The following is a 110564-nucleotide window of genomic DNA, read 5'->3' as shown; positions in this document are numbered from 1 at the left end:
TGATGTCACTGCAGCTCTGTGGGTGTCAGACCCCCACACGCGACTGCTGCCGCCCCAGCACGAGGGCTGAGCTGTGGAAGAGTGAGGAGACTACAAACAACCCAGCATCACCAAAGGAACACAGCCCTGGCGCTGCCCCAATGTGGTGCTGGATCACAAAACTGTGTGAGCTCAGAGATATTTCCAGGCTGAGACTCACCAGCAGCCTTTGACCAAGAGGGATGGCATTGTTCCCTGCAGGGATCAGACTCCTCTGGATTTAAGGTATGGTCACTGAGAAGAATCAAACCCAAGGGACAGCCCTTGTTTCTGATATTCATTGTTTTCTGTAGAAACTACATGGGACTCGAATATGAGGCCATGACCAGAGAACTCACCTAGGCTGGTTGATGTTCACACCCCATGTAAATCCCATCTGCATCCAAGAGCAGATCACTTGGAGCAAAGTGCTCCTGCAGCCTCGGCTGGCCACCACTGTGGTGCCTTCACCCCAGAGCAGGGGCACTGAGCCAGGAGCTGCCCGAGCTGTGGCACCAGCTGGCCCAGGCTGGCTCTGCCCAGGCTGTGGCTGAACCCAGGCTTGGAGGAGAATGGCAGCGGCTGCAGCTACACCTGTGCCAAGGCCTGGGTTAACCAAAGTGTAGCTGAGAGGTTGTGGGTGTTAGGACTGGTGCCTGTGTGGCTGAAAGGTGCACAGATGGTCGCTGTGGGAAAGGCTACAGGTAAGGACCAGGGGCTTCCACAATATGGGACCAAGTTCTTGTATTCAGCATCTCTCCCACAACCCTGCATGGAGGGGTGGGGAGGGCTAGCCAGGCTTCTGTTCCTCTTGTAGGGGCAGTTCTGCCAAAAAAACCTTTGGTGGTTTCTTGGTGGTAGAGTGTTGTCATTCAGCGGTCTGGGCTCTGCTGACTTTCATGGCATCGTTTTTGGGTCTGGCACAGCTGTTTCTTCACAATGGCCATTGATATCAGCCCTGACCCTCGTAAGAGAGTCCATCTGAACAAAAAGCTCCAGGAGCTGATGAGTTTTCATAGATTCAGATCTACTGAAAAGCTTTTTTGGTTCAGAAGAAGGTCTAAAAATATTACTTTTCTTGTGAATCCCAATCCTTTTCTCTCTGTCTGGGACTGAGAATGTGATCGTGCCTCTTTTCCCATCAGAGCAGTAGGAAATGTGTGTGCACCTGTGTGCATGTGTTGTGACTCACACCAGCACAGCTGGTGCTTCTCCACTGTGTGCTGGGAACAGAGCCCCAGGAGCTGCAGACTGACAGAACAGGCTGCATCTCTGTCCCTCTGCACACAGCACAGGAATTGGGTGGTGCTGGCACATTAGAAAACACACAAAGCTTGTCCAGGCTTTTGGCAGGCTACAAGCAGGCATTTGCTGTCATTCTGTGTCATTCAGATGGCTCCTGGGTGGAGAGACCCTGAGGAATGCTGGTGGGAAAGGGCTGCAGCCCCGTGTGCTGCAGCATGAGCCATTCCACGTGCTGCAGCTCTGGATGGCTCCGTTTGTTCCCTGGGTAGTGGGATCCTGACCCCTGGGCACCCTGCTCTCCCCCATGGGCAGCAGGAGCATTCTGGTCCTTTCTGAGGCAGTGGGCTCCAAAGTCCTGGGTGTCCAGACTGGCCAGTGGTGGCCCATGGCAGGGAGGAGCAGAGTGTGCTCTGGGCACCCCTGGGAAACAGATGATCGGATGTGTTGCAACCATCTCCTGGCTGCCTGAGTTCATCTCTGCTTGCCCCAGCTGCACCAAGCCTGCCTGAGCTTGGCCCCTGGTTCCACCATCCCTTCCATGAACGAGCTGGCCAGGCTGGCCAGGGTGTGAGACCAGAGGCAAAAGCTGTGAGGCTCTGTCTGGCCCAGTCCCTGTAGGAAAGGGTGTCAATGCCAGCAATGTCCCAGCCCAGCACGCTGCCCTCCCCACAGGCACAGCGTCCCTGCCCAGCCACCCCAGCAGGATGTCCTTGTTTTCTGCCTGCAGGTTTGGGAGTGAACAGAAAGCATGTTTCCTCCCATCACCTCTCTGCTCAGATCCTTCCTCACTGAGATGCTGCAGCAGAACAAACAGCCCAAGAGTGGAGCTGGAGCAGTGTGGGACCTGGGGAAGGGTCCCCAAGGAGCTGTGGGTGCACACGTGGTGCTCAGACCGGCTGAGCTGGCAGGGAAGGGGCTGCATGTGGGTGAAGGCACTGGGGGAAGCCAAGCCACGACAGCAGGACAACCACCACAGACTCCTTGCCAAAGCCTCCTGCCTGGCCATTTCCCAGCACCCACCCCCTCCTGGAGACCCTCTTGAAGCCAGGGCAGGGCTGTGCTGAGGCACCTGCACCAAACACAGCCCAGCCTCAGTGACACCCTCTCCCTGGGGCCCTCCTGCTCCATGGCACCTCTGCTGCCTTCCACTCAGGTACGTGACCCTCTTGTCCCCAGCACAGGCCCAGCCCTGTCCAGGTGCAGGCTGCCCTGTCTCCTGTGCCCAGCCCGTGTCCCCTGTGATGTAGCCGGCCGCAGGTGACACTGTGTGCCTGTGGGCACAGCAGGCCTGGCTTTTATCTCGGGCAATCCTTGATGTGCTTGGCACGGCACTTGGCCAGCCCGGGGAAGGCGGGGACAGCTTTTTTGTGGCTGAGATTGCAGCTCAGCCTTATCAGCGCTGAGGGAAATGCCGTGCGGGTTTCCGCAGCTCGGGTTTGCCCTGGCCCCGGGCCAGCCCGGGACGCTGCCCCAGCCCTGCTGCCCCAACACACCCCAAGGGCCAGGGACACCCGGCAGGGGATGCTCCTGCCGCTGGGACATTCCAGTACCGGGATCGCGCTGTGCATCGAGGATTTGCAGCCTGGGTTGCCTTGAAGATCTGTAATCTTGGCTGAAACACTACACTCCTTCAAAATGGCCATTTTCCTATAGGGGCTCTGGGCCCTCATGTCCTCCTGCAGCCAGCAGGCTGTAAAATGGGGTTTGAAAATAGCTGCCCAAGCTGATTGTCCCCAAAAGGGGTGACTCCTGGAAAGGGGGGCCCCTGCCCCTGTGAATTCCTGTAACCTGGGTCCCGCAGCAGGGTGAGGTCCCAGCTGCGGCCCTGTCCTCTGTGGAGAATGCTCAGGGGCAGCAGCCCTGACATGCCCAGCCCCTGGTGAAGGGCAGGGACACCGGCCCGCGTGGGGACAGGGATGTCGCCATCACCTGGTGGGTGATGTGGTCTCAGCTCCACCACGGATTTCCAGCTCGACCCTTCACCCTGCAGAGCAGGATGGGGCTGACCGTGAGCACCAACCAGCCCCCAAATCCCTTCCGCTCCTGTGCTCTCTGCCCTCCAGCACGCAGCAAAGCTGCCAGCGGAGTCCTCAGGACAAAGAGGGAATTTCCTACCCAGCAGATGCCTCTCTGCCCTGCACAGCCAAACCCAGTATTTCCCTGGGGAGTTATTTCCAGCTGCTTTCGGGTCTCCACTCCCTCCGCCGCAGAGCCCCGGGGCTGACGGGTCCGGCTCCCGTTTGACATTTCCAGCGGACCGGGCAAGGCGCCGGGGCCCGGCACACAGAGCGGGTTCCCGGCTGCCGGGGCTCTGGCCGGGGCCGGGGGGCGCAGCGGGACCTTCCCGACGGGAATGGCACAGATCTGTCATTGAGAAGAGCAGAAAAGCCCCTCTGTGCCGCCGCCCGGAGCCGCACATCTGGCGCCGGAGGACAATCGGCCCTTTGAGCGGGCCCTGGAGCGGGGCCAGGCAGAGCCGCTGTGCCCTGCCCGCCTCCGGGGCGGGTCCGAGCCGGGATCCTCCTCCGGGCAGCCCTTCTGCCATCGCTTTCTGCTCTCGGATCTCCGCAGGGAACTTTCCACTCCATCTGCAGGGCAGGAATGCGCTCCCCCAGTGCGGATCCGCCGCCCCCCCTTCCAGGAGCTCCTCCTGCCACACTCTGTCCGGGAGCCCCAGCGTGTCCAGGCTGGCCCCGTGCCAGCACACAGCCGGTTCCTTCTTTGCCAGTGAGCAGAGAGAAGCTGGAAGGTGTCCGATTCACGGGAGTTTTTCTCGCAGATGCTGCACAGTGTGGGTGGTACCTCTGAACTTGCTGTTCTGAGCCCACCTACGCTGCGGGGACAGGGACAGCGCCGTGGGGAACAGCCAGGCCTGTGGCACCTGCCCCTTCTCCCTCGAGGATGGAAAGAGGAACAGCGCGGTTCGGTCCGCCCGGCGCTGGGCATGCGGCAGGGACACCTGGGGACATCTGGGGCACTGTGGGTGGCAGAAGAGCTGCTCCGGCCCCCGGCACTGCTCCAGACACGTCTCCTCTGAGAGAGGGACAGACACATGAAATGAGGGACAATTGTTTATGGTTCAGTGTGTGTTTGAGGGGCGTAACACAGGCCCTGCGTGTCGAGGTCGAGCAGGGTGTGGGTGGAGTGCAGAAGGAAGTGTCCCTGCAGACAGATGAGGATTCAGGAGGTGCTGAGCCAAAGCCCGAGCAGCTGGGCGGGGGCTGGTGCAGCCCATCGAGCTCTGAACAGGAGGGTGATGCCGCAGGGAGGCCAAAGGAGCCCAAGAGCCACCGGGCAGAGGGGAGTGGAGGCAGTGGTGGCTGGGGTGGGGAGCAGGGCACTGCGGCACAGCTTGGGCTGGGGGACAGCAGGAGGAGGCGCGGGGCTCGCTGCTGAGGTGGGCAGCACTTTGGAGTCTGCCCAGCGTGAACCTCAGGCTGGGTCTGGGGGAACTTAGGGAGCAAGTCACATCCACCTGCGGGAGCAGCCGTGATGGGGTGACGGGCTGACAACAGCCGTGGTGGGGCGGCAAGGTGAGACACTGTCAGGGTGATGGGACTGCAGAGTGATGGGATGAGAGGTGACAGGGTGGCCGTGACCCCGAGCTGCGCTCCCAAAGCTCCATCCCAGCCCCACGTCCCTCCTGCCTTACCCTGCTCTGACCGGCAGGGGGCGCGCCCGCCCTGGGAACCGGGGAGAACCTGGGCTGGGTTTGGGATGGGTTTGGGATGGGTTTGGGATGGGTTTGGGATGGGTTTAGGATGGGTTTAGGATGGGTTTGGGATGAGTTTACGGGTGGGTTTGGGATGGGTTTAGGAGATGGGTTTGGGATGACTTTAGGGATGGGTTTGGGATGGGTTTAGGATGGGTTTGGGATGGGTTTAGGGGATGGGTTTGGGATGTGTTTACGGGTGGGTTTGGGATGGGTTTAGGAGATGGGTTTGGGATGAGTTTAGGGATGGGTTTAGGAGATGGGTTTGGGATGTGTTTACGGGTGGGTTTGGGATGGGTTTAGGATGGGTTTAGCGGATGGGTTTAAGGGATGGGTGCGGGGGGTGGGTGCTGGGGATGGGTTTAGGGGATGTCTTTAGGGGATGTGTTTAGGGGATGGGTTTAAGGGATGGGTGCTGGGGGTGCTTGCTGGAGGGTGTCAGGGCAGGTGCCCCTGAGATGCGGGCATCAGCTGGGGGTAGGGAGCAGCAAGGCTCTGGGAGGTGGGGGAAGAGCTTGTTACTGCTGGGGACAGTGACAGGACAGGCAGGAGCTCACTTGGTCCAGGTCAGCACAAAGGGTTTTTCTTCCCCTGGTCCCCGCTGACCCATGCAGCCCCTCAATGGCTGCTCCCCATCATCTGCCATGTCTGGGGATGAAGTGATGGGAGGAGAGAACAGGAGAGCTGCTCCATTGCAGATCTCACTCAAGCCTGCAGCCCTGCCCTGTGCTGCTCAGGCTGGCAAAGAGCTCCCCTGAGACCCTCCCAAGACACCACTCGAGAGTAGACCGTCCTGTTCCCACTGGTGTTGGCCACAAAGGCACGTCCCAGAGCCCTGGAGATGCTCCAGCACCTGAAGCACCTTCAGCACACCCCCAGCAGCTCTAGAGAGCTAATGGTGCCTTTTTGGGAGTCACTGCCATGCTGGTTTTTCCCCCAAGAGATGCCCTGTGCAGCACTGGGGGTGGCTGGGACAAGGACATGCTGGTGGGAAGTGAAGCTGGAGCAGCCTGAGCTCTTCCTCGTGGTGCAGGGGGCCTCAGCCATCAATCATTTAGTGCTGTGAATTTTTAATGTGTAAAAATATCTTTAAGTGAGGAGTGGAGCACAGAGTGAGGCTGATGATTAATTCAGGGAGTGGTGCAGGGAGGGGAGTGCTGGCCTGGCCACAACGGGTGAGGGTCCCACTGCTGGAGCAGCCCCCAGCAGGTCAGGGTGGGTGGAAGGGATGGGGCTCCCAAGGGCTGCTGGCACAGGGCCCTCAGCCAGCAATGCCACAGCCACACTTCCCTCCAGGTCATTGCTGACACAGCCCCAGAGGAGTTGCATGCACCTCTGTTGGAGTATTTTGGAGGGTTATGAAGCTGGGAGCTGCTCAGAGTGGGGTCCCCCTGCTCAGCTGATGCTGCTGGGGTCTGGCAGCCCCTCACGCCACTTGGAGCCCCCACCCCATTTCCAGTCTGCAGCTGGGTACCAATGGATGCACAAACAAATAACAGCAACAGGAACAGTGCAGGGCTGGGGAGGTGACCAGCTGTCCATGAGGGCCACACTGCACCTCCTCACCCCTCTTGTCCCCTCCAGTGGGGTGAGAAAACCCCAGTTCTCCCACAGAGCCTCAGGGAAGATGAGCCAAACCAAGAGAGCCTTAGGGTATGAGACAAGGGTTAGAATGGAACACCAACAGCAGGATGGGGAGAAAGAGCAGTGGCCAGGGGTCTCTTGCTCCAGCAAATGTCCTGCTCACACTGCTCCCAGCGAAGCACAGCACAGCGTGGGCAGGGCTGCTGCAGGCACACAGCCCTGGCTGTGGAGCACCCAGCAGGTTCAGGCATGGCAGGAGATGCAGATGTGTCACAGCTGTGTGAGTCACCCCCTTCCCCAGCTCCTGTGTCCTGCCAGCACCCCCTGAGCTCCCCCAGAGCCTCCCTCTTCAGCTGTGGCAGGATCCCAGCAACATGGGGAGCTGGGAGCTGGGTGGTGGCTCACTCACGGAGGTGCTCAAATGCAGCTGCCACCTTTCAAAAGTAGACAGAAAAGGTGTCAATGTGCATCTATTTTATTGAGAACTGCATTTCTCCAACAGGGTTTGAGCCACCAGGTTTTAACTTTAGGTATTTGGGGAGCTGGGCTTGGTTCCTATGTTAAAAGGCAATTAACTGAGCATGTCTCATTAGAGGCCAGGGAGGGGCTCTGCCCTGCAGGGAGGTCCCGCAGTGCTCTCAGCTTTGCTGAGGCTGGGCATGGAGCAGCAAGAGAGTTTTCCAGCATGAGCCATGTCAGTACAACTGCAGTGCAGGGACATCTGGCCCTGCATGCAGCTCTGGGGGAGAACCACCCAGAGAGCCATGGAAATGATGAAAGGCACGTGGGGAAGATCCTCAATGTCCGGGACCCCAGTGAAAAGCTGCTCTGAGGTTTCCATGGCTGAGGCCTCTGTGAACGTGGCCTGGGGCCAGGCTGGAATGGAGCAGGGGGGGCAGCCTGAGGAAACCTTCTGCTCTGCACGAATGTGGAGAAGTTGAGTGGATTTGCAAGTCCCCGAATTCCACACGCATTTCAGAGAAAGGAGTGATAATGGAAGGACTCCACTTTTGGGAAGGCGAGTTTAAATAATTAAGAGGAATAGCGAGGTGGAAATGAATGTGCAGAAGGTTTGGGACTCCCTGGAAAGAAGCAGAGATGAAAGGAACGGCCTTGCTACAATATTCATAAAGCTCTGAAGGCAGCAGCACGAGTGCCTGGAAGAAGGGCTGTGCGTGAGCTCGGCTCCTCCGGAGACCCCGAGCAGCCGGCGCAGGCGTGGGAGGAGGATGTGCTTGGCCCATGTGTGTGTGTGCTCATCCCATGTGTGTGTGCTCATCCCATGTGTGTGTGCTCATCCCGTGTGTGTGCTTATCCTGTGTGTGTGTGCTCATCCCGTGTGCTCAGCCCATGTGTGTGTGCTCATCCCATGTGTGTGTGCTTATCCCGTGTGTGTGTGTGCTCATCCTGTGTGTGTGCTCATCCTGTGTGTGCTTATCCTGTGTGCTCAGCCTGTGTGCTCATCCCCTGTGTGTGTGTTCAGCCCGTGTGCTCAGCCTGTGTGTGTGCTCATCCCATGTGCTCATCCTGTGTGTGTGCTCATCCTGTGTGTGTGCTCATCCTGTGTGTGTGCTCATCCCGTGTGCTCATCCCATGTGTGTGTGCCCAGCCTGTGTGTGTGCTTATCCCGTGTGTGTGTTTATCCCGTGTGCTCATCCTGTGTGTGCGCTTATCCTGTGTGCTCAGCCTGTGTGTGTGCCTGGCCCATGTGCTCAGCCCAGGTGCTTATCCTGTGTGCCTAGCTTGTGTGCTCATCCTGTGTGCCCATCCTGTGTGCCCATCCTGTGTGCTCATCCCGTGTGCCCATCCTGTGTGCCCATCCTGTGTGCCCAGCCTGGGTGCTCAGCCTGCTGGGGGGAGCAGCTTCTGTGGCTCCTTGTGCCACATGCAGGAGATGCCTTAGCCCTGCCCAGCCCCAGGCAATTGAGGGGCTCCTGCCCACCCCCAGCACCTTTCCCTTCCTTATGGATTTAATGAATTCCTTCTCCTTTGTCAGGAATGAGAAACTTGGAGTCTGTGCTTGAATGGGCCAAACCCTAAACTGCTTTAATTGGACCAAAATTTGGGACACCAGTGCCTCATGCACTGGTGCTGGTGCAGGGTCTTTGTTCTGTGGATGGTGTTGAATATCAGCACTTTGTGCTGGGAGTCAGCATTGGGTGTGGGGGCTTGTACTGAGGGCTGGCACTGGGTATTAATCCTAAATCCCGGTACCAGGGACGAGCAGTGGGTGCTGGTCCTGGCTGTGGGGTGCTGCTCCTAGGTGTTGGTGCTTGCTCTGATGCCTTGTGCTTTCCAAGCCCTCAGCAGCATCCTGCTCTCCTGGTGGCCAGACCTGCCTGCACTGTGTGGGGAGCACTGTTCCTCCATGCAGCCCCAAACCCAAGTCCTCCATAGGCAGCCCTGAGTCCTGGGCAGTCAGGAATGTTCCATGGGAAATGACACTTCACTTTAGCATTGTCCACCTTGGACTTTCCAGTAAGGTATTGCCAGAACCAGGTGTGTCCCAGTGTGAGCTGCTTGTCCCATCCCAAGTGGGAAGAGGGGTCTTCAGCCCTGCCCCAGTGGTACCCCCTTTCTGACAGCCCCAAGGGAAGAGTCTCTCCCAAGACCAGAGGAACTGACCCCAACATGAGCCTTTTATGTGGAAAGAGCAGAAATGTCCCCATTTAGCAGTGGGGAGGTGCTGCAGAAACTCCAGCCCTCCGTGTGGGACTCACAGAAGTGTCCTAAGGATCCGGGAGCCATTCAGCAGCAAACAGCAGAAGGAAGGAGGGTGCAGGATGCTGACTCTGCTGGGAGCTGGGGCAGGAGCTGGGAATGCTCCTGGAAGGTTGTGGGAAGCTCACAGAGGCCTCCTTAAGTGCAGGCCCTTGCTGCCACTCCAGCTGAGGACAGCTTTGTGGATTTTCACTGCCCCTAACCAAACTCAGAATTTCCCTGGGCATCATCGACCTCACTCCCAAAATTCACTGATTTCCTGTCCAGACAGAGGGGTAGAAGCTTATGCAAACCACAAAGAGCTGCTCTTTCCTGCATTTCTCCTCCCTATGCATTCCTCAGGGAGGCAGGTTTGGCAGAGCACAGCACAAAGCAGGGAGATATGAACATCTGGAACATTTCTTAGCTGGAAGAGCCTGATGTGCCTGGCTTGCTTGGCTGCTAACTCACTGGTGAGCCCTGGCTTTGGCTTCTGAGGGATTTCCATTCCCAGCACTGCCATGGGATGCTGCACCCACAAATGGATGCTGGGGTTGCTGCTTTTCTCTGTGCTGACCATCCCCTCCTCATGGCCCTGGGTCAGACTGGAGCACCACAGCTGTTCCCACCTCGCAGTGCATTGACACACGCTGGGTGTGACACAAGTGAGAACTGTTCTCCTGATGGCTGGTGCCTGGGCATGGCTTTAACTGTGCTGTCCTTGGCCCTAAATCTCAATGTGGCGTTTGGGGACATGGTTTAGTGGTGAACCTTGCAGGCCTGAGTTAATGGTTGGGCTCAATGATCTTAGAGGTCTTTTCCAACCATAATGATTCCTTGGGTTTTTGATAAAAGCCCTTGGGAACTGCTTGTTTTTCAAATGTGTCCTTGTCTGTCGTTGCATTATTTCAGAAATCCAAATCAGCTGCTGCCTTTGCTTCCCAGTGGGCCAAGGAGGGGTTTTGTTGGTTTGATGTCCCTGCAGACATCGATCACTGTGTTACTGTGAAGTTTGGCACATTTCACAGCGGCCACTGGCTCAGAAAATCTCCCCAGTGGATGCACATTCACTGCCCACTCACAGGCTCTGCTCCACACCAGCCTGCTGGCCACTGGCCCCCCCAGCTCATGTGAAACACCCATAGATTGTTCAGATTATTCAGATTATTCAGATTATTCAGATTATTGAGTGGCTGCTGCCCTCCCAGAGCCCCAGGGAGGCTCAGCTGGCTGGCAGGGCATGGGGATGCAGCAGCCTGGGGGGCTCAGAGCTCCCCTCTCCCTTTCCAGGCCAAGCTTTGCTGCCTTGGGGGCTCTGAGTGGCTCAGGGCAGCAGGGACCTCCTTCAGGGAGAGGATGGAATGCTGTCAGAGGTGGAGAGCCTGGGGCAGGGGGAGCTGCTGGCCCAGGATGACAGAAGGACATGTGAGAAGCACCAGGCTGCCAACGTCTTGCAGTGTTTTTCAGGGACCAGCAGCAAACTCTGGGCTAAAGGGGGATCCCTGCTGGGAGTGACTGGAAATGTGGAGAGGAGGAGGAGGGGAGAGCAAAGCAGCCACAGCCCTGGGAGGGGGCAGTGAGATTAGTGATACCAGAGAGGAGAAGGGCTGTGGCATGAGGACAGCCCTGGTTTTCCCCACCCCCTGTGACTGCCCAGGGTGTGACAGCAGCATCCCCACAGAGATGGGCACTCATGGGGCTCGGATGTTGGTGGGGTGCCCAGGCACCTGAGAGCCAGTGCAGAGGCCATGCTGGGCCTGGCAGCAGCCTCAGGGCTGCCCCTGCCTCACCCCCTGTCCCACAGCCCTTGGAAGGAGAGACCCCAGAGCCCAGGGGTGCCCTGAGGGCAGACAGGGACCCTCCCCACCTCTGTGCCCTCAGCGAGGGAGGGGGTGGTGCCAGGGGCTCCAGGATGTCACACCAGGGGACAGAGGGCACTGTGCCACATCACCAGGGCACAGCCAAGCTGGACACCCCAAATTCACACTCTTGTCCCCCAGATCTCCCAGCTGGGGACAGGACCTTGTGGAGGAATGCAGGAAGGAGTTCACACATGTCTGTGGTGTGGAGCCCTTTTCCCAGGCAGGGATGAAGATCCCAGGGATCCAGCAGCCCACACTGGGGCTGTGCTCTCCCTTAACCCCCTGCTGAGGCCAAGCCCTGGGGCTGAGGGTCCTGCTGGACAGGGAGCCCTGGCAGCTGCCTCCTGCAGGTTTCTGTTCCTGCCATAGCATCCCTCATGCTGCCAGCAGCCTTTGCCTGGACACCGCACACCCACAGTCTTTCCCTCCATCAAACCAGGAGGACAATCCTTCTCCTTGGGTTTACTGCCCTGGATGCTGGGCTCTTGAAGCTGTTCCTTGCCTTCCAGTGAGCTCTGCTCTTTAAACCATGACAGATATTCCCAGGGGCACGTCATAAGGAAATCAACATGCAAAACTGAAATATAGTAGAAATAGCCTTAAAGTCCATGGTAATGAAGCAGAGAAATGGTGTCAGTCTATTTATAGAACAGTCTTGCAGTGGAAGCATGGCACTTGCTCCTGAGCCCTGAGCAGTGTCTGGTGCTGGGGGGACCAGCCTTACACCCCAGCTCCCAGCAGGACTCCTGCCCTGGGGCACAGGCTGAGCCCTGTGGCTTTGGGAAGGGAGACTCCAGGGCACAGCTCAACTGGAGATGTTTAAGGGATGTCAGAGCCTTTACCACAGCCCATGCCACTCTTGGATGGTAGAAGCCCTTCGTGCTGCCCTGCCCAGCCCCAGCAGCTGCTCTGTGTGCAGGGCCGGGATGGAGCCAGCAGTGAAACCTCCAGCCAGGCTTTGCGGCCTCCCCTCCAGGGGCTGGGTGTCCTTGTCCCCGCTTCCTGCAGGCCAGGGGGTCCGTGGTGATGTGATGCCAATGTCCCTGTGCCCAGGGCCCTGCTGACCCTGTGGGGGTTTCACAGACACTGCCCATGCCTGAGCGGGGCTGCCCGGGGGTCTCGGCAGTGAGGGGAATGAGGGATGGGGCTGCAAAAGCTGCTTAAGGGATTTGAACTCTTAATCCCCATTACAAATTAATGTCCAAATCCCTGGAGTGGGGGCAAATCCCACCCCAGAAATTCATTTTTCTTCAAAACAAAAAGCAACCCAATCTGTAGTGTGTAGGGTCAGCAGGCCAGGAAGGGGCTGGCCAGGGCCACCCCAGCCCAGCCCAGGCACTGTTTGGGCACAGCTGCCCTCAGCTCCCTCTGGCTGCTGGGACATTTTCTTTCTGGCTGGCTGTTTCAAAGCCAGGGAACACAGCTCGGCCTCATCGTGGTGACTGCTCTTCCCTCTGCCACCTGGCCATTACTGAATCCCCAGAACCCTCCTCCTACATTTTGGGAAAGTATTTCCCCTCTTCTGCAAAGCAATAGCTGGTTTGAAAATGGTCCAGCTCCTGGGAGCCCAGGCAGGTTCCATTGCTTTGGAGTCAATTCCCATCTGAGGGCTAAGCTAATTTTACACATGACTTAGTTTCACACCTTTAGCAAGAAGCAGTTTCTTTCTCAATGAACAGTGCATATGGCAGTTAAATTGATTATTCATTGGGCAAGTGAGAACACACAGCACAGAAACTGCATTGGATACCCAAGGTATTGGAAAGGGACTACAGAGAGGCATGGAAAAGTGCAAAGATGAACATATCCAAACCCACTGAGTCTCACTGACAGGGATCACATTTTGTGCTAAAGCTGGTAAAAAATCAAGGTGTAATTTATATTTAAAATCTGGCTCAGGTGGCCTTTCCCTGGCATTTCCTGCCCTTCAGCAGCAGCGTTCCATCTGCCCACAGCCACGGGAAGGGGCTGCCCAGCTGTGGGGACAGCAGCAGCCACAGCAGGCTCGGAGCACTGGGGCACACAGGCTGCATTCTGCTCATGCCTCAGCTTTCCCTCCTTCCAGCTCCAGTGGGAATCCCTGACACAGGGCACAGGGACTGCCACTGGCACCCCCACGCTGCTCCTGGTGTGGGAGCCCTCAGGGGCTCTTGCTTGGAGGGGGATGGAGCTGCAGGACCTCTGCAAAATGCAGGACCCTCCACCATCGGGCCACTCACAGGGGCAATGCTCCTTGACCTGGCCATGGTCCTCTCTCCCACCAAAAGGATTTCTCTATATTTCCACTCACCTTTAGGAAAAACTATATCTTGGGCAGGAGACAGTGGGTGCAGAGAGAGGGAAGGGTCCATCACAGCCCCATGAGCCCAGTGGCCATGGGATGTCCTTGCTGGTGAGAGAGGGCCAGCCCCAGCACCAGGTCAGGATGGCCACAGCATTTTGCAAAGATGTTTGGAAACCCCAGGCAGGGATGCAGATAACCTGTGGCTCTGCAGCCCACCCCAGGGCTGTATCTCTTCCAGGGAAGGGGATTTTGGTGGGTCCCACCCAAACCCCATGAGCAGCAGCTACTGCATCACAGACAGTTTTTCCCCATCATCCCTAGGCTGGATGGGGGTTAAATCCCCCTGGCACAGCCCCTCGCTCCCAGAGGCTCAAGGGATTTTGCATCTGCTCCTGTTTCCAGCAAGCTGCATGGGAATAAGCTCTTTGCCATTATCCCAGCCCCATCCCAGGTTTGTGGGTCCTGCTGGTGGATCATTCCCAGACCTTGGCAGCACAGGAATTTTCCTGTAATTTCCTTGCCCAGGTGGTAATCGTAATGAACATCCTTGCCGCAAGGAAGCCCAGCACTGTCAGCTCAAATGATGCTTTAATTCAGGTTAATTAATGGGCTCAGGCAAGAGCAAACAAGCAGACAGGCTCCTGAGAGCAGGTGATGGCAGAGCTGAGCCCGAGCTGACATCCGCCCACGGGAGATGGCCACTCCAGGTGCTGGGGGGGCTCCTGCTGGGAGCTGCGTGGGGCACAAACCCAGCTGGTCAATGCAGGCACCCAGGTCACCGTGCCAGGACCCCAAACCACCCCAGCAAGCAGACAAAGGTGCCAGCCCAGTCCAGGACCTGGCAGGTGCCCAAAGCACTGAGCCAAGGAGGTGTTTCTGCAGGACAGGTCTTTGCAGGGTGCCCCCCAATGCTGGGGCTGTGGGGGTTCACCCCCCTCCACTGCATTTGTCTGGTGTGGGTGCCTGGGCTGAGCCCCAGATTTTTAATGAGGTGTGATGTGAATTTGCTCTGACGGGCCAGCAGCTGGGGCTCAGGACCAGACAAGCCTTCCAGGCTAAGACAACCTCCATGGAGCTGAGCTTTCTGTGTGCTCCCAGCACCCACCTCAACAGGGATGGCTTGTGCCAGCCTGCCTGTGGCACACCTGCCTCCAAAGCACAGGACAAGCCCTAACGGTTTGTCCCAAATTTTCTGAGAAAGCAGGATTCAGTGCCTGGGAGGGTTCTCCTGTGCAGCAGCACAGGGCTCTGCCTGGGATGGAGGAGGCTGCTGGGCTCTGTGCAGAGCGTGCGTTGCTCCTTCCTTTCACTGTAAAACTGCTGCTGAGGGACACACTCATGAAATATAAATGTGAGACCTGCTTTAAACGGGCAGAGCCCAGAGATGAGCAGCAGCTCTGAGCAGGCAGCAGCTCACAGCCTTTCTCTTCTTAGCTGCAATTAATAATTCATGCTTTTCATAACATGAGCTGTGATCTGAGAGCCCAAAAAGCCCCGGGGGCTGGCAGAGCTGACCCCAGAGCTCACTGCCAGCAGTGCTTCACCTTCACAGACAGGCACTGTCCCCACAGCCCCCCATGCAGGGCCGGGCCACACCTTGCCATCACCACTGGGGCTGTGTCTGCTGCCCAGTGAGGGTGGGTGGCACTGACTGGGAATGGGTGGGCAAGGGCCAGTGCTGGTTTGGTGGATGGTGCTGGCTGGTGCTGGGTTAGTGAGGGGGGTGACTCCTTGGTGAGGGGTGGCAGTGGGTCAGTGGTGGGTGGTGATGTGTTGGGGGGAATGGGGATGGATATGGGATGGGTGGCAGCAGATGGTGAGGGGTTGGTCATGGGTGGCAGTAAGCTGGTGATGGTTGATGACAGTACCAAAAAACTTTACAGTTTGGGGACCATAGGGGTGAGAAGAGGAGTAATAGCCTGCTGAGGGGCTGGGTAAATCTGAATGCAAACCTGCCTTCACAATCATTCCTGGGTGAGACCCTCATTTTAGGAATGTTATTGTCTTCTGTGAGGAAGATGACCCAGAATAGTTAATTTTGAATGAACTGACACTGTCCATGCCCAGGAGATACCAAGTGCTGGGCCAAGGTTCAGAGCATTGGGCATCAGCTCCTGCCATGTGAGGACAGCGCTGGGCCAAGCCAGGGTGGGGTCAGTGCCTTACAGAAGGGACTGTGACACAAGTGTGGCTCCTGCAGCAATGGCACTGCCCTGCTGGAGGATCAGGACAGGGAGGGACTGTGAAGGGTCCAGGAGAGGAGACAGCTGCAGGCAGGGTGCCCAAAGGCAGGGCACAGGTACAGGCCATGTGTTGTCACACAGACCACGCTGGAGCCCTGAGCCTGTCTGAGCATCCTTTGCCACCCTTGGGGGAGCAGTGCTGCCACCATCACCCCCTGTGCCCAGGGACAGGGGCCTGAGGCTGGGCCAGGGTGGGGGTGGCACTGGGGCCAGCTGAGTTTTCCCAGCTCCCCCATGCTCCTGTTTGGGCTGAACTTCCCCCTCCCGGCTTCTGCTCTATTTTCAGCTCAGCTAGCAAAAAGCCTTTTGGAGTTGTTGTTTCTTCCTTTGTTTCCTAATTTAGATGGTCCCAAGGCTCCACAGGCAGATAAAGACAAGTTTATTGCTTCTCTGTGTTTATGGCACTGCTGGAACACACTGCTCCCACAAATATTACATCAAGGGAGCGTGGGGAAGGCTCAGTGTCCCCAGCACGGCTCAACCCTCACCTCCATCTGCCCATCACTGCTCACCCTGCCGTGCCCCTGCCCCTCTGGGCTCCAGGGAGGTGCCTCCAGCTGTGGCAGTCCCTGTGTCACCCCGGGGACAGCCGATGCCCTCAGCTCCTGCTCTGAGCCGTGCTGGTGCCTCGGCTCATCCCGTGACTTGTGAGGGCCCCAGAGCCAGGGCCCACACGGACCCCATGGGCCCCATGGCTGAGGCCTCAGGCCCTTCTCCCCGCCTGCTGTGCCCACAGGGAGCTCAGGGGCAGCTCCAAAAGGCCCCCAGGGGATCAGCTGAGGGCTCCATGTCCCCAACAGCCCTGCTGTGCCCTGGGGGCAGAGGGGAGACAGGGCCGAGCAGGGGCAGAGACAGGCAAGGGGCAGGGACAGCACAGAGCTGAGCTCATCCCGCTGTCAGGAATGGAGACTGCTCAGGATGCCGGTCGCTTGTGTCCTTCCTTGGTCTGGGCAGCCACAGCCCAGTCAGAGACCATCCCTGAGGCAGCAGGGACGGTGTTTGCAGCAGAGCAGCTCTCCCTGCCAGCCCCGGGCTGTGGCAGACACGGCGGGGCTGTCCCTGCCTGCCTGTGGGGCTGCTGCAATGGCACCGGGGCTGTCCCTGGCACTGGGGCTGCTGCAATAGCACCGGGGCTGTCCCTGCTTGGCAGGGCTGCTGCAATGGCCCCGGGGCTGTCCCTGGCACTGCTGCAATGGCACCGGGGCTGTCCCTGGCACTGCGGCTGCAATGGCCCCGGGGCTGTCCCTGGCACTGCTGCAATGGCACCGGGGCTGTCCCTGCCTGTGGGGCTGCTGCAATGGCACCGGGGCTGTCCCTGGCACTGGGGCTGCAATGGCACCGGGGCTGTCCCTGCCTGTGGGGCTGCTGCAATGGCACCGGGGCTGTCCCTGCCTGCCTGTGGGGCTGCTGCAATGGCAGCGGGGCTGTCCCTGGCACTGGGGCTGCTGCAATGGCAGCGGGGCTGTCCCTGGCACTGGGGCTGCTGCAATGGCCCCGGGGCTGTCCCTGGCTGTACAGGCTGTGGCAGACACGGTGGGGCTGTCCCTGCCTGTGGGGCTGCTGCAATGGCACCGGGGCCGGGCTGTGTTTGTTTGTTGGGACAGTGTGTCACTGCCACCAGCACAGCTTGCATCATGCCACTGCAGAGGGGAGAGCTGTGCCCAGCCTCCATCTGCTCCATGGCCACGGGCAGGTGCCATCCTGGGGGGCTGCAAGGGGAGGGTGCAGGCGAGGAAGGGCCGAGGATGGCAGTGGAAGGGCAGGGGGGACAGCAGTGATGTTGGAGGGTTTCTTACCTGTATGAAAGGAGCTGGGGGTTAGGGGAACCCTGGAGGGAAGGGCTCAGGGCTGGGGCTGGAGGTTTTAGGGGCTGTGCTTTAATGCAGCCAGACTTCCTCACACAATGCTGGCGAGAGAGGGATGCCTGTGAGACCTCTCCTGTCAACAAAAGTCCAGAAACAATGGCACTGGGGATGTCAGTGTTTTCCAGGGAGGAGGTGTGATGAGCCCCAAGGCTGCTGTCACAAGCACTGCCAGTGCCTTGCCTCTTTCCAGGGTCTGGCAGAAAAATGAACTCAAGATCCCTCTGTGGGATGGCCAGATAGGCAGAGATCTGTACAGGCTGTGGTTGATGGGGCCCATTCTCCCTGTCTCTAGCCCTGAAACACGTTGGCTGTGGTGTAAAGCCAGTGGGGTCACATCCCTTGGGTAGTTGGCACCTGGCACAGCGTCCTTACCACCAGGGTTTGACTGCAATGCAAGCCCTGCCCTGCTTGGTCTGGCTCTCCAGAGAGGTCCAAACCCCCAGGCCAGGCTCAGCACTTCCTCCCAGGCAAGGATGAGACACCAGACTGGCACTGCCTTACCCAAGCTGTGATGGTCACGCTGGGCTGTGAATGTGTCCCAGGCAGGCTGCAAGGGGGAAAATTCAGGTTGTCTGTCACCATGGGAAGAGAGAAGGAACTCTGTCCCCTCCATGCTCTGGCTCCATGGAAAGGGACATTATTACACCCTGAAATCAGCCTGGAGGCTGGGGAACATGTCAGCAGTGTGTCAGGGGTACCTGGAGAGGAGCTGGACCTTGGGGAATGGTAGTGTGAGGACAGCAAAGGAAATCAGAGATAGGGACAGGAAATAACAAAAGTGAGTCAGCTGAGAAGCACACGGGCAAGGACAGCTTTGGGGAGCTAATCTGCAGGAGATAACACTCCAGTATGGAGGAGCCTTGGAGACAAGCTCATGGAAAGGATGAGTCAAGGCACAGAGGTGTCTGAGGCTCCAGTGGCCAACACAGCCCTGTGCTTTCACTCAGCCACTTCCCCTGGGAGCTGGGGGAAGTGTGGGATCCAGCACCCAGCCTTGGGCACTCAGGACAGCATGTACCCTTTGGGATGTGTTCCAGCCTCCAAAGGTTTCCCTGAAATCCTGCACTGGGTGTTTATCCCCTGGCAGACAGGACTGACTGTGGGTGCAGCCTGTCTGCTTTTAGTCTCGTGGAGATTAAGCCCTCCAGGGCCTAATGGCGATTCTTTTGGCAACCGTTCAGCAGGCCTTAATCCATCTTATCTCTGCTCTGAAAGGATGAATTAGGCACCTCTCCAAGCACTCCATGGGGAGCAGGAGCAGCAGGAGCCCTGGCAGTGCACAAGCTGCTGCAGGCACCCCGGGGCTGCCCTACATACAGCAAAGAGTGCTGGAGCCACCAGGCTGGGGCAGTCTGGGGTCTGGGGAGGAGGCAGCCCTGCAGGATGGGCAGCACTTCCCTGCATCCAGCAGAACCCTCTCAGCTTGCTCCCCCTCCACACCCAGCTGCTGGCATCACCAGGAGTCTTGGCCTGAGTCATGAAAGTCCCAATTCCCTTGGGATTTGCCTGGGTATGAGCCAAGAGCAGTTTCTGGCAACAACACGACCCCCCTCATCCTGTGCAGAGCTCCCATGCCTGGCCCAGTGCCTGTGCAGCCCATCCAACCCATCTGGCACCGGGGATGTCCTTGCTCCCACTGCTCAGATGCAGTCCAAGTGACAGAGAGGACGCCATTGTCATCTGGGATTTGCTCTCAGGCACAGGGACTCTGAACTTGCCTTTTTCAAACCTGTCCTGACATTGCTAATAATAACTGTGTTAATTAGGGAGCTCTTACAGCCCTGCATGATTTGTTCAGTCAGTTATGGGGAATATTGTCAGGGAAACACAAATGAGGGCTGGCAGCTGCCTCCCCAGCAGCCGTCTGAGGTGCTGTGGCCATGTCTGAGACCCCAGGCACTCAGAGCACACCAGGGTGACCCCGTTGGTGCCACGGGCAAGGACACGGCTCAGTCCCACGTGGCTGCTCGTGCCCATCTCCACACAGGGCACCCAAAGGTGTGGGTTGGGGTGAGCAGCTGTGCCCCAGCTGTGCCCCATCTGCCCCAAGCCCAGCAGCTGTCCCTGGCTCTTAGATCACTGCCCATCACGATGGCATCTTGCCTTCTCCAAGTCCCTTCCAAGTGAAATCAGAGAGGACAGAGTCACTGTTCATGGGCTTTGCAGAACCTGAAATCTCCCACTTCTCTGCATTAAAGTGCTGCTGTGCTGGGTAACTGGGGGCTTAATTTCTTTTTTGGCTGTGGCATCCCTCAGGTGACAGATGGCCCGGTGGCTCACTTGGTCGCTTGCTGTCCACCCAGCAGGGTTTAGTGCCACAGCACAGCACTGGGACAGGGTCTCTCTGAGGCTGCCAGGACTGTTACCTTGAGATCAGCTGGGGACAGTTTGCAGGACAGTGAGAGACTCCCTGTGACATCACCTGGTCTCATCCTGCCTGCACCCCCCAGATGGGAAATGCCTTTAGAGGGGTTGTTTCCTTCTTTTCCAGGCACAGTAAAGGTGGTGATGGGTTTGCTGTAGGGCTGCTGCCAGCTGGCACCCGCTGGTGCTGCCAAGGGCCCATGGCCCCTGGATCACCCTGTCAGGGGCGGCTGGGGGGTGGTGCCACCGCCATCCTTGCGCTGTCCTTGCTCCTGACCTCAGCCTTGTTTGCTTTGGGCCAGGCGGTGCTGCCATCAGTCCGTGCTCGAGGTGGCCAAGGTGGCTGTGGGAGCTCTCCAGGGTGACAGCCTGGCCATCAAACCCAGCCCACACCACACTGCATCAGAGGCTCTGTGGAGACCCTGGGCACCCCTCCTTCACGGGAGGGTCAGGAGGGCCCTTACTGGGAGATTTAATCAATGTCTTGTTTCTCTTCTTGGTTCTAAAGCTCCTTTTTGCCTCTGGAAGAGGATAAGAATTAATTAAGCAAGAATGAATCTAAGAGCAGAAAGATGCAAATTTTCAAATGAGACATCAGGTGCTGCAGGTCCTGCCCTCTCTGTGCTTTGGTTCCAACCCCAGCTTGCTCTGCTGCAGCCACTGGCAGCCCTCGTGTCCATTGCTGGCCCTGAGCCCCACGCCAGCAGAAATCCCCTCTGCGTTGCGTCACTTGAACCCCAGTGCATGCTGTGTCCAGAGCAACAAGCAGCTAAAATTGGTAGAAAGTTTGATTTGAGCCTGAGCCAAGCTTAATGTTTAATTGGTTCTAATTTCACTCTCTGGGCTGGGTTTCCAAGGCAGGCAGAAAGGCCACGGGGGCTGGTGTGGGCCCGGTCACTCGCGGGCAACTCTCAGCTCTGCTCTGGGGCCCTCACCCGCAGCACTCTGAGGGTGCTCAGGGCCTCCCACCCAGGAATGCAGCTCAGCTGCCTTGGCCTTGGCTCCCTGCACCCCCAGACGGGCTCCCAGCTCCCCAGGAGACCCACTGGGTGCCCCCATGGCAGAGGAGATTGAGCCCTTGGACTGAACCAAGAAGGCAGTGGGACAGGTTTGCAGCTTTTGGTTTTGTGTGTTCAAAAGACTATCATGGGGTGAGGATTTGGTACTAAATCCCAAACACCCTGTGGCATTCCTGAGCCCATTCCCATTCCTGCAGCCTTTCCCATTCCATGCCTGCAGCCTCAGTTATCCCATCCCCCCTGAAGCTTACGCCTTCCATTCCTTCCATCCCATTCTGTCCTCTCCCATCCCATGGTGGGTCAACAAGTCAGGGGAGAGTTTCTGGCATGGAGACACACAGGGAATCCTACAGTCAGCACCCACATTCCCTGGAAGGCACCTCCTCTCCCAAGGGTGTCCCTGAGCAGGGATTATGAGGCCGCATTCCCGGTGTTATTCACGGCTGCCAAACAGAGAGGCAAAAACGTCCTGGCCCTGGCTCAGAGCTCTTGGAACTTTGCACAAAACCCCCAAACACTCTGTGCCTGTGCTGACACAGCAAACAGTTATTCAAATGGCAAAGGTCACTTTCCCCTTTCTGACAGCTATTTTTGCTAAATGTCCTGAAGTCCAAGGATAAAGAAGATGCAGAGCCAGGAAGAGTCCCATCCCTCACACCAGCTTAGGGTGTTAGAAAGGTTTGGGAGAGAGGAAGAAATCATGCTGGGGAAGAAGCCAGGAGGACAGTGTCCCTCCTACCTGGTCCTGCTGATGTCCCACAGAATCATCCCCAGGAGCTCTGAGTGGGAGATGCAAACATTTACAGGATGTGGTTGTGCAAAGGAGCACTGCCTGCACCGGCTGCACACCTGGGTTTCACCAAAGCCCTGAGGCTGTGCTGAGGCTCTTCCCCAGAAAGTCCCTGTGAGACCCATGGAACGGAGAGCAGCGAGTGCCAGCAGCTCCCAGCCCTGCCAGGCTGCCCTGTGTGCCCGGGAGCCCCTGGATCTGCAGCCAGGTCAGGCTGGGACAACCCAGCCCAGCTCCAGCTGGGAGGGCTGAGCCTGCTGCTGGTGATGCCACAGCTGCTGGTGATGCCACAGCTGCTGGCACACCCCACAAACTGCCCCAGCCCCAGGGTGCTGAGGGCAGCCCTGAGGCACAGGAGGGTCCAGCCTTGCTGTCCTAGCACACTCCTGCTGGTATCCACATTTCCTGCAGGGTCCTGGGGGAGGCTGGGGACAGGATGTTCCTGGGGAGCCTCACACCAGGAGAAGGAGCCTGTACCAGAAACTGCTGGTGGGCTTTCTCTGCTTGGTCCAGGGGGACTCTTGAGGAAAGTCAGAAACACATGGAAAGGCATCCAGGGGGACTTGCCTGGGGCCACTCACACCTCATGGGCAAGGGCCCTGGGGACGCTCTCTGGGGCACTGGGGACCAGCCCTCTGCACCCTGACCTTCCTCTCCCCAGAGAGTTTCTCCCAAGAGAGTTTCTGCTGAGTCGAGGACACTGATCTGGTGGCTTTGGAAATGTCCATTTAGCAAGAGGGTACCACAAAACCACCGTTAAAAGTGACACTCCACAACACCAATCCCAATTTCCAGCTGGAATGGAGGAGCCAGGATGCTCCATGCTCTCAGGTGATCACTGCCAGATCATCATCATGGCAACCTCAGCCACTCTGACTGACAGGAAACTCCACATTTTGGACTCCTTTTTTATGATTTGAGGTTTTTCTTGGACTCAGAATTTGCCTGTTCTCTGCACTTTGCAATGGGGAAACAGTTTCCAGGCCCCCTGAGCGTGTAGCTGCATTCTTGTCAACCAGGACCTTTTTCTCTAGGTATTTGAATTTCCTTGCATGGAGGATCACCAGATGTCAAACCTGGGCACCTCCCAAGGGCACGTGCTCAGCTCTGGCTGAGTGAGGTGGTTCCACAGCAGCATCCAAGCTCAAAGCTCAGGCACAGACTTGGACCTGCATCAGGTTTCTTACAGCGCCGAGCAAAGTCCTGGCAATGGAAATACCTGTCTGCCAGTTAGAAACCACACAGCTTTTGTTTTTCTAAGAAATTCAAACTAAACAGATGCTGCCCTGTCCCTGCCCTGTCCCAGCAGAACCACTGCATGGCACATGCTCCTCTCTGACCTGAGGGTGAGGAAAGCTGGGGGTAGGATGCCCCTGCAGAGGTACTGGTGAGTGCTGGGTACTGTGTTCCAAATGTGGGATGCCCCAGGCAGTGTCTGTGGGTGCTGTGTGCTGGGGTGGTTGGTTCTGGGTGTAGGATGCGCCAGGGGATGTATCTCAGTGCTGGGGATGGATTCTGGCTGTGGGGTGGTTGGTTCTGGGTGTAGGATGCGCCAGGGGATGTATCTCAGTGCTGGGGATGGATTCTGGCTGTGGGATGCCTCGGGGGAAGCACCTGTGAGTGCTGGGTGCTGGGCAGCCCCTCTTGGGAGGCCAAGCCCTGCAGCAGGGACAGTGCTGCTGCTCTGGGGAGAGCTCAGATCCACCCTGTGGGCAGCAAAACTCAGTTTAGGAATCCAAGAATCAGCCAAAGTCCCTGTCAGAGCAGGAAAGAGCCAGGGCTGGAATGGGGCCGGCTCTTCTCTCCCAGCCCTGCTGGGATCTGGAGCTTCCCCAGCCACTGTCGGTGTTTCACCAGGGAGGGGGTGGGAAAGGGGCTGCTGGGGTTCTTGATGCTGTGGGGCATTTTCATTTGTTTCTTTTCAGGTTTTCACAGGTTTTTCTCCTCCTAATACCTGTATATGCTGTGAGGTAGGGTGTAAATATCTAGAAAAATCCAGAATCTGAGCATGAAAATGCAGGAAAATCTTGACTAAAGTTTAAGATATATTTCAGTTTGGAAAATGCATGCAACAGACAAGCCTTATTTTCATCACTTTTTTCTGCTCCCCACGCTGCAGACCCTTCCCTTTACTTTTACAGCAGGAAATATCCTGATATATGCTGTAAATATTCCCAGCTGCAGCCCGAGGCTGCTGTTCCCGGACAGGCTGTCAGGGAGCTGAGCACGCAGCTGGATGCAGCTGGAGGGGGTGGGGAGACATCCCCGGTCCCTGCAGGCACGGCCCTGCTCTCCCGGCCAGCAGAGCCAGAGCAGGAACCTGAACTGCACCTTGCCACGGCCACAAACCGAGCAGGGACACGAGTGGGAAGAGGTTTGATCCCCAGCTGGGGTTTTCAGGACGGTACCTCAAAATTTGTGTACTTCCCTGTCATCCTCCCATATAAAGCTCTGCTGCACTTTCCTGCAAGTCTCTTCCCAGCAGGAAAAGCAGCTGTGGCCATGGGGACAGGCAGAGATCCAGCAGAGCCCTTGTGGATGTGGCTGCTGCTGGCTGTGGGTGAGGAGGCCACAGAGCTCTTACCCATCCCAGCACAGTGCGGGACAGGAGGGAACATCCCCAGGACACCCGTCCTGGGTGTGCTGGGACAGCCCAAGCCTTTCCTGGGCAGCAGAGGTGACCTGGCGGGTGTTCACCAGCACAGCCAAAAAAAGCCGTGCGTTGTTGCGTCAGGAGCAGCCGGAGAGGGGCTGTGCCAGAGCACACAGCGGTCACGGCCACCAGCAGACACTGCCTGATAAATGCCAAGCAGTGCCAGAGCTGCCTCTGTCCCCCTCACAGAGGAGGAGATGGGTGCCCAGGAGTGACAACAGGGCTGTGGATAAACTCTGTGGGCTTTGCTTGTGCTTGACACAGCAGCTCTCTCCTTCCAGTGGCTCTGGGCTTGTCCTTTCAGAAACCACGAATGAAATGAAAGGATGTTCAGAAAATACTGGAGAAATCCCCTGTCATCCTCATGCCCACCAAAGGCTCTGCCCAACCCACTGTCTGTCACTGGCCAAAGGCTGCTGATAAAATAGAAGCCACCATTGTCACACAAGGAGAGCAGAGCCTGGTCCCTGTGGTCCAGCCCTTCCCACATGGGCCTGTGAGCAGATTGAGTATGCCAAGGGGCAGCCTCATCCCCAGGAACCTGGAGCTCCCCGAGCCCTCAGCTGCAAGATCAGCCAGCCAGAGCCCCTAATGTGAAACGCATGTTGGTTAAACCAAGAGATGACTGTAAAAAATAAGGGTCAGATTTCTCTGGCAGCAAAGCCTCCCACGTTACCCCAAGCCCTCTGGTTTCCTGCCTTCTGGCATGTGTGACCTTCTGCACAGTAACCCCAGTGCTCCCCACAGAGCTCAGGATGGCAGGAAGAATAAAGGGGAGTGAAGCTTTGCATAACATTCATCCAGGCTCGCCAGGAAAATAAGGAGACTGCTTGGAATGAGAGCACTGCTGGCCTTTCATGTCAGCTTTTCAAACATGAAAATGGGTCTCCCTGCTCTGGGCTAACAGGCCCCAGGACCTTCCCCAGGTGAGAGGAGCCCCAGTGTGGCTGCAACCCTCACCTATCCTCTGTAACCTCTGATGATACAGCAACCTGGGTAACAACATCTTGCCTCCCTTGGGCTGCCAGGGCTTACCCAGGGCTGCCCTGTGCTGGCAGGGAAAGCCAGGGGAGGCAGGGTGGGGCTGGAGCCCAGGGCATGGCTGAGCTCCCCATGGAGATGCTTCTCACTGGGGTGGATGGCTGTGGCCAATTTTCCATCTTCCTGACTGACCCTGCTTGGAAATTCACCTCTGCTCAAGAAGCAGCCGAGAGCAGAAGTTGTGGGTGTCCTCTGACAGGGTGAGGGGCTGCTCCCAGCCCTGGGGAAGGATGAGGCTGTGCTCTGGCAGGCTGTGCCACCGTGCTGTCCCCTGGGGCAGTAAGGATTGGGGTACAACCAGCCTGGGCAGGTGGCAGGAGCCACCTGGCCCTTCTCCACAACAGGGAGTGACAAAGCTCCGGGGTGGGGGTTCAGCAAGCTGGGCCAGACCAGGGTGGCAATGGATGAACCCTGGCAGGACCAGGTGTGAGCAGAGACTGAGGGAGATGGGGTAACCCCTGTGCCCGGGAATGCTGCCAGTGCCTGTCTGGGTGGGACGTGCTGCTGTGCCCAGGGGGGAGGCACTAGGAAATCCGTGCTGGATTTTTCCCGGCCTCTGCTGAATCAGAATTAGGCTCCTCTGGAAAACCTAAATTTATCCTTGAAGCTGTGATGATGTATTTCACACATCCTACTCCCTCTCTCTGGAGTCTCCCTTACGTCTGCAATTTCCAACAACAAAGCAGCGCTGTGAGCAACCTTCCTGTAAATCATCCAGCCCTCCCTCCTGGTGATGAGATTTGGGGCTGAGCAGCTGCAGGAATTCGTGTGAGCTCAGACCAGGCTGAACTTTCACACAGTGACCTGCCAGGTCAGCCTGGGAAGGAGCGGGGTGGGGAAAGGGAGGGAACAAAGACACTGCCCACAGCCCAGGGCTCCCAGCCTGGTGGGCACGGGATGGGGATGGGGATGGGGGGTTCACCACGTATGAGGGGGCTGTTTGAAGGAGCTGCTGTGAAGTGTGCTGGTGATGCTGCCTTTCCTGGGTGTCTGAGCTGGTGGGACTGCATGGAAGAAGGGCTAGGGATGGATACAGTGATAGGAATAAGGATCGGGATTGGAGGATGGGGTTGGGAGCATCCCTTGGTTCCTGAGAGAATCTCCACAGAAAACCTCCTCCTCTGGAGTCTGCTGTTCCCTGCCCAAGGGCTGACCCCAGACACCCACAGGGAGCCCTGAGAGCATTGCTGTGCCCTGCTGGTCCCTGTGCTGCTCTGGGTCCCAAGGCACTGGGCTAGGCAGTGTCCTCATGGGGTCCCTCCTGAGGACCTGCACAGGGGACAGAGTCCTTCATCCCCTGGGACCAAACCTCAATCCTTCCCTGGCCCCAAGCCAAGCTGGGCAGTTGGAACCCTACAGAGATTTTGACCACAGCTCTTTCCCACAGAGGACAGAGCAGGGCATGGAGAAATGCCCCAGGAGCTCACACTCTGCTGGCCAGGCCCCTGTAAGCTCCATTTAAACTCCAGAGCACCTGGCTCTGTGGAGGGCACCTTCCCATCAGCTCTGTGATCATTCCTAGCCTGAGGCAGCTCATGGCCTCTGGGGGCTTTGCACTGTGTACCTTAAAATGTGTATTTCTCAGGGCAAATTTGAGAAGTTACAATAGGAAAAAAAAGCCAAAGGAAAACAGATAAATCATGTGGCTTCTCAACAGGCCTTGGCTTCTCACGTTCCCTCTCTGCTGCCACTGCAGAAAAGAACCAGTGGAAACACGTCTGCTGCAGCACTTGGAGTAACCCCGTGGTTTCCCAGGACAAGCTGCAGCGTTGGGTAATGGTGGGAGGGAGCAGAGCTCACACAGGATTCATTCTGCCTGACGTCTTAACCCACAGCGACAGCCAACACATGAAACTGTGCTTCCCTGTTTGTCCCAGTGACTCAAGGGTTGGTGTTTTCCAGTCCAGAGGGCTCTTGGGGTGCCAAGTGCTCCTGCCCCAGGCTCCACGGGCGTGACTCCTGCCAGCTCGCGCCCTCCTGGGATGCCAAAACCAGCAATACAAGCTGAAAAGGAGAATTTTCATTTTTCAGATTCCATCTGGGAATTTTTGGCAGCCCCGACAGCACTCAGGGGGGGTGGGTATGGTGGCAGATCTGTCCTTGGCAGGGGGGCCATGGCCTGAGGGCAAGGGGCACAGGCCAGCAGAGAAGGCTGTTGGAGGGGGGCAATGGAGCCCCCTCCCCACCACCACCTCTGCATTCCCAGCTCCTCTCTAGCAATAGTGCCAGGGAGAACACAAAGGGAGACCCCAAAAGCACAAAGGTTTTGAAAGAAGTTGTTCACATTTTTATTTTCTTTTTCTCCTGCAGTGTTTCATACCTGGGGTTTTTTTCCTCTTCCCTCACTTGAAAAATTCCTTCTGATAATGAAATAAATGTGAAAACAGTGGCTGGGGAGGGGGCTTGGGACTCTCTGGAGTGTGTGCCTGCTGGAATTTCTGAAATTCCTCTTTAACCTCTGCGACTCCACCCTGAGCTGTTGCTGCTGAGCGCGTTCTCCAAAGCCTCTCACTCACCCCTCGGACAGCATCAGCCTGAGAAATACTTGGAGATGTTGGAAAGAGAAATCCTCCGGCCAGGCCTTTTGGGGCAAGCTGAAAAGCCTTTCCCCGGGGCCGTGCCTGAGCTCAGGGCTCTGAGCAGCAGCGCTGGGATGGAGGCAGAAGTGCTGAGGGTTGGAGTGGAGCTCGGCCCGGGAACCAGGGGGCTCACATCGGCCAGAGCCGGCAGCGGGGGAAGCTCGCTCGGATTTGGCTCCGGAATGCAGAGCGGGAGGAGAAGCAGCTCCTGCCCGAGGCTGCGCGGTGCAGGGCAGGGATGGAGCGCTGGGGCAGCGGGAGGCAGCGCCCCGTGGGGAGGGAGCAGAAGGGCTCCATCTGCTCCGGTCCGAGCGCAGCCGACTGCAGCTCCATCGCGGTGCGTGAATTCCTTCACGGAGAGAAAACACAGAGAATGGAAAATCCCTTTAAGCCAGCAGAAAACGGCAGAACGAGAAAGACGAACCAGAAACCAAGACATTGTCAAGACATTGACAAATACAATAAGATGCGCATTTTTCACCGGGGGTGATTGAAAACCTGTGGGGGGAGGGTAGCGAGAGATGGATCTATTCATCCTTGTTGCTCTTGGAGACCAGGAACGTTTAGGGGAGTGAACATTCTGCTTCCCTCAGGTGTACAGAGGAGCTGAACCTAAGCATGCCCCCTCCCCAGGGCTGGCAGCACCCACCTGCGCCACCGGGTCCCCAGCAGAGCTCTGTGCCACAGGGTCCCTCTGTGCCACCGGGTCCCCAGCAGAGCTCTGTGCCACAGGGTCCCTCTGTGCCACAGGGTCCCCAGCACAGCTCTGTGCCACAGGGTCCTCCCGCCCGGGCCAGCGCGTCCCGGAGGAGCGCGGCCTCGGAGGGTGACACGGGCGCATCCACGGGACTGGGGGAACCATCGGGGCTTGCAGATCGGGGGCCCCAGGGCAGGATGAGGGGCAGGACAGTCAGGAGGGATGGGATGGGGATGAGCATGGGGACAGGGATGGCAACGGGGACAGGAAAGGGGACAGGTATAGGGTAGGGATTGGAACGGGGGCCCCTAGGGATAGGAAAGCAGATGGGAATGGGGACAGAAATGGGAATGGAGATGGCATGAGGAGGGGAATGGGGACAGGGATGGAGAGGAGGACAAGGACAGGAATGGAGACGGAGATAAGGATGGGAGCAGAGATGAGAACTGGTGCAGGCAGGGCTCAGCGACAGGGACCGAGGCTGCCCGGGATGAGGGCGGACAAGACCGGGAGCGGGCGGCGGATACGGGGCCTTAGGCACGGCCGACGGGGAGGGCGAACAAAGCGGCGGGGCCGGGCGGGCGGGGAGGGGCCGGTGCGGGGCCCTCCCCGCCACCGGGGCATAAAAGCGGGGCGGCGGCGGCGGCACGGGGAGCGGAGCGGGGCGGGCACGATGCAGCTCGGCGGCGCGGCGCTGCTGCTGTGCGCGGCGGGGCTGGCCGCGGCCCCCGCGCCCGCACCGGGAGCCGGGCCCGAGCGGCGGGCGGCGGCGGCGGGGGCCGGGCGGGAGCGGCGGGCGCAGTTCGCCTCCTGGGACGAGGTGAACGTGCTGGCCCACGGGCTGCTGCAGCTGGGGCACGGCCTGAAGGAGCACGTGGAGCGCACCAAGGGCCAGCTGCGGGAGCTGGGCGGGCGGCTGAGCGCCCACAACAGCTCCCTGGGGCGGCTGCTGCGGCAGGCGCGGGAGGCGCAGGAGCGCGGCGAGCGGCTGCGGGGCAGCGTGCGGGAGCTGGAGGGCCGCGGCCGGCAGCTGCTCAACCTCTCCGAGGCGCTGCGGCAGCGGCTGGAGGAGGTGGCGGCTGACAAGGACGCGATCCAGGGCCGGCTGGAGCGGCTGGAGGGCCGGGTCCGGCTGGCGCTGCAGGCGCGGCCGGCCGGGAACCAGAGCGCTCGGGACCTGGGGGCGCTGCAGGTGAGCGCGGGGGGGACGCGACGGGGCCCCGCACCGGCACCAGCGGGGAGCGTTGGGGGGGACACACCCCAGAGCCGCTAGGGGACACGGGAACCACTGCGGAAAGACCCGAGTGTCCTGGGACATCGGGAGCAGCGGGCGGGGATCAGCGGCAGGAGAGCGGAGGGGTCTGGGGGCACCGGGAGCGCCCTCCCTGGAGCGATGGGGCTCACCTGGCTCTTTCCCCGCAGTCCCTGATGGATGCTCAGAACCTGCGGATCGAGGAGCTTCTGCAGAAAATCAAGCAGCAGCAGTACAAGCTGGACAAGCAGAACCTGCAGATTAAAAGCCTGCAGAGCAAGGTGAGCCCCTGTGCTGGGCTGCAGCCCCCAGCCTGGCCCTGCATGCCGTGGGTGCCCTGGTGTGACAGCCCTGCCGTGCCAGCTCCGGTGGCTGTGCTGGTGCTCCCCGGCCCTGGGGACTCCAAAGGGGTCCCGGCTCCGGTCCCCGTGCTGCAGGGGATCGTCAGTGCGGGAGGGTGGCAGCCTGCACGCTTCCAGAGAGTTTGCACAGAGCAATAGCAGGGCCTGGTGGGTGGGAACAGCCTCCCTGGGCTCTGCCTTTGCATTCATCTGCAGAATAAACTAGCTAGCATGGGTGTGAAAAACCACAATTGCTTCTGGCTTGGCCAGGACTGGGTATCTCCTGTTCCTCGAGGTTTCTAGGCCAGTTCAGCCACAGCTCTGGCCGCAGGGAGTGGCTGGTGTGTGGCTGACCTGCTCCCCTGAGTAATGCAATGGGAAACAAGCTGAGATAAAACCGTTCTGACTTGTGCATTTTTTTTAGGTCAATCTACTAATTCCCCTACACCACAACAAAACACAGCCTCCAAAGTGGAAGATAAACCTGAAGAAGAGCCTCAACCTCACCAACCAGAGTCAGAATGGCAGTGGGGAGCCCGTGCAGACACAGAGTGAGTATCTGCTTGTGCTGCCCTACTCATCCGTGCCAGAGCAAACCTGTAGCAGGTGCAATCTTTTGGAAACAAAAGGCTCATTTGTCCTGAGCCAGGATGTGAGATTTGCTTGAAAAGCTGGAGCTTGGGAGTATGGCCAGAGTGAGGGGATCTGGAGCGCAGGCAGAATCCTTGTCTTCTGGGCCAGTGTTAGTCTAGCAGGAATTTAAGGATTAAAGAGGCTTTTTGCTGCCTGTTGTTAGGCATGCAGTGGGAAGCAGACAAAGCCTGAGACCAGGTATTTGTCAAAAAGGACTGGCAGGTGTGGGTGGGGACAGGAAGGTCTCAGCTCTTTCGAGTTAACTCTTGTTCACACCAGGCAGTGAAGTGTCTTTGCTGTCTGTAGGAGGAGGGTAGGGTTTAGGGAGGCCTGGCCTGAGAGCAGAGCTGTGTGCTTGTGTATCTCTCTCTCTCTTGGCTCATATTCAGAGCTCATGCATGAAGCACAAGTGTCTCAGCTCATACTATCCATGGCTGCAGGTGCTGAGTTGCAGTGGATGCTCACAGCCCTGGGAAATGGAGCAGGAGAGTGGATGCTGCCATCTGCAGCTCCTGGCTCTGCCTGGAGCATCCTCTGCCCTGGCAGTGGGACTGGAGGGGCTCCTGCAGAGCAGAGGGCAGCAGAGCAGGTGTCCCCAGCTGTGCCATGTCCTGCAGACAGGAACTGATGTCCCTGTAGGGGTTGCTGGCCAGGAGCAGCTGCTGCCATGCTGTGTCAGCCAGATCACAGTGCTGCCTCTGCCTGTGCTGCTTCAGGGATCTTCAGCAGGAGCGAAACAGAAACCAGGCAGGATGGGCAATTCCTGCTCAGGGCCTGGCCAGCAGGGATGGTTATGGGAAAACACATGATAACTTGTCTGTGGAGCCTGGAGCTGTCACTGGTGTGTCTGAAAGCTGGTTGGGCAGAGCAAAAGGCTTGTCCACATGGACTAGAAGAGAAGTGGAATGTGGGGCTTCAGACTCTTCCAGGGTGCAGTTCAGTGGGGCTGTGCAGGGTCAGCCTTACTCAGAGCAGCACTTCTGAGCCACAAAACTCTCTCAGAACTTCTCTCTCCTGTTTTTTTCCCAGGCTCTGCTTTGTGACTTGCCGGCAGTAGTGTGTGTCATAGTTTGGGTGGGAAGGGACCTTTAGAGGTTATCAAGTATAACCCTTGATTCCACTCTTGGGTCATGCTGGGAGAAGGGCTGGGACCTTTGCTACTTGCTGATGCAGATGTAGGACATTCTGGCTGACTACAGAAATGTTTGTGATGTGTAGTGGAAGGCAGCAAGAGCTACAGCCCCCATGGATGCTGTGTGAGCTCAGCACCTTCCAGAGCTGCTCTGTCCCTGATGGAAAGACCCTGGACACGCCAATTCTGTCCCACCAGCTGTGAGCTTCCCCTTTCCTTGCCTAATCCTTGATGTTGGTATCACTGACAGGAAACAAATTGGCTTCCTTTCGTTATCAAGTCAAGTGAGTTTTCTGGCAAATCTTAAAGCGCACAGGCTGGCCCTGAGCCCTCAGAGCTGGGCAGAGCTGGTGAGGCTGTGCCTTTTCTGGCAAACCTTAAAGCACACAGGCTGGCCCTGAGCCCTCAGATCTGGCCATGGTCAGGCAGAGCCCGGGGCCGGCACAGCCCTGGGGAGCGGCACTGAACTCCCCCAGCAGCCCTTGCAGAAAGACCCTTTTATTTGCATCCAGTGAACACAAGTTTTTTCAGAGCAGAACTGGCGTGGGGCCAAGCATGTGAAAGTTGAAGGCTCAAAGCTGCCTGGAGAGTGAGAGGTTTAATAGCTTGCAGAAAGAGGATCACGTCTTTGGGCAGAGCCTGTGCTTGCTGGCAGCCAGCCGAGTAGGGGAAAGGTAGAGCCCTGCTCAGGCTCTCCCCGTGGCGCTGAGACTCCAAAATAATGGGGCTGGCTTGGAGAGGGGGAGGCAATGCAGGCAGCTCTGGGCATGCCCTGCCATCCCTGAGGATGGTGTTTATTCCAGGTTAGTGACCTCCCCTGTGTCATGGCTGGCAATCCTGTTGGGTGAACACAGAGCCTAAGGCAGATCCAGCCTTGTTGTGTTGCTTGGCTAAATAAAGGGGGAGGGAAAAGGAAACACGGGAGCAGTCAGGAGGGCTTGTTCTGCTGGTGCCGTTTGGATGTGCAACGTGAACTGGAACTAACAAGCATGTTCCTCAAACAAAAAGATTGGGCAGAGGCTGTTCAAGCAGCTGCATCTCGTTCAGCTGCTGGAGAGTCCCTGTGGCACCAGGGGAACAGGGATTGAGTGCAGCCAGAGCCCCGAAATGAGAAACAGGCAGGGATGGAGTTGACTTGTGCATGCTGGGACCACTAAACATCTGCCTGGTGCCATCCCACCAATGCTGGGAGATGCAGTGAGGAGAGGAGATGAGGAGCTTGGCAAGCCCAGCACCTTCCTGCTGTGGCACTGTGAGCAGGGGCCTCTGGCTGTGGCGTTCCTTCCTCGGAGCCTGGTTTGCTTCCCTGCCTTTGCCCTTCCCCACCCAGAAGGTGGGGATATCCAGGGTGCACTCAGCCTCTGCATTGCTGGGGGGGCTCTGTGTGGTTTTGATGCTTGATGCACAATGCCCTCAGTTCCTGTGTCATGGGTTCAGGGTAGGGCTGGGCACAGCTTGTCCTGTGGTGTGCTGGTGGTGGCACCAGTCCTGCCCTGGCATTGCCCTGAGGGTGTGCTGGCTGTGGCAGAGGGGCTGCGTCTGCCAAGGAGAGGAAATTCTGTGGGGAGAGAGGAAGGAAAAGAGAGGAATATGTTGGAAATGGATGAAAGGTGATGGCAGGTGTCATTTTTCTGTCCCCTGGGTCCCCCTGACCTTTCTTCCAGCTGGGGCTCTGCTCTTCACCCCAATGCAGTGTCAATTCTCCCCAGCAGCCAGTGAGGATGGGATGGGGTGATGCTCTGCAAGGGCTGCTTTTGCTCTTGGCAGTTCAAAGGCCCTTTATCCCCCCTTCCATCTGCCCCCAGGGAGCCCCTGGCTGTTGGAGGAAGCCCTTCTCCTTGCTGTGCTCTGGATCGTGGTGTCAGCCCTGACCCTGGGGCAGCTACTGTGAGGAGACCCCCAGAGCCAGCACCCCAGCACAGCCCAGGGCTTGTCTCGAGGTTTCTTGTGTGTGTCAGGGTCACGCTGGCAGCAGCTGTGAGCCAGGGTAGCCAAAGCTACAGCCCATCCGCCCTGGCCCGGGGAGAACAGGGCCCCTTTGTCTGGGGGTGACTGGGGCACCTGTCCCTGCTGACAAAGAGCCCCTTGACTGTGCAGCAGCCTGGGGCTGAAGTCCCTGCACATCCTTCTGTGGCCTTTTGACTCGGGTGTTGTAACAGGTTCCCCCTGCCGCATCCCTCCCAAGTGCTGGGGGTGGTGGTTCCTGGATGGACTTTTATCAGAGCTGTTGAAATGGTGCTTTGCTGGCAGCTCTGGGCAAAGTCCCTGGGAGGCAGAAGGAGCAGTGGGAGCCCCTGGGGATGGAGGGGGATGAAGCAGGGTGTGGCTCCACCCTGGGCAATGCACTCCTGCAATGAGCTGGGGCTCCCAGAGTCCACCCCCCTCCTTGGCTCAGTCAGTGTATCTTGGAAAAAGGGTCACCCCAGCCTGGCGCTGTGCCTGCTGGTGGCAGGCTGCCCAGCAGGATGTCTGTCTGGGGCCACCACAGCTGCTGGGAGAAAGAGGTCATGTGCTGGATGCTCAGCCACCTTCCTGATGTCAGGACTTTGTCTTTGCCTGCTTCAGCCTCATGTGGGATGGGGATACCTGGGCATTGCCCCACCCCAAATGGGCCACTCCTGTCTGTGAGTGTAGAGGGACCTGGGAACTCCTCTGTCCCTCCTTGATGGGGAGCCCTGCTCTCCAGCTGAGGTCACTCTGGCCTGGCCCAAAGCCTGGCTTCTGCCTTGGATGAGAGCCCAAGGAGCTCTGTTTGAATAAAAGGGAAGATGTGGAGTCACAGTGTTTAAAGATGCTGAGGTCAGGGGCCATTGTCCCCAGCACGTGTCAGAGCTGAGCACAGCTGGCCGGGCTCGTGGCCAGGGCTGCAAGTTCTGGGGCTGTGCTGGAGCAACCTGCTGAGGAACCGGGGCTCGTGGCCATCTCCTCAGTCGCTGTTTCCTTCCCCTGCAGAGCTCCCAGAGGGTTGTCACCAGCTCTTCCTGGCTGGGCAGCGAAGCAGTGGCATTTTCCAGGTACAGCCCACAGGATCTCAGCCCTTCAAAGTCTACTGTGACATGACTGCAGGTAAAGCCGTGCAGCGTCCCGGGCCCTTGGCAGGGTGGCCTGGTCAATGGCAACCCCTGTGACTGTGTTTCCCTTCCCACAGAGGGTGGCTGGACAGTGATCCAGAGGCGCCTGGATGGCTCTGTGGACTTTGACCAGCTGTGGGATGCTTACAAGAATGGCTTTGGAGACCTTCATGGTAGGTGGATGGTGGTGTCTGTGTTCTCACTGTGGGATAAGGGAAGCTTAGCCAAAGGTATTCCCCTTGCTGGCCTCTGGAGCACAGATGTGGGCTGAAGGGTGGGTGGGACAGTGCTTGCAGAGCAGGGGTCCTTGATCTTCCTGATGTGTCCTGCAGGTGTGAGACAGTGATTCAAACACTGCAGTGTCCTAGGTTTTCCCTGTTTGTCTCTGGAGCTTGCTTGTATCTCTGCTTTTCATGGCATGTTTGTGTCCCTGCAGCCAAAGTCATGAGTCTTATTTCAGGTGACTTCTGGCTGGGCCTGGAGAAGATACATCACCTTGTCCAAGAGGGAAAGTACAATCTCCTGATTGAGCTGGAAGACTGGGAGGGGAATTCCCAGGTGGTTCAGTTTGTCTTCAGTCTTGGTGGTGAGAGCACAGCCTACACACTCAACCTGCTGGGGCCTCTGTCTGGAGAGCTGGAAAACGCCATTGGGGAATTCAGGCAGCTGCCCTTCTCCACTCGGGATCGTGACCATGACCTTAAAGCTGACACAAACTGTGCCAAACACCTCTCAGGTCAGTCTGAGGTTTTCTATCCCAGTATGTGCACTTCCCTTTCAGCCCTCCACTGTCTGGTGGTGGTCTGGTGGGACCCAGACCCTGTGGCACTAGACCCCTTTGCTGTTGAGCTGGTCTTGTCCCCTGGGACAGCTGCTTCTTTGGGAGGAACTGTGCAGTGAACCAAGAGGGAAGCTGAAGCTGAGGGAGGGTTCATGATTCAGGTCTTGGCCCAAGCATCTGTGCTCATAACAGCTTTGCTGTCTGCCACTTTGCATGGAACCTTTTCAAGCAGAGCAGAGGCCCCCCTCGCCCTGGCTGCTGAAGGGTTGGAGGGGGTTTTGCACACAAGGAGCAGCAGCCTGGATTTGCAGACGCAGCTGAAGTCATGTCAGATCTGTGAGAGATTCCCTGTGCACAGGGCTCCTTGGCTGTACATGAGGTGGTCTTTTGAGATCCTGAAGTTCTAGAAAAATGGGGGAAATAGGGGCATCAGCTGCATTGAACCTAGTTTTTTCTGTCTGGAATTTCTATGAGTTAAAATTGTCCCTTCATTGCCCGTGTAGGTGGCTGGTGGTTCAGCACCTGTGGCCATGCCAACCTCAATGGGAAATATTTCCGCTCCATCCCGCGGCAGAGGCATGAGCGCAAGCAGGGCATCTTCTGGAAGACATGGAAGGGCAGGTACTACCCCCTAAAGTCAACCATCATGAAAATCCAACCTGCAGCACTGGAAACAGAACCCTAAAGTTCCTACTTGAGACTTTCTCTGTGGAGCATGGACCTGAGCTCCATCACTCGGTGTTTACAGAAAACAACCTCCCCTTCCTTGGTTAGAAGCCCTTTAGAGGCACAACACTGCTCCTCACTAAAAGTAAAACAGCTCCACATTGCCAGAACCTCTGGATGGGAGTTCCCAAACCCGAAGAGGAGCCCCAGGAGGGAGATCCACCTCCAGAGCATGCACAAGGGTTTTCTGACCTGCCATGTGCTGCTGCAGCAAGTTCAAATTGTCTGGTGCTTTGTATCCTGTCTTAACATTTCTGTTGATGAGCTGGGCCTGGGGCAGGAGGGGCACAAGAAGTGTCTCACTGCCCTGGACCACAGCACTGGGTATGGAGTCTTGCTATGTCCTGTCTTTGACTGTTGTTCCCCAATGATGTCCCAGGTACCCCCTGTGAGAGCCCCTGGAGCTCCTTCCTGTGCAGGGGCTGGGGGCAGTGAGCTCAGGCAGCTCCATCTGTGCAGCCCCTGCCCCCTGAGGTGCAGGGCTTGGTGGGAAAGCTGAGAGTGACCTGTGCAGAAGGGGAGACCTCAGGCTCACTTGTCTTCCCTTTGAAGACCTGTATTTCTGGCTGTGCTGGAATTTGCTGGGAGCTGGGAAAACTGCTTCCAGCTCTGAGGTTGTTGGGTGAGATCCTGCAGCTGGTTGCCTGAGGGGCCAGGTCCTGGGCAGCTCTGCCTGCCAGTGCTGCTGGGGGTGGGTGGGACAGCACAGACCCAGAGCAGTGACTGTCCCTGGGGGGCACCTGCCTTGCTGGCACTGTCAGCGCCCCAGAAGTAGGGGCTGCCTTCTTCCACCAGACACCTCACAGAGTGACTGGGCCTGTCCTGCATGTGTGTCCCAGTACTACAAAGCCAGGGGACAGCAGGGTTTCTCTGCAAGAGCCACACTTCATTAGCTGTGTACTATGATGTATGGCATCACCTCTGCCTTTGGGGCGGGTGTCTGGGGAGAGGTGGCCAAAACAGGTCCCTGAAAACTTACAGGCCAAGCTACAGTCTTGGGGCTTCCCAAGCATCCTGCCCTATTGAAGTCATATTGACTACTGTGCTAGAGCTCCTAGCTGCTAAATACTGTACATAGTTGTTTGTAGGATGTTGGACTCGTTGATGAATTCTGTTTCAATTTGTTTTGATATTTAAATGCAGCGTTAATAACAATGTGGTGTAATTTATAAATGTTGATGCTGGAAAGGAAAGCAAGTGTAGTTTGTGTATTTTAAACATTTTTTGTACTAAAATATCTTTTCTGAAGATGTCTTTTAATAAAAACAAGCCTTTAAGTGTCCTGCCTGGATTATTTTCCTGATGGTTTACCTGTGGCAGGTGTGTGGGAGCATTGTGATGAGTCTGCATTTGAAAACTTTATTGGAATTGTGACCTAAGCACTCGACTCCCTTCTGGCCTCCGTGTTCAGCTGTAGCCTTATGAAGCTCTGATAAATTGCTGGTATAGGGCCCAGCAGCAGGTTTTAATCTGCTTGAAGTTTAATTTCTTTTCTTCCTGGAAATTAGACTGTGGGGCAGCAGCTTTTTAAGAAGTGCTGATGTGTTGGGTTTTCTTATTCCCTGATGGCAGACCTTTGAAGGAAGGGGACATTCCTTGGAGGTGGCTGGAAAAGCCTGTGCCAACTCTTTGAAAATGAGCAGAGGCTGAAGTCTGCATAATCCAGGCCAACAAAGAAAATCCAGGCTGTCAGCTGATCAGGGCCAGCCCCATTAAATAGCAGCCTTTTAGCCGCTCATAACACATCTGTGTAGTCATCTCCAAAAGCATTTATTGTCACTTCTGTGGGGGTGATTGTAGATGTGGGGATGAGATGAGCTGGGGCTGGAGCAGGGATCTTTAAGGTGATGGGGGTGAATTCCAGCAGTGCTCCCAATCCCCTCTATATTTTTTCCTCCAGCTCAAATATACTAGAGCTGGAGAAAATCCTAGGTGCTTGCTTGCTGTACAAGGAAGGAAGAGGAGATGAGACTGGTCTAGTCCCCTGAGCAGCTCTATAAATACCTCTTGTACCTAAATGTGGCCCCAGCTCCCACATCTGTCCTGCTTCCCTGGGGGAAATCCCAGGGTTGATGATAGCTCCAAGCACAATTGTGCAAACAGCCCATTATGCCCAGCTCTGTGCTCACTCCTGCATTCAGAAATGCATTTTTAATATTCTCTTTGCTTAATTCAAAACCTGCTTAGTCCTTGAGTGCAGCAGCAGATACTGGAGAGCATGTTTTAGTCTGGATGCTAAAGTGATGAGACTGAGGTGGGATTTATGCATCAAATAGAAGCTGGTGAAGGAGCTCTTCTGCAATGCCAGTTTTTTTGCATAGTTGGGGTTTGCTCCCCAAGTCTTTGTGATGTATTTGATCTGCAGGAGGTGCCTGGTGGGTGGTACCAGCCAGTACCAGACACCGTCCAGGGTTTAGTAAATGCCAAATGGGCAAATGCTAAATGCTCTAAATCTTGCCTATGCTAGGGATCACAGCTTCTCCTTTTCTGTGTGTCTCAGTCTTGCCTGGTCTGCTGCACAAGTCTCCACATTCCATCAGTGTCAGTGCCATCCATGCCCCAGGGCCATCGGTGCCATACTGGAGCATGTGGCATCCTAGGGCCCCTTCAAGCTCCCTCTGCAGAAGCCAGGTCTGGTTCTGTTTTCATCTAAAATCCCCCACCTCTTTGCTTTTTAACAACCACTTCAACTGCAGCTCGTGGCAGCATCTCGGAGCTGCCTCAGGGCTCCCTCCAGCGCCAGCCACGCACAGCGCGGCCCGAGCACAGCTCCGAGCACGGCTCCGGCAGGAACGGCTCCGAGCACAGCTCCGGCAGGAACGGCTCCGAGCACGGCTCCGGCAGGAACGGCTCCGAGCACAGCTCCGAGCGCAGCTCCGAGCACGGCTCCGGCAGGAACGGCTCCGAGCACGGCTCCGGCAGGAACGGCTCCGAGCACGGCTCCGGCAGGAACGGCTCCGAGCACAGCTCCGGCAGGAACGGCTCCGAGCACAGCTCCGGCAGGAACGGCTCCGAGCACGGCTCCGGCAGGAACGGCTCCGAGCACGGCTCCGGCAGGAACGGCTCCGAGCACAGCTCCGTCAGGAACGGCTCCGAGCACAGCCCCGAGCACAGCTCCGAGCACGGCCCCGAGCACAGCTCCGAGCACGGCTCCGAGCGCAGCTCCGAGCACGGCCCCGAGCACAGCTCCGAGCACAACTCCGAGCACGGCCCCGAGCACAGCTCCGAGCACAACTCCGAGCACGGCCCCGAGCACAGCTCCGAGCACAACTCCGAGCACGGCTCCGAGTACAGCTCCGAGCACAGCTCCGAGCACAGCTCCGGCAGGAACGGCTCCGAGTACAGCTCCGAGCACAGCTCCGAGCACAGCTCCGGCAGGAACGGCCCCGAGCACGGCTCCGAGCACAGCTCCGAGCACAGCTCCGGCAGGAACGGCCCCGAGCACGGCTCCGAGCACGGCTCCGAGCACAGCTCCGAGCACGGCTCCGAGCACAGCTCCGGCAGGAACGGCCCCGAGCTCAGCTCCTGCCGGCTCCCAAAGCAGCCGTGCTCCTGCAGGGGACAAGCCCTGCTGTGCCGCCCGGCACTTCACGAGCCCCCAGCAAAACCCCAGTGAGGGCTGGTCTAAGGGCTGCTTCTGAAGGTGGGGATGGTGCAGACCAAAGGCTGGAGGGTCTGGACATGGTGGGATGGGGTTTTTGGGGCCAGCAGCACTGTGGGATAGGCTGGGGCTGTGCTCCAATGGGTGGCACTGAGCTGGCGTGCCTGCCCCTCAGTGCCGAGCTTGGAGCCGTCAGGAGAAGCGGATTGTCCCGGGTTTCTCAAAAAGCATCATTAGATCAAGATGAAGATTTGCAACAGGCACCAACATCTCGAGCCATCTGTGTTTGTGGCCCCAAAAAGTGAGGATAGGCTCAGCCTGCTGCACAGAGCTCCCTCTGAACAGGAACAACAGCCATTGAGAGATGTGACAGCAGAGCCTCAAGCTCTTTTTCATTCTTCAGTGGAAACCAAATCGTTATTTGGCAAAAAGGGAAGGTGTTTGTGTGCACACAGAGCTGCACCAGCTTGGAAGGGCAGCCTGAACCCCTGCATCCATGGCACCAAGGTGCTGGAGTGAGTAAGCCAGAGGCATCACTTGAGCCCCCCACCACCAGTGTAGCAACACAGCAGGAGGACAAAACCAAAAAAGGCAAAATGGTAAATCCCCACTGAGACCAGAGACCTGCCACACAGCCAAGGAAGAGCAAACTGGAAGCAAGAGAAAAGTTCCCCACCCACCAACACTCTCCAGACAGCCCCAGCCCAGCACTCAGCCTCACTAGCACTAGCAAGGGTCACACTTTCAAAGTCATCCCTGGCTCCCAATGCCTCGGGGTGCCTGGCAGATCAGGGGTGCCATGAGCCTCCCAGTCCTCCCAGTAGCTTCAGCTCTTCTGCTGGAGCTCAGCAGCACTGAGCACAAATTGAGTTTCTTGTGGACGTGCCAGGCAGAGCTCTGCACCTGCACCTTCACCAGGGACACCTCCCATGCAGAGTGCTCTGGGGCAGCTCCTTGAGGGTGCTCGTGGACTCCTAGGGGTTCAGATCCCACTAAGAGGGTGGGAAGGGGAAATCCTGGCTCAAACATACCGAGCAGGTGTCTGTGTCTCTGGGACACTGCAGGGGTTGAGGCTCTCAGGACAAATTTCAGCATCTCACGCGATCATTTTGAGCAAGCTTCTATCATGTTCAAAAAAGAAGCAAATGGCATAGACAGCTCTTCAGGGTGTGGACCCCAGCAGAGTTTAACAAAATATTTGGGGCTAGCAGGGGCCCTGCTGGCTGTTGAGTAGCATAGGCAGAGCCGGTGGCTCAGTGGGATGCCCAGAGGGGCATTAGACCGGTCAGAAAGGTTTCCTTAATAGTTTGTCGATACAGGTGGGACCCACTACCTTTGGAGTCTTCCTTCTCCAAGCACCCAAACGGTGCTACCAGGCGAGTTCATCTGCATCTTTGGAGCAGGGAGGAGCCTGAGCATGGCTGTTCAAATTCCCTGAGCACATTCAATATAAATGCTAAGGGTGGACCTGGGACCCTCTGTTGGGGCGTCATTTTGTTCAGATTTGGTGACACTCCTGCGGGGATTGGAGCCCCAGGGGAGGCACACACAGAAGGTGGTAAAGTGTATTTGTTTTAGCGTGTAAAAAGGTGGTTCAAGCCCCTCTTAGTGCTTGAAAAGGCAGGACAAGAAGCGCTGACAAGAAGCCGCCCTTGGCTGAGGCCGTGCAGAACAATCCCCGCTGTGCCGGGAGCGCATCTCCGGCCCCGGGAGCGGCACCAGCGTGGTGGGGCCGGGGCCGTTTCTGCAGCCCTGCCTGTCACCGACATCTTGTCATAAAAATCCTTTCTTTAAGATTTTTATTCCTTCTGAGAAGCTGTAGCCTCAGTAACAAAATGTAAACAACGGTTATCTGCTGCTGTAGAATGCAACAGGTGGATCCGTGATTGGTCTCGGGTGAATGTTTGGATTTACTGACCACTCACGGCAGAGCTGGGTCTCACTCTGTGCTGAGACACAGACCTTTGTTGTTCGTTCCTTTTCTATTCTTAAGTTAGCTAGCTTCTGAGAACTTTCTCTCTATTCTTTTAAGCATAGTAATAATGTAATATATAGCATAAAATAATAAATCAAGCCTTCTGAACATGAAGTCAAGATTCTCGCTTCTCTCTTCACCCTGAAAACCCTTGCAAGCTCTGTAACACCTGCCCGGCCGGGGCCCTGCGGGGACTGAGGGCACTCGGTGGGCTGGGCTGAGCTGGGGTCAGAGGAAAAAAGGCTGAGGGAGAGTGGTTGAAGCATTGTAAAAGACACAGTGAGAACCTAGTAAAAATTGTGCGCTAGAAACAGTATTTAGGTTTGGTGATTCTTTCAAGACATTTTAATCTAAGAGTTGATTTAAAAAAAAATAATTGTGGGCTTCTGGGAAGCTTTTGTTGCAGCTCCCAGGAGAGCCGCATCTCTGGGGCACCAACGTCTGCAGAGGGAGCTGCTCCCTCGGGGTCACTGTGCACAGAGCCTCCTCAAAATGGGAGATTCGGGTAGATCTGCAACCAGAGGTACCTCAGCTTCAAAATATGTACTGCTTGTGTCAGTTTTCCTGGAAAACTTAAATTGTTTGTGAATTCAGATTTAGTTGTAACTATTTGAATGGATTGTTGGGGTGTAGACTAGAAATACCACGGAACATGTTCTCCAGGTGTGTGTCAGCTCAACCACCACTTTATTTTTGTATGTATATGAGATTCCCTGTGGACATGCACTTGCTCATAATTTGCTATTTTTGTATATTTCTAAAAGAACATTTATAAAAGCACATTTTTCTCCATGTACATTTATATTAGGTGAAGGGATGATAAACATACCATACAAGTAATATTTGAAGACTTCCCTCAGAATAAGGAGAGCTGTTGTAGCTGTTCTTGAAGATCTGGTGTGTTCTATTCATGAAGGGAGGGCATCACCTATGGCTGCGACTAGTGGCATGTGCAAAGCAGCAGAAAAGCTTCTTACACTAATATTATTTCTATTAACTTGGGAAAACTTTCATTTTCTTCCAGGACAGTGGGCAAAAAGTCCTACCTGAGCAGGAAACTGGTTCCATTCCAAATGCTTTGTATTTTCCCTTCAGTGAAAAGGAAAAGATTTTTGTTACTGAAAAAAAGTTATATTTAATATGTGTGTGTGTGTGTGTGCACATGAACATAAAGAAACGGACTAACAACATAGGAAATGGGACCCTACCAGACTGGTCACACATTCCTCAGTTCATCTGGATCCAGTTGCAGGGGGAGCACCAGCCTGTCATAAATCGGTGGTGGCAGCAGCAGCAACATTAGAGAAAAGCCACCCCCCCACCCTGGGACATCCTGCAACAGTCCAGGTCCCACAGGAGGTGGAGATACTGTTGAAAGTATCCAACCCCAGCTCTGTCACAACAAATCCTCCTAACAGCAGATACTCTTAAAAACATGCAACACCTCGAATGCAGTGAGCCGAATGCCTCTACCTGACAATGGAGAAGCACATCTCCAGTCTGAGCAAGGGATGAAGATTTCCATTAACTGATGTTCCCTCACATAATAACCAAGGTCTAGCTCTGGGCTCATCTTCCTACCTGCAAGGACAGTGATGGTCTGGGTAGGCCACCCATGGGGATGCCAGGGACAGGGAACAGAAGCTGAACCACTCCTAGCGAGGAGCAGCACACAGGGAGCAGCCTTGGCTCCTGCTGCACATCTGGGAAGAGGGAACTGAGTTAACAGCTATACATTTGATATTTGCTACGCTTTTGGTGTTTGTCATGCAGCAGGAATGTTATGGAAAGGGCAGGGATTTTTCACATCAGCAGAGTATCCAATGGAGAAGAAATATGTAGTTTGCTAGAAGCTGTAGAATTCCCTGCAGAAACTGCTGGAGTGCCTTGTCCAGCCCACTCTGGAGGCATTACAGGGGTTGGCAGAGGCAGTGCCCCAGCTAATGCAGCTGTGAAGGCACAGCTAGGCAGCCTCCGGCATGATGGGGCACTGTGACTCTGTCTAATGGTTGTTGAGAGTGAAAGGCCCAATTTGACAGAATTCCAAACTATCTAAGAGAAAGATGGCTCAACAGAAGGAAAGAGATGGGAAAAGTGGGAGGCAACTCAAAATGATGATGGAATACTGTCAGCTGGAGAAAAACTGCTCTGCCAAAGAAATGTTTAGTAACTGTGGTCAGATGGTTTCAGGGTAAAGCCCATGGAGGGACAAAAAGTGCGGGCAGCTCCAGGAATTCAGGCTGCTGCAAAATAAATTACTAATAGCTGTGCAGCTTGCCCAAAGCTCTGATGTAACAGAGCAAGCTCAGAGGTGGAAGGGTCACCATGGGCCTGCTTCCCTTTCCAGTGGCTGCACAGATCCTATGGACAGGAGTGGCTGGTGAAGGTAGGTCAGCTGCCAGGCTGGGCAGGAGCCTTGCCAACATGAAGGGCTGACACGGGAGGAGTAGTAAAAGCCTGGCTAAAGGAAGTTATACCTGATACTCAGGGTTCCAGAGCTTAGTGAAACAGACTGAGGTGCTCATTTTACAGAAAATACAATCCATCAGCTGTACAAATCTTTAGGGAGAGAAAGGAAATTACATATACCACATCACTCACAGTCTTCAGGAGAAGTAGAGAGAATTAACAGAACATTAAAAGATAGTGAAAAGATGCATGTACACTAATCTGAAATGTCCAGAAGCCTTACATTTGGCCCTGTGGCATACTCAGAATACTCTGTGATAAGCTATAGGGCTGACACGAACATAAATTCTCTTTGGAAGGCACTTAGCTATGCCAAGATCTTATATCCCAGCTTATTGGATGGAGATTGACCCAGTGTGTCATATATAATCAGAAAGGGTTCAAAGAACAAAGTATGCTCAGTGTTATCAGCTCAATCCCCCGAAATACAGGTACATGATATACAGCCTGGAGATGGAATTTTAAATAAGGTATTCTCTAGAAAATCCAAATTAGTACCTAGATAGGAGGGGTCATGTGCTGTTTTACTGTGTTCCTATTTTGCTGTTAAAGTTATGGGTAAGAAAAATTGGATATAGTCTTCTCACATCAAACAACCAGTAGATGATCTGTTCAATTAGTTTCACTAGCAGTGAGCAGTGATCAGTGTTGAGCCCAGTTCTGTTCAGTTTATTTATTGATGATCTGAATAAGGGGATTGAGCCCACCCTGAGTAAATTCACAGATGACACCAAGATGGGTGGCAGTGTTGATCTGCTGGAGGGTAGGAAGACCTTGCAGAGGGATCTGCACAGGCTGGATTGATGGGCCAAGACCAACAGCACGAGGCTCAAAAAGACCAGTTCCCAGGTCCTGCACCACTTTGGCCACAAAAATCCCCTGCAGTGATGCAGGTTTGGGGTAGATTGGCTGGAAAGCTCCCAGCAGAGAAGGGCTTGGGGATGCTGGTCAACAGCAGCTGAACACGAGCCCAGGAGTGTTCAGGCCAAGGAGGTCAACAGCACCTGGCCTGTACCAGCCAAGGTGTGGCCAGCAGGACCAGGGAGGAGATTCCTCTCCGGAACTTAGCACTGGTGAGGCAGCACTTTGAGTTCTGTGTGCAGTTCTGGGCCACTCAGTTCAGGAAGGACATTTTGGTGCTGAGTCCAGAGAAGAGCAACAAAGCTGATGAAGGATCTGGAGCAAGTCTCTGATAAGGAGAAGCTGAGGAGGCTCAGAGGGCTCAGCCTGGAGAAAAGGAGGCTCAGAGGAGACTTTCTTGCTCTTCACAACTTCCTGACAAGAGGGTAGAACCAGGTGGGAGTTGGGCTTTTCTACCTGGCAGCCAGCAACAGGACAAGAGGACAGTCTCAAGCTGCACTAGAAGTTTACGTTGGACATTAGGAAGGACAATCACAGAAAAGGTGATTAGACACTGGAATGGGCTGTCCAGAGAGGTGTTGGAGTCACTGTTCCTGAAGGTGTTTAAGAAAAGACTGGATGTGGTGCACAGAGCTCTGGTCTAGTGGACAAGGTGGTGCTTGATCACAGGTTGGACTTGGTGGTCTCAGAGGTCTTTCTCAACCTTAATGATTCTGTGATTCTGTGATCCACAGGTTGATAAATAACTGCCTTCTGAGAATCCTTTGTGATTTTGTGAAGTATTTGTGCACAGGAGTCTATGTTGTACTTCACCCTGTTGGCCTTAATTCTGCTATGTTTTTTACTTGTGATAATATTGTATATAAGGGCAGTACTCAAATATCTTGAAAGTTTTTTTCTTTTTCCTTTCAATATATTAGCAGGGTGCTCCACTAAAACAAAGGGAGGGCTGCTGTGGGATGCTCCAGTGCCCAGCTCAGGGAGCTGCAGCATCTGCAGGTTGTGCTCAGAGTGGGGGGAATGGCCAGAGCCCCCAGCAAGGGGCTGGGACCTGGCACTGACCCTTTGCCTGACCAAGGGTTTGGGGCCCTAAGGAGCCATGTGAGGGCTCTGGGACTCTGCAGGAGTCAGGAATAGGAGCCAGGCTAAACATCAGCATCAGGATGGGCACAGCCTGGAGGGGCTTTGTCTGGGGTCCCCTCCAGGGCACAAGCTTGAGCTGTTCTGTGTCCCTGCACCACAAAGGAACTGGGACTGTGCTGTGGGAACCTGGGGCCGACCTGGTGAGAGGAGCTGGTCTGACTGGGGGGCTGTGGGGTGTGCAGGGACCCACACGGGGCCTGTGGGGTCACTGGAGCCTCTGCTGCCAAGGGGCTGTGATCCCAGCAGTGCCAGTGTGCTGACAGTGGCACCCCAGAGCAGCATCTGAATGGTCTGACAGGGGTGACAGGGGAGTTTCCTCACCAGTTTGCTGACCCAGGTGGGACCTCAGGCCACTGCTCTGGAAGCTTTATGGCCTGTGGCCAATTTGAGGACACGTGGAAGGTTCTGCAATTGCATTACCCCATCAGTGACACATAGCTGGTTTTGGTGACATGACAGTGATTCTCCAATGCAAAACATGCCACGAGCTGGGGGCACTCCAGGATGTGAAGAATGTGAGGACTACGGGCTCATGCTTAACCCTACACAGCCCCAAGACAGCATCCCTCTTCTAACACCAAGTCATCATCTCCATTCCCTGCAGCCCATGTTAAAAGCCAGTCCCAGGGGATTTTGGAGCTGAAAGGCACTCACAATGGTACCACCATTATGTATTGCTCTTTAGAACTTATGGCAAGAACTCCCAGGCATTAGAAGAAAAGAAGAAAGTGATTTCCGTCCAAACTAATAAAAAATAGCTTTAGTGGTTTTTTAGGCCTTCCTCCATAAGTGTTCAGTTCAGAACTAAAAAAATTACTTGTAATAATGAAAATAAGATGTTTTACTTCTACTGTGCAGAGCAAATCAGGGAAGTAAAGGCCTCCTCTGCAGACCAGCAAGGAGTCACCCTCCTCTCCCTCCTGTCACATAGCCACTCACTGGTTGCAGCATTGTCAGCAGTGAGAAACTCAGCATGGGACAATAGCCCTTCCTAAGAGATTCTGCATCCAACATGTTCCAGCTTTGTTCCTCCCGATGCTATTGAATGCTGATCATTGGATGCTTAGCACCCCTGGATGTGCTCTAGTCATCACCCACCAAGGCATTTCACTGGGGTCCTGCAGAAACAGGAACAGCATCAACAGGAGAAAGTAGTAACACCTTCCTGTAGATCCTGGTGTTAAAACTCCCTTTGGCATCAGAAGGATTAAAAGTCTGATGCTCCATGCTGCATGTCAGCAACAAAACCCCTAAGAAAAGATTCCCTCCCCACTCCTTCAGCAATTGCTGCCTGTCACAGAGGAATAACTGACCCAAACCATTGCTAGGCTGGAGCTGCATCTTTCCTAGACTGCAGGTTCTGTGAAATTTTGGCTTTCCTTCCCTGCTGCTTCAATTGCCTGATATGCAACAGGGACACCTTGGCAGTGGGATTGGAGTGTGCTTGCAGCATGTTGGTTGACACCCATTCTCAGAGCCTGGGTCATTGATAGCCTGGGTGTCACCCAGCCAAGCTATGAGGCTGCTGCCTCTTTGTCTGCCCCCATTAATTTATTAGCACTTATTTTTGGAAATGGGATCCCTTGGATACCATGGTCCTGCCTGTCTAAGGTGTTCACAACTGGGGGAACCTGAGAGCAGCACAGAGCCACAGAGCCTGGAGGGTCTGAATCTGTCCCCACCCTGACATGGCTCCCACTTTGAGCATCACCCAAAGCCAGCAAAAATAAGTCCAAAGCCAGAGTATTTTCCTTACCATTGTCTCAGTCTTGCTGCTGCTCTCTCTGTGATACTGCAAATGCACTAATCCTTTAGCTGGATAAACCCTCCTCCAGGGAAGTAGGGCAGACCTGTCGCAAGGAGCACAGCACAGAGAGAAATGTGTGATGAGCAGAGCCACTTCCCTGCACATCACAGAGGAGGGGAGGGAGTCGGCAGTTTTCCTGCCAGGGTTTGTCCAACAACAACCAAAGGTGTCAGTCCAGCGATGGGACACAATTGTACATAGGTTGTATGGGGCACGAGGAGGGGCCACCAGGGCAGCAGGACACCCGAGAGGCTGCTCCTGCAGCCTGGATAGCGTTCCCAGGACAAGCTGCTGTAGCTCTGCCGTCGGGAAGGTGAAGGATGAAGCATGTCCCACCTGGAGCCCGCAAAGCCGAGGCGTAGGGCGTCCCGCCGTCACTGCCCGAGCCGCCACAGCCTCTGCCTTTCGTCACTGCTCCGCTCAGGAAACTGCCTAGAGCCGTGCCAGGAAAAAGAAGGGGAAATGTTCTCCTCGAGCAATTGTGTCCCCGTGAGGACATGTATGCGCCAGAACAGCCTTTCAGCTGCTGTTGAGCAGGAAGGTGGGGCCGGGAGCGCTGAGCGGGGCACGGAGCAGCCCGAGGGGGAAGCGAGGGGGCTGGGGCGGGGGCTCTGGGCGGCAGCCGCGCGTCCTGGGGCGCTGCTGAAGGCGTCCCCCGCCGGGTTCCCCGGCTCCGCTGCTGCGCTGACCCCCGGGCCGGGCCGGTTCTCTCCCCCGCCCAGAGCTGGCGCCATGCCCCAGCGGTCGGGGGTCGCTCTCAAACGGGGCGAAACCTCTCTCCCAGCGATCCCGCTCAAACCGGGAGGGTCCCCAGGGCCCTGAGAGCCGCCCCCCACCCGGCGCAGCCCCCGCCGCGAGCAGCCTGCCCCCGCTCCGCGCCCCGGAGCCCCGCCCCGGCCCTCACACAAACCCCGCCCCGTCTCTCAGGGTCCCAGCTCGGGCACCCAAGCACCGCCCCTCCCCAGCTGCCTCTCTTCGATTGGACATCGTTCCCCGCCAGTCAGCGGAATTCCCGTCATTCATTGGCTGTCGTTGACGGGTCTGGCGCAGCGCCCGCCTCCTGCGGTTTCTAGCGGGCGCTGATTGGGTGGTGCGGGAGCGCCCCTCCCCGGCTGGGCCGCGGTCGGTGCCGGGCAGGCAGAGGGTCGGCGCCGCCATCGCCATGGGCACCCGCGACGACGAGTACGACTATCTGTTCAAAGGTACGTGCTCAGCAGGGCCGCGGCCGCCGCACCGCGCCGGTCTCGGCCGGGACCAGCGGGCCGCGCGGGCCCGGGGCGTCCGCCGCGGCCTTGGTGCGCGGGACGGCCTTGGTGCGCGGGACGGCCTTGTGGGCCCCCGGCCTGGTCTGAGCCGGGGCAGAGCCGGGGGAGCGGCGGCAGAGCCGCAAGGGCCTGCCCGCTCCGCCCCGGCCCGGCCCGGCCCGGCCCGCGTGGGCTGTGCGCCAGCAGCTGGGCGGCTGCGATCCCCCGGAGCCGCGGCGGGGAGCGGGCGGGCCGCGGGCCGGGGCTGTGCCCAGCCGTGCCTGTGGCTGTGTGGAGATCGCCTGGTGTCGAGTCGGAGCTGCAAAACCGCCAGCTTCGGTGGAGCTCCTTCGCATGTCCCCGCTGAGCGCCGGTACCGGGAGCCTGGGAGCGGAGCGGCGTTAACTGGCTGTGCTGATGGGTGTTTGCCGCCTGCCCTGCCCTTTCCTGTGGCATGTCGGGCTGGCCAGGGCTCTTGTGAGGGCTCGGTGCTGCTCCTCCTGCGCCGGCTCCGGGGACAGCCGGGGGATGCCATCCCGTGGGATGGCTGCGGGATCTCTGTCCCGTGGGTGTTTCCCCAGGCCGGCCTGTCCAGGGGCTCAAGCTGCCCAATTTCCCGGAGCAGCCCACAGCTCTGCCTGTGAGGCCCGAGGAGCAGTGCAGGTGGGTGTAGCACCCTCGGCTTTGGTTTCCTCGCCTGTTTTGCACTAGATCTACTGTTGGTAGAGTGGCTGAAAGCTGATTTCCATCCCCAGAGTTCGCTCTTGGGAGGGGCAGTGCCGGCGGTGCTGGGGCGGTCTGTGAAGGCTCTGGGGGTCTCCTGCTGCTGTGACAATTTCCCAGGCGTTCGATGTCTTTGTACCTGGACCCTCACAAGGGCAGCAGTGATTCTGAACTTGTGGAGCAAAAACAAGAACAGTTACTCATCTGTGGGAAATATTTTATAAATATATTTGCCCATTGCTTTATTTGTTTTACAGTGGGTTGAATCTTGAAGACAATGGGGGAAAAAGCCCTTATTTCTTCTCCGCCTATAAAGCAGACAACCAGACTGTAAAAATATACTAAACTGTCTGAGTCTGAAGTAGTTTCCTTCTGAAGTCTGTTTCCCAGGTGGTTTAATAGCCAGGAACTTGAAAGCCTAAAAATTGTACTTATTTTTTTCTTTCGCTGAATAGTCAATTAGCTAGGGAGAATGCATTCATCTTGAAAATACTTGCTTTGAAATGAGTTTTTAATGTTATTTGGAATGAGACTGAACCTAAAGCCATTTGGTCAGGATCTGTGCTGTGGTGATGCTGGCAAACTTTGTAGCACATGATAAAAAACTGGTGAGAGAATTGTCCTTTTCTGTGCATCTTTTGGGAGGGGTTGTTGTGTGGATTTCTAAAAAAAAAAAAAAAAAAGTAGGTAGAGAAGGATTTCTTTGTGGGTTTGATTATTTATCTTTTCCTTCTTCTGAGGCTTTTTGGGACTAGGCAAAAAATAATATAAATAGGACCAAGTGGGATGAGTGCTCTGCTGTGGGACCAACTCTCCTACTTTTCTTTTTGCCTCCTTCAGTAGTAGAATTAAACCTCAAGGACAGTTGCTATAATGATGGCCAGGACTTTGTTTGGTTTGTGGTTTAACCCCTTCTTAGCTACACAGATGACTTTTGAACTATGTTCTGCCAGTCTGTGTAGTAGTTGGAGGTAGAAATAATGATGTAGGAGGATCTTAAGTCTGGGAAGGTTTATTTTTATTAAATTTAAAGCTTGACTGTTTCCCCTGCCACCTATTTCCAAAGGACAGCATGTGAGGACAGCATGTGGCAGGCAATGACTAACTTAAGGTTTGGGAGCAGTCTGGGATTGTGAGTGATTACAGTCAGATCTGCTCTGTTGACCTACTGCTTCTTTGTTCCCAATTTCCCTTTTTTTCTGTGTGCATCCCAACAGAACTGCTTATTTTATTGATCACAACAGAATATTACTCTTTACCAAAGTGCCTAAAGCATCCTTTGGGGGAAGGAGCCAAGGTTTGTATGCAGGGCTGTGTGGGGTGTGAGGCTGCGAAGAGCTTGTGCCTGTGCTCAGGGATGTGACCCACGTGGAGCCAGCAGTTCTGGCCTCTATTCCCAGTCAGTTTTGTAGCAGGAATGGTGAAAAAGCAGGGACTTCTCAGGATGTGTTTTGAATGCATTGATTTGGAATTGAATTCGTAACCTTTGAAGAGCCGTTAAAAGTGTTGGAAGCCTATTAAATGTGAGCTGCACATTAATTTTGCTCCCAAGATTAGCTACTATCAGTGTTTATTTTAAAAATTAAATCTGAGATTGTGCAGATGTGTGCTGGCTCATGAAAAAGGCAGGAAAAATCAGCCATAGGGCAAAAGAGTGTTCTTTTACTTTTGTGGGAATTTAGACTGCTCTGATTAGTCTCTGTGTAGCTAAGGCTGTGGTTTTTAAAAACAAATGTGTATCCTGTTAGTCACCAATATCTGGCAACCTTATGTACTTCAGATTTATCTCAAACTCTCATTAGATGGTGTCTGCCAGAGGGAGTCTTAATCTTCTTATATACTCAAAAGTATATATTCTTTTTCCCAGATGAATAAATGAGTGTTTTTAGAATTCTGTCATAAATTGATCTGTTTATTTCCCCTTTCTTACCAGTGATGTATGGCACTGGAATTTTCATTCTGACTTTGGCTTGCTGTGTACAAGGATGTCAGTGTCCAGGGCAGCTGTGTGGGGTGGGATTGTGCTGTAGCTCTGGGTGTTGCAGACACAGGAGGCAGAGTGAGGTGGTGACTGAGTTGATGGATGGGTGATGTGGTGGTGATGCATAACCCACAGAGTGGCAGGGGGTGCTGGAGGAGAGGGAAAATCGGGAATAATGAAGGAGCAGGATTCAGGATATAAACAGGGCACTGTGCAAGGCTTGTCTGTGTGCTCTGGGCCATCTGAAGGTGGCTGGTGCTGGTTTTTGGTTCATGTCACTGCCAGGATCTTTTCATCACCAGTGTGGCCCTTAGGGGCATTTTGAGAGTGAGTTCCTCGGTTCTGGTGAGATGTGTTTAGAGAGTATTCAGACTCTTAAGCTCTCATTTGGAACTCTTTCCTTCTCTGTCATGACCTCTGAATTTGAACAGGCAATACTGTGTGGTGGTCTGTTACCAAATTTAGAAACTTTCCCAAGATCTAATCACTTAGTCCAGAATGTTGAAGGTGTCTTCTTGCTCAGCTCCTGTAGAAAATAAGCTTGTAGCTTCTCTCTGCGTGTGGGGCCCCCAGTCTTGGCATCTTTCTCCTGAAAGTGAAAATGCCCTTTTAGTGCTCAAGATTGGGTATTAATAAGAAGCACATGGAAACTCTAGGAATGCTCTTTATTGAATTGGGATCTGGTTGCCTTCCTGTGACTTCTGAAAAATGCTCTCCTAGAAGCTCTGCTGGAGTGTGGGGCAGCACGGTGAAGGGAGCCTGTGAATAACCAGCCAAAGGAGCACAGGACCCCTGGAATTTTCTTCCAGTGACAGATGGAGTTAATGACCTGGGAGCCATTTGCATGGTTTATGCCCCAAATTGATACTTTTAAAATGCCAGAGCCTGAGAGATGGCTAGAATGTGGCAAGGCTGTGCTTTCTCCAGCTGCAAACTCATGGGAAGATAGCTCCTTCAGAAACAGCTGGAAGCCTCAGGGGTCTTCCAGTCTGGTCTAGCTTGTGTGGTGGATATTGTTACTTTTGGTTCTGGCCAGGGCTTTGCTGTAGGATGGAGCCTACTCCAGCCCCAGCTCCCTGTGCAGGATGGGCGACCTCTGCCTGTTCTTGGACAATCCCATGGAATTAGTGATGAAAACTGTCTGGAAAATAAAGATGACAAAATCCTAGAGTTAGAACTTGGAATAAAATCTTGTTTTTATCTATCTGTTCTCATACCCTAAAAGGTGGTTTAGGCTGTTTGCCAGGGCAGGCAGAGCCCTGTGAGGAGCTGGTTGAGTTCTCCTGGGTGGGAGCTGTGGTGCCTTGCCACGCTGTGCGGGCTGCCCGTTCCTGCTGTGCTGTGTTTTGCCTGCTCAGCTGTGCCAGCACGATTGTCTGGCTGTGCTCTCAGGCAGATGAGCTGCACAGGGGCTCTCCAGCCTTCCAACAATGGCCCTGTGCAGCAGAGCCAGGCTCCAGCACCAGCCGGGGAATGTGCTCAGGGCTGGGATGGCAGCGAGCTGGAGCAGGGCTCCATCCTCCATCAATGGCCTGAGCAGAGAAAAGCTGAGGCACCACTGAAAGACAAGGATGAGCCTTGGCCCTGGGAAAACACTGGTGAGCTCATTCTGGAAGTGTGCAATGAGAAGGTTCTTCTGTAGTTGCTGGGGGGAAATTGGGACTGTTTTTTGTCCATGTCTGCTTTTCTGTAGGAAAAGCAGACCAAATGAATGAGGAAGATCAGCAAATCTGTGCTTAGAACTGGAGTAGGAAATATTCCCTGGGTTAAAGAAGCTCACAGAGGCTGGCTGCCTTTCTTCCTTTTTTGCTGGAGCCAGGACACTTGAATTCCAAAGGGTATGTGATAAGAGTGTTTGTGAGAGGAAGGGAGCTTGGCTCAGCTGTTTCAGCTGTGTTTCTCTCTGTTGTTTCTTGCTCTCATCTGTAAGCAAAAAAGTAGAGGGAACCTCCTGCCTCAAGATGTGCCTTTGTTTTCACAATTCCTTTCAGGAAAGCTGGGTTTTGTGTGCTGAAGATCTCTCTGCACTTACATTTTCTGTTATCATGGCAACACCATGTGTGGGGGCAGAGGTTTCTAGCTCATCTCTTACTTCTCATGCAGTCTACTACAACTTGTTTTGTTGGATGAAGTTCTGCTTTGCTTTGTATCTTTTTTGTAGTACCAAATATCTCCCGTTTTCCCCTTTTTGTGGTGAACAGATTTATTAATTAAATTATTGAATTAGAACACCCTATATGACTCCAACAGGGACTGCAAATGATTGTTTACTTACCACGTTTTTTATTTTTTAAAATAAAAATAGAGTTCACTTACACTGTATAAAGGCTTTTGTTGGGCAGACAAGTGGCCTGTTGCCATGTTCTTGCCTGTAGTGTTTCTTAAAATGTGGGTTGCAGCCTTCCTGTGCCAAAGGTTGAGTGTGTGAGAGGCATGTCTTACCTCTGCCTGCTGCAGTGGTTGGGGCTTCCAAAGCACTGTTTGACTTTGAGAGTCACTGTAGCAATTTCTCATTTTCACCTCTGAGGACCAGGCAGCTACTCAGCACAAAACAGCTTGGGGCTCTCCTGGGCTTGGAGAAGCAAGGTGTGCATAGTAAAGACTGTGGTGTTGTCTGTGTTGTCTCTCCTGTGTTATCTGAGTGCATTTCTGGTGGGTGCTGCCTGCCAGGCCACACTGCAGCCTGGAGTTGGTGCTGGTGTGAGAAATTAATTGTGAAAATAATGTCTTTGCTTTCAGTTGTGTTGATTGGAGACTCTGGAGTTGGGAAAAGTAATCTTCTGTCACGTTTCACACGCAATGAGTTCAATCTGGAAAGCAAGAGCACCATTGGGGTGGAATTTGCCACCAGGAGCATCCAGGTGGATGGGAAGACGATAAAAGCACAGATCTGGGACACTGCGGGCCAGGAGCGATACCGAGCCATCACCTCAGCGTGAGTACCCTCCCTGTGCTCCACAGGAGCAGAGATGCTGCAGATAAATGTCTGGGTAGAGAGTGAAACACACTTGGCACACATGACAACGTCATTGTGACAGACTTAAGTGTGGATCCAAGTCATAAGGTAGCAAATACTTTTGTGTTCCCTTGATTAATATAATGAAAGTACGTTTTAGATTCTCATGTTATGGTTACGGATGACAATAACAAATGACAGCTTAAATCAAAACTGTGGGAAATTCTGTTGGAGTTTTGGGATTTAGTTTTTTGTCTGTGCTGAATGTGCTGCATTCATTATGTGGAGTGAGTGTCATTTCAGATGGAAGCTGGGTACTGTTGGTATCAAGTTTTGGTCTAGGTATGGTGGCTTACTGTAACACCCATGGCTTCTGGTCTCGACTGCCTCCTTAGTCTTGAGATTGAGGGTATTTTTAGGAAAACCTGCAGCCACAAAGTCCTTTGAAATCTCAATGACTTAGCATTAGTCACAGCCCTGAAAATTAGATACATGAGTGCAGACACTGAATAGCCAGGAAGTAGGAAGGGAACAATGATAGTGCAGGCTGTGCAACATTGGGCACAACCCTGGAGGTGAGAAACTCTTTCACCTGTGGCACCTTGTTAATCTGCAGAGTGGTTTGACCTGTACCTATTTCTATGCTGGCAAAAGTATCCTGCAGAGGACAAAAAGCAAATCCTTTGGTCAGACCTGGTTCTCCAGAGCATTTTTTGATCAGTGAGTTGATTTTTTATGTTACAGATGTGTATCAGTTTTTAAAGGTAAAAACATGTTTCTGAGTCATTAATGGATTGAGCCATTAAACTCAAGGTAAAAGGAATTGTCAAGATGGGAGAAAACCAGGAGACCCTGAAGCCCAAAGGGAGCAGTCTATAGGGAAAGGGATGCAGAAGCAAATGTAAGTGACAATTTCAAATTGCATATTTTCTGGAATTGTTAGTTGACTTTAAGAAATTTTTTTGTGACCCTTGCTCTTGCTGTAAAAACTTCTAGTCTAGTCTGGGTCATCAACAACAGGTTTTACTGCTGGGAGTTAGTGCAGCTGCAGTCCTGTGATCCTGCCTCTCCTTTGTGCTGGCACTAACTGCTGCTTGACACATCACTCAGCCAGTTCAGCCTGCTCGGCCAGCAGAATGCCAAACACCAGGGAAAAGAGAATGATTTCTGCTGACTTGGTGCCCTGACTCAGTTCAACAACATGTCAGACAGGTGCTGGCAGAACTGAGGAGAAACTGTAGGATTGTGTGGAAGAGAGATACGGATGTTACAGGATTGCTGATACAGATTGGCTTGTGTTGAAATGGGCCCAAACCTGCGCTGAGGAGGCAAACCCTGTTCCTGGATTAGAGGTTGGTGGGTAGTGAAAATATCGTCCAGAGTCCCCTCTTTAATTTGTAGGAGGGACAGGAGATAGTTGAAGGATCAGGAACAAATACTGACATTTTATTAAGGGCTGTTTTCCTGGAGAAAGTTAGGTTGTAACTTCACAAAAACCTCCCAGCTGCAGCGATTCTGCTATGGTGAGTTTTCCTATACACAGCTGGAGCAGACAGGACATTTTCAGTCCTGGTTTCTGGAGGCTCTCCAGCATTTTGGTACACACACTGGACTTTTTTAGAAATGCTATTAGAAGAAAGCCCTGCATTTGGAACTTGGTCTTAGGCTTTGAAACCACTCCAACAACAGTGTCTGCATCAGCACAGCTTTTTCTGACGGGGAGCGTGTTATGGAGGGCGGGATGGGCTGGGTGCTGGTGTGGCTGGGACAGAGCCCTGCTGAAGGGCTGTGCCTCCTGTTTTCAGGTACTACCGCGGTGCTGTTGGGGCTCTGCTCGTCTATGACATTGCCAAACACCTCACCTACGAGAACGTGGAGCGCTGGCTGAAGGAGCTGCGGGACCACGCCGACAACAACATCGTCATCATGCTGGTGGGCAACAAGAGCGACCTGCGCCACCTGCGGGCCGTGCCCACCGACGAGGCCCGGGCCTTCGCAGGTACGGCTGGGGCTGCTGGGGTCTCACCGTTTGTCCAGGGCTCAGCTCCCACCTCCAGCTTTAGTTTGGACCCTAAAAAAGGCAATTAAGATGTTTTGTTAGTTTTTGGTTTTTTATATTGAAATATCTTGACTTATTAACTAGCATGTGTGGTTGGTTTGGGTTTTTTGGAGCATTCTCTTTGCCATTTTTAGTTTGCAGTTTTCTGTTGTTTTTTAAATCTAGTGGTAGTACATGTTTTTGAAACACTGTCCTTGAGCTGCCTGATAGCTGAAGAATAAACACTTCTTCTAACAAGGCTAGAAACAGTAAGCAGCGTTTGGAAGAGAGAATATCAAAATGAAAATAAAAAAAAATCACAATATAAAATTCCCATCCTTCCTTCCTAGAGACCTGCTTCTGCTGAGTAGATATCAATGTGGACAGCTACAAATGAATGCTGAACCTTCTCTTAGATGGGGTGGTTGCTGCTCTAGAGCACTGATGCATGTAGTGGTGTCATCTAGTCTCATTTAATGCAGCAATCATCAGGTTTGAGAATTATTATTTGTTGGGAGAAGTCAGGTGAGTTATGTAAGATGCTGCCACTGCATTCCTTCTCTCTTCCTTACCTGGCAGAGCGCTGGTCACATGTTCTTTTGTCCTGAAAGGCCTGGGCACATTCAGCTTTTGTGTGGCTGTCAAGCTTGGAGGTGGAATGTAAATGTACAGCTTCTAAAATACCTCTAGAAATATTACCAAGGCTTGCTTATATACACTCTCTGAAGTTTGCTGGTAAGCAAGTACCCTGAGGGTAATAAAGCCACTTTAAATTTTCAGATGGAGGAGAAGTGCCCCAGATAGTCTCTTACTTTGGTCACTTGATTCAACTTCTTACTTTTTAACCCTGGACTTCCTCCTGAGGCTGTTTTAAATTGCTAGTGATGCTCTAATTGTTGCTGTTTAAGCTCCATTACTGAAATTTACCTGTTCCTGGGCAGGTGATACAGAACCATTCTAGGTATGGTATTTCAGTGTTAATCACTTTCTTTTTTTAATAATAATTTTTAAAAATTGCATTGTAAGAGGAAAGAAGAAAATAGACTGTTTCAGGGGGTCATTGTTATTTGGAAGTGAGGTCTGATTAGGAAAGTATAGGTCTTTTGATCTTGGGATTGCAGAGGAGAATTGTGTCTCTGTAGCAGCTGATGTGCTTTTTCTGGGGCTCTTGCTCAAGGTACCTGTGGGTGTGATCTGTAGCCAGAAGAGAATGGTATTTTGTGTTGTTTGGCTGAGCAAGGGCTGCAGTGGGGAAAATGTTCTTGCACTTTGGGCAAAGGAAATGTTGCTGAACTCCAGCACCAAGGTGTTCCTTGTGCAACAAGGAAATGAGAAAAAATTACTGTGCCCTGGCTGGTTTGGCCTAAAGTAAAAGTTAAAAAACCTCAAAGTAAGTGTGAAATAAAGTGTCATTAATTTGTTTAACTGAACCACTTCTTGTTTATTACAGAAAAAAATAACTTATCTTTTATTGAAACATCTGCTCTGGACTCTACAAATGTAGAAGAAGCCTTCAAGAACATCCTTACAGGTATGGTTTGTTATGGATTCAGAGGAGCAGCTGAGGTGGTGGATCTTCTTCATGGGCATAGTCTGTAGTTTTCTGGAATGTTTTGGAAATGAGTGGTGGGAACAATGGTTGCTTTGCAAGCTTTCTGATCTCACCTTTGTGTTCTCCCTCCCACCCCATACACCCCTTTCTGTCCCAGGTGAGGGTTTCTGTCTCCTGGAGGTTTCTATCTCCTGATGTTCCATAAGTTCAAGCTATTGCAATAGCACTGTTGTAAATCTCAGCAGTGAAGCCCCAGCCATGCTGGAAGTTAAATGTTGCAGTATCTTCTCTTGCACCAAAGCAGGCTGGTAGCATTTTCAGCCTACTGAACTCTTAGTCTCAGCTGATAGCAAAGGTGGTGACTGCACTGCACCAACAGTATCTTCTGCAGAGAAGGACCTGGGGTTTCTGGAGGATGTCAAGTTGACAGTGAGCCATGGGCAGGGACACCTCCCACTGTCCCAAGCTGCTCCCAGCCCTGTCCAGCCTGGCCTTGGGCACTGCCAGGGATCCAGGGGCAGCCCCAGCTGCTCTGGGCACCCTGTGCCAGGGCCTGCCCACCCTCACAGCAAAGTGTTTCTTCCCACTATCCCATCTAGCCCTGCCCTGTGGCAGTGGGAAGCCATTCCCCCTTGTTCTGTACCTCCAGGCCCTTGTCCAAAGTCCCTCTCCAGCTCTCTTGGGGGACTGTAGTTGTTGGTAGTCTGCATTAAGATCTTCCCAGAGCCTTTTCTTCTCCAGACTGAGCAACCCCAACTCTAACTCCAAGGTGCCCAAGTGTGGAGAGATTTATTAATAACTGGTTAGCGGAGAAAGGCCATACTGACAGACACCCAAAAAGAGGCAGACAGGAAATAAAGGGTACCCAAGCTGCTCCCATAGGTAAAAGCCTGACAGATGAGGAATGGGCTGTATTTGGTGCCCAGCAGATCTGTGTTATTCAAGAGCCACTAGTGAAGCATCTGGAGTGTGAGGCAGAGCCAACTGCCCAGAGCTGGAGCTGGGCTGGTCTTGCACCGTGTAGCAGATTTGTGGCTGATCTGGGACACTTGGCTGGATTTGAAGCAACTTCCCTGGCACTTTGAGAGAGTATTTTTTATTTTAGTGTTCTGAGTGTAGTTCAACAGTCACCATGCATCCTGTCTTCCCTTGCAGTGTTGTCCTGAGACTGACCCAGGTTAGAGATGCTGGCCTCAGGCCACTCTAGGAGAGCCACAGTGCTGTAACACCTCAAGCTGAGGTCAGGCCCAGGCAAACTGAACTCAAACCCCTCTTTCACAGCACCTGAGCTCCCAAAAGTGTTGAGATTGTCTGCTCAGGTAGCATAGGCACATGGATAATAAGACTGAGAAGTCCTGAAAAGATTATTCCTAAAGTGATTGCACCTGGGGGAGAATCATTCTTCTAAGAGAGAATGAACCTAGGAAAATGTGCAGTGTAGAGTAGTGAGTTGGGAACCACCACAGGGGGCTTGGTGGTGGGAAGAGAATGGGAACAGCAGGACAGGAGTTCCCTTACTGGACACTTGTTTGAGGAATCACTAACAACTGGAAGAAAAAAAACCCAAAACACCCCCAAGAGATGCTACACCAAAGCAAAGGGGGCTTGGCAACCACTCTAAACAGCTGAAATTCAAATACAGTACTGAGCAGGAAAGAAAAAGGTGTGACAGCCTCTGAACAGCCCTCCTCCTTCCTTTAGCAAAGATCTGTTGGTAGCCAGTGACAAGACTGGCCTTGAGTTAAAGGTTTTCATTTTAAACAACATAAATATATGTTGTGCAGATTCTTAAAAAAAAAAAAAAACAAACAAAAAAAAACCACCAAAAATCCCCATAAAAAAACCCTGCACAGTCCTCTGTGATTTTTAATCCTTACTAAAGGCTTTGGGTGTTGCTGTTTTGGAGTTGTGACTCTATGAATGTGACCATAATATTTACCACAGACTTCCAGGGAAGTACTTGCCCTTTTCCTGTTTCACAATGGAGGGAAGTTGGAACAAGGGCTTATAGTCAGTGAAATAATTTAACTTAAAAACCTTTCCACTTACTAGACTTCTGCTAAGTATGCAGTTGAAACAGTTTGTTTGTGAAAGCTTTTAAGTTGGCAATCTGTCTTCAGTGGTTACAGCTTTGTGGATCTGTATGCTTTCAAACATTAAGTTAGTTTGAGTCAAATAAATTCATTTGGAGAAGTCTGGGGCTTTATGGACCCATGCAGCTTTTACTGTCATAGGTAGGAAAACTGATGTGTTGCAGAGAGGAGCATTGCTGTTCCTTGGTAGGAACACTGATGTGTTTTAGGGAGGAGCATTGCTGTTACCTGGTGGCAGCAGTTGCTGGGAGTGGAGGTGGACATCGGGTAACCTGTTGCTGCAGTGGAGGTTTCCCAGCACCCTGGTGATTGGTGTTTCTAGAGTATGCTGCTTGCTTTTTTTCAGTCACAAAGATGATGATTCCCTGTTTTAGAAATGAGCAATCTTGCTCCTTTCCCATTTGAAAACCTATTGGAATAAGATCCCAATATTACAGGGGAGATTGTGCCCGGGCTCGTCTGACCCTTGCTGCTGGGCCAAAGGCGGCAGCTGTGGTGTTTCACCTCAGAGACACTTTTGGCTGGCTGGGTGTCGCAGCTGGGCACTGAAACAAACCCAGGCTTGTAGAAACTCAGTTTACCTCAGGTGGAAAGGCATCAGGCTAAGGTGAAGAGGAAAAGGAGACTGATTCTGCTGGAGGGTTTATATCCAGAGTTTTATTCCATGGTCACAGATGTCTGAATCTTGGTAACAGCTCCAACAGAATGCTGAGCACATGGTTCTGGCTCAATTTAAGCCCAGGGACAGGGGGAGGGGAAGGGACAGGTGAGCACCAACCAGGTGGGAGGAGGAGGGTCTCAGGGGACGAGGGACACACAGACAGGCCAGTGACCCCAGGCCTGAAGGGCATCCTTTGAACCTGACCAACCACAAGAGGCCTTGCTGGAATGTTAAGCCTGATTGACAGAAGTCACTCAGCAAGGGGGAAGGGAGAGAGGTATTGCCACACCTGGGAAGGGACGGGGGAAGTAAAACAGGAAGTTGCAACACACTGCAACAAAAACCCTTTTAATAATCCCCATTTTCATGGAATCATTGAAAAAGAACAGGATAGGAAGTGCTATTGTGGAAGGCAATGAGGACTCTTGTCTTAGTAACTTTTCCAGACAGAGCTGTTGTAGTCATTCCAGAGCTGGAATGCCAGCCAGATGTTACACACCACATCTGATTAGCCTAGATTCCCTTTCAGAGCCCTCAAGTTAAAATCTCCTTCTTGTCAGTTCTGGCATGTTCTCACCGTGTGCTGTCCTTGCAGAGATCTACCGCATCGTGTCGCAGAAGCAAATCGCCGACCGGTCTGCGCACGATGAGTCTCCAGGCAACAACGTCGTGGATATCAGCGTCCCGCCAACCACTGACGGACAGAAATCCAACAAACTCCAGTGCTGTCAGAACCTGTGACCTTCTCTAGATGACTCTTGTGCCCTCCACTTTGTCTGTGCTTCATTTAGAAACCTGTGTGCACTTCCTATCTCCTGTGATTCAGTGACTCCCTCCTCCCTACTTTATTCCATTCCCAAGTCTCCCCTCTCATATTAGAGCTTTAATTGTAGGGCTAACATCCTCCTGCCTCTGAAACCCCTTCCATGTGGTGACTTCTGGGCTTGAAATGTAGTCACTGATCTGATAGACATGTTTGTGTTGGAAAATCTGCTGCTGGATATTATCCCATGAAACACTCTTATCAAATAGGCTTGTTTTGGTTTTGCTAGGATTTTTTCAGTTTGGTTTTGTTGTTGTTGTTATTTTCTGGGAGGGGAACAATGGGACTTGACTCTACCAGTTGAAGAAATAACTATATTTAGGTGACAAGGTTTTTTCCTCCCATAGTCAGATATCTCTTTTTCTTGTGTTTCTGTAAATGGGGGAGAAATTAAACTAGCTATCCTGCCAAATGCTCTGTTTTCTGTCCTGATGAAGTCTCACAGTGAGGATTTTAGTGGCTGCACACATATAAGAGAGCTGTTGAAAATAACATTACTTATTCTGTAATTACCCCTAATACCGTTAGTCTGGCTGTGTAGTTTACTGTTTCCTGCTTGGGAAATCTTTCTCTATTCTTGTTTATTTGGGAACAATGAAATATGTCTGCATTGCTTTCTCTGCCACCATGAATGCCTGTGCAGGCTTTATGAAGTGGCGTAATATTTATTCATGGCTTATGTTAATCAGTTAACATTATTGTACAGTAAGTGCCAGCACATTGATTTCAGAAACCTTTTGCAGCCTGTACAAGTAGGCTTCTTTTTGTACTGTAGGTCAGTGTCTGAAAGCAGGATCTGCGCTAGTTCCAGGGTTTTTTTTTTGCATGCTGCTTTTTCTCTAGATCTCTCCTGCCCCTGTCTGAGTGAGTGAGGCAATATTTTCATGTCACATATATACCTGCACTTGTAAGGGTTTTGGTTGTTGTAGAGAAACACAATACTTTATACATTTTGTAAAACTTCTGCAGATCCATAGTATCTGGAACTTTCTCTTCATGATCTTTCACTATTGACCTCTACTAAAATGCATAATATTAGGATTTCACATAATAACTACTAATCTGTTGTTTTCTTCTTACCGTTTTACTGAACTGCAGACTGTAACTCTTAAATGATTGTACTTCACTGATGTAACAGATTTGTCATCGGCAGGGCTAACTACTATAATTCTTCATTGTGCTGAATGGGAAGAATGTTACCACAACTTTGTGTAGTCAGTCTCTTGCTTGCTTGTGCAAATCTCTGATGGCTTTTCATCACTCACTAGCTCTTGCACACTTGTATCCCCTCTGGTGTCCGCTGAATGTTCTGATGGCAAATACTGGGTGAAATGATCTAAAGGAAGAGCTGGAAACCACCTGCTGCTCCCTGAAGGCTTGTGGCACCATTTGCAGTGAGTTTTTGCTCTGTATTCTGAGCCTGTATCTCACTGGATGAATCCCAGCTGCATATTAGTGAGTTGATTTTTCTTTATTGATACAAAGCAAATATGAAACTGTGAATTGTGCTTGAAGAGGAAATCTGACATTCCAGTCTCAACTGTTCTGTCTGGTTACGTAATAAAATTAAGGGCAGTTAACTCTGATGGCTTTTCTTTTATAAGATTTCCAGACCAATGCCTTTAATTTTGTACTGTATGCACTGAGAGGGCTCCAGCTCACAGCACAGGATGCACGTGGTGCTGGCACTTTCACTCTTCAGCTTTGTTTAGAGGTTCCCTTCAAGGTTCAAGGGTGCATGCTTGCATGCTGATCCCATTGAATGAGGGTATGAATTCCTTGGTAGGCATCACAGGACTCTGTCCTAAGGGAGTTCCAGTTCAGGAAGCACTTTCAACACTTGGTATTTGCTTCACTAGCATTCTGTTGAGAGAAGGTGGGAACTGGGATATCTCCTTTTTGGTGGTCCAAGACCAGACCATGAAGTGCAGTCAGTGTTCAGACAGCTGGCAATGAGAGAATGGAAAATTGTGAAATACTGAAAATATTTCATTTGAGAACAAGTGGACACTGGTGGAGCTGGGCTCCTTGATTTTTGAACAAACTTTATATAAAGAAATTAGCTGGACAGCATGAGGAGAAATTGTACTGTTAAGAAGACTTATTAGTTCAGTGTGATGTATTAACATGCTTACTCTGCAAGTCCTGCTCTTAACATGAAGTTTCTAGAATCAGTCTGGCCTGGTGAGAGAAGCCAAGAAAACAGTTTAGTCACTTGCTTGTCTCTTCAAAGATTTTCTTTAGTCTTTGACTTTGTGGAAGGCTTTAAACTTTGCTGCAGAGTCCCGGTGAAAGGTCAGTGTCTAGGGCTTAAGTGCAGTTAAATTTATGGGTATTGAAGAGCTCTTGAACAACTCCATTGTCCAAAGCCCCTGAGCACTGGTGGACCTTGGACCATTCTGTTGTGTTGTGTGGCAGGGAGGGGCTCCTGCCCTTTGTGGGGCACACAGGGCAGTGGGTGTGTGCACCCATGCAGCTCCTGAGAGCCCTGGGAATGGGCTGGGGGCTTTCATCTGCTGTGCTCCCTCCCTACGAGACAAGGCTCTTCTCCAGGCTGCTGTGCTGCTCTCCAGGCAGAGCCACAGCCCTTCTGTGGGTTTGAGGTGCTCCTGCCCAGACTGAGCACAGGGCTGTTTGTGGTAATAGAAAAAGGACATTGGATCAGTTGTGCCAGGTTAGGCCATGTTCCTGTGCACAGACTGGGGACAAGGCTTGTGATCTGGGGTTCCTGGTGTCCTGATGAAGCATTGTGTGCTCCTTAGAAACTGCATCCACACAACCCAGCCCACTACTGTGCTGGAATTACTGAGGGGAAGACTTGGAGGAATCCTGAGGAAGCTGGAAATGCTGGAAGAGCTGTCTGACATTCAGAGAAGCTCTGCAGTAGCCCAGACTCCTTATGCATGCTTTCCTGATGTGGAAATTACAGACTACATGTAACCTCAACTTGACTGCTTCATCCCACAGCTTTGCTGGCTGTGTGTCTCTCAGTATTACTGTCAGGAAAAAAAAAGGTTATAGCTCTCTTCCATCTGCCCCAAGGGATTTGAGGGCTAAGTTTGGCTTTTGTAAAATTCCTGATAACAGGAAAGCTGCCTGTGAAAAGAAGGAATGTGTGCTTTGCTTGCTTTACTTGGATGTTGAGACTGACTTTCCTTTAATATTGAAAACACTACAAAGCCCTGAGTACTGCCACCTGTGTCATAACACAACCATCCTACTGCTGTCTAGAACAGCTCCTTCAATGCAGAATTAGGCAGGAGTCTGTCGTGCTGCCTCTCCTCTTATGATGGGGAGGGTGAAGGCCAAAATGCATACATAGGAGTGACTTGGTCCTGAGCACACAAACAGTGAATTGGTAAAATGAATTCCTTGGGCAGATCAGATCAATCCAGCCTCTTTTCCTGCAAAGTCATTGCTTCCAGACAGGGGAGTTAGTCTGGGATCTTCACTGGAGCCTGCACAGAACGAGGAGGTTTGGTTCCTAGGAAAGTTTTTAAGCTCCATATTTGTATAAACATAAAAATCCAGTTGATGAGTTACGGCTTGCTACTTAGTTACAAAGATTTCAGTGTGTGCTGTGGAGGTCAGCTCTGTGGGGCCAGGGATGCCCCGTTTGGGTGCTGTCCTGTGACTCCCTGCTGACCTCTTGTGTGAGCACAGAGCTCTTGGCTGGCTGTGGTATGGCTTGGGCTGAGCTTTTATTTGAACCGGTAACTTAACACAAGCTGTTGGAGAATTGTACAGGAGGTATTTTTGCTCCTGGTGCTTTGATCCCTGCGTGCTGTACTGCTCCACAAGGTGGGGTGGGATCTGCTTCTGGTTGAGTCTTGCCGAGGCTTGGTGCTCATTTCCCTTCCAAGCAGAAGGAAGAACTTGCTTAGAGGTTCTGGACTCCGTAGAAGAAAAGAAGATCCCAGTGAAGTGGCTCAGTCACCTAGGGAAGATTTTTTCCTCCATAAAAGACTAAAACAGTGTTAAAGGTAGGGGCTTGAATTTCAGCTAAGGAAAATCAGACAATTAATTGGAGGTTAAGACGAACTGTCCTTCAAGTAAAGCACAGTAAGTGGGGGCTGAAGGGTGGATTCTCTTTACTTGCAGACTCTTAAATGAAGTTGGTGATTTGTGGAATGTTTCCATGGAATGAGTATCTCCAGGGCTGCACTGTTTCAATAAATAACAGCAATTCCTATTTTACACTGATCAGATAATGCATGGTAGTGTTGACTATCAGGCTTTGTAGGCTATAAATAGTAGTGGGCCTTTATGCAACCCAGAAGAGAGGTTCCTTTCATTTACTTTTATTCCTGGTTCCTGTGTTAAGTGCAATTCACTTTGTAAATAAACACACCACTCGATTTTTGTGCATGGTTATGATGTATTGTGGATATAAAGATTGCCAAATCATACCGTCTGTGTAAAGTTCTGTTCCAGACACAACTGCAGAATAAGCTGGGGGGGCTCCCGAGCCAGAGCGCGGGACGGGGCGGGGATGCCCCTGCCCGCGCCCCGGGAGCGGCGGGACGGGGTTCGCGCTGTCCCCGGGGCTTTGCACTGCCGCAGGGCGCCGCGTTGGGCGGTGTCCCGGTGTCCCTCTGTTCCCGTGTCCCGCGGTCCTCGTGTCCCGCGCTGCCCGTGTCCCCCTGCCCCGGTGTCCGCCTGTCCCCCTATCCCGGTGTCCCGCTGTGCCCGTGTCCCGCGGTGCCCGTGTCCCCCTATCCCTCTGTCCCGCTGTCCCGCGGTGCCCGTGTCTCGCTGTCCCTCTGTCCCGCTGTGCCCGTGTCCCCCTATCCCCCTATCCCGCTGTCCCGCTGTGCCCGTGTCCCCCTATCCCTCTGTCCCGCTGTGCCCGTGTCCCCCTATCCCTCTGTCCCTCTGTCCCGCTGTGCCCGTGTCCCGCTGTGCCCGTGTCCCGCTGTGCCCGTGTCCCCCTATCCCTCTGTCCCGCTGTGCCCGTGTCCCCCTATCCCTCTGTCCCTCTGTCCCGCTGTGCCCGTGTCCCCCTATCCCTCTGTCCCTCTGTCCCGCGGTGCCCGTGTCCCGCTGTCCCTCTGTCCCGCTGTCCCTCTGTCCCGCTGTGGGGCCGGCGCTGGCCGAGCCCTCCCGGGGCTGGGGGCGGGGGCAGGGCGGGGGCGGGCCCTGCGCTGGGGGCGGAGCAAGAGGGGAAGGGCGGGGCCCGGTGGCGGGGCGGGGCTGAGGAAGGGCGGGGCGTGGCCGCAGGGCCGCCATTGGCCGCCGGCCGTTGCCAGCGGGGTCGCGTTGCTACGCTAGCGGGTTACCCGCAGTCCATTGGACGCTCGGGAGCTGCGTCAGAGCGGTACGGGCGGGGGTTGGCGGGCGAGCGCTGGGGGGCGGGGCCCGGCGGCCGCCGCAGCCGGCGCTGGGGCGGCGCGCGCCGCGCTGAGGGGCCGCGGGCGCCGGGAGCGCAGGTACCGGACGGGGGGGGGCGGCCGGGCCGGCCCCACGCCCCGCGCCGCGCCCACCGGCCCGGGCAGCGCTCCGGCGCGGGGCTGCGGCCGCGGCAGCGGCGTCCCGGCCGGGCCGGGCCGAGGCGGGCGGGCCCGGGAGCCCTGACAGCCCTCCCGGTGTCCCCGCCGAGGGGTGGCCCCGGTGTGCGGCGCCGCTCGTGCTGGGGAGCCGGAGCCGCGCTGCAGATCTCGGGGCCTCGCCCTCGGAGCGGCTGCCGCCGGCCCCGCTGCCCGCACGGGCCCCGTGCGAGACGCTGCCGCCGGTACGGACTGCGCCGTGTTCGCTGTGCGGGGCCCCGCGCCTGAGCCGCGGCTCTGCCGGGCCGGGGCGGGCTGCGCTGGGCTGGGCGGACCCGAGCCGGGCCGGGCCGGGCCGCCACTGCCCCCCGGGAGCGCCGGGGCTGTCGCGTACAAACAGCAGCAGCGACAGAAGTGCCGGAGGTTTGAGAAGCGCTGTTTGTTCATTAGATTCTTCTTCCCTGGGTGTGAGCAGTGATTAGGAAAAGTTTTCTTTGCCTCTGGGCTCCCGTACCTTTTTTTTTTCACATGTTTGGGAGCGTTCTGGTGCCTGTTTTGCCTCCTGATCACACAGCCACGCTGCCTCGTGTGCAGAGATTTCCCAAGAGAACGAGCTCGGTGTCACAGCGCAGCTGAAGAAGTTGCTGCAGTCCTGTGCTGGAGCAGCAGCTGCTTTCCTCCGTGGTGTAAGCTTAGGGTTTGCGATGGACTTTACATAAACCGGCAGTCTTGAACTTTCTGTCTCGCTTAAACTCAGGTTTCTGAGCCGATTGTGACAGGCCAGAACTGCTGGTTTGTGAGATTTATCCAAGGGACAAGCCTGTGGCTCTTGTCCAGGAAGGTGATTGTGACATGGGAAGCGTTTTTGTTGCAGTCTCAAACACAAGAGCAGTAAAGTTGCTCTTGTTGTCTCGAGATCTGGTGGGGGGACCAAGATTACAAACCAGAACACCATGCAGTGGTCTTGGAGGCTTCTGGAGTGTGAAGTTGCTTGCATGTAGTGCCCTCAGAAATGGTGCCACCAAGGCATGGGGTGATAGCTCTGCACTGCATGGTGCTGCTGGACCGAGGAGAGTTTAGGCTGTTGTCCTGTTGGAGGGAGCTGAGCAGAGCTCGAATTTTGCAGGCAGGCAGGTGAGGTGTTGCATATTGGGATGATGATGGTGAGCTGGAAGTGTCAGGGTTATCCGAAGCAGCTGTGGCTTTTTATTCTGCTTGTTTGTATTCAGTGTTCTGTCCCTGCCCTGATGTGTGTGATGAAGATCTGTCAGTGGGGATGTGATTCTCATCCAGCCCTGTGGCCTTTATTTGCTCATCCCTAAGGGACTGTTTCTGTTCCTCTCTTAACCCTCTCTATTACCAGCCCTTCATTTTCCTTGGCACTCTCATTCTCTTGCTCAGCTCTCCTTCTAACAAGCATTTATCTCTGTGTCTTTCCCTTCTGATGCAGTTTCTAGCACTTTCTTGACCTTTTTCCAGGTTCTGGTTGAGAATGCCTGTGATGTCGCTGTGGTTGGCAGCTGCTTTGGCTGTGGGGACATAAAGCCCTGCTTGGCTGCCACTCCCACGTGCACAGTACAGTCCTCTGAACAGCTGGACATTAGTCTTGGCTTTCCAAAGCTAAAGTGTTTGAACACTTTTCTGCATCTCCAAAGGATTATGCAGGGGAGTGCTTGGAGGCTGGAAGTGCCCTGGTTTTTCAGGTGTGTTTGAAGCTGTGATGGTGTGTCACCCATCAGAAACAGAGGCTCAAAGGGAAGAGAGCTGGGACTCTAAAATCCCTTTGTCATATGCACTGTGACAGTGAATTTAATAATTCTAGTTGAGGACAGAAGGTCTGATTCCCCCCAAGCACACACAGGGGAGCGTTGCAGGCAGCCTGCACCAGTAGGGAAGTGTTAACTGCCAAGAATAGAGCAGGTGGCACAGGGAATGGCCAAGTGTCACCCTAATGTGTAGTTCATGGACACTCTATACCAGCTATATAGCTGGGGTGTCTGTGTGTGGTTAGCTGATCAGCACGACTGCCTAAGTGGAAACAGAAAATGGCATCAGAACTAATGTTCCTCACTTTGGATGTGCTTGCTCTGTTTTGCTGTGGATTGCACAGGCTGCAGGGTGAGGTCACGCTGTGCTGGACGCCAAGGGGCCATGCAGATGAGCAGAGCTAAATGTACTGACTGTGAGCAGCTTCCCACAGAGTTCTTGCCTTCCTGGATGCTGGGAGAGGCCCTTTCCTCTTCCAGCTGATTGATGCTGGCCTGCATCAAGCAAGTGTAGCACACCATGTTTCCCTGGAAGAAAGTAAGCACTGTTTCCTTGAAACAGCAAAGTCAAAATGCATCCATGGCGAGCTGAGCCTGGTATGGGCTCTGAGACTCTGTGAGTCTGAGGGACTGTTGCAAGTCCTCAGGGTAGGACTTTGTAGTACTTCTGCAGGTAGAGGCACAAAGCAAAATGAGCACTTGGGGACTTGTTTCACTATTGTTTAAAATATCTTGGTTTTTCACACTAAGACCGCAGAAGCTTTTCTTAGAGAATGAAGGGAGGAATCCAGCACTGTGAACTATAAACTACATGATAAGTTTATTTTTCCTCCACTTGCCTTTGACTTAGCTTTGGATATTTGGAGATTTCAGAGTTTCTCTTTCCAAACTAATTTGTTTTCCCTTCTACACTGAAGTTTGAGCTGGTGTGTCTCTTCTCCCTCCCAGTCTAATTTACTCTGGTTAACCTTATGGTTCTGCCTGCTCTGAGCTCCAGCCTTTCCCACAGTAGAGAAATGGTCTCAGTTAATGACTCTTGTCCTCTTGGAAGCGCTCTGGGCACGTCTCAGTGAGTGACACCTGGGCACACAAGCCATGAGGTAAAGCCCTGGGACTGCTTTCTGTGAAGGGAAGGAGTGCAGCACCCAGCCAGGGTGGGCCAGTGGGTCTCCACAAAGTCTGTCCGTCAGCTTTGCTGGCTGCTGAAGTGACGCATTAATCTGTGCTGAGCCTTATCAAGCGTGGCTTATCAAATTCATGGCTTATCAGCACAGTTCATGTCATGCACGTAAACAGCAGGATCTCCACCTCTCCAGTCCTGGTCTTGTTCTCTGCCCAGCTCCAGCTGTAGCAGCTGTTCCCTGGAACCTGTGTCTTTGTGCCATCTTTGTTGTAAGTAGACCAGCTCAGCTGTAGCTCATTGCAGCAGCAATGCAGCTCAGCTGGGAGATGGGGTTCCCCCCTGCAGCTGGTTTGGGAGAGCTTTTGGTGGCTCATCTTACTGGGTGAAAGTAGGGAAGTCACTCCTGAGTGTCTCAGGGTCTTGTGTACCTTTGCTGGGGATGGAATGTGCCTCTCCTGCTGTGCAGTGACAGCCTGTGAGAGCCCTAAGCACTGAAGGTGAAGTGCAGAATGACAACGTCCTGAAAGCAGGGACTGCTGGCATGTCCTGGGGCAGGGACTGAACCCTGCGCATCCTCCAGTGAAGGGAGCAGCCCAGCAGGAGCTATACTGACCTGCAGCTCTTCCTACCCATCTGCCTTGCAAATACTTTTCCTGGCCCAGGCCTCTCTAGAAAGGTGTTACAGTTTGGAATCTGTCATTTGCCCCCGTTTCAAATAGATAGGCATCTGTAAGTTTTATTCCAGATTTTTTGTAGCAATTCTAACGAAACTTTTTAGAACCTGACATGATTTTGTGTGGTTAACCTCCAAGACAGAAGTGCTGTAAGTGCAGTTGCAATTATAATCAGTTGTCACAAAATTAGTGATCAAAGCTGAAAGAAACATTCTCCTCCAGTTCCTAAAAAAAGGAAACAAGGGACAGGGAGCAGCACTGGCTCAGGAAATAAAAGTACAAACAAATCAAACTTATCTTCTAAAGCACTTTTCTGCAAAAAGGAGAACACACCAAGCTCATGTAGTCTTGGCTTGAACAGGGATTTCTTTGTTCAAAGCTTTGAGAGCTTTAGTTCTGTTTCAGCTGAAAGCTTTTTGGGGTTAGATTTGAGAGTGGTGGGAGGGGAAAGGTAAACTTCATTTCTGGACTGTTTTCAATTTATTTCCTCCCAGTTTTTCTTGTGCTTCCCTGCAGACAAATCAGACAAGGCCTGTGTCCAGAAAAACTAAAAATGCAGCCTAAGCAAAACATTGCAAACTGAACTGAGAGAGTTTTGCAGCACAGATAGCAGTTCTGAAGTTTCACTTGAGGATTGAGGAGGGAAGCAGTAAGGAGTGGGCAGAAGGGAGGCAGGGGTGCTGCTGGCTGGGATCAGTGCCTCCTCCTCTGGCTGGCCACGGCCATGCTCTCACTGGGTGTCTGTCTGCTCTGGAGCTCTGGTGACTCACACGCTGCCTCTGGTGGTGCCTTTGCTGGAAAGCTCTTTGAAAGCTGAACATTCTGAAGAGATTTGTGATACAGCTAGGTTGAAAAATAGAAATAGTGAAGTTGAATTGCAGATGAAATGTCTCCTGGGGGCTGAGTGTGTGCCTGGCTTCGTGCAGTGGCTCCCTGAGCATCGGGGCAGGCAGGGCTGCGCCGCCTTTGCTGTGGATTGTTCCATCTCAGCTCATCTCCAAGCACAGTGCTGTTATCTGTACAGCAGTGTAAGTGGTGCTTTATAAACCAAGAAGGAAGACACTGGGGAGAATGCATATTCTTTCTGACCTGGGCTTCCCAGTCCTGAAATAATGTTTTGCATCCTCCTGAGTCGTGCCCTTCCAGGGACTGACCAGTTCTGTGGTGTGTGGGCACTGCAGTCTTGATCTGGTGCATGTGTTACTGCTACACCAAAATTCTGTTTCCTGAGGTATTAAGCATAGCTGGAAAATCCATTTGTTCTGAACAAACTGCAACTGCCTGGCAAGGGACTGTGCAGGGCTGGGGAGCACTAGAGCTTTGACCTTGCTGCAGAGGCTGCCTCTGTTTAAAGAGGAGCTCGCTGGAGCAGTAGGGCTGGGAACAGAAGTGTCTGCTGCTGGTGTTTTGTAAAGCATGTGGGTGCAGAGAGATGTGAGGCCACACAGCTATGGTCCCTTAGCAGGGCAGGGCTGTGCTTGTGTCTGCTGGGCTGGCTGTTGTCCCCAGTGATGGACAGCCCTCTGCAAGAATTGTTTTGTAGGCATGATAATACATTTTTTTCCACCCTGGTTCATGGTTTCAGTTTCAAGTCTTTTTAATGCATCTTTCTTTCCCTGGAAAGAGTGATAAAATGCAGAAGGATGTGGGTACAGAGACTCTGCAGTTGCATTATGTAGTGGGTTGTGCTGCTGTTCATCTTTAAAAGCTGATGTCTTTTGAATCCTCAGAGGAGTCACAGGTGTTCCTCATGCCCCAGCTGGTTTTTGGTTGTTCCTTTATGAAACTTGTTATTAAAATGACTGAATTTTGATTGGAGATACCCTCTGCAAAGAATTTTCTTCTAATGTTGCAATTCGTTTTTCCAGATGTTGGTAATCAAAGTGCAGTAAACTTTCCTTTCATACGGCCTTGTGGCAGATAGCAAGTCTCAAAAGAGCTGAGATAACTTTGTTCATTTTGGCATTCCAGCTGTAGCATACAGCCTAATTGTTCTCAAGCACAGCAAGAAAAAAATCGTCCTTTAGGCTTCCTCTTTTTATACTGATTTTTTTTCTCAACATCTAAGCTTGAACCTTTTGCTTCTTTTTGAATATTGAGTAACTTTATTATGCAGTGAAGAAAACTTGTTTGAAGAACAATGGGTGAACAACACGACAGGTACCCTGAAATGAAGGGAGCTCTGCTGTGTTGCAGTTCTGCTGTATCCACATGAGACCCATGCCTTTGGCCTTTAAAGCTTGGGGTTCTCACCTACTGGGAGCCCCACCAAGACCCACAGGAGCCTTCAGGACCTTCCTCTTTGCCAGCCAACAGTTTTCCATTGCTTCAGGACGTGGAGATGAAGTGAAACTCCTGCAGAAGTGAATCCAATATACTGATGTTTTGAAGAGGAGGGGTGTGTGTGGATGTTGGCTTTGGAAAACAGCAATTATTGATCACTAAGGCTTGCTGCAGTATTTTGCTTGGGGAATAGAACTCAGATGCTGGCATGTCTCCTCAGAAAAAATGGAAGTGGAAGACTGTCTCTTCATCTGTGTCTGCAAACTCATTTGCCATAATCTAAATAACAAGACTTCAGAGAGCTTCTAGAATATGTCTAAATAGTTTCTGAATATAGAGAAGTTATGATTGTTTGTCCCCAGCAGCAGCAGCCAGTGAGTGAAGCCTTGAGTTAGCAAGTGAGTGTTTGAAATAGTGGAGAGGCAGCCCAGCCAAGTGAGCTGTGGTCATGTGCCAATGTGACAAACACAGGAGTCCAGAAAGGCTGTGTCCTCTGAGCTTCTGGCCTCCTCCTGAGCGTTACAGGGTTAGACTTGGAGCATTTTTTTTTAAACTCTGCCCCAGGGATGAGGCAGGTGAGCCTCTGGAGTCAGCCCAAAGCTTTTGCTGTTGGAGGTGTAGGAGGAGTTTCCTGGTGTGAAGTTTTATCAGAAGGTTCCCAAGCTCCCAGAACGTTGTGCCTTGCTTATTTTTTCCCCTTGCTTTTTGGGATTTGTTTTGAGCCCAGGGTCAGGGCTGTCCCCTGGCTCTGACTCACAGCACTGCTCCACTGGCATCCTCTGAAGAGCAAGTTGTGGCTGAAGTTTTTACAGCATCTCCTTCAGCTGAAACTTGACAGCCAAATGCTGCAAGCGGGGCAGAAATAGAGAAGCTCCTGGGGAGTGAAATGCTTTCCCCTCTGTTATTTACCAAATGTTAAGATGTTTTAGAAGCTGTTGCTTCAGATGGCATCAGATATTTTATTGAATATTGAGGCATATGCCATAAAATGCTGTGTCACTTTTCTCACTGGACAGGGCTCCTTGCACCCTGACTTTAGGGCTGTTGTATTCAGGTGACTTCTGAGCACAGGAATAATGAGATTTCCTCCCAGGCTCTGAGCATAGGGAAGAGTTGCTGATGGCTCAGCTGGGGGCAGATCCTGAGCTGGCTTTTTGAGTACTTTTAAGGTGTTACATGGGAGACCTGCAGGGTGACTTTGGGGAGTCAGTTGATGTATAAAATAGTGTATTTTTAATAACGAACAAAATAATACTGTGGCTTTCAACCCTCAGCAGAAAGTATGTTTAAACAAACAAAACTGAAAACAAAGCCCAGTGTGGGTCTGGTTCTTGGTGGGGGGAGATGGTTTGGGGTTTTTTTGTTTTGGTTTTTGTTGTTGTTTGGTTGGTCAGTTGGTTTTGTTTATTTTGTTTTGGTTTTCTTTAGATTAAACCACTTAGACAACCTTTGAACAGTACCAGGGAGCACTTCAGGCCACTCATCCCATCTGTATCTCTGGTGGCAGCCCTAGGTGTGTGATCTTGGGTGTGAGGCTGTAGAGGCCAGATGTGGAGAAGGGGATGCCCTGCCACTAAGCCAGAGCACAGAGCCACAGGTACCCTGGTGAGGCTGGTGCCTCAGTAGGCAGAACTGGTACTGGAGGGTGTGCTGCACACCTGGGACTGACCCTGGGCCGTGGGGAGATGTGCATCAGCTGTGTGAGATGGGGTGTGTGAGAGCAAGTGCTTGGATGTGTGCAGCAAGCAATTCTTTGTACGTCTCCCTCGAGATGGAGAGAGATGTTCACATGGTTGTAGGGCCCAGGATTTGGGAAATCCAGTTTTAGTGATGAAAAGGAAAGAGCTAATGTTAGGAAATGCCCTTTAGCAACTGAAAATCTTCAGTTCACTGGTGACATTTGCAGGATCATATGATTAGAAAACTCAGTGTCTGTGTGCCCAAAGTGGCTAAAAGGGCTTTGGAAAGCAGGCTGGGAAGCTTTGCACCCAGGCTTAAACATCAGCTCATGTGAGGAGGGGTCAGAGCTCTGATTTGCCATCAGTGAATGGGTTACCTGCTAAAAATAAAAGAAGTCCTTGTGTACAGATGGGTGGGTTGTGTTGGCTGCACAACTTGGTTATCTCTGTGGCACCATGGGTGAGGGACCAGGGCTGGGTTCCAGCAGTCAGGGCAATGGGTTGCTCAGTAAGAGGAGCAGAGCTGGCTGCTGGCAGCCTCAGTGTTGGGTGTTGTTTGATGGAGATGTCCCAGGGAAGCCAGTCTGCTCAGGAGCTGGTGCCTACACTCTGCACCAGAGCAGGTTTGCTCTGGATCCTATCAAAGCCACAGGATTGCTCCAAGGCTTTACACTGGTTGGGATATTCATTGTGGACAGGCCTCAACCTGCCCCTGACAGTCCCCATTTCTGCCATCATTTGGCTGAAGCCTTTCCTGCTGTCATTCTCATCTTGATTGTGCTTTTCCTTTTGTGGCTTTGATCCAGATGTTCATCTGGTGTGCTGTGGTTTCCCTGTCTGGGAGAAATAACTGTTTCATCCATCTTCGAAGTCAAATATGGAGAGCAGAGCTGGGGGACCTTTTAGCTCCTTGACTCCTGCTTACCTCTGCTGGGCACATCTCCTGCATGGAGAGCACTGGTCTGACCAGATCTCTGCAGTCTTTTGAGGGGGTTTTGCCCACCTCATTGCCCTTTGGATGGTATAAACTGGATTACAAATCTCATTGCAGTGCATGGGGACTGGCAAGGGAGAGTGTCTTGCAGGTGTGTTTCACTTAAGCCATGGAGCAGGATCTTGCACCAGCCTGGTCTCTGCCTTGGGGAGTGACAGAGCACAAGCTGCTCTTCGGGGACTGACTCATTTTGTCACACATGTTAGTTTTGGAATTCTAGTGCAGAATTCACTCTTCTGAGACAGCTTTCCACAGACAGCGTTTGGGTTCTTTTCAGTTTGAGTAATTATCTACAAACTCAGCCCTTTATATTCTGGATCTGCTCAGAAGCTGAGGATGCAAAATGTTGCTGAGAAGAGCCTTCCCATTTATTTGCTAATGTCTAACTGTGGCAGCAGAAGGGATGTTGATAATAAACCTAGTGTCTCTGAGACTTTTTAAAAAAATATGTGCAAGAAATGTATCCCCAAGGAATGGGCTCAGAAAACACAGGTGCTTAGAAAAAATACAGTGTGTGGTTCAAACCAGCTGTTTGGGTCTTGCTTCTCACACTGAGATTTTGATGTTTCTGCTGTAAACAGAGCTGGGGAAGGGGCTGGAGCACAGATCTGATGATGAGTGGCTGAGGGAGCTGACTGTTCAGAAAAGGAAGTTTGGGGGGACCTTCTTGCTCAGTAAAACTCCCTGAAAGGAGAGTTCAGCTAGGTGGGGGTCATTCACTTCTCCCAGGAAATCAGTGACAGGAAGAGAGGAAACAACCTCAAATTGTACTGGGAAGGTTTGGGCTGAAAAAACTCCATCATGGAATGTGTGGTCAGGCAGTGGCACAGGCTGCCCAGGGCAGTGGTGGAATCACCATCCCTGCAAGGATTTAAAAACTGTGGATGTGGCACTTGGGGACATGGGTTTGTGTTGGGCTTGGCAGTGCTGGGGGAGCAGTTGGATGAGATGATTTCAAAGGCTGTTTCCAACCTGAATGATTCTGTGAACACTGGGTTTGGGTTGGATGAGCTGTTGACTATTGTGAGAGAAGGCTGTGTTGATGTGCTGATCCTTCAGGGATCAGGAAAGGGACTGACTTGGCTGTACACCATGGTTCATGTTCCACTGGATATGCAACTGGACCCGAGTGCACTGCAGATGTTGTCTTTGGATTTCAGTTACTTCTTTACTAACCATGAAAATCTTGCTGCTTTTCCTTCATATTTGCTGAATGGCATGAGTCAGATATTAAAGCAGTGACTTCAGGTTCCACCCTGGGCTGGACCCTGACAAGGAAACACCAAATAACTCGTAACAGAAACCTGTGCATTTCCTGAAGAACAGTAGGGTGGCCATTCCCTTCCAGCCCCAACAGAGCCCTGGGGCAAGGCCATGGGGCTGCCTGTGTCTGTCAGATGTGGAGCACAAAGAGCCTCAGTATAAATACTCCCAGGACACAGTCAGTGAGGGCAGTTTTATTCCAGTATGCAGAATGGACTTTTTCCTCTGAACTTTAAAATAAACAACATTTTGGCCAAACAAATGGAACTGACCTTTTTATTAAAAGCATATATCTTCTCATGCTTGTTTCAGTAAGAGGTTGTTAATTTTATAGAACTCCTTAATTTGCGGGACAGCTGACTTAAGTAATTCCAATAGCACTTATCATCTTACTTTTTGCTCCTTGCAGCTGGAGAGTTTGTAGCCTTTTTCTTTGAGGAGGAGAAATAAGAAAAGTAGCTCTAACTCTGTGTGTTCTTTGCACAGGTGGAGAGAGAGGCTGAGTCTATCAAGTTAATTTTTAAATTGATGAAAAGATTCAAGTTCATGCTGAAGAGGATTGACCTGCCCACAAGCTCAAGCTTATTCCTGCTCAGATGTGAAGGAAGGATTACAGATAGTTATCAAGAGCAGCTTTGAAAAAGAGATTAGAAAGTCTTCTATTAGATGTTAGAAACTATTCTGTAAAGTGAGGGAATCCTTGGGATCTGGTTCTGAGACACCAGAGAAGGGCTCTCTCCCTCTTGAATAGGTGTACATGAAGGAAGCTGTCGTGACACATGAAGCCCTTGGTTGTGTGAGTTGCTCAATTTCCAAGACATGACAAAGCGCTTGTGCTTACCCAAATGAGTGTTTTCAGGGCTTCAAGCATCATGTTCTTGTACCAGCTTTTTGGCCTTTTTCCTCTGTAGTGTGGCCAAGCCTCCAGCCAGGAACAAGCCCTTATTTTCTTTAGTTATTTTTGTTAGATTTTGGCTTAGTTGAACCTGACAGAACTGCAGTTTCATGAGAATGTTTGACTCCTGTTGTCCTCAGAGATCTCAAAACAAAAACCTTTCCTTGGATGGGATGGTGAAGATTTGTTTGCTGGCTCCTACCCCCAGGAGGCAAGGATTGCTGATTCCCCCCACTCCCCCAAAATGTAACAAACCTAATTGTTTTCATATATCTTATTTGGGGCTGTGGTTGTTTTATTTCCTTTTATTCCTCCCCTTTTTTCCTTTTTATTGCTTTCATTTGAACTTCTTTTATGGATTTATTTCATCTTGAAATCCAGCCACCAGGATGAGGCAGCATTCCAGCTCTGATCCCAGCAGTGCTGGTGCACAGGGATTACTGTGCATGCCTTACATAAGGCAGTCCTGTTTACAGACACAGGGATTTTGGTTTTACCAGCAGTACAATGTTGTTGGATTGTGTTCAGTGTGACTCACTGTAACCTCAGCTCTTTATTTCTGCACAGCTGCCTCTCAGCGACCAGGTTAAAGGCGATTGGCAAAACCAGGATTTTTCTAAATCTGCAGAGCATACCCTATTTTGGGGATGAGATACCCTGGCCAGGGAGGAACTGGCTGTTTCTGGCAGCTTGGGTGAGCTGCTGCCTTACCTCAAAGGCAGAGAGCTCTCCTTTCCACATGTGGCTCATCAGAGCCAGCTCCTGGTTTGCCATATTGGGCTTTTCTCTGCACCTTCTCTCCATTTCTTGCATTTGCTGTTTGTTCTGTGTCTTCTCTTTGCTGGGTGAATGTTGAAAATGTGCTGGTGTGCTTTGCTGTTTGCAAGCGACTCTTGTGAAAGTCATGGTTGGTCTGAACAGTTGAAAGGGAAAGGAGTCAGGCTGGCCTGGTGCCCTTCCCAAGGAGCATTTTTGATGGTTTTGGGATGTCCATGTCCACACATTCACTGCTGGGATGTACCACAGCGGATGTAGAAATGGGAGCATGTGTATTTCTTCAATGAAATAAGGACAAAAAACATCAAAGATGGGATGGGAGAGCCTTTTGTGCTTGGACAGTCCTTCAAGTGGTCAGGAAGCTTCTGAAGGCAGCTGAGAAGGGCCTCCTGAGCCCAGCCACCTAAACTGGTTTAGGTGCCCTGTTCAGGTGAAACTTTGCTGTATTTATGGAGAGTATGAATGTAAGTTTTCAGGATGGCTGTAGCCAGAGCAGCACAGGCCCATGGGGCTTCTGGTTGCCTTCCCCATCTCTGTATCAGCACATTTAGTTTGAAAGGCTTCATCAGGTTAAAGGGTGGTTACCAGGAATTCTCTCTGGGAAAGGCAGATTTGCAATTCTGATGGTAAGTTATGTAAGTAGAACACTTGGAGCCTTAATGTTATGGTAAGGCAGCCTCACAAAGCCTGTTAAAGGGGACAGAAGACACAAAAAACTCGCGTGTGTTGGGGCCTGGGGCGCTGCTGGCACGAGTGGGGCTGGAGGACCGTGAGGGGTTGGGGGTTCCGGGGTTCTGGATCTGACTGCGGTGCTGTTCCTGCAGGTCTCCCGGGTGCCGGGCCCGGGACAGCGGGGCCCAGAGCTGCCATGACGACAGGCGACTGCTGCCACCTCCCCGGCTCCCTGTGCGACTGCCCGGGCAGCGCTGCCCTGTCCAAGTCTGTGGAGGAGTCGGACATGGGCCGCCCTCAGTACATCACGCAGGTCACGGCCAAGGACGGCCGGCTCCTCTCCACCGTCATCAAGGCGCTGGGCGCCCAGAGGTGAGGCTGCTGCAGGGACGGGCTCGGAGCCGCGGCTGGGCCCTTCCCCTGACTCGGGGGCAGGGAGACAGCAGAGTCTCGTTGTGTGAAGGAGTTTGCGGGGCGCTGATGGCGGGCGGGACTGCTCGGGGCCGGCCGCTCCCAGGGCCCTCAGCCGGGCTCCTGCCGCCCTCAGGGCGCGGGCAGCGCCTCCGGCCGCGCTGCGCTCCCGGCCTCGGGGGCTGAGCCCGGGCCGTGCTCCCGGGCACTGTGCTGGGCACGGGGAGCTCAGCCCTCGTTTAGGAACGTCCATGGAGCGAAGGCGTGGTGTTGATCTTCAGCCGCAGGGAGGGGACGGTGTTTGTGTTGCAGGAAGTACCCCATCCAGCTATTGCTAGAGGGGACACGTGGCAGCTTCACTAGCTCAGACTCCTCCTGATGCGACTTCTTGTCATTTATTTTGAGTCGCTTCCAGAGTAGAAGACATTTGGCAGCATTGTTCAGTCCATCTACTGAGAGCTGTCACATTTTGTGTTCAGAAATCCTGTCTGAACAGCTGTTACTTGTTTCAATGAGTTTGGTCAAACATTTGTATGATACAAAAGCAGTGATTGCAGACATGGGGGAGAGATGCAGGGAAGCTGGATGAGAATAGAGGCAAACATAATTGCAGCAAACCTGGAGCAGGTCAATAAAAATGTGAAAGTAACTGGACTTGCTCTATGGCAGTAGATAGGGTGAGAAGCTGTTTAACCCTTTAAAACTTGTGGGGGTGTAATAATTGTGTGGGAAAACTGCCTGGAAAGAGGTTTTAAAACCCTAATGTTTTTAGGGTTTCATGTTTAGGGTCAACCCATATGATTCCTTTGTTTCTACATGGACACCAGTTTGTTTCTTGTGGTAGTGGGTTTCAGTGTCTTCCTTGTCAGCAGCACTTAGCACAGCAAAGCCAAGAGCAGCGTGACTGCACTGGAATGTTGAATTACCAATCCCAGGTGACTTCAGCCTGCTGGAAAACTGTGTCTGAGTGTGCATCATGGGGGAGTGTGAGCGGGTCCCCACCCGGCAGGGGAAAGGAAGGAAGGAAAATGAAGTCTGATAAGAATTCTTTTCACACACTGTCAGCAAATTTTTTCATTTTGGATTGTTTGTTGATAGCCAAGGTTATAGTAATGTTCTGGAAATATGAAACTTCACAAACAGGAAGAGAACGGGTGAAATAACTTACAGGTGCTTTTCTTAGGAAATGGCAGATGCATGAGAGCACTGGAGGCTGTAGGGGATTGTCTGTCTGTGTCACTAGGGCTCTGTGTGCACGCTGTTCTGGTACAGCATTTTATGGCAATGAATGTTGCACAATCATCAAATAATTCAAATTGGAAGGGAATTCCATAGGATGTCTGGTCCAGCTTCCTTTCAGAGCAAGCCTGCTCAGAGTCTTGTCTGATGTAGTTTCCAGGATCTTTGAGGATGAAGTTTCCACCTCCTTCCCAGACTCCCGTTGCACCTTTTGCAGGGATTGTCTTGGCTGAAGAAATCCCCTCAATAAAAGGCATGTAAAAAGGAGGAGAGAACATGGGTCCGTGGTTCACCAGTGATGTTTGGCAGAGAGAAGGGGGTGGTGTACATTGGGTAATTTGCTTTGCAGCCCTAAATATGAATAGAAGTCCAATTGGGATGAAACCAGCTAAATACTGAATTGAAAGTAGTAGAGGTCTCCTGTGGTAGAGATCTCCTGAGGAATCTTGCTTCTCCTTTAGTGAGCTGACATGCACTTCCTTGCTGGCTCTTCTCTTTCCCTTATGTCCCACCAACCTTTTTCCCCAGTGTGCTCCTTTTCCTTGAACTGTGCTTCCATGTCTCACTCCTTGCTTTCTATGCAAACTAATGGAGGTGGTGCTGCTGGTTTTGAAGGTTGCTTTGGCTGTTGTGTTGCAATCCCACAAACTTCTGTAGTCAGGTGGGGTTTTTTGAAGTCAGAATGGCAGTTGAGTGTGAGCTATGATATGGGTTCAGTGTGGCTTTTTTTGTTCTGTCAGCAGTACCTAGGAAAAGGAGATATTTGATACCACTCACCTGGATTTCAAGAGAAGCTACAATAGGGACTTTGAAACAAAGATGTTCCTTTTTCACCCTCTCTCACATGCCCAAATCTGGGCAGCTGTGGATGTAAGAGGAAAACTGTATGAAAGAAATGGCTGTTTGGAAGGTGGGAAATGAGATACTAGTGAGGGCCTGGTTTCCATGGTCCAGGGGAGGCAGTCCTGCCCCAGGCCTCTGCTGTCCAGCATTTTCTTCCTAAATGATCTCAGTGATTGGTGAATGCTGAAGAAATTAACTGAACTGCTGAGAACAGCAAACTGGGGTGTCTGCAGCCATCTGGGGCTTCCCAGGGAGCCCAGAACATCCTCATCATGGGGCTGGCATGTGTGGCACAGGGCTGCTAGCAAACCAGTGCCTTGGGGTGCCAGCTGGGATGTCCCATCTCTGTCAGCGTTCCAGGCCAGGTTGGCTGGGGCCTTGAGCAAGTTGGTCTAGTGAAAGGTGTAGCACTAATTGTTCAGTCAGTGGTGCCAGCTGAAGGTGTGAGGAATATTGTGGGAACAGATGGATGCTTTCAGTGTGATGAGCAGCTCAGGCCTCCTGTGGGGAGGGTTGCAAGTGTCTCTGAAAATATTTTTTAGTTGCTTTGGTAGATATTTGTGGTTCTGTGAGGTTCTGTGTGATTCTGTAGCTGGAACTTGTGGCCAAGGAGGTGTTGTTCCTGAAGCCCCAAAGCATTTCTGCAGGGCACTTGCTGTCTGGGCAGGTTGTGCCCACAGGATGCTGGAGAGTTACTGTGCAGTGATGGGCAGAGGGTTTGTATGCTGGAGACCTTGCTCTGGGTGCATGCCTGCTGTGAAATAAATTGTATTCTTGGGGAGGTGAGCTTCCAGGGTCAGTTCAGTTGTCTCCTGAAATATTGCTGTTCCTTTTGCAGTTCCTGCTCAGCCCAGGCTGCAGGGCTGAGGTGGGCTGAGCGTGGGTAGGTGATGTGGTAAATGTGACCTGACTGCCAGCCTCTTGAGCAGCTGCAGGTGGCTGGGGCATGCTGTGACTGGTGTGGGTCATTTGGCTTTGCTGTGAGTGTCTGGATTTGCAAGAGTGCTTCAGGCTTGGTGTTGGGTCTGGTATCAGCCCCTGGCCACTGTGGGCAGAGCTGAAGACTGCAGGATGTGCACTGCACTCACCTCTGGGGCCAGCTGAGCTGGCTAGGCTGATGTGCCATCTTCTCTTGTTGTTATGGGTCTTCCAGATTTTAAAGTATCTGAAATGTCCTGAGCACCTCCATTGTCCCCTGAGAGTGGTTTCTTGCTGCAGCAGGCTCCTGGCATGCTGTGCCACACACTGCCTGCTGCTCATGTGCCTTTCTGGGGCTTGGTGGGACCAGACCCTATAGCAGTGTTGTTCTGCCTGCTCTGACTGTGATTTCATTCTGTTTGTCTCTCATTCTGCCTCTTTAGTGATGGTCCCATCTGTCGAATCTGTCATGAAGGTGGAAATGGGGAGGGACTGCTTTCCCCATGTGACTGCACAGGAACACTGGGCACCGTGCACAAGAGCTGCCTGGAAAAATGGTTATCCTCCTCCAACACAAGTTACTGTGAGCTCTGCCACACAGAATTTGTTGTAGAAAGAAGACCAAGACCCTTGACAGAGGTACCATTTTCTTCCTGCTTCATTTTTATTTCCGTATAATTTGAGAGAAAATGACTGATTGCCCTACTGTTCTTGTAGTTCTTGGTGTCTCCTCCTCCTTGCAGTACCTTTGTACTCACAAAAAGAGTCTATTTGGAGAGGTCAAGTCCCTTGTCAGACCAAGTGAGGTAGTTGCAAATGTGCAGTAGTGGTGTTTGGGGCAGCTCCTACCTGTGACCTGCCCACATGCCACCTGCCAGTGGCAAGCACTGTGCTTTTTTGGCTGTGCTTTAATGCCTGAGCATCAAATTGCAGGTGTCACAACATGGCTGACTGAATTATAAGTTCTCATAAGTATTTTTTTTTTTTGCTCCTGCTTTTAATCTTATCTCAGTATTAGATTAGTGCAGCTCTCTTGCATGTGCCTTCCTTGTCATGTTCTGTTCTGAAAAGTGAGATGTGGTGATTGCTGATACTGTTTGTAAAAGACCTGTCTTCCCACGACTAATATTGATGTGTGCTCCTTCAGGCTTTGCTCCTTCCTGCTGCTCTGTGCTCCTCCCAGGTGAAGGAGGAAACAGGACAGGGCTCAGCTGCTCCTCATGTTCCTCTCTGTGTCAACCACAGGGGATCAGTCCCTCAGCTCCCAGAGCTGGAGCACACAATGCAGGCTCTGCCTGGTGCATTGGGGTTTTTTGTTTTGGGAACAAAGGCAGCATGGACAAGGCCATAGTCTGACCTCAGGTGTACATCCCCAAAAGAGGAATAAGTAAACAGGTGAGGTACAGTACAAAAGGCTTAAGGATTTGTTTGAGAGATGGTTTAATACGTCTGCAGGTGAGTGAGCTCTCCTGTGTCAGTGTGCTGCTGCCTTGGCTTGGGGGTTCCTTCAACACAGACAAGTGTCACTCTGCAGCTGGGCATTTCCACGGAACAGTTTTGGGAGTCCCAGGTTCCTGCAGCCATCAGCCAGTGGGAGCTCTGGGAGCTGGTTCTTAGCAACACACTCCTGTTACCTGGCAGCTGTCAGGGATTTGTCACTACCTGCTACCAGAGCATGTGTGGAGGCAGGTTATTTCAAATTTGTAATGGTGGCTGCTTTTGTCCACTCTCTCCTGCCCTTTGCCCCATCAGTTAGGTCAAAACTGAATCACAACTGGAATTCTAAGTTGCTTTCCACATTTCTGTTTCCATTCCCATTAATTCCAGAGGTTGCTTCTTTTCTCTTCCCACCTCCCTCTGGAAACTGTTTTTCCTGTCCTCCTTTTGAGAGTCCCCAGATTTATTTCTCATACTCCCATCTTCTCCTAGTGAACCTTTGAGTGGAAAAGAATCCACCAACTGGGGAAGCATTCAAGCTTCAGTTGGCAAAGTAGATACTAAGTTTTAATGACTGTTTAACTTACAACTGATTGCCATGGCCTGGACAGCCCCAGACAGGAGCAGGCTTTAGCCTGCAGTGCTAACCCAAACCATGTGTCTAGCACAGTAATTTGTGTGACCATTACCTCAGTGGTTACTGCTGTTGGGGTCTTACTGCTTCTCTCCCAGCTGCTCAGACATATAAATTGGTGCTTTGGCCAATATCTCTCAAACAGTTGTTTCAGAGGTTGCAAAACACTGCTTTAAAACATTTAGGAAGGGCTGTACCTTGGCTTTGAGAACACAGTGCAGGCACAGGGGCAATGATCTTGCAAGGGCTTATGCAGGCCAAGTTGTGAGTACAGGTCTCAGATGTTTTAGCTTAAGAGCTGGTGTATAAATATTAAATATTCGTAGCCAGAAACAAATATGTGGGAGCGTGTTCAGCCATCTTTCACGATGCTGTGGCACCTCATAACAAGCATAGGCTTGGAAAACTGCACACTCAAATAAAAGCTCAAAGACTAGTGTGTATAGGAGGAGTTTTTCCTGTGACACCAACTCTGTGCCTCCATCTGGCATGAGGAGCTTGCTGGGAGAGTGGGACAGAAAAGTCTTGTCTGTATTTCAGTGTGGGTGAATGAGCATTCCAGGACAATCAGTTTTAGTTCCTGTTGAAATTTGTGAAAAGCCCCTCTGGACTAGAGCCTATAAGGGTATGGTGATCAACAAACTGCGTGCTGAGAGGTGATGGGTGGGCAGCATTTAATGAACTCAAGCACAGGAGAACTGCCACTGTGTTTTCAGAGAGGAATGGACTTCTTGAGCCATTACTGCCAGCTGGCAAAGGCTTTGGGATTCCAGGGTTTACTGCTTCTGGTGTACTTGGACTGTCTGTGAGCACAGTGAAGGAGATGATCTACTCTGTTGAGGTGTCTGCTGGGGAGCAGCTTGCCTGAAGTGCCTTGTGAGCCTGGAGGCTGGTAAGCACATGATGAAAGTCACCAGGTGGCTGCTGAGAGTGATCCGTGCTGCAGAGCAGAGCCTGACATGCTACAGCCCCAGAGCAGTTCCCTTGCCACAGCTCAGGGGCAGAAAGGTTTTCCCTGGCTTGGGAAGCAGCATGTAGCCTGGTTTGACACAGCCCATGGTAGCAGGGGCTGCTCTTGCCCCTCTTCCAGGGCTGGCAGCATCCCCCAGTGATGGAGTGCAGTGGGGGAGTTACAGCAATGTGCTGTGGCTGCCCTCAGGTGTGCTGGGGCCCTGCACAGCCCCGTGTGCTCATCAGCACCTGTGCTCTGGGCCTGGCACACCATAGCTGGATGGCTCCTGCTGGAGCAGAATGGCTCACCTGGTTTGAAAGGCAACCTGGTTTTGTTGTATTACTTCCACCACATTATAAACCCTCTGATCCTTGCCTGGAGCCTGGGGAAAGTGACCTGGAATTCAGTTTCTCATTTTCATTGGGAGCTCTTACAGCCACTCTGAGCTCCTGCACCACTGCAATCTGCTGGGCAGAGGCAATGACAGTGAATGTGCTTCATCCCATGAGGTTTGCTGGGGTTAGAGGCCAACTGACCAAGTGTGACCACTTTGAGAAGCTCCTGCTGGTAGCAGAGGCTCTGCCCTTTGGGAGGAGCTGATAACCCCTTGGCCAGCTGGCTGGCACTTGTCATTAATACTCTGCCTGCAGTCTGGTGCAATCTCATCCCCATACCAAACTAAATACTTTTGGGAAGTGTCATCTCCAAGTTGTTCATCTGTTTCTGAGAAGAGGGCTTGGGAAAGAGGCTGCTTAGTCATTTAAAAATGTCACAGTTCCCCAGCCACCTTATCTGGGAAGTTCTGTGCCTCTTGGTTGTTTGAGAGCAGGGGTGGGGAGTGTTTTGAAACTTTGGGGGAAGTGATGCTTGTGGTGAGTGTGCTGTTGAGGAGCCCTGATAAAAATCCACTGCTCACCAAGTAAAGCTGTGAAATCAAAATAGAAATTAAGAGCAGAGGATAAATGGCTGGAGACTAGGACTAGGAATGATGCAGGGGCATGCTGCCGGGCAGAAGGGTCTGCCCCATGTGTGAAGTGTTATCCCAAGCATTCTTGCTCTCTTTTGCTGTCACCTGGCCACAAGGGAATTTGGTAATGTGGTACCTGCTGCTGCTGGGCCTCTGAGGAGAAAGCAGCCCTTGCTGTTGGTTCTGCCATGTCCTGCCTTTCCAGCCTGGGGAAGCTTAGAGCTGGTCATAGTGGCTGCAGCAGTCACTGGTCAGCTCATCTCTGGGAAGGGACCATCAGCTTCATTAAGAACTGGCTTTGTCATGTGGTTTTGAGATCCTTCAGAAGGAAAGGGTCTGAGGCTGATTTTGGGATCCAGGAGACATTTTGGTGAGTACTGGGGGGGAAGCTACATGGCCAAGTTGAAATGCTTCTGTGTAAACTTCCTGATTTCTTAGAAGTCAGGAAATGCCATGACCAAAATTGCCTTAGTTTTTACTTCATGCCACTTGTCTATCTGTGTTACAGTGTGGTCTTCATCGTCACAGGCTGTGTCTTCCAGAAGGAGTGCATGGATGGAAGATGCTCACTAGCTAACTGTATTAATCCTGCTATGTCCTTGTTCACCAAGACCAAACTATTCATTTTCTCACAAGCTTCTCTGGGGTACTTATTGCTGTGACATCCAAGCACTTCACAAACAGTAATTGAATTTTGCAGCCTCTTTTACAGAGGACAGGTGTCAACTTTGTCCAGTATGGATTGAAGATAATTTGTTAATAGAATTATATTTTTGTTTTCTTTAAGCAGCCATTGATTTATATTGTGGTCTGTGCAATGTAAAAACAGTGACAGTGTTGACTGCCAGCATGCCTGATCTCTGAACCCAGAGTGAGAGACTCATCTGAGCCCAGAGCCAGCTCTGGCAACCACAGGCTGGCCCATGGTTGTGATGGAAATATCTCCTGCAGTCCAGCCTAGTTGAGCCATTTTTTAACTAACAAGATGGTTAAAAGCTAAAAAAAAAATGAAAGGCTTTGGAAAACTGTCCAGCTGTGAGATCACTGGGCTGAGTGGCGGCATGTTTTGGGCGACATGTTTTGAACATGCAGGTGGAGATGGAGATGGAGAATTGACCTGCAGCCCTGAGTGGAGAGTTTTGTAGTCAGAGGTGCAGGACACTGCTGCCTGTGGTGTGAGAGGACAGAAAGGCCCTGCTTGGCTCTCAAGTGGTCTTCAGCACAAGACAGTTGTGGACCAGGGTTCTTGAGTGAGGAGCATGTCCCCAGCAGAGAACAAAATGGCCAGGCCTCAGAGAGGGATGGTATTCCTGTATGGTTTTTCATTTAATGGACCTCCATATGTTTACAGAAAAGTGATCTGACTCCAGGACACTCTAGCCAACATGGCATAGTCAAAAAAAGCAAAATACTTTCTGTCTTCCCTGAAAGATTTCGTCATTTGATACTTAGATGAAGTATTTGAAGTATAAGCTACACCAGACAGTTTTCCTGGAGGAACTACTTTCCTCTTTGTTCTAATAATATCATGCACAGGAAATGCCCAGTTGCTGCCCAGGATTCTTCTTCAGTATCTGTACCTTTGGTGTCCAGAGCATGGCAGAAGGAGGAGTGCAGGCCTTTGGACCTGAGGGATTGCTGCAGCCTAAACAGCTCTTTCTCCCAGGCCACAGGTGATCATACAATTCTCTAGGCATGATTGAGTTTATTTGTCCTAACCTTGCATGTCTTAAATGGGCCTCAGCCAGACCTGGTTCTTTAAAGTCCTGTATAGTGTATGGAGAAGGGAATACCTCTTGTGATCAATTTATTCCTGCCTCCTTAGAAGGCTGAGTTAGGATGTGTCAGCTTGCCTGGAGGAGTCTGCCTCTTCATGTGGAGAACGAGGCAACTTGTGTATGAGTCAAAACATTGCCTCCCCTGCCTCTGTCCTTAATGCTTTCCCTTCCACATAAACCCTTCTCTTTGGTCTGGGACAAAATCCATCACAAACCTGTTTTCTCTACAAAGTGGTCTTCCTGCTGGAGATACTTTGCCCTTTGGGGTTTCAGGCAGAGCTGTGTGGATGGAGGTGTTTGGGACTGCACTGGATGTGTTGTGCATTTCCAGAAAGCAGTGCCAAGGCTGACAGTGCGGCTGTGTCTGTACAGCCACAAGCCCTTCTGCACAGCTCTGCCCTTGCCTCCCCCACTGCCCACAGAGGGACAGGGCTGTGTGGGTTGGTCTGTATTGGTGCACCTGAGCCCACTCCTGCCCGTTTTTACTTTCCCAGGTTATATCAAAGGTATTTTTTCTTATTTTATGTGTTTTGCTGTGGCACCCATGCTCTCATTTCTCTCTTCTGTTCATTAACCGCTTGTAAAGTATTAAAGCTTCAAGCTGTTGTTGATTTTGTCCCCTCTGAGTGTTTCTGGTTGGGCTGAAGAGAAGCACCACCCCGGCAGCCCAAAGACTCCTCTTTGGGGCCCTGTGCCTCTGCTGGAGCCAGCTGTGGTTTCTGAGGCCGGTCCTGGCATGGGGAGAGACCAGGTCAGGTCTGTGCTGCCAGCCCAGGTCTCCGCAGAAGTGTCCCGGGCTTGCAGGTCAGGCAGGTATCAGAGCAGCAGCTGCTGAGTCCCAGCAAAAATCACTCCATACTCCACAGGAAGGGTATGTTTTTGTTCACACATAATGTAAATACCAGGGAGAGGAGCCAGGAGTTTCAGGTCTCTGCTCTGAGAGGACACAGACTGCTGGTGCAGAGACCAAGGACTCTGGCTTTGCTAAAATTACTGGGAGGTTGAAAGTCAGCATAGCCTCATGGTGACAGCTAACAAGTACAATGCAGGACTTGGTGATAATGCTTCTGCAAGCATTTAATTCCTTTGCTAAGGCAAAAATCATTTAAGACATCTCACTAATTCCAAAAAAGATTTCTCTGGTGAACCAGTCACTGTTGGAGCAGTCCAGCCACATGTTTTGTTTCCCTATTTCTGTCCTTGCAAGCAAATCTTATCATGGAGTCCCAAGAAAATTCTGCTTCTGTATTTCAATTCTGCTGGTGTTTTCCAGCAGCGTGTGTTTTAATAACTTTATTTATAAATGGGCTGCTTTAGTGATTCTGGTGTGCTCCTTTGCCTCCTCAAAACAGCTCCTGCTTCCAATAGTGCTGTGCTGTACAGGAGCTTTACAGTTTTTTGCTCCTGCTGTTCTTCTTGGAGTTTATGGTGCAATTTTGATTAAAGATGATTACTTTTCAATGACTGCTAACACTTTTGGTTAATTTAAACTGGATATTTTATGTAGGTCAGTGGATTATTTTTTTGTCTCTAGAAAGTACAATTTTCAAACACAATGTCACACACAAGAAAATGTGTTTGAAATTCTCTGAGGAGCTGCTTGACTGCAGGTTACGCTAGAGTGGGCGACACCTCCCGTGGGTCTGTCCCGTGCAGTCCTTCTGCTTTATCTCCTGAGTCTCCTGCACCTCTGTGGCTGTGGGAGGTGCTGCAGAGATGTCCCTGGAACAGAAAAGGGAGGTTGGCAGGCAGGAATTGTGATGTTACTCCTGCTTGTTACTAGGGAAAGGAGTTTTGCCTCAGCACTCACTGTCCCCCCTCCAGTTTGGAGAATTGAGCTGTGATACAAGCTCTGCCCCACCCTTCCTCCAGCCTTATCTTCCCTGCAGACAGACTTTTCCCTTTGCTTTCCTCGAACTCTTCTGCTGAACTCACTGCACTGTTGTCTGATCCATGCTCCTCTGCCCTTCCCCAGCCCACCTCTCTTCTTGCTCAATGCACCCCTCTTTTACACTCCTGATTCTAGTGAAAAGCAAATCCTTCTTGGTTCCAGCTGAGTTCCCACCCCTCTAATCTTTTCCTTTTTCTCTTTACTTGAGTTTGCTGTCTGGAGATGCTGGTCACAGGTCCAACATGAGATCCTCTCGGCACTTCTCTGTGCAGTCCTGGGCACTGCTCTGCATAAAGCAATGGCCTGTTTGTGGAAATACCCTTGCACTCTTGATACTCACCAGCACTAGTCTTCCTTACCTGTCCTTCTTCAGCACTTTGTCCAGCCCAGTCTGTGCTGTGCTGATCCAGAAGACCAGTGAGCTTTCTCTGGGGTGCTGTGATCCCATACTGGCACGTGTCATGGTGTGGCATTTGCCATGGTGCCACCAACCATGGGAGCTCGTGCTGCTCTCTCTGGAGGAAAGTGTCCCAGTGACCTGCAGCGCTGCTTGGGTGCGTTCCTCTCCTGTGCATCCTTTCTAGTGCTCCTAAATCCCTTGGGAGAGCCCAGAGCCCTGTGCTTCCCAGCAGCTGAGGGTGTAGGGAAGGCTTTCATGCTGTTCAAGGAGAGATTTGGGTTGTGGAGGTCTATGGAGCTTTGCAGAGGGGCAGCTTTGTGCAGCATTTAACTGCTCTGCTTGCAGGGCTAGGGGCATTTCTGGGTCTTGGCTTCCTAAATTCTGGGTACTCCGTCAGAAAACATCCCTTCCCACCTTGGTGAAGGAGACAGGACCATTCTGCTGGAGCTGCCCATGGAGCTCAGTGGCCTGCAGAAAGGTTTTGGTGCAGGCTCAGAGAAGGGATATGAGAGTCCTTCATCTGAAGCTGTACTATTTGATTCAACATGTTTCCCAGTACATGTACAGGAATAATAATGCTGATGTGGTCGAGTTAATGTGATTTTTTTTTCTGGCTTTTATAGCCAGGCAGCAGGTCAGCAGTGAAAGGAAAATCAGCAGGCACCTGAGAAGCCAGAGGGTAACTGTTTGGTGGGCAGAAAGCATGTGGGATGTTTTGTAATGCAGCCAAATGCTTGTGTGGTGCTGTGGCTGTGAAGCAGGTGGGGAACTCTGGCAGGGCTGGTGGTGAGGCTGGCAGGTCACACTGCTCCTGACTCATGGCCACCAAATGAGGGGTCCAGTGCAGGGCAGGGAGAGATGTGAGCACCTGCTGGTCCCCCCAGTGCTGTGCTGCACTGAGTGCTGCATGGGATGTGGTCATGAAACAGCTGACAGCTCACATTCAGCCCCTCAAGGTGAGTCAGCTCTAAGAATCCATGAAAGCTAATTTTTAAAGCACCCATTTTTAAGCCTCTAGACAGACTGCAAGGTGCTGAGTGCTGCTGGGAGAGTCCCTCTTCTGTCCACTCCCCTTGGCCCCAAGGGGCATAATGCAGCCCAGCCCTGAGATACATGGAGCAGCAGGTGCTGGGATGGATAAGAGACTGCTCTGATATGCTTTGAGTTCTGCTCTTGGCTTCCAGAGGAGCTGCTGATGTCCTGGTGCCTTTTACTGCCTGCTCTCCTCCTGCCTCCCATCCCCTTGGGCTCACCCAAGCTTCATGGGCACTGCAGCACCCAAAGGTCAGCTTCTCATCATCCCACAGCCCTGCTGTGGCTCTAAGAAATGAGCTCCTTTCCACAACCCTGCTGATCCCAGTATCAGGAAAAGCCTCAGGATCATGCTGGAGGACAAAGAAATATGGTTATACTCAGAATTCTGTCACACAAGCAGAGAGAAGTTGTTGCAAGCAGGATCTGGGGCTCAGCTCATAGCCCAAATGGCAGCAAGCAGCCACCTCTGCCTCCTTCCTTTCAGTCTCAGACACGATTGCAGTGTGGAAGCTGCTAGAAGAAGACCAAGTTGTGCTTTTGTTGCTTTCCCATGCTCACTAGATAGTTTTCCCTACAAAAATTGTTTAATCTGCCTGATCATTTTATGGATTGTTGGCAAAGTTTATTTGAAGTCCTGTATGCACCAAAGTGTTGCTGTGCCAGAAATGCTGCACCCTTAGAGTGACTTATTGTTTTCCATTTTGTTACTGTGTCAGTGCATATTGGCAAAGTAAATCAACTGCTTCAAAAGGAAATTAATTTGCTTCCTGCCTTTATATGTTTGTCTCCCATCTTGGGAAGGAGGAAGGAGTTTCAAAAGTCACAAGGAATATAAATAGAATTAAGATGCAGTGAAATACTTATCTGCCTGAGCTTCTTACTGTACAAGGGTCAGAAGTGCTCCAACGTGTCCTGTTGCATAGAATGAGGTGCTCTGGGCTTGCTGCTAGAGGGAACTTGGTCCAGACAGGGTGATGTGGCACTCACCTGAGTGCTGTGTCCTGGTCTTGGACTGGGGGGAGCCTGACACAGGGCTGGGTTTGAGCCCTGTGTATGGGAGCAGCTTTCCTGTGCCAATGAGTTGCTGTCCACCCTCACTTCCCCCCAGAACTGCTCAGACTGCATGTGTGGTGTTGATTGTCCCCATGCAGCTCCTCACACTGATTCCTCTGCAGAGCCATGCAAGGGGGGAGCTGCAGGTCTGCCTCCCTGCTCCCAGTCCTGTCCAAATGACAGTTGTGCCTGCTGTGAAAGCTGCCCCTGGAAAAGACCTGGTAGTGCTGGTCAGCAGTGGCTGAATGTGAGCCAGATGGCCAAGAAGGTCTGTATTTGAATATGATCCCAATATTACAGGGGAGATTGTGCCCGGGCTCGTCTGACCCTTGCTGCTGGGCCAAAGGCGGCAGCTGTGGTGTTTCACCTCAGAGACACTTTTGGCTGGCTGGGTGTCGCAGCTGGGCACTGAAACAAACCCAGGCTTGTAGAAACTCAGTTTACCTCAGGTGGAAAGGCATCAGGCTAAGGTGAAGAGGAAAAGGAGACGGATTCTGTCGGAGGGTTTATATCCAGAGTTTTATTCCATGGTCACAGATGTCTGAATCTTGGTAACAGCTCCAACAGAATGCTGAGCACATGGTTCTGGCTCAATTTAAGCCCAGGGACAGGGGGAGGAGAAGGGACAGGTGAGCACCAACCAGGTGGGAGGAGGAGGGTCTCAGGGGACGAGGGACACCAAGACAGGCCAGTGACCCCAGGCCTGAGGGGCATCCTTTGAACCTGACCAACCACAAGAGGCCTTGCTGGAATGTTAAGCCTGATTGACAGAACGAACTCAGCAAGGGGGCAAGGGGGAAGGGAGAGAGGTATTGCCACACCTGGGAAGGGACTGGGAAATCTAAAACAGGAAATTGCAACACACTGCAACAAAGGCCAATGGCACCTGGCCTGTACCAGCCACAGTGTGGCTGCAGGAGCAGGGCTGTGGCCATCTGCCTGTGCTGGGCACTGCTGAGGATCCCCCTCAAATCCCAGGGTGGCTGCCTGGTCCAAGAAACACACTGAGGCACTGGAGTGTGTCCAGAGAAAGGCAACAGAGCTGGGGAAGGGTCTGGAGTACCAGGAGCAGCTGGGGGGCTCGGCCTGGAGAAAAGGAGGCTCAGGGGAGACCTTCTGTTATCTGTCCCTGACAGGAAGATGCTGCCAGGTGGGGTCAAGCTCTACTCCCAGGGAAGAAGCGACAGGATGAGAGTGAACAACCTCAAGGCGTGCCAGAAGAGGTTTAGGTTGGATACTAGGGACATTTCTTCATGGAAAGGGTTGTCAGGCATTGGAACTGGCTGCCAGGACAGTGGTGGAGCCACCATCCCTTGAAGTGTTCAGAAAGTATGTGGATGACTTGAGGACATGGTTTGGAGGTGGCTCTGGGTTGATGGTTGGACTTGATGATGTTGAAGTCTTTTCCAGCCTTAGTGATTCTGTGATTCTTTGAGATTTTCTCCTGGCTGTCTGCCCATTAAGTCATGCTCCAAATGGCTTTAGAATCAATGAAAGTTCCTTGACTGTTACCACTGAAGTGTTCAGATGATTGAGGTCACATCCCTAAAATACTGTGGTTATGAGTCCTCCCAGCTGGAATTCCAGGCCAGGCTCATTCCTGTCACTGCAGCATCCTCTCCTCTGCTCATGGCCAGCTCAGTGTCCTGTCCCAGGTGCTGCAGAACCTGCTGTTCCTGTGGCTCTAACCAGCCTAGCTACCCCCCTATTCCATGCCCAGGTTTACCAGCTGCCCCTTCTCTTCCCCATTTCCACAAAAGTTGGCTCTGCTTCCAGTCCCATTCTTGCCCTTTTGCTCTGTCTCACTGAACATCCCTGCTGCAGTTAAATCTGCCCTCACCTCTGTGGCCCCTGCCTTGCTTCCCTCTTGGCCTGGATGCCTCTGGCCAGCCATGTCTTCAGGTCACCTCTGCTGAGGTCCCATCATTTCTTGCAGACCTGTCACCACCACTTCAGTATTGCTCCTTGAAGGGTGGATTCTGAGTAGGAAAGGAGCTTTGTGTGTGGAGTTCCCAGATGAGTCCCTGCCCAAGCTGTCTGTTCCAAAGCAGGTGCCATACAGCAGGATTGGCCTGACAGCCCAGACCCTGATAGTCTCTTCCCTGCTCTGCCTGTGCCTTATCAATAATATTCTCCAAGTCTTATCTAAAAATAAAATTCAAAAAATCCTGAATGAGGCGTCATGTTTGTGAGGAGAAGAAGGAAGAATCTGCAGGCCAGCACACACAGATCCCAGTAAAGATGTGCTGTAACAATTTGGTATCTGTAGGAACCACAGCCTATTGCTGTTCTAAAAAAGGAAAGGAAAGGCTGAAAATAGCATAATTCTAGGAACATAGAACAATTGCTGTTGCTGAAGTATCTAAAATGAACCCACACTGGAAGCAAGTCAGGACTCCCAAAAGAAAGAAACATTTGGAGATTGCCTGTGAAACTCTAAAATGCTGTGATTCTCCCACAGGAGCCCAAGGCTAGAGTTGGGACAGATGCTGTCATAGCTTGGCCTTGCTGCAGACCCAGTGCCCCTGTTTCCCACAGCCCCTTCACCAGTTAGAGTCCTGGGTCTGTTTCTTTGAAGTTTAGTCCAAGACCTGTCAGATCCATATTAAGCCAGGCTTTACTGATGTCCTGCAGTGCCTGCTCCTCACTACTCCAGAGGAGAGTCCAGGAGCTTCTGCATTCATGACTGCCTTTCCCTGTACATGTTCATTAACTGTTTCTTCCATTTTCCTTGTTAATTGTTGAACCTAGACTTGCCACTCTCTGGTTCCCTTTAGGAGAAGGTTGGTGTGAGTCAGACTGCACAGTGCAGCCAGAGCTCCCGGCTCTCCTGCCTGTCCCAGGCTGATCCCTCTCCTCCTTCCCGCAGTGGCTGAAGGACCCCGGGCCCCGCAATGAGAAGAGGACGCTGTTCTGTGACATGGTGTGTTTCCTGTTCATCACTCCCCTGGCGGCCATCTCGGGCTGGCTGTGCCTGCGCGGCGCCCAGGACCACCTGCAGTTCAACAGCCGCCTGGAGGCCATCGGACTCATAGCACTCACTATAGCACTTTTCACCATCTACGTCCTCTGGACACTGGTAAGTGCCAGCTGCCAGCGTCCTGCTCCAGAGGAGCTGGGAGCACTGGCTCACCCCTCATCAGTGCCACCTGCTATTTCTGCCTCCCTGTGTGAGAACACCTTGGGCTCTTCCACTTGATGTCCATTTAGTTATCTTCATGTGCAAGCTGAGAATGGAAAATCACCTGCTGGTCATTCATCTGCTTTCCAGACTGTGTTCCCTAAGTGTCAGAGCCCAACCAGCCACAGATGTGCCAGAGCTGGGATGGGGCTGAGGCTGAGGCTGGGTGGGAAGGGAAGGGCTTGGGGCTGGGTCAGGCAGTGGCCCATCTGTGGTTCACGAAAAAACACAAACTTGGTACCTGGGCAGTGCAGGGGAAAAGTAAAATATGGAACACAATTGATGCCTAAATAATTTACCACCATGTTCCTCTGTGATTTGCTGCTCAGAGCAGACCAGCTGTGCCCAGCTGGGGTGCAGACTGACCTTGGGAGTCTCTGGCCACAACTAAACAAACTCCTATGCAGTATTTTTAAGGTGTGTGGAAGGAACTCTCTGGCCCTGGGGAAACCTGTGGCTGCTCTGATGTTGTGTGGTCGGCCCCAAGTCAAGGCTTGGTAGCCAGTGTGCCCTGGCCCACTGCTGCATGGGGGACACTGGGCATTGCTGGGAACCTGCATTTGAGCCACTCTGGGGTTGAACTGGTCCCTGCTGGGAGAGAGCTTCATGCAGATGCCTTTTCTGGACATGCTGAATTAGGGAGCGAGGAGCTTGCATCTTGCAGGGAGCAGAGAAGGGCAGGACAGTGAATGCAGGTTTGCCTGTGGCACAAGTGGAGGCTCAGTGGGGCTGCCTGGTCCCTCCCCAGGGCCCCAGGGCTGCTGGGCCAGGGACTTCCATCTGTTTCCCATTCACTTCTTTTGTCTTGTGATGCTGAGTGGATTTCTGGGTTTGGATCTTGATTTTGGTTCTCCTATTCCAAGCAAGCCCTTTGTGTACTCATGCCCTGTCAATGCCCTTTTCCAACTCCTTGCAGGGAAACATCATTTTGGGAAGGGAAAAAGTGCACTTGATGCAGGAGAAATAGTGGGACCCCAAAAAGCTGGGAGTCCTGTGGGCAGTAGAAATTCCCCAGTCCATTTCCTTGTCATGTCATTTTCCACTTTCACAGAATAACCCCTTCCCCTGGGGCTGGACACTCCTTGCAATCTCCCTCACAGACCTGGCAACCAGGACAGGATGAGCTGGTGCTGCAGCAGCCCCTGCTCTGAGGGTGAGAGTGCCTGGGGCAAAGCTGGAGGCACTCCTTGCATGGGAGCATGGAGGAAAGTTTCCATGCTGCATGTTCCTGCATGAAGCTTGTTTCTGTAGGAAGCCAAGCTAAAATTGGAAACCTTAAGAGGAAGTGTCTCCGAATCCTCTATCTCAGGACTGGTGGGGAGGAACTGGAAACCTGGAGGAAATGGAAAAATGTTTGTGCAGTAACAAGTCCTGACTAAAATTGCTCTAATTCTGCTGTGTTTCACATTTCCTTGAGCAGAGGAGGACATTAGGTGAAGGCCTTTTGTTTATATTCAGCTTGTTCAGCCCTGGGCAGTGCAGTCCAAGAGGACAATATGTGGGAGGGAGTTCATGGCTGTAACCAGTGTGAGGGTTGTGAGAGAGGCTGTAGCCAAGGCTGCAGCTCCTTTGTGAGGAACAGGAGCCTTCTTTGAGGTTCCCATCATTCACTCCCTATTCTCTGAAAACTGGGACATGAGTTTGTCAGCAAAAAGTCTTATTGCCACAATCCCTCTGCAACAGGAAGGAGTGTGCACAGATCAGTAAGCTCAGTTACCTCAGTGCCACAGTGGCACAGCTTCGTTTCTCATAAGATGTCTCGTAAACCCATCCAGAAGTTGCAGTTTTACTGAGTTTTCTGTCAGATGCACTTCCTGCTACGTCCCAGTTGCCAGCTAAATGCTTCCCGTAAGAAGGCCTGGTTTAGATCAGTGCCTGACTGCATTCAGTGTTTAAGCCAAGCTCAAAGCTCCCCTCGCAGGGCTGCTCTGAAACTGCAGGGCCATCTCGGGCCTCTGCTGGGCTGCTCTGGGTCCCTCCAGCCTTTGCATCCTCCCCTGTTTCCCTCCGGGTAGACAAGTGTCCCAGGCCACGGTGTTGTCAGGAAAAAATGAGTCCAGCTGCTGTGCTGTTGTTGCAGACAGAGGAGGGAAGGTTTTTGTGCAGGACAAAGAAGGTCCCCAGGGTCTGTGAGATAGGAGGAGGCTGGTTGGGTTCAGAGTTTTGTTTTGCTCACTGAAGGTGCTGCTGAAGCCCGGGGCTGGATGAAGGGGTGAGGTGCAGCTCCTCCCCACACCCTGCACCAGCCCGGACCCAAACCCAGCTGAGCAAACCCCAAACTCTGCTGGTGCTGCCCCGAAGGCCCCTTTGGCTGTGCCCCTCAGCCTGGTGTCCCCAGGCAGGGACCGATTGTCAGGCTTGGGACACAGAGGGCCCCACACCATGCCGGGGTCACTGCTGTGTCCCTTGTCCCAGAGTGCCCCACACCGTGCCCCACTGTGCCACACACTGCTGTGTCCCTGCCTCAGGATAAAGGGTCCCCAGAGGCAGAGGGGTGTGGGCATCGAGCGTCCCTGTGTGTGCTCCGGGGCAGGGCTGGGCTTGGTGACAGCACTGCCGGGCTTGGTGACAGCGTGGCCGGGGTTGGTGACAGCGCTGCTGGGGCTGGTGACAGCACTGCCAGGGTTGGTGACAGTGTGACCGGGGTTGGTGACAGCGCTGCCGGGTTGGTGACAGCGTGGCCGGGGTTGTGACAGCGTGATGGGATTGTGACAGCGTGGCTGGGGTTGTGACAGCACTGCCAGGGTTGGTGACAGCGTGGCTGGGGTTGGTGACAGCGTGACTGGGATTGTGACAGCGTGGTTGGGGTTGTGACAGCACTGCCGGGGTTGGTGACAGCGTGGCCGGGGTTGGTGACAGGGTGGCTGGGGTTGTGACAGCGCAGGCAGGGTTGTGACAGCGCAGGCAGGGTTGTGACAGTGCAGGCAGGGTTGGTGACAGCGTGGCCGGGGTTGTGACAGTGCTGCGTTCTCGCCCGCCAGGTCTCGTTCCGCTATCACTGCCAGCTGTACTCGGAGTGGCGAAGGACCAACCAGAAAGTCCGGCTGATGCTCCCGGCCTCGCGCAGCCCCCACCCCGTGCCCCACTCCCTGCTCTCCGCCAAGCTCATGAAGAAGGCCGCGGATGAGACCACGGTCTGAGCCGTCCGCGGCGGCCACGGCGCAGGGTTGGGCGTCCCCACAGGCCCAGGGACCGTGGCAGCTGTGGGGGCACTGGAAAACAATCATCCCACCCAAAGGCACTCTGCCCTCAGCTTTAGACCTTGGCAAAGAGACACATATCAACATCTGTGGGGGAAATGGCCCAAAAGAGCCTGATGGCAGAAAATGCCTGTCTGCAGGGACACTTTCCTATAATGAAATACCATACATGGAAAACATCTCCCTCTCTCTCTCTCCATATATATATATATATATATATATATCTATATATAATATTATTTTTTAATGGCCATGCATATTGTGTTACAGTCCTTTTGTGTTGATGTTCTAAGCTTCAGGATAGAAGCTGGCAATCTGATCTCATTCAGAGGTTAAATCAATGCCTTTTCTCCAAATGAGTGTATGAGGAACACTTTTCATCAACCATTCTTGAAAGTCCCCTTCTCCTTTGCACTAAATTGGTTTTGATATACTACAGCAGCCTTCCCGTTACTCTTTGGTCTCTTTTGTGGTGTTCTGTCCTTTCTAGAAAGTTGAGTGTTTTTAATAATTATTATAATCCCAGAAGGAGTAAAATGACATAATACTGAATGGAGACATTTTGTATTGTAAAGTACTGTAATTTTGAGAATTTCAAAATCAGTTTCAGAGTGAGAGAATCTTTTCCGGCGCAGACATGATCTCACAAAATGCTTTCCTTGAGATCCTGGCTTATCCCCAGGACTCGGATGCACTCAGCCCTTGGTCTGTCTGGCAAAGGTGGATGGAGGATCCGAGGGTGGGAAGAGATGGCTCCATACTAGCTAAACCCACCACTGCCTTTGGCTTTGCAAAGAGTGAGAAGGGAGCTTTCCTGACCCCAGAAGGTGGGAGTTGGAGTCTCTGTTTGCTGATGTTCTTTTGCCAGCTTGAGGCTGGACCTCCTGTAGCATCCGTCTCACACGTACCTTAGGGGACAGGCCGTGCCCTGGCAGGACGCAGGTGCTCTTGGCTGTCTCTGCGCTTTATTTGCACATTCCAGAGGAGCTGCTGGCGTTGGGTTCATCCCTGGTAGCGCTGCCTGCCTGTTGTGTCCTGTAGTGAAACCCCCCAGTTTGCTGGTCCCAGAGAACAGGCTCTGGGTCCCTTGTCCAGTGGGGCCAGTGTTCCTCCTTCTCCTCCTCCTTTCACCTGTGTTTCCAGCACATGCAGTTCTCAAAGCCCTCTGTCTCAGAATGCCCCCTTTGCCAAGAGTCCCCCTGGTTTGGCTTTGGTCCTTGCCTCTGCCACCTCACCCTGCCAGACAGTGCCTGGTGCTGATCTCTCCTGAGCCTTGAGTGGCACAGGCTGTGGGGACACTGGCTGTGATGCTGCCCTGCCAGGTGCTCCAGGGGTGTGTGCAGCTGCTTTGCTGGAGCCTGGGCTCTGGCTCCGTGGTGGTGAGGGTAGAGAGTAGGCAAGAGGCAGGCTCTGAGGGGCCTGTGTCCTTGCACTGGGTGGTGGTGGTCATGCACTATGTCCCTTTGCCCCTTTACTGAAAGCAACTGGGTCAGTGCAATGCCCTGTGAGATGGACATCTGTAATTTCCTGAATTCAAAGCACCATGTGCACTTCCTCCTCTTCCTCCTCTCTAGCTGCAAAGCAGGATGTGTTTCCTTGTGTGTTCCCTCAGCCTGAGCTGGAAGTTTCTGGTGGCCTGAGCAGCAGAGACCAGTGTGCCAACTTCCCCAGCAGGATTGCTCCTGGCCCTGGTGTCTGCTCTCCTCTGTCCCCTCTCCCAGGTGCAGCTCGGGGATTCCCTGACACATCTTGCAGCAGCCTCTTTGTGCCCTGAGGGCTGCTCTGAACTGGTCTCTCCTCCAAGCGTGAGGGGCTGGTGTGACTGTAGGTGAATGTCCTCTGCTGCAGCCAGGCTGCTCATCTCTGCTCCCTGACCGTCCCCTCCCTTCTTCCACATCCGTGGGCTGTCTGCCCTTTTCCCAGTCATGCACTCATGCAGGGATTACTCTGCTTCTGGTACTCTTGGTGGAGAGGCTGCTGCAGCCCTCTCCAGTCACAGTCCCTTCTCCAGTCCCATCGCATTCCCACGCTGGTGATCCCACCCTGCATACCCCTTCCCATGGCAGCAGGCTCTGCACCACTGCTCTGTGCCTTGTCCTGGGTGTCCCTTCCTTCAGCCCCTTCCCAACAACCCCCTTGTCACCAGGACATCACCAGTGAAGAAGAATGGAAGGGGGGGTTTAACCTTCCCAGGCCTGGCTGCCTCCCGGGAGCTTGGCCCCACAAGGCACCGAGTTGTGGCAGGTGATGAGGGATGCTCTCTCCCATAGCATGTCCCCAGGGTAAGGACTTCATGGAGCCACTGTTCCACTTAAGAAACCCACCATCAATCCAAATATGCAACTGTGAAAGCCAGAAGCCCTTGGCTGGGGCAGTGGGGGCCCGGTCCCGTGTGTGGCCGTGGCTGCACTCAGCATCCTTGGCTTTGTTGTCATTGCCAATAATTGGAGTTGTTGCTTGTGCCCCCACAAGACTCAGTGACTCTTTGAGTGTTGTCCTCCTTCCCAGAGATGTTCAGCTCGTGGATGTGGGCAATGGTGTCTGACCCACCACGTTCCAGTGTGTTCTGGGGAAATGGGCTGTGCAATGATGTAAATAAAAGTGAGACAAACTTTGGGCTGTTGTGTTGTTATTGGAGGGGGCCAGGGCTGCAGAGCCCAGGCTGCCTCCCTGAGAGCCCCCCGGTACCCCCTGCCTGCAGCAGCTGCCAGGGCCCCAGCAGAGGTTTCAAAGTTGGACAAAACCCAGGGCTTTTTTCATTTCTGGGCAGTTTCTCTGTCAGTGTACAGAAGCCCGCCTGGCATGGGCCAAGCCAAGAGTCCTTTGGCCCCTGTTTGGGCCAGGGGTGTGTATGGGGCTGCATGGAGTGACCCTGATGCTGTGTGATGCCACCCCACAGAGGCTCCCTGTGAGCTGCCTGACCCAGGCCTGCCCACGGCCCTGAGCCCAGCCCCTCACTGCAGGGCTGTGGGAGACGCTGGACACGTCTGCGAGCCCTGGTGGGGTCATGGTGGGCAGTGCCCAGCTGTGCCCAGCTGTGTCTGAGCTGTGTCTGAGCTGTGCCCGAGTGTGCAGGAGCTGCAGGGCAGGAGCCTTGCTCTGTGTGCTCGCTACCATCTGGCTCTGAGAGCCACCCAGGGCCAGCACCATGCCAGGGGCTGCAGGGCATGGAATGGAACCTCAGGGCAGAGACTTGGGCAGCCATCGTTCCCTGTTGTGTGGAGCAATGAGGGGACCCAACATCCCCTGCAGCCTCGGCCCCTGGCCCTGGCCCTGTGCTGCAAATCTGGTCACGCCACACTTGCAGCAGGGGGTTGGAAATTGTGAAGCTGCCCATTTAAAGTGCCACTCAAAGCACTGCAACACCAATGTTGGATGCATTTCTGAGGTCCTGGACAAGGCTTTAGCCTTGGGCAAGACCTTGGATGAGTTACCTGGCCAAGCTCTCAAATCAAGGGTTTTCTGGGTTTTTTAATATTAAAAGAAAAAAAAGGTTTAAAAAAAGACAGTGCCGAGGTTGGCTCAGCCAGACCTTTGAAATAAAACTGTGATGCCACACAGCAATCTGGCAGGGTGGGGAGAAGACAAAGTGGCATCTGCAACAGCGAGAACAATGTAAAAGGAGCAGAAGTGCCAGAGAAAGGGCTCACCGGGAAAAAGGAAACAGTTTCATAGGAAGGGCGGTCAATCACAGTTGTTTGGCTGATGTGCCAAATCCAGGCAGGCTTTGTTTGGAGCGTGTCTGACAGACCAATGCTGAGAAGAGCGTGTTTGTTGAGGTGCTTCCACTGTCCACTGCTGCAGCCCTTTGCCCTGGCAGCAGGAGGGTCCCAGGGGTCTGAGCCCACCCTGCTGTGGCCCAAGGGCTTCAGGAGAGCCCTGTGGCCTCGCTGTGCAGGCAGGGTTGGAGGCAGCATCACTGCTGCCATGTGCTGGCTGTGGCACAGACCCCCAGCCCCAATTGTCTCCCCAGAACCACTCGGAGCCCACGTGGGTCCAGCCTTGCTCAAGGACCCCGGGGTTCCTTCCCTTCCTACCCGTTGTGGTTCCAACATGCAGAGACCTCTAACACATGAGAGCTGAATTTAAGCTCCCCTGAGTCTTTGTGGTGCAATTCTACATGGAACTGTGTATTTCTCACACAAATGCTGCAATTACGTAACTCAGCTCCCAGAGAGATGATTTTTTAAAATTTAATTTTTGGGAGACACATCAAAAAGGAAACCAGAGCAAAATATTTACTCCCTCCAGACCACAAAATTCCAGTGAAGAAGTTCCCAGACACCAATCCGTTGAAAAACCCAACTTTTCTCCAGTCTGAGGGACTTAGTTGGCTTTCAGAAAGGAATTTCTTCTTCTTCATTGAGGTAGGTACCCCTAAATGCACAGCACAGCTCTTTTGGGATGTTTTGCATGACAAAGGACAAAAATACAGAACTAACAATCTGCCATCTCCATACACCAACCTTCTGCTATGAACCTCTGTCACAGTGTAACCCCAGCTGACAACTAAACACCACACAGCCACTCAGTCACACACCACCCTCCAAGGGGGATGGGGGAAAAAAACTTTTTATTTGAGATAAAAACAGTTTAATAATTGAGATAAAAGTAATATATAATAATAATAATGATAATAATAATTGTAATGAAAAAAATACAAACCCCAAGTGGAACAAGTGATGTCCAGCGTAGGTGCTCAGCACCCGCTGCTCTGTGCCCAGCTTGTCTCCTAGCAGCCATCAGCCCCTGACCAGCAGCTCCCCCAGTTTACACACTGGGCAGGGTGTTTTATGGTGTGGAATATCTCCCTGGCCAGTTTGGGTCACTGTCCTGGCTGTGCTCCCCTCCAGCTTCCCGTCCAACTCCTCGCTGGCAGAGCATGAGGCACAGAGAAGGCCACGTAAACACCACATGCCTGATGGTTGGCTTGTTGCTACCAATATTATCCTCACCTTAAATCCCAAACCCAGCACTGTGCTGGCCACTGAGAGGAAAATTAACTCTATCCCAAGCAAAATAGGACAGTCTCAGAGGCTCCTGCCCATGGACAGTAGGAAGTGCCTCTGTGGGAGCAGAGAACCCTGGGTTTCCCCAGTCTTGATGCTACCACAGTGGAAGAGGCTTAGGGCAGAGCTCTGGGGGCAGATACCTGGGCTTGACCCAGTCCTGCAACTGCAGCTCCTGGAGTAGAGCAGGGAGACCAATATTGTTGTCTGTGCCCAGATGCCACCACAAAAATGACAACTGAAGTGGCAGTAAAGAAGGTCCAACCAGAAATGATGAAATCTAGGCTGGACCCAGGCAATGTCCCTCTTCACCTTCTCCTCTCCTAAGGACAGGATTTAGCAGGATCCTGTGAGGTGGGACCTTGAGAATGGCAGATCTGTGGCCATTCTTGTGGATTCCAGCCTCTCCTGTGGGTTTCAGACCCAGCTCAGCATTCTGCATTCCTTCCTGGGCTGCCCCTGCACTGCTCCCAGTGCTCTGCTGCAAGAAACATGCTTGGTGCACATCAGGCAAGGAGAGGCTCTGGATGTGTGGGGAAGATAAGTGTTATCATGGGTATCCTGCTATGTTTGGGGTTTTTTAACTTAATTGAAAAAAGCCAGAGGCACTACACCAGCACCCTGGGAGGAGCTGGACCCTGCTGTATTTTCCATGGCCTCATACAGAGCAGCTCTGCAGTGCCCTGGCACTCAGTGATGGTCCCTGCCAGGGACCACCGGGCACCAAGCCCCTCCCTGCTCCCAGTCTCTGTGCTCCCTGTTGTCCCCGCAGTGCCAGCCGAGGGGTGGGGGGATAAAGGAGGCTCTGTTGTGGCATCCATCTCCATGAGCTGCCCACCCTCTCCTTGGGGGCCAGAGGATCCTCATGAGGAGAAGCCAGCAGGATGCAGGACCCCCCCAGTTCCCAGCACCAGGACCCAAGGTGATGGATGGCGTTTGCCTTTCCAGCCTCTCCCCTGCCCCTGATGTTCCCTCCCTGTCAGGGGCACAGCTTGAGCCACGAGTCCATCCCCACCCAGAGCCACGGGCGCAGCCTCTCCCCAGCACACGAGGCCAGGCAGAAAGCAAAGATTGGGGCTTCACTCTCAGCATCAGCAAAAGTCACCTGCTTGTAGGTGAAGTCCAGGCAGACCTGGATGGCCCTGGGGAGGCAGGGAAGGTGCAGTGGGGTCCAGTCAGGATCACTGAAAGCGTGGTACTGTCCAAACCACTGCCCCACGGCCCAGATCCCCTCCTGGGGAGTAAAATTGAGAACTCCCTTCCTCCTGACAGACTCCTGGGCCACTCCCACTGCCCACCAGTCCCCTGCCTCGGCCACCTCCACCTGCCAGCAGTGTCTCCCTGCAGCGAAGGCCTGGCTGCCCAGCACGCACGGCTCCGTGTCAAAGCGCTCGGGGCCGTCGGGCAGCAGGGCCCACTCGTGCCCCCGCCCCACCCCTCGCTGGTCACTGGCCAGAACGAGGAAGGGGTTGGCGGTGTCTGGGTCCAGAGTCACGTCAGCTGGGGAGAGAGGAGGAGAAGCTGCTCAGAACAGGCAGCCCTGGGGCTGCATCCACCCCAGCAAGAGAAGGGACAGGGTGAGCTCCTGTTCCCTGCAGTGGGAAAACCTCCCTGGCTGGACTGTCCCTGGCTCCCTGCTGCCCCATCCCTGTCCCCACGCCGGGGGCCTGCACACATCCTGGACAAGGGGACCTCAGCTTCCTGGAGGAGGAGGCAGCACCTGAGTGGGTGGGTGCAAACCTGCAGTGCAGCCACCTGGACCTGAGCCTGGGTGTCTCTGGTGCTGTGAGAGGAGAACAGGCAGGTCAGGGCACAAACCAGCGCCGACCACAGTAGAGGTTACCCCAAGACCCACAACCCATGGCCCCAAATTCACATCTCTTTCTATGAACAGTGGAGGGGGCCAAGGATGTCAGCTCAGAAGCCTTTGGTGCTGGAGCTGGGCCTATAGGTGAGCACCAAGAGCTCAGCTGGGAGTGTTGCAGCCACCAAGTCCCAACCCATGAAAAGCCCAGTTTGGGGACAAGCCCCAGTGTTTTGACCTTCAATAGCTGTCCCACAGCAGAAGCAGATGCATTTGTCCTCAATAGAGGACAGTTCCCTCTCCTGTTCCCTTCTGAAAACTCACCTCTTCCACTCATCTCCTCCACCTCATCAATCAGGGTCTCACTTTGTACTGTCTCCATCCTGGATGCCAGCATATCCACAGTCAATCAGCAGTGGGGGAGACAGGATTCACTGCTGGAAGTGGGAATTCCAAGACTCGAGGACTGCCTGAAGATGATAAAGCAGAGGAGTAATGAAAAGGTCACAGCATTCAGCACTTTTTACACAGCCAGTACTTACCTGCCCAGCCTGCAGGCTGACTCCAGGAAAGTAGGTTTGAGATGGGTTGAGGGGTCTGCAGTCTGCTTCCCACTCCTCTGATCCCCTCATCTGCCCATGGCTGGACCGAGCTTGCCCAGCACTTCCAGCCTGTTTGAGTGAGCAGGGCACAGTCCAGAGGGGCTGGATGGCCTGGAGAGCAGACCTGGGAGTTTATCTGGGTACCCTCCCATCCTCTGGGCAATGACCTCCCATGCCCTGAAGCTGCCAGCCCATGTGGGACCTCATCCAACACTTGAATTTGGCAATTCCTCCTGTTCCTGCAGTGCCCAGTCCTGTTTACATCACAGGGTCTGCTGCAGCCCAGCTGCAGGTGGCTGATAAGAGCCCCTGAGTGCTGGAGGAGTCTGTATCTCCCTGTGCAGGATGCTCAGAGCCCTCTTGGGCAACCCCAGCAACCTGGGGATGGCACCTGGGGACACCAGCTGCAGAGCAGTGGCCCTGCTCTGGGTGTCCAGGCTGCGTTCTGGGAAAAGGATGGGGAGGGATGGCTCTGCCCTGGCTGTTTGCCCAGTTCTGTCCTGCTGCGTGGGCTCATGGTGGAGATGTGTGCAGGGCATGTGCCACCTCGATTGCCCAGCTGGTAAATGGGGGAACAGCCTGTGCTGGGCTTTGCATCCCACCCACCTGCTCTGCAGGCAGCTCCTCCTGTGTCCAGGGGTGATGGCCTCATTGCCAGGCACAGGGAACACAAGGGATTCCGCTCTGCTGTGTCACGTCGCTCTGGAAGGCACCAGCTGAGCACAAATCAAGCAGGGTGCAAGGGCAGCTGCTGCCAGGGGGCTTTGCAGGCACCGCCTGAACCCCGGCCTGGAGCACTGACCAGTTCCACTTTACCCATGACCAGTTCCTCTTGCACTCTTCTGGCGTGTCTGACACCTTGTCCTCCCCAAATCCTTTCAGTCCACACCGCTTCAGCGCTCACATCCTTCCCTTGGCACGTGGAGTTGGCTGGGACACGCAGCTTTGATCCCCAGCTTTGCAGGCTGGGTGCTAGGAAAATTAATCCACAAACACCAGAGGTTTATGTCCAAAAGGGAGACAGAGGAGTCCTTTCTGGCTTTATTCAAATAAAGGGAGAGGCCATGGGGCATTCCCCTGCGATCTCTCAAATTTTTGGAGGATGCAGCCTCTTTTTTATCCTAATTTCCTGGCCGCATTTCCCTTCTCTCTTTCCCCACTGGCTGAGGTACTTGAGAGGTACAGACTCCCTGATATGCCTGATACCAAAGATTTCCCTCTAATGTACAACCCTCCCTTTGAATTTTTAACTCTTATGGAATTTAGGGGTTATTCTTCCCCATTGTTTCTTTCATCTTTCAATGTCTAATTTCGTTTATCAGCAAACCTAAAGTTTATTTGTAAAAGCAAATATCTTTTTCCATTCATCAATCAGTGGAATCCTTCCCATTGTTTCTTTTATCTCCCAGTGCTGGTTTTATCTACCAGCAGACCCACAGCTTGTTTGTAAAGACAAATCCGCTATTCCTCTCATGGGTTTCCCTGGAATTGTGATCCCATCGTTAAATTATGAGGCTCGATTATTACACTTTCTTTGCTATCATTTGTTGTTGATGGGGGTTAGGACTTTTCTTTCTCTCAGGGAATTTTCTCCCATTTGTTGCTAAGAGCCAATAGCTACCGATACTTAAGAGACTCAAGATATGGCCAAGAGAAGGGGGAGGAGTGGAGCTGGCTGCACTATGGCAGCTGGGGGCATTCTCCTGGGAAGGGCAGAGGTGCCGGGAGATGCGGGCTGGCAGGAGGGGCTGTGGCTCTCTCCCGCTCCGGACATCAGAGGGGAGGCTCAGCGGCTGCGCTCCCTGCGGGCAGAATTCGCCACCTCTGCGGGGTGGGCTCCTCCTGTCTTCCACCGTGAGCGGAACTGCTCATGAGAGCGGCCGTGTCTCTGGGACCTTATTAACCCCTGCCTAACCGAACAAAGGACCCTCCCCATCTACTCGGGTGCCTCAGGGGACACCCCGGGATCCCCGAGTCCCCTCCCGCTCCGAGGGAGCCTCTCCCGGCGGCGCTCGGGAGCCGAGCGGCCCCTGCCCAGCCCCGCCGCTTCTCTGCCACTGCTCCGGGTTTTTCACTGCCCTGTAACTCAGCAGCCCCGCCTGCCGGGCCTCCCCTCGGCTCCCGCTACAGCTGCGGAGTTTCTGTTCCATTTCGTTTGCTACCCCGGAGTCCGCTCGGCCCTGCGGTTCCGGCCACCGCTCCGCGGCTCTGCTGCAGCCCCTTCCCGCCACGCAGCCCGCCCGCCATTGCCGTGTGGAGAGGCGGCCGGGCCGGCGCCACAGCGCCCCCTGCAGCCGCGGGGGAATCATCGCACCCGCCCCGCCCGGCCGGGAGCCACCGGCGCCCCTGCCGGCTGTGCCCGGAACTGCGGCAAAGGGGAAAGCGCCGAGAGAGGCGGGGCCGGGGCCGAGGCTGGGGCTGAGCCTGGGGCCGGGGCTGGGGCTGTGCCTGGGGCCGGGGCTGGGGCTGTGCCTGGGGCCGGGGCTGTGCCTGGGGCCGGGGCTGTGCCTGGGGCTGTGCCTGGGGCCGGGGCTGGGGCTGTGCCTGGGGCTGTGCCTGGGGCCGGGGCTGGGGCTGAGCCTGGGGCCGGGGCTGGGGCTGTGCCTGGGGCTGTGCCTGGGGCCGGGGCTGTGCCTGGGGCTGGGGCTGTGCCTGGGGCCGGGGCTGTGCCTGGGGCTGTGCCTGGGGCTGGGGCCGGGGCCGGGGCTGTGCCTGGGGCTGGGGCTGGGACTGGATTTGTGGTTCTGTTGTTGTTGCTGCTGCTGTGGTTATTTGTTTGCCTTGTTACACACACACACACACACACACACACACACACACATATATATATATACATACATACTGCTAAAGAACTCTTATTCCTTTTCCCATTTCTTTGCCTTTGCCTGAAAGCCCCTTGATTCCAATATAATAATATTGGAATAATAATGCAAATTATAGTAATTTGGCCATTCCAAGGGAAGTTCCCAACTTCCTTGGCAGACACACGTGTTTCAAACCAGGACAGTTGTCCAGGTCTGTGTCTCTGTCCCCTTTATTTTTTGCTTCTCTCTTTTCCTTGTCAGCCCTTTTGGCCAGG

The 110564-nt window shown here is 53.0% G+C and overlaps 4 protein-coding genes across 6 annotated transcripts; 3 read left to right on the top strand and 1 right to left on the bottom strand.

The window, feature by feature from the left end:
* Nucleotides 1–29329: 29329 nt before the first annotated feature.
* ANGPTL4 (angiopoietin like 4) lies at nt 29330–37861 on the top strand. Its single transcript, XM_058821101.1, has 7 exons — nt 29330–29848; nt 30079–30189; nt 30674–30800; nt 34967–35080; nt 35163–35258; nt 35546–35821; nt 36370–37861. Exons 1-7 carry the CDS (start codon nt 29330–29332, stop codon nt 36549–36551), a joined length of 1425 nt encoding a protein of 474 aa, XP_058677084.1. The 3' UTR covers nt 36552–37861.
* Nucleotides 37862–49536: 11675 nt separating this feature from the next.
* Nucleotides 49537–66926, top strand: RAB11B (RAB11B, member RAS oncogene family). The gene is made up of 5 exons (XM_058821150.1): nt 49537–49650; nt 55136–55331; nt 57158–57351; nt 58841–58921; nt 62292–66926. The coding sequence occupies exons 1-5, from the start codon at nt 49611–49613 to the stop codon at nt 62435–62437; spliced, it is 657 nt and encodes a 218-aa protein (XP_058677133.1). The 5' UTR covers nt 49537–49610; the 3' UTR covers nt 62438–66926.
* A 1209-nt stretch (nt 66927–68135) lies between these two features.
* Nucleotides 68136–100622, top strand: MARCHF2 (membrane associated ring-CH-type finger 2). 2 transcript variants are annotated; one of them, XM_058820971.1, is made up of 5 exons: nt 68136–68250; nt 80284–80503; nt 83986–84181; nt 96559–96768; nt 99852–100622. In XM_058820971.1, the coding sequence occupies exons 2-5, from the start codon at nt 80328–80330 to the stop codon at nt 100008–100010; spliced, it is 741 nt and encodes a 246-aa protein (XP_058676954.1). In that variant the 5' UTR covers nt 68136–68250; nt 80284–80327; the 3' UTR covers nt 100011–100622. The 2 variants fall into 2 exon arrangements, with proteins under 2 accessions (XP_058676954.1, XP_058676955.1); XM_058820972.1 differs by lacking the exon at nt 68136–68250 and adding an exon at nt 71125–71163.
* Nucleotides 100623–104426: 3804 nt separating this feature from the next.
* Nucleotides 104427–109569, bottom strand: LOC131568845 (thaicobrin-like). Of its 2 annotated transcripts, none has more exons than XM_058820974.1 (3): nt 108092–109569; nt 107208–107353; nt 104427–106579 (listed from the first exon to the last, which is right to left on the bottom strand). In XM_058820974.1, exons 2-3 carry the CDS (start codon nt 107278–107280, stop codon nt 106059–106061), a joined length of 594 nt encoding a protein of 197 aa, XP_058676957.1. In that variant the 5' UTR covers nt 107281–107353; nt 108092–109569; the 3' UTR covers nt 104427–106058. The 2 variants fall into 2 exon arrangements, with proteins under 2 accessions (XP_058676957.1, XP_058676956.1); XM_058820973.1 differs by lacking the exon at nt 108092–109569 and adding an exon at nt 107426–107592 and having other exon boundaries at nt 104428–106579.
* Between the last annotated feature and the right edge of the window lie 995 nt (nt 109570–110564).

This window comes from Ammospiza caudacuta, chromosome 28 (genome assembly GCF_027887145.1).
Source record: "Ammospiza caudacuta isolate bAmmCau1 chromosome 28, bAmmCau1.pri, whole genome shotgun sequence".
NCBI lineage: Eukaryota > Metazoa > Chordata > Aves > Passeriformes > Passerellidae > Ammospiza > Ammospiza caudacuta.
The sequence above is the reverse complement of the archived record's forward strand: the minus strand, read 5'-3'. Positions and strand labels throughout refer to the sequence as shown.

Coding starts and splice junctions, on each gene's coding strand:
- ANGPTL4 (XM_058821101.1), top strand. CDS start 29,330: ATGCAGCTCGGCGGCGCGGCGCTGCTGCTGTGCGCGGCGGGGCTGGCC. Junction 30,801..34,966: donor GGAGCCCGTGCAGACACAGA/GTGAGTATCTGC, acceptor CTTCCCCTGCAG/AGCTCCCAGAGGGTTGTCAC. Junction 35,259..35,545: donor TGGCTTTGGAGACCTTCATG/GTAGGTGGATGG, acceptor GTCTTATTTCAG/GTGACTTCTGGCTGGGCCTG.
- RAB11B (XM_058821150.1), top strand. CDS start 49,611: ATGGGCACCCGCGACGACGAGTACGACTATCTGTTCAAAG. Junction 57,352..58,840: donor CGAGGCCCGGGCCTTCGCAG/GTACGGCTGGGG, acceptor TGTTTATTACAG/AAAAAAATAACTTATCTTTT. Junction 58,922..62,291: donor CTTCAAGAACATCCTTACAG/GTATGGTTTGTT, acceptor CTGTCCTTGCAG/AGATCTACCGCATCGTGTCG.
- MARCHF2 (XM_058820971.1), top strand. CDS start 80,328: ATGACGACAGGCGACTGCTGCCACCTCCCCGGCTCCCTGTGCGACTGC. Junction 80,504..83,985: donor AAGGCGCTGGGCGCCCAGAG/GTGAGGCTGCTG, acceptor CTGCCTCTTTAG/TGATGGTCCCATCTGTCGAA. Junction 96,769..99,851: donor TCTACGTCCTCTGGACACTG/GTAAGTGCCAGC, acceptor CTCGCCCGCCAG/GTCTCGTTCCGCTATCACTG.
- LOC131568845 (XM_058820974.1), bottom strand. CDS start 107,280: ATGCTGGCATCCAGGATGGAGACAGTACAAAGTGAGACCCTGATTGAT. Junction 106,580..107,207: donor GGAGGAGATGAGTGGAAGAG/GTGAGTTTTCAG, acceptor CTCTCTCCCCAG/CTGACGTGACTCTGGACCCA.